The 144,179-nt window shown below is 43.3% G+C and overlaps 4 protein-coding genes and 7 long non-coding RNA genes across 12 annotated transcripts in view; 2 read left to right on the top strand and 9 right to left on the bottom strand.

The window, feature by feature from the left end:
* Nucleotides 1-17,293, top strand: part of LOC120026773 (microtubule-actin cross-linking factor 1-like) — a 144,532-nt gene extending 127,239 nt beyond the window's left edge. Inside the window, exons 86-98 of the mRNA XM_038971490.1 lie at nt 62-334; nt 483-671; nt 774-885; nt 1,156-1,316; nt 1,487-1,661; nt 1,839-1,993; nt 2,171-2,245; nt 3,645-3,662; nt 4,524-4,641; nt 7,171-7,386; nt 9,544-9,546; nt 14,526-14,633; nt 14,843-17,293. Coding sequence (XP_038827418.1) covers nt 62-334; nt 483-671; nt 774-885; nt 1,156-1,316; nt 1,487-1,661; nt 1,839-1,993; nt 2,171-2,245; nt 3,645-3,662; nt 4,524-4,641; nt 7,171-7,386; nt 9,544-9,546; nt 14,526-14,633; nt 14,843-15,087 — 1,848 coding nt within the window. The 3' untranslated portion in view covers nt 15,088-17,293. The remainder of the gene's footprint in view (nt 1-61; nt 335-482; nt 672-773; nt 886-1,155; nt 1,317-1,486; nt 1,662-1,838; nt 1,994-2,170; nt 2,246-3,644; nt 3,663-4,523; nt 4,642-7,170; nt 7,387-9,543; nt 9,547-14,525; nt 14,634-14,842) is intronic.
* A 5,130-nt stretch (nt 17,294-22,423) lies between these two features.
* LOC120026772 (bone morphogenetic protein 8B-like) lies at nt 22,424-32,712 on the top strand. The gene is made up of 7 exons (XM_038971489.1): nt 22,424-22,994; nt 26,202-26,394; nt 26,799-26,947; nt 27,202-27,396; nt 27,580-27,659; nt 27,849-27,959; nt 32,563-32,712. Exons 1-7 carry the CDS (start codon nt 22,424-22,426, stop codon nt 32,710-32,712), a joined length of 1,449 nt encoding a protein of 482 aa, XP_038827417.1.
* LOC120027316 lies at nt 29,292-29,693 on the bottom strand. The gene is made up of 3 exons (XR_005473283.1): nt 29,625-29,693; nt 29,435-29,515; nt 29,292-29,346 (listed from the first exon to the last, which is right to left on the bottom strand). It is a non-coding gene; the product is annotated as an uncharacterized LOC120027316 (long non-coding RNA).
* Nucleotides 30,018-30,469, bottom strand: LOC120027315. The gene is made up of 3 exons (XR_005473282.1): nt 30,382-30,469; nt 30,204-30,253; nt 30,018-30,083 (listed from the first exon to the last, which is right to left on the bottom strand). It is a non-coding gene; the product is annotated as an uncharacterized LOC120027315 (long non-coding RNA).
* On the bottom strand, nt 30,691-31,285 carry LOC120027317. Its single transcript, XR_005473284.1, has 3 exons — nt 31,098-31,285; nt 30,827-30,973; nt 30,691-30,737 (listed from the first exon to the last, which is right to left on the bottom strand). It is a non-coding gene; the product is annotated as an uncharacterized LOC120027317 (long non-coding RNA).
* A 5,691-nt stretch (nt 32,713-38,403) lies between the features above and the next one.
* LOC120027338 lies at nt 38,404-38,801 on the bottom strand. Its single transcript, XR_005473286.1, has 3 exons — nt 38,765-38,801; nt 38,590-38,639; nt 38,404-38,469 (listed from the first exon to the last, which is right to left on the bottom strand). It is a non-coding gene; the product is annotated as an uncharacterized LOC120027338 (long non-coding RNA).
* A 7,818-nt stretch (nt 38,802-46,619) lies between these two features.
* LOC120027351 lies at nt 46,620-47,017 on the bottom strand. The gene is made up of 3 exons (XR_005473290.1): nt 46,981-47,017; nt 46,806-46,855; nt 46,620-46,685 (listed from the first exon to the last, which is right to left on the bottom strand). It is a non-coding gene; the product is annotated as an uncharacterized LOC120027351 (long non-coding RNA).
* A 7,820-nt stretch (nt 47,018-54,837) lies between these two features.
* On the bottom strand, nt 54,838-55,235 carry LOC120026856. The gene is made up of 3 exons (XR_005473241.1): nt 55,199-55,235; nt 55,024-55,073; nt 54,838-54,903 (listed from the first exon to the last, which is right to left on the bottom strand). It is a non-coding gene; the product is annotated as an uncharacterized LOC120026856 (long non-coding RNA).
* Nucleotides 55,236-63,116: 7,881 nt separating this feature from the next.
* Nucleotides 63,117-63,514, bottom strand: LOC120027345. The gene is made up of 3 exons (XR_005473288.1): nt 63,478-63,514; nt 63,303-63,352; nt 63,117-63,182 (listed from the first exon to the last, which is right to left on the bottom strand). It is a non-coding gene; the product is annotated as an uncharacterized LOC120027345 (long non-coding RNA).
* Nucleotides 63,515-84,823: 21,309 nt separating this feature from the next.
* LOC120027180 (zinc finger MYM-type protein 4-like) lies at nt 84,824-113,775 on the bottom strand. Its single transcript, XM_038972052.1, has 28 exons — nt 113,392-113,775; nt 111,030-113,067; nt 110,629-110,775; nt 110,353-110,414; nt 109,953-110,102; nt 109,734-109,785; nt 106,668-106,938; nt 106,210-106,399; nt 105,766-105,969; nt 105,370-105,520; nt 105,146-105,261; nt 104,743-104,919; nt 104,414-104,564; nt 104,127-104,299; nt 99,741-99,891; nt 96,105-96,236; nt 95,773-95,810; nt 94,862-94,997; nt 93,521-93,633; nt 93,090-93,288; nt 91,580-91,789; nt 90,285-90,409; nt 89,882-90,059; nt 89,546-89,697; nt 89,334-89,448; nt 88,830-89,087; nt 86,280-86,412; nt 84,824-86,100 (listed from the first exon to the last, which is right to left on the bottom strand). The coding sequence occupies exons 1-28, from the start codon at nt 113,422-113,424 to the stop codon at nt 85,866-85,868; spliced, it is 6,090 nt and encodes a 2,029-aa protein (XP_038827980.1). The 5' UTR covers nt 113,425-113,775; the 3' UTR covers nt 84,824-85,865.
* Nucleotides 113,776-123,442: 9,667 nt separating this feature from the next.
* LOC120026915 (splicing factor, proline- and glutamine-rich-like) lies at nt 123,443-143,555 on the bottom strand. Of its 2 annotated transcripts, XR_005473249.1 has the most exons (12): nt 142,494-143,555; nt 141,665-141,853; nt 141,241-141,542; nt 141,035-141,130; nt 139,611-139,807; nt 139,437-139,521; nt 139,240-139,354; nt 139,086-139,128; nt 138,770-138,864; nt 124,521-124,572; nt 123,679-123,755; nt 123,443-123,555 (listed from the first exon to the last, which is right to left on the bottom strand). XR_005473249.1 is itself a non-coding variant. In XM_038971659.1 (10 exons), the coding sequence occupies exons 1-10, from the start codon at nt 143,412-143,414 to the stop codon at nt 134,142-134,144; spliced, it is 2,157 nt and encodes a 718-aa protein (XP_038827587.1). In that variant the 5' UTR covers nt 143,415-143,555; the 3' UTR covers nt 133,752-134,141. The 2 variants fall into 2 exon arrangements, 1 of the variants encoding a protein (XP_038827587.1); XM_038971659.1 differs by lacking the exons at nt 123,443-123,555; nt 123,679-123,755; nt 124,521-124,572 and adding an exon at nt 133,752-134,255.
* Nucleotides 143,556-144,179: the final 624 nt, after the last annotated feature.

Genomic DNA, 144,179 nt, shown 5'->3' with positions numbered 1-144,179 from the left:
ACTGAAAACCTTTTTCTCGTTCCTTCTAATGATCCCTTCCTCTGTCATCCCTCTCTCTCAGGCGGAGGAGTTCCGCACGGCGGTGCAGCTGCTGCTGGAGTGGCTGTCCGAGGCAGAGCAGACGCTGCGGTTCCGCGGCGTGCTGCCCGAGGAGGCGGAGACTCTGCAGACGCTGCTCCACACCCACCGGAACTTCATGGCCACGGTGGAGGAGAAGAGGACCGACGTGAACCGGGCAGCGGGCCAGGGCGAGGCCATTCTCACCACGTGCCACGCCGACTGCATCACCACCATCAAACACTGGATTACCATTGTCCGCTCCCGCTTTGAAGAGGTAGGTGGGCTGGAGAAGGAGAGTGGGATGAATAGAGAGATATGAGAGGGGGGTAAATATTTTAAAGTCCTGCTGGGCCAGAGAGTCATGGAAGTTGTTTATAATATTTAGTATTTCACCCATTAATTGGTGCATTTGGCTTCTGCAGGTCCTCACATGGGCCAAACAGCACGAGCAGCGTCTGGAGACTGCTCTGACAGAGCTGCTCAACAACGCCACGCTATTGGAGGAGCTGTTGTCATGGCTGCAGTGGGCGGAGACCACCCTAGTCCAACGTGACGGAGAGACCCTTCCACAGGACATCCCTCAGCTCAAAACACTCATCACAGAACACCAGGTGGGAGGAGCATACTTTTCTCGAACCCTCATTGGCTAAGTCGCTATTATAATTATCACTCTTTCTGATTGGCTGTGTCTCACTTCAATCTATTGTTCCCAGGTGTTTATGGAGGAGATGACCCGGAAGCAGCCTGACGTGGACAAAGTGACCAAGACTTACAAGAGGAAACCAACAGAGCCCCCTAGCAGCCTAGCTGAGAGGAGAGGAGCTCGTGTGTTACCTTATTTTACCTCCCAGAGATGCATGGATATTATATTATACTAAATACATATGAATACACATTTACCTAGAAATGCATAAGTGAAGATATACAGTGGGTGCCTAACCCCCAAACATTCACAATCCATCCTGACTGACTTCACTGAAGGAGAAAGACAATAAAAGTCACCAAAATATGGTCAAACGTTCCATCAAGTGTCCTCAACATTTAAACCCATGTAATGCACAGTAATCATGACACCTCTCGCTCCTCGCCCTACAGGTAAAAACCAGCAGCAACAACAGCATCAACAACAGGCGGCGATGCAAGTCGCCGGGGGAAACCCCCGCTTGACCCAGCTATGCTCAAGGTGGCAGCAGGTGTGGCTGCTTGCCCTCGACCGCCAGCGGAAGCTCAACGACGCCCTCGACAGGCTTGAAGAGGTACTGTATTGTATCGTCCCTTGATCTCCCCTATTAGAGCTGTAGAGGGCTTGGAGACCGCGAGTTTCAGACCTGTTTTTTCTCCTGTATGGTGTCTTGTCAAAACAGACACATGATTTCCTCTTAAGTATATTGCTCTTCCTCATTTGTCTCACATTTATGTTCATTGTCTTTGTCCCCAGCTGAAAGAGTTTGCCAGCTTTGACTTTGACGTGTGGAGGAAGAAGTACATGCGCTGGATGAACCACAAGAAGTCGCGCGTCATGGACTTCTTCAGACGCATCGACAAGGACCAGGACGGAAAGATCACTCGCCAGGAGTTCATCGACGGCATCCTGGCCTCAAGTATGTTCTTCAGAGCTAGCTACGCATCGTTAGCGCTGTTCTTTGCCCATAGCCTGCTCCAACTTAAACTGTAGTCAAGTACGACATCTTGGTCATAAGTCCGACATCTTGGTCATAAGTCCGACATCTTGGTCATAAGTCCGATATCTTTTCCTGACTGTTGGTTGTGCTGTGCAGAGTTCCCCACCAGCAGGTTGGAGATGACGGCGGTGGCAGACATCTTTGACCAGGACGGAGATGGTTACATCGACTACTACGAGTTTGTGGCGGCGCTGCACCCCAACAAGGACGCCTACCGGCCCACCACCGACGCTGACAAGATAGAAGACGAGGTGAGGAACACACACACACACACACACACACACGTATATACCCAGATATTAAAAATGACACACGTATTTTGAACAACAAAGCTGGGCCTTTGACTTGTCCAGTCCCAATAGCAACTCCTAAATTGGAGGTTAATGGAGCCTTGTAACTTTCTCTTTCTCCTTTCTCACTCTGTGCAGGTGACCAGACAGGTGGCACAGTGTAAATGTGCCAAGAGGTTCCAGGTGGAGCAGATAGGAGAGAACAAGTACAGAGTAAGTCGTCCTCAGCCTGTGACTGTATACATTTACCAACAGTTAATAAACACATTATTATATATTGTCTGCGTACTATGACTTAGTATTAGGTATGAGATATTGTATTTTTAAATGCAGATGGGCCAGAGCAATTACAAGGTGAGTTACACCTGAGGGTACAGTGCTGTGGACGTATTATTATTAAAAAAATAGCTTAGACAGCTTCTACTTAGCGAAATATCGTTTTCAGATGCTACTTGACGGAGTGAATCTTGGTAACGTTGTCGCATTTGCATTCATGGTGGGTCTAGGGCTGCGTCTGATAATGGCACCCTATTCCCTATATTGTGCACTACTTTTGACCGTGGTGCGCTACTTTTGACCAGGGCCCTGGACAAAAGTATTGCACTATATAGGGAATAGGTTGCCATTTTGGACACACGATAGTTTTTGTTCTGATGCTGGCTGTGTGTCACTACTTCTTTGAGCACCAATAACTGCTGTGGTTGAAATAACAAATGACATCACTCCATTCCTCACGTATTTAAACGCTAGCCAATAACAGTAGCACTCATCTGTATCTTTGGAAATACCGGCTTTGTAAGCAAGCTTCTCTAAGCTTTGTCATATACTTGTATAACAAGGTGGTCACATTATTGATAATTACTAAGAAACCGGCGGGCCAAAAAAGAGCGTCCCACGGAGCGCATCTGGCCCGCGGGCCGTATGTTTTGCACCCCAATGCTCATTAACATATCATATCTCTCTGTACACATCTCTAATCACAGCACTATGGGATTAATATGCTGTGTGTGCTTCCCACCAACAAACTAATATAACCATAATAAATATCACAGCTCCAGGATTAGAAACTACTACCATTGCTGTTTTGTGTGAACTACATCATCATTGTCCGTGGGTTAATGATATCCAGTGTCTGGCCAAAGACACCGAACTATAAACTAACTGCACTGAGCTTGAGTCACGTTGTCACATGACATCACACCTCTCTGTCTGTCTTGACTGGTCTGTGTATGTTTGTCTGTCTGGCTTCACTCTTCATTGACTTATCCATCTTGGTTTGTCTTCGAGTGGCAGTTTAGTGGCACTTTAACCACACTAACAGATAGGAAATAGGATCATCTATAGTATCCACAGCATTCAAATTGCATTTATGGTTGGTTTTAATGGCTCGGAGACAAGTAACTACAAAATTAATTGTAAAAAGTCTTAGTGAAGGATATACAGTATGTGTACATAGAACATAGGGTAAGCTACAGTTTATTTCTCTATCCAAATGAGGTCTTATCCAATGACAGGTTGAGTTTTAAATATTTGTCTCTACATGTTGTTTCACTCTTTCTCTTCTTCTTCCTCTTTGTTTATTCCTCCTCCACGTCTGCTGGATTTATTGTAGTTCTTCCTTGGAAACCAGGTAAAGTTGACTCGCGTGTTCGGTCCTTTGAAATCTGCTTCCTGGATCTCCACCAATGCAGTGGCCTCAATTCGACGCCACAAAAAATTGCTGCCATGGTGACAACGCATTTCATGTTTGACCGATCAAATGTAGCACGACACTGTTGGTGCGAATCATGGAAGTGGGTTTCATTGGGCATTGAGGTGTTTCTCTTAGTGTGATTTTGCAGATTTGGAAGACTAGTTTTGAGAATGACATCGATTTGGCAAACTGGAATGGGTTATAATAATAAGGGCTATAATGTCCGATCCTATTGGCTTTGGACTGGGGAAATTGGTGAAATCATGCTGTACTGAGAGTAATTATAAATTAATCTTGGTCCCATATCTGTTTTGTGCTGTCTTGCCAACTCTATGGTCATTGACACAATGACCATAAATTACCAAAGAGTTGACTAGATAGCACAAACAGAGCCAGGCTAATCAAAGATAATTCTGACTTGGTATTGCTTCATAGAGCTTTTTCTTGCCGGGTGATGGAGCAATTTACCATAGTAACTCTCTGAAGTGTAAATGTCATTCTGCATGAAACCAAGTTGAGTATTAGGTTGAATTAAATATTTCAGAGATTACTATTTGAATACATTTTTTTTGTTTTTGATTGTTGGGTAAGCTGGGCTTTTGACAAATAGGTGATTTTAGTGGTAGTATCAGTGCATGGGTGTTGGAGTATAATTTGCATGGAGTGGCGTATACTTTTGCTCAGATTATTATGGGCTGCTGTGTATAATGGCTTTGGATTCTTAATCGTTATACTTTGTTACTGAATTCCTCTCTTTCTCCCACTTTTCATTTTCTTTCCTCTCTGTTGCCGTGTTAGTTTGGTGACTCGCAGCAGTTGCGGTTGGTGCGTATCCTGCGCAGTACGGTCATGGTGCGGGTCGGAGGGGGCTGGATGGCCCTGGACGAGTTCCTGGTCAAGAACGATCCCTGCAGAGGTGAGTTTATTTATGCACAGACACACGCACGTACAAACAAATACTGAGTACATACAAAAACAGAATGTATGTACACACACAAATACAGAGTACAAAATGCAAGCCACTGGATACACTGCGAGAGGGACAAAAGGTAAATATATGGTACAGCGGTCAACTGTTTAAACGAGACATAGTCGGACATATACAGTACATATAACCTTTCAGGTTTACAGTTTTCAGAGCTCTGTCTTTTCCAAAGCTGTCTACGGTCTGTCTGGTGTGCTCCTCAGAGCAATCTCTCGCCCTTTCTCTCCATCACCATCCCTTCTTTCCTCTTCATCCCTCTCTGGGATAGTTCTTTGAGCAGACGTGCTTGAATCGTCTCCATCTCTCTCTGTTATGGTTCCTCTTTTTTTTTCTCTGTTGGTGTCCCTTCTTTTTCCATCTCTTCACTCATCTCTCTCCCGTTCTCGTTCTTTTTCTCCACCTATGTTTTTTGTACGTGCATTCCTTTCTCTTTCTCCTGCGACACGGTCCTTCTTTCAAAGTAGTGTTGCACGGTGCATGATCTTCAGTTCTCTCCCTTCTTCCCTCTCTCCCCTTCTCTCTCCTTCCAGTGCAACATCCTGGACTTAAGATCCTTCGCTCCGACTCCAGTAGCGCCATTTCATCTCGTATAGGTTGGGTTTCTCTCTCGCTCTCTTTCCCCCTTTTCTCCCTCCGCCTCTTCTCCGTTCTCTCACTCCCTCTTGGTTGTTTTCTTGTTTTGTTTTTGGGGGCTTTTTTTGCTGTGCTTTGCTGACTGTGACACTGAACTAACGTTCCTACCCTTTCTGGCTACATGCTAATGCTAGCACAAGGAGATCCCCATCACAGGTTATAGGTCCAAGTCATTGACCTGTGTCTTTGTTTTGTTTTTAAAGTTGTTTTAGCCACTTGTCACTTTGGTCCCTGATGTGTCCACCTGTATTTTTACTCTCTTTACCACTGTCTTCTGTGTTCACCTCTGTGTTGAAGTGAGAGAGGGAAGCGTGTTGGTGTGTGTGTGTACCCAAGAGCGAATGCTAATTAGAAGGAATGTGTGTGTCTATGTATTTCCATCTCACCGTGAGCACGCCACTATTTCACGTTGTCTCTTGTGTCTCTCAGTGACGGTCACTCCTGGCTATTTCTGCTGCAGAGGTACCTACACTCCCTCTCTCTCCCATTGCTCCACTGTCCATCCCTCCATTTCTCTCACTCTGTCCGTCCAACCATCCATCTAGCCATCCAGCTCAATCTCTCATTCTAGCCCTTGTGTTTGTGTCTGTTTAGGCATATGTATGTGTACACATGTCTTGTCTGTGTGCCAGTCCGCGTCATGCTTCCCACTCAAAAACAGGGTTTGGCCAGCCCTGGTCTTGGTGGCGATGGTTGCCATGTGGATCCAAAATGGCCGCATAGTTTGACGGGCCAGTCCCATAAAAAAACAGAGACTGTCTAAGACCTGGGTGTAGCCAGCCTGGGTTTCTAATAGCGCTTGAAGCGGCTCTTTAAATGTGATGGCGGGCGGGGACTGAATTAGAGGGTGCACCTGGCTCGCTGGGGGACCGTAATTACAGGGCGCGCACCCATTTATTATTGACTGGTCTTGCTGCTGTTGCTAGTGGATGACTGAGGGGGCGTGTCCCGTCTTGGGTATAGCTACTGACCGCGGCTCCAGTGCCCTGCTGCTAATGCTAACTGCAGCTCTCTCATCCCTCTTTCTCTCTCTTTCTCCCTCTCTCTCTCACACACTGTGGCTGGCTTTTCTGGGCTTGAGTGTTGTGTGCTGGGGCTGCTGCACCATCTTGTCTAAGAATGCTTCTATGGGAGGGGAGTCCCCATTGGTACTGTATCGGGGCTCCCCCAAGAGCACAACCAGGCATGCCTCACATATTTCGCACCGAACGCACGGTTTATGAATTAAGGGGAAAGACTAAAAGAGTGAACAGAGCGACTCCCTCAGTGAGAGAAGAGAGGCTGTGCTTTGGATGACAGACGCACCTCTGTGTTCTAGCTGTATAACCATATAAACCAGTATGAAAATGTCTGCCCTCACTTACAGTAAGTCGCTCTGCTAAATGACTCAAATGTAAATATTGTTCTAATAGTTTGGCTATAGCAATACAAGTGTACTGTTAAAGTCCAATCTTGCTGAGCATCTTTCTATCAGTTTGCATAGACTGACCTAAGACCTCTGTGTGAGGATGCTTTGCCGCCTTCCTCTGCACCGCCACAAACACTACAGACTACACACTCACTCCCTCCTCCACTTAAAAGTAGCCCATCCGGAAGTGCACTTCACTGCCTCTGATTTCCAACCCTCCCCTCGCCCCACTCTACCTAGCACTGACTTGACCACACAGACTCTGAGAGCAGTGACTCGCCGGGGAAGCACGGACTCTCTGCCTCTCTGCCTCCTAGATACGTACTGCAGCCATAGTTGAGTAGAATTGACAATTTTTTTTGTCTTTCTCTCCTCTCTCTCGCTCTCTTTCTTTCTCTCCCCTTCTTCCCTCACTCCAGCCCGAGGCCGTACCAACCTGGAGCTGCGTGAGAAGTTCATCCTTCCGGAGGGTGCTTCCCACGGCCTGGCGGCGTTCCGCTCCCGAGGCCGGCGCTCCAAACCCGGCTCCCGCACGGCCTCGCCCACCCGCTCCTCCTCCTCGGCCTCGCACAGCGCTCATAGCTGCGCATCCTTGCCCTCTGCTCCCGCCACCCCCACCGCCTCCTCTAGGGTAAGTGCCCTCAACCCCATTCTCCCTCATAGAAATACAATTACTTGAACGGGAAAAACCTCCTCAGGCCATGACAACTTGACAGAACCGGTGTACTCATGGGTAGACCCAATATGGTATTGTGTTCTATGGGAGCTACAGTGCATTCGGAATGTATTCAGACCCCTTCACCTTTTCCACATTTTGTTACATCACAGCCTTATTCTAAAATTAATTAAATAGTTTTTTCCCCTCATCAATCTACACACAATACTCCATAATGACAAAGCAAAAACAGGTTTTTATAAATTTTTGCAAATGTAATATCACATTTACAATATCACAACTATTCAGACCCTTTACTCAGTACTTTGTTGAAGCACCTTTGGCAGTGATTACAGCCTTGAGTCTTCTCGGGTATGACGCTACAAGCTTGGTACATCTGTATTTTGGGAGTTTCTCCCATTCTTCTGTGCAGATCCTCTCAAGTTCTGTCAGGTTGGACGGAGAGCGTCGCTTCACAGCTATTTTCACGTCTCTCCAGAGATGTTCGATTGGGTTCAAGTCCAGACTCTGGCTGGGCTACTCAAGGACATTCAAAGACTTGTCCCGAAGCCACTCCTGTGTTGTCTTGGCTGTGTGCTTAGGGGTGAAACTTCGCCCCAGTCTGAGGTCCTGAGCGCTCTGGAGCAGGTTTTCATCAAGGATCTTCTCTGTACTTTGCTCCGTTCATCTTTCCCTCGATCCTGACTAGTCTCCCAGTCCCTGCTGCTGAAAAACAACCCCACAGCATGATGCTGCCACCACCATGCTTCCCTCCAAGCGGTCTGTCATATGCCTTTTACTGAGGAGTGCCTTCCGTCTGGCCACTCTACCATAAAGGCCTGATGGGTGGAGTACTGCAGAGATGGTTGTCCTTCTGGAAGGTTCTCCCATCTCAACAGTGGAGCTATGTCAGAGGAACCATCTTGTTCTTGGTCACCTCCCTGACCAAGGCCCTTCTCCCTCAATTGGTCAGTTTGGCCAGGCGGCCATCTCTAGGAAGAATCTTGGTAGTTCCAAACTTCTTCAATTTAAGAATGATGGAGACCACTGTGCTCTTGGGGACCTTCAATGGGGCATACATCTTTTGGTACCCTTCCCCAGATCTGTGCCGACACAATCCTGTCTCTGAGCTCTACGGACAATTCCTTTGTCCTCATGGCTTGGTTATTGCTCTAACATGCACTGTCAACTGTGGGACCTTACATAGACAGGTGTGTGCCTTTCCAAATCATGTCCAATCAATTGAATTTACCACAGGTGAACTCCAATCAAGTTGTAGAAACATCTCAAGGATGATCAATGGAAGCAGGATGCACCTGAGCTCAATTACGAGTCTCAAAGCACAGGGTCTGAATAATTATGTAAATAAGTTATTTCTGTTTTCACCTTGTCATTATCGGGTATTGTGTGTAGATTGATAAGGGAAATGTTTTATTTAATCAATTTTAGAATAAGGCTGTAACCAAGCAAAATGTGGGGAAGGGGTCTGAATAATTTCCGAATGCACTGTAGGCGATCGAACTATATCGCCCCTAAATTTCCCTGCTTCTCTTCATGTCATATGACTCTTAGCATGTTAGTTACAGTGGGACTCTTGTCACAACGGTCGTTTGTGTCTTTAATATAGGCTGAGCAATTCCACAAGCTACTTTGATCGCCCTGGGAAAGGAAAGTGAACATGGTGTCTCTAAGTGTTCCCAATGGAAACCGAGACTAAAATGGAACCTGCAAGCGCACACAACACACATGCACAACACACACACTACAATGCATGTTCACAAACTACAGTCAGTCATTGTCACATACAGTATCAGTCACGTGTCAGAGTCTTTGTTGTCACCAGGTCTTGTTGGGTGATCTCGGTGGCCCATCTCTCACCCACTTTCTCACAATGGTTGTTGTCACATTGATTCTTCATTGTAATTAATGTGTCATCTCTGTGTGTCTAATACAGTCATAGGGGGATGAGTTTTGATAATCTAAGTTCAGATGAAACACACCTCTCCGGCCTTTCTCTTATATGCCACTGAATCCTAAGTGTGATACCTCTAGTCATATGTTCAATCAGTCAGGTTACTGTAGTCTAGGTCACACACACACACACACACACACACACACACACAGTGGGAAGAGAAAGTATGTGAGCCCTTTAGAACTACCTGGATTTCTGCATAAATTGGTCATAAAATTTGATCTGATCTTCATCCAAGTCACAATAATAGACAAACACAGGCTGCTTAATCTAATAACACTCCAACAATTATACGTTTTCATGTCTTTATTGAACAGACCGTGTAAACATTCACAGTGCAGGGTGGAAGAAGTATGTGAATCCTTGGATTTAATAACTGGTTGACCCTCCTTTGGCAACAATAACCTCCACCAAACGTTTTCTGTAGTTGCGGATCAGACCTGCACAACGGTCAGGAGGAATTTTGGACCATTCCTCTTTACAAAACTGTTTCAGTTCCACAATATTGTTGGGATGTCTGGTGTGAACCGTTCTCTTGAGGTCCTGCCACAGCATCTCAATCGGGTTGAGGTCAGGACTCTGACTGGGCCAATCCAGAAGGTGTATTTTCTTCTGTTCAAGCCATTCTGTTGTTGATATACTTCTGTCTTTTGGGTTGTTGTCCTGTTGCATCACCCAACTTCTGTTGAGCTTCAATTGGTGGACAGATTGCCTTACATTCTCCTGCAAAATGTCTTGATGATAAACTTGGGAATTAATTTTTCCGTCTGATAGCAAGCTGTCCCGGCCCTGAGGCAGCAAAGCAGCCCCAAACCATGATCCTCCCTCCACCATAGTTTACAGTTGGGTTTTGATGTTGGTGTGCTGTGCCTTTTTTTTCTCCACACATAGTGTTGTGTGTTCCTTCCAAACAACTCAACTGTAGTTTCATCTGTCCTCAGAATATTTTGCCAGTAGCGCTGTGGAACATCCAGATGCTCTTTTGCGAACTTCAGACATGCAGCAATGTTTTTTTGGACAGCAGTGGCTTCTTCCGTGGTGTCCTCCCATGAACACCATTCTTGTTTTGTGTTTTACGTATCGTAGCCTCGTCAACAGAGATGTTAGCATCTTCCAGATATTTCTGTAAGTCTTTAGCTGACAGTCTAGGATTCTTCTTAACCTCACTGAGCATTCTGCGCTGTGCTCTTGCAGTCATCTTTGCAGGACGGCCACTCCTAGGGAGAGTAGCAACAGTGCTGAAATTTCTCAATTTCTAGACAATTTGTCTTACCGTGGACTGACTTTTAGAGATACTATTGTAACCCTTTCCAGCTTTATGCAAGTCAACAATTCTTAATCTTAGGTCTTCTGAGATCTCTTTTGGTTGAGGCATGGTTCACATCAGGCAATGCTTCTTGTGAATAGCAAACTCAAATTTTTTGATTTTTTTTTATAGGGCAAGCAGCTCTAACCAACATCTCCAATCTCATTTCATTGATTCGACTCCAGGTTAGCTGACTCCGGACTCCGATTAGCTTTTGGAGAAGTCATTAGCCTTGGGGTTCACATACTTTTTCCAACCTACACTGTGAATGTTTAAATGATGTATTCAAAATAGACAAGAGAAATACAATAGTTTGTGTGTTATTAGTTTAAGCACACTGTGTCTTGTTGTGACTTAGATGAAGATCAGATCAAATTGTATGTCAAATTTATGCGGAAATCCACTTTTTCTTCCCACTGTACATGCATACATACTGTACCAGTCAAAAGTTTGGATGCACCTACTCATTCAAGAGTTTTTCTTTATTTTTACTATTTTCTACATTGTAGAATAATAGTGAAGACATCAAAACTATGAAATAACACGTAGGGAATCATGTAATAACCAAAAAAGTGTCAAAATATATTTTAGATTCTTTAGAGTAGCCACCCTTTGCCTCGATGACAGCTTTGCACACTCTTGGCATTCTCTCAACCAGCTTCACCTGGAATGCTTTTCCAACAGTCTTGAAGGAGTTCCCACATATGCTGAGCACTTGTTGGCTGCTTTTCCTTCACTCTGCGGTCCAACTCATCCCAAACCATCTCAATTGGGTTGAGATCGGGTGATTGTGGAGGCCAGGTCATCTGATGCAGCACTCCATCACTCTTCTTCTTGGTCAAATATAGCCTTTTACACAGCCTGGAGGTGTGTTTTTGGTCGTTGTGCTGTTGAAAAACAAATGATTAGTCCCACTAAGTGCAAACCAGATGGGATGGCTTCAGAATGCTGTGGTAGCCATGCTGGTTAAGTGTGCCTTGAATTCTAAATAAATCACTGACAGTGTCACCAGCAAAGCACCATCACACCACCTCCTCCATGCTTCATGGTGGGAACGACACATGCGGAGATCATCTGTTTACCTACTCTGCGTCTCACAAAGACAGCGGTTGTAACCAAAAATCTCAAATTTGGACTTATCAGACCAAAGGACAGATGTCCACCCGTCTAATGTCCATTGCTCGTGTTTCTTGGCCCAAGCAAGTCTTATTGGTGTCCTTTAGTAGTGGTTTCTTTGCAGCAATTCAACCATGAAGGCGTGATTCACACAGTCTTCTTTGAACAGTTGATGTTGAGATATTTGTGTTACTTGAACTCTGTAACGCATTTATTTGAGCTGCAATTTCTGAGGCTGGTAACTAATGTACTTATCCTCTGCAGCAGAGGTAACTCTGGGTCTTCCTTTCCTGTGGCGGTCCTCATGAGAGCCAGTTTCATCATAGCGCTTGATGGTTTTTGCGACTGCACTTGAAGAAACGTTCAAAGTTCTTGACGTTTTCCGTATTGACTGACCATGTCTTAACATAATGATGGACTGTCATTTCTCTTTACTTATTTGAGCTGTTCTTGCTATTATATGGACTTGGTCTTTTACCAAATAGGGCTGTCTTCTGTATACAACCCCTACCTTGTCACAACACAACTGATTGGCTCAAACGCATTAAGAAGGAAAGAAATTCCACAAATTAACTTTTAACAAGGCATACCTGTTAATTGAAATGCATTCCAGGTGACTACCTCATGAAGCTGGTTGAGAGAATGCCAAGATTGTGCAAAGCTGTCATCGAGGCAAAGGGTGGCTACTCTAAAGAATCTCAAATGTAAAAAAATATTTTGATTTGTTTAACACTTCTTTGGTTTACTTCATGATTCCCTACGTGTTATTTCATAGTTTTGACGTCTTACCTATTATTCTACAATGTAGAAAATAGTAAAAATAAAGAAAAACCCTTGAGTGAGTAGGTGTGTCCAAACTTTTAACTTCTACTGTGTATATAAGCATATATATTCAACTCTAATTAGTGTAGCAGTCCAGCCAAGATGCAGCCAGTCTTGGAGGACAAAGCATGAAGCTATATTACCAGAATACCCATAATCATCTGTTTTGTGGTCACTGATCATTGGTTGTGTAGTCTCTGTTAGTCGTGTGATTTTTGTATCGTGTATGTGTGTCTGTGTTGAAATGGGAATTCCCCTGTTTCTGCATGTCAACAGCGATCACCTACGTCCTTAACTGTGAGATTTTTATTTGTTCTTTGTTTTTGTATTTTTCTTTTGTCTCCTAAATCCCTCCATCCACCCCCTGCTAACCTCGCTTGAAAAATGTACTCCCTCCACTGTTTTTTGTTGTGCGTTTTTAAATCCATCCGCTGTCGCACCAAAAACACACTGCCCTACACTACCTGCCTCCCCTCCTTCCCCTTTCTCCCTTTCCCTATTTTCCTTTGCTCTACTTTCCTGCTTCTCCTCCTTTTTTTTGTATTCCCCTTGGCTGCCTTCTTCCCTCCCTCCTTCCCTTTGCTGATGCCAGTCCTCAAACTCGCGTGGCTATGCCAAGCCCTGGCTGGCACACAGTAAAACTCCAACACCAACCAAGTGCCAGTCCTGCCCAGACCACGACCACACCACCCCTGGGCATGAGGTAACACACTGACTCCTCCCGCCACCCCTCCCAAGCCCCAGTGAACTAATAACGCACTAACGCACACACACAACCACTCACTCACGGGTGGCCATACACACTGCGTAGTGCACACTGTGCAATGGGACCATGAGGATATAGGTGACATTGAAATTCAGCCTTTAGACTGAATATATTTGCATCATATCTTGTTTTCATGTTTTTGCTCAATATCCAGTCTAAATTATCATTCGGTGCATTGTCACAATATTTTAGCCCCCTGCAGGAAGTGGCTGGTGGTAGGTCAATAGGAATAGATTCAAAGGAATGTTCTCTTAAAGGAGAAGTAGCGAGAAATTAATCGTTATTAGCTAACTCTATATACGTTGTGTTGAACTGGTGGTTCTAGGGATTTAGTTTGGGAGACTGATGATCATTTTGCAAATGGTGTCTCTGTTGTATTATGCTAGTATGGGATGGTGCTTGACACCAGTACCAGCTCCTTTAGTCAAAGGTAGATGCAGCAAAATGACATCATCATACACAACAGGGCAACATCCTGCTTACGAACATCAACAACATTCGAATTCACTATTGACTTCCAAATGTCGACATGCCTCAAGACTCAAATTGGGACGAGCCAATAGTGTGGCAGCTTTGGCAGATTTCTACTCTGTTTGGTTGATGTGTGTAATGAGGAAGACGTCCTGTTGTGTATGATGATGTCATGTTGTAGAGTCTACCTTTTTAAAGGCCCAGTGCAGTCAAAAATGTGATTTCCTGTGTTTTATATATATTTCCACACTGTGGTTGGAAAACTGTTAAATTGTGAAAATTATGATGATGCCCTTTTAGTGTAAGAGTTGTTTGAAAAGACTGCCTGTTTTGGCCTTCCATGGCGACAGCTCCATGCGGTAAATGAGTTAGACCAATAAGAGTTCCAAACCTCTATGCCAATAACAGCTCATTTTTCAGTTATCCCTCCCCATTCCCAGACAGTCCTAGCAAAATACTAGCTGAGAAAGTACTCTTTGCCAAGAGGCTCTTTTTGTTTCTTTTTGACCATTTTCATTGAAAACAATCACAGTAAGGTACTTAATTGTTACCCAGAAATATTTATATATTGAGATAAAAACAGCTGCATTGGACCTTTTTTAATGTATTCAGTGCCACAGTTTGCCACTGCCTGACATTCCCTGTGTCTGATATATATATAGGGAGCAGCGTCGGGGTCCAAGCTGAAGAGGCCCACCTTCCACTCCAGCCGAGGGTCTCTGACTGGAGAGAATGGAGGAGCTACACCCATTTCTACTAAACCTGGACGTACCGGTAAGAACAAAGTCCAGATTTTTCATACCAGTTTTGATTCCTATTTTCAGTCCTCTATTTTTGTTCTCTTGGAACATATGATTCCCATAATTAAAATGAGACTAAATATATATTATTTTTGCTCTATTCTTCTCTTTCTATCCCTCATTACCTACACTTAACCTCCTCCTTCCTCCCTGTTTCCTCCCTCTCTCTTCTTCTCTTCTCAGACCCCAAGCGTACCCCATCGGGTGCCAGTGGTCCGGTCAGCAGGGCGGGCAGCCGAGCGGGCAGCAGGGCAAGTAGCCGGCGGGGCAGTGACGCTTCGGATGCCTCTGAGCTCCTGGAGACTCGCTCGGCCTGCTCGGACGCCTCGGACACCCCCCGGCGCCCAGGAGCGGCCAAGCCCTCCAAGATCCCTACCATCTCCAAGAAGGCCCCAAGCCCCAAGACACCCGCTTCTGGGAAGAAATAGTGAAGGAGATGTCAAAAAGACGTCATAAAAATGTCATACAGCCAACCATAGAGTCGTCAACATAACAGTGTCATACATCTAACTATCGGGCTGGTTTGACTCCAAGGGCTTCCCCAGCCCCCCAAAACACCAGCCATGTTGAAATAGGGAAGATGTCCAGACTATAGAATTAGATCAAGTAGAACGCACCATCTCCTTTTCAAAGAGACGCTCTATAGTGAACAGACTACTGGCGGCCATATTGGGTGTCACATTTGATCCAAACGTCCATCCATAGGGCTTGCATGGGATTCATGCACCAAGACTACTGTATGAAGGGCAGGGAGAGAGAGGGATAGATAGGGGAAGATATCTCTCTTTTCCTCCCTCGTTCACACACTCGGGAAAAAAAACTCACTGGGGGTGTCGGGTTCGTGCACTTAGACGGAACAGAACTTTCCCCTTTTAAAACCCAGATCCCAGTTTGCCTTCCAGTCTCCTGTGTGCTCTGTCTCGTAACGGGATTGTGCTAGACTGTTGTAGAGAAAGCCACAGCAATTTGAACCGACAACCAACCAACATAATGCTGCCTTACAGTGTTACACATTTCTGTCCTTTTACCTAACCCGAGTTCCAGAGAACGTTAGGTAGAGCCTTGTAACTACTTTGTGTATGTACACACTGACACGCACAGAACTGAAGTACACACACACACATTGAGGGGAGAGATTAAATGACTCAGAACTTCCTGGAGAATGGCATTCAAAAGAACTGGATTGTGGGTATTGTGGACATTTTTTTTCTCTCACCATGAGTTCAACTGAAAATATGCAATGATTGCTGTCTTGTTTTTTTTTCCTCCCCTGGACTGGGAAGTGAAGCGGAATGACACTTCAGCATGTCTGTGGGTCGGGAACATCTAGACTAGCGTGAATCTACTGTTCAGTGTCTGGGCGGCGCCACTCTGACCACTTCCTGCACTGAGCTAACTGCCTAAACCTCAAGCCCAGGAGACCGTGGAAGTGGCGGGAAACACACTGCAATGTCTTCACAAACCACTGCAACATTGGAAGTGTGTTTAAAGGTGTGAGTGTGTGTTTGATGGAATGGAGGGTTTCTCATGTTGTCCTATAATACTGTATGAAACCTGTGTGTCTGAGAAGAAAAGCACTATTTCTTGGTGGGACCCCACTAACAGCAAAAACATGACAGTGTGAAACAATGTAGTGGATTGTAAGGACACACAATTTAAGCGACTATAATTCTACGATTAGAGATTGAAGACCAGCACACACTGACGGTGTATCGCTGTAATTCCACATTGCCCCTCCCCCTACGTTGCCGCTGGAAACCCCATAGCCGCAAACACACATCTTTGTATACGTGTGTCGTCTTCACCGTGTTACAGGAATCAAAGGTCATCGACTTGCGTCACCGTATGCAAAGATTTCATTTGTGAATGTCTTTCATTCTGGTTCATTTATAATCCTGTTGTATTTGTTTTTAGTTTTGCTTTTGTAGTTTAAGAAAACATTTTTTTATTTTTTTCAGTTCCGTATCATCACCTTGGAGAATGATTAGTATTAATATAATGAAATCATGATCTTCTGTACCAAGGAAAATGTCTGCTCCTCTCTTCAACGTTGTATGTTATTACTTCTTAACTTTACTCAACTAGGAAGCTGACTTGATTTCCATGGCAGCCTTTTTTGCTAATGACTACAACTCCCTGAACATGACCAAAGGGGGTTGCCTTTATTGTGTTGACAAAAGAACTACAAATATGGATGACAGGGAACCGAACCCCCAGTGTCCCTCCTTACAGGCGTTTGAATTGTCATGTCTTTGATGGCTGCAAATGTGCTCCCCTATTTCTTAATGTGAGAGCTAAAGTATATGAAAACTTAATGAACGCAAATGTCATCTTGAGGTGATTTTATTTATTTATTGTCTCTTTGGGGGCGGGGATCCGGGGACGCCGACGAGGAACCCACCTTTTGATGCGGTGTTATTCTCTGTGATGAAGAGAAAATATGTCGGTGTGAGGGGGGGGTTAGAAGTCAATTGTGTAAAATAAAAAAGCTAAGATTATAAACCATTTTTGTTCTCTTTTTGTATTAAAAATATGCTTGCAGTAAAAAAAAATGTCATTTGTCATTGTATTGATTTTTTTTATTTCATTCGGGGGCAAAAGTGTGTTTACGTACAGTGCCTTCAGAAAGTATTCACACCCCTTGACTTTTTTCTAAATTTTGATTTTGTGTCACTGGCCTACACACAATACCCATAATGTCAAAGTGGAATTATGTTTTTAGAAATGTTTACAAATGAAAAGCTGAAGTGTCTTCAGTCAATAAGTATTCAACCCCTTTCTTACAAGCCTAAGCAAGTTCAGGAGTAAAAATGTGCCTAAACAAGTCACATAATAAGTTGCATGGACTCATTCTGTGTGCAATAATAGTGTTGAACATGATTTTTGAATGACTCGTCTCTGTACCCCACACATACAATTATCTTTAATGTCCCTCAGTCGAGCAGTGAATTTCAAACATTCAACCACAAACACCAGGGATGTTTTCCAATGCCAGCAAAGAAGGGCACTGATTTGTAGGGTAAAAATAAGAAAAGCATACTTTGAATATCCCTTTGAGCATGGTGAAGTAATTAATTACACGTTGGATAGTGTATCAATAAACCCAGTCACTACAAAGATACAGGTGTCCTTCCTAACTCAGTTGCCGGAGAGAAAGGAAACCGCTCAGGGATTTCACCAATGGTGAATTTAAAACATAGTTTAATAGCTGTGATAGGAGAAAACTGAGGATGGATCAACAACATTGTAGTTACTCCACAATACTAACCTAAATGACAGAGTGAAAAGAAGGAAGCCTGTACAGAATATTTCAAAACATGCATCCTGTTTAACTTTACACTAAGTGTACAAAACATTTAAGAACACTGTCCTAATATTGAGTTGCACCCCCCCAACACAGGGATGTTGACTCCAATGCCTCCCACACTTGTGTCATGTTGGCTGGATGTCCTTTGGGTGGTGGACTATTCTTGATACACGTGGGAAACTGTTGAGTGTGAAAACCCAGCAGTGTTGCAGTTCTTGACACAAACCGCTGTGCCTGGCGCCTACTACCATACCCCATTCAAAGGCACTTAAATATTTTGTCTTGTCCATTCACCTTCTGAATAGCACACACTCAATTGTCTCCAGGCTTAAAAGTCCTTATTTAACCTGTCTCCTCCCCTTCATCTACACCAGGGCTCTCCAACCCTATTCCTGGAGTGCTACCCTCCTGTAGGTTTTCGCTCCAACCCCAGTTGAAACTTCCATGAATTAGTTTATCAACCAGGTAATTATTAGAATCAGGTGTGCAAGATTAGGGTTGGAGCAAAAACCTACCGGACGGTAGCTCTAAAGGAAGGGGGTTGGAGAACCATGCTCTACACTGATTGGAGTGGATTTAACAATTTACATTAAAAAAGCCTTGTTCACATTGGCAGTTTGAAGTGACTGAAATCCAATTTTTGTTGCGTATCCGATTGGAATCTGTTCTTTTTCCTGCAGTTTGAACAGCCAAAAATCAAATGGAATCGGATATTTCAAGCCACATTTAAAACCATCTTCGTAGGTGGTTTGAAGTCAGAAACAAATCAGATTCCTGGCAATGCGACTTGATTGGTCATCTGATTTATTTGTCCTGACTGTTAATTGTTTACAAACAAATGAGGGAATGTGCTAGAAAGCTAAACAGCTACCTGGCTAGCTAGTTGACTGCGTTGGCTAGCTAGTTGACTGCGATGGCTAGCTAGTTGACTGCGGTAGCTAGCTAGTTGACTGCGGTGGCTAGCTAGTTGACTGTGGTGGCTAGCTAGTTGACTGCAGTGGCTTGCCAAAAAGGACTTGTTTTGAAAGTTATATCATCTTATCCTTTGAGGCTTTAAAGGTGTTCTTACACTATGATTTAGAACATTCAAAGCAACTGGGAAATGTCCATGACCGGACCTTAGCTTGTTACATAACTTCTGAATGATAGGAACCACGAGCACCAACAGCAATCAGCCTACACCACTGCACACACACACCCGTCGTTACTTTGACAACTAGCATAGCCATGTCAGCAAATTACTGCTGTCTGAACACACACGCACCCGATTTGGTCACTTGTAACTTTCTGTTTGGACAGTCAGTATTCCAAAACGAATTTGAAAAACCAAACTGATTGGAGCATTAAGGTCTGCAATGTGAACAAGGCTGGTCACCTGGTCAGTCTTATATCATGGAAAGAGCAGGTGTCCTTCATGTTTTGTACACTCAGTGTATGTCCTGAATACAAAGCGTTATGTTTGGGATAAATCCAACACATCACTGAGTACCACTCTTCATATTTTCAAGCATGATGGTGGCTGCATCATGTTATGGATATGCTTGTCATCGGCAAGGACTAGGATGTTTTTTAGGATAAAAAGAAACGGAATAGAGGAAAACCTGGTTCAGTCTGCTTTCCAACAGACACTGGGAGACAAATTCAACTTTCAGCGGGACAATAACCTCAAACACAAGGCCAAATATACACTGCAGTTGCTTACCAAGACGTCATTGAATGTTCCTGAGTGGTCTAGTTGCGGCTTTGACTTAAATTGGTTGGAACATCTATGGCAAGACTTGAAAATGGCGGTCTAGCAAGGATCAACAACCAACTTGACAGAGCTTAAAGAATTTTTAAAAGACTATTGTGCAAATATTGTACAATCCAGGTGTGAAAAGCTCTTAGACTTACCCAGAAAGACTCACAGCTGTAATCGCTCTGCAAAGGTGATTACAACATGTATTGACTCGGGGTTGAATCCTTATGTAATCAAGATATGTTTGTGTTTCCACTTTGACATCAGACTATTTTGTTTAGACCTTGTTTAGATCCATTTTAATCCCACTTTGTAACACAAATTGTGGAAAAAGTCTAGGGGTGTGAATACTTTCTGAAGGCACTGTGTACATGTTTCCATGCGCGTGCTTGCGGCCGTGTCTCCATGCCTACGTGTGTGTCTGGAAGAGAGTATAGACCACAAGGTCTCTCTGCACACCGGAAATGGCTTGGTAATTAGGTTAGGGTACAATTATCCTCTCCAGAGATAAGGACACACCCTGTAGTAGGATCTTCAAGAGAGGGAGGGTGGTCTCTGTGGTCATGGATGGGTGTGTTTCTCTACTGCTTATTCTATATTGTGAGAGACGTAGCTCAGGTCTATCTCGTTCTCTGCTTCCGCAGTAGCTAAGTGTAAGACTTGAGTTGCTTGGTGTCTGTGTGCGTGCTTGAGTGGGAGAATCACCTTGGTTTTGTTATGGTGGGCAGCGGTATTTCTGTGTTTACATGGCCCTTTCCAAACCCTTCCCACATCCTCATCTATCCTCCCGTCTGTCCTCACTACCTATCCTCACTCCGACGACAAACTGACGGACTCCCTCTTATCATTCTCTCATCCTTGCCATCCCTTCATCCCTCTCTCCGGCCCTAAAATCCCTCAACACCGGAGAAAGAAAAACAAAAATACCACAGAAAATACTCATTCATGGCACTTCTGACTCCCTGGCTTAAGAAAAAATGTTGGTCGGTTTGGTTTGGTCAGTTAGTATTCGTGCCGTTCAAAGTGGCCGCAAGTCCCAGGGTGCTTTGAAGTCCAACATACACAAGCTGGCATGGAGCTGACCCTCACTACTATATTTGAATTTGTTGTCATTTCTTCCCTCAAATGCCTTGCTAGCACACCACACACAGTATTGCAGTCAAACTGGAATGTGGTAAAGACAACTCGCAATCTGTTTAACAGGAAATGAAAACGTATAAAATACCTTAAACAACATTTCATGGGGTACATGTTTTGACAGTACACCTTAAGCTACAGCAGTCTACCTTTTTATGTTTTTAGTATTCGGTTTAAAGATACGGTACAATTGCTAATCAATGTGTTCTTCTGGCAGGTTTTGGCAGGTCATTCACTCCTTGTGGTTCCCCAGGATTCCAAACCACAGCTAAAACACTCCGCTGCCATGTCAGAGGTTCGCCCGATGCTTGAATGTTAGTGTTGGGATAGCGTGTCCAGTAAACCAAGTTTAGAGATATATATTTTTTCTTCTTAAATCTCATCAAATATATTCAGTGTGTGTATTTTTCATCACACTGAAGGGATTCCATGATATTTTCCCATGAAAGTAAGTGATCATGAGAAGATAAAGGGGAGGGAGATTTTAGAAAACCAAAAAGGGAGGAAGAGAGTTGGGAGAGGATGTGGGGGGAGAGAGAAGGGAGGAGGCTGTATGGGACACTCCCTCTTGGTGATGGACAACTCAAGCACTATTGAAGCGCCCTTACATGAGGTAAACTCTCAAAGGGCACATTACAGTACGCTGACAGGCATACTGGCATTGTTCTCCACTTGAAACAGGTGGTTTAGGGGATTTTTGGGGGGGAATACGAAAGGATAATACAAAAGCAAGGAATAGAAGACAAATTGCTCAACGTGCCAAGGATTTTAAGTAGGAGCTACACAAAGTTTGAGGAAGACATCTGGAAACATCTGGAGTTTGACACAAGTGGGCTAAACAAACAAACAAAGAATGTTTGATGGATAAAAAGTACCCCGGAATTGTGGATTAAAGAATGAAAGATTGAGAGGTGGACTGCAGATCATTTTTCCACTGAGGATCTGGTTCCTTGCGTGGGATCAGGTTGTTGTTTGCCAGCCGACTTTGAAGCACGGCAGGTGTGGTGTTTTTTTCCTCATCCTTCTGAAGACAGATTAGACTGAAAACAGGTCTGATTATTTGGTTCTCTTCTCAAATTCCAATGACTACCAATCCTGCCCTTTAACTTAACCACTTTCAACCTCCTTCAAATGTACATTTCTAAGACCAACGTCGTTTGTTTTTCATCAGAACATTAAAAAAGTTGTAATTATACCCTTGCTTTCATTTTTGTTTTCTGTGTGGTCGAAGAGAAAAGACGAGCAGTGGTTGGGACATTAAAGTAGTAGAAAGGGCAGAGGAAGGGAGAAGAGGGGAGATAAACAGAAGGAATTAAAGAAAGTAAACATCTCTGTGTCTACCGTTGATCTAAACAGCTCCCGTCACAAATCAGAGGTGCATTTTGTTAGTGACGGATACTTGTAAGACAGTTTGGCATACACAGACAGACGGGACATGCACATTTTCTGAGACCCTGGTGTGCGTTGCAGAGTACTATCTGCTCTTTTGGGGATTGAAGGTCAAGAGAACATAGACCAACCGAAGACTTGTAAGTTAGAAATAAAGAAAATATATAAGCGCCCGGGTAGAGCTTCTTCCACTATGTCAGCGGACACCTTGAAAGATCTCTCTCAAACCACAGAGCGCTTGGACAGACCAGACGCCTCCAGAACGTACATCTACACCCACGCCTGCCCATGCACAGGAAAAAGACGCATCCGTGACAACAACAACAGCACCTACAGACACCCTCTCCAACTCCCGCTCTTCCCTGTGGCTCTCATCCTCGTCCCCTTGCTGCTCTGTCTCTGGGGCCACCAGGCCCAAGGAGTCGTCCACTCCAGCTTCCGCCGCCTCAGCAGCCGAGAGAAGAAAGAGATGCAGAGGGAGATCCTGTCCATCCTGGGTCTACCGGGTCGGCCCAGACCCCATCCTCCCCTCCGACCGCCCTCCTCAGCCCCCCTCTTCATGCTGGACCTGTACCATGCTGTGTCGGCCGAGGGGGATGAGGGAAATGGAATAGGGAATGAGGTAGGGGGACTGGGGTTCGGCAGTCTGGACGGGTTGACGGGCCACGTCAGCCATGCCGCACTGCCCACTCTCAGCACACACACGCCGCCGCTGGGGACGGTGGTCAGCGAGGCCGATACGGTCATGAGCTTCGTTAATCTGGGTGAGCTACTGACCGTTGATACACCTGTAATTTTACATTTCTGTGTTTTAATTGGTTATTACTTTGTCTCGTTATCCAATTAGTTGGGAGTTTTTTTTTGTTCAGCCAATGGTCTCCCAGTAGTTATTTCAAAATAGAGGCCCCAGGGCCTGATCTGGCCCAAAACTTCTCCTGTGATCTTTTACATGTCTTGCAAAGAGCCAATGTAACTGAAAAAGGTCATCTAGCTCGAATTTTCAATGAGAAACTACGCCCACCTGGCAACCTTATGCAGTGTTGAACCAGTTCACCTCTCAGGGACAGACTTGTTATCACATGAGATACTTTTCCTGTGCTGCACCAGCCCAGACAGTAGACCAACTGATGCTTATCTGAAATGGCATAAAAATTAAACATCCTTTTCCCAATTGTTTCCTTCTGCTATCTCTCCTGGAATGAGATCAGAAACCTTGTTACCGTGGGGAAACGTGATTTCATGTTATTTCTCTTCACTACTTTTATAGACATTTTCCGTATTGCTTGAACACTTAATATGCTAGTTTCTCTTCGTATTTCTACAGTATTTGGACGTACATATTAATGTTTATTACTGCACCATATATGACTGTTTTTGTTATATATTTGTGTAATTACAGTGGCTTGTGAAAGTATTCACCCCTTTGGCATTTTTCCTATTTTGTTGCCTTACAACCTAGAATTAAAATTGATTTTTGGGGGGTTTGTATCATTTGATTTACACAACATGCCTACCACTTTGAAGATGCAAAAATATTTTTTCTTGTGAAACAAACAAGAAATAAGACAAAATAAATGAAAAACTTAAGCGTGTAGAACTATTCACTCCCCCAAAGTCAATACTTTGTAGAGCCACCTTTTGCAGCAATTACAGCTGCAAGTCTCTTGGGGTTTGTCTCTATAAGCTTGGCACATCTAGCCACTGGGCTTTTTGCCCATTCTTCAAGGGAAAACTGCTCCAGCTCCGTCAAATTGGATGGGTTCCACTGGTATAGTAATCGTTAAGTCAAACCACAGATTCTCAATTGGATTGAGGTCTGGGCTTTGACTAGGCCATTCCAAGACATTTAAATGTTTCCCCTTTAACCACTCGAGTGTTGCTTTAGCAGTAGGCTTAGGGTCATTGTCCTGCTGGAAGGTGAACCTCTGTCCCAGTCTCAAATCTCTTGAAGACTGAAACAGGTTTCGCTCAAGAATTTCCCTGTATTTAGCGCCATCCATCATTCCTTCAATTCTGACCAGTTTCCCAGTCCCTGCCAATGATAAACATCCCCACAGCATGATGCTGCCACTGCCATACTTCATTGTGGGGATGGTGTTCTCGGGGTGATGAGAAGTGCTGGGTTTGCACCAGACATAGCGTTTTCCTTGATGACCAAAAAGCTCAATTTTAGTCTCATCTGACCAGAGTTTCTTTAAGCAATGGCTTTTTCTGGCCACTCTTCCGTATAGCCCAGCTTTGTGGAGTGTACGGCTTAAAGTGGTACTATGGACAGATGCTCCAATCTCTGCTGTGGAGCTTTGCAACTCCTTCAGGGTTATCTTTGCCTCTCTGATTAATGCCCTCCTTGCCTGGTCCGTGAGTTTTGGTGGGCGGCCCACTCTTGGCAGGTTTGTTGTGGTGCCATATTTTTTAAATTTTTAATAATGGATTTAATATTGCTCCGTGGGATGTTCAAAGTTTCAATTTTTTTTATAACCCAACCCTGATCTGTACTTCTCCACAACTTTGTCCCTGACCTGTTTGGAGAGATCCTGCCGCTTGCTTGGTGGTGTTGCAGAATCTGGGGCCTTTCAGAACAAGCGTATATATACTGAGATCATGTGACAGACCATGTGACACTTAGATTGTACACAGGTGGACTTTATTATGTGACTTCTGAAGGTAATTGGTTGCACCAGATCTTATTTAGGAGCTTCATAGCGAAGAGGGTGAATACATAAGCACGCACCACTTTTCCCTTTAAAAAATATATATATATATAATTATTTTTTGAAACAAGTAATTTTTTTCATTTCACTTCACCAATTTGGACTATTTTGTGTATGTCCATTACCTGAAATCCAAATAAAAATCTATTTCAATTACAGGTTGTAATGCAACAAAATAGGAAAATGCCAAGGGAGATGAATACTTTTGCAAGGCACTGTACATGCCTTTCAGTTAATGTTTCATTTGATCTTATTTTGACAATGTCTGGTGTGATGCCTTGAACCACCATTTTAAAGCCATTTAACTAATCTAGAGAGTTTCTCAATTATAGCCCCTGTCAATTGGAATCACCCATCACACACACACCCTATCAATCCGAACCAGTCAAGGCCATGCAACCCGCTCAAGACCGTGCGTAGGGGACACAGCTGTAAGGAATTACAGGCCCCACTGACACACACACAGAAACGGAGAAACGGCCTCAGAATACTGCAGAAGGCCGCTCTAAAAATACAGCCCAACCTGTAGTTAGTGGTGTGTGTGTTGAGCAGCTGCTGTTGAAGGCCCTTAGTGTCTCTAATTACTGTATACTACAGAGACCGACCAGGGTTGTTACTCTGCTTTGCAGGGCTCCCTGTGGAGGACGTGTGTGTGTGTGTGTGAGAGAGAGATAGAGAGTGCGTGTGAGAGCATAGCGTGTCTTCAAGTATGTGTGTGTTCATGTACGTAGTCTCGCTTGAGACACTGCGGCTGTGGTGAGTGACCAGCGTTTGCGTGTCCATCCTTTTATTTCTCAGTCTTTCCCTATTGCCTCTTTCTCTCCCCTCTCTATATTATCGCTATCCAGTCCTCCTTCACTTGGCCTCGCCTGCTCACCTCGCGCCACACGTCTGCTCCGCTCCTCTCGTTCCCCCTATTTCCAATGACTCAGTCGCTCGCCTTCCAATCCTCCCATCTCCCTCCACACCTTCCCACTTCTGGTGCTCTTCTCTTTCCCTCGGTCTTCTCATTCACACACTTACATATTAGATGTATTGCTCTTTCGCCTCCCCCCTGCCCTTGTCCTCTTCTGTCCTTCTTGTGTCATGTGGGAATGTCTGCATCATACAATGAGAATATCTCTGTGTTTGTATTAGTCTTTTGAGGGCTTGTTGACTGGAGTGGAAGTAGTGTAGAAGTGAATATGAGGTGTTGTGCTGTTTACATGTGAAAATGTCAGTGGCCTTACATCGACCTTCCTCTCTCCTCCTCTCCCTCAGTGGAGCAGGAGCGGGACCTGCTGCAGCCACGGCCGTACTGGAAGGAGTTCCGTTTTGACCTGACGCCCCTCCCCCAGGGGGAGACAGTCACGGCTGCAGAGTTCCGCATTTACAAGACCCTGACCATGGGCCAGAGGGCCAACCGCACCCTGCACATCTCTGTCTACGAGATCCAACGGGAGAACAAACACAGGTTCCTGCCACTAGATCAACATAATATGTCTATTTAACGCTCTCTCCCTGACATGTTTATAGGATCGGGTTTGGTTTTTGCATGAAAAAAAGGATCAAGGATATCAAATAATCCCTTTTATATTCCCCTCGCTCTCGTTGAATACTCTTGTGTTCTCTCTATACACCATGGTTTGTTGCTGCGGCAAAATGCAATGTTTAAAAAGAATTGCAATTCAACTTGACCTCAAACAGCTCCTGGCAATAGAACTCATTTGGCCACGTTGTGGCTTGCGAGGACGTCTTGTACAAGAGCTGAAGCTCAGTGGCTGTCTCTCTGTTTGTTTGTCTCTACTGCATGGCCATACAACATGCTTTGTGTATCTCTCCAGAGGTTATCTCATGCCACTCCTCTACTTTCCTCAGAGAGCCAGAGCTGGTGCTGCTGGACATTCAGTCAGTGCCCGCGGGGCAGGAGGGCTGGCTGGCTTTTGACGTGACCTCTGCCAGCAACCGTTGGCTCCTGCACCCCCGCAGCAACCTGGGCATTCGTCTCTATGTGGAGACAGAGGAGGGTGAGCCTCATAGAGTTAATACTATGGTCAGGGTCAGGAAATGCTCTGCAGATGGGAAGGTTATTTCCCACAAAATTGATTTCTTGATTATTATGCCTTTGAATAAAGAGGCAAGTTAACTCAGAATACGACAGCAGTACCTGTGAAGTAACATAGTATGTGTTATTGTTTAGTAAATACATAGAAATGGAGATATGCTGTTTTGGTTTACCTCATGGTTATATCTCACACACACATTGTTTTCTCTCCATCAGACCGGTCCTTGTCAGCTGGGTGGGTAGGCTTGGTGGGTCGAAGGGGCCCCCGCTCCAAACAGCCCTTCATGGTGACCTTCTTCAGAGCCAGCCAGGTCCCCTGTCGCCCCCCACGCGCCCTGAAACCCAACCCCCGCAAGAGGAAGCCCAAATATGACCTGCCCCTGCCCAGTATACATGGTGAGGTCCTACAAGGTCAGGGGACAACACTGGTTTTAGGTCTTGTTGTGAAGCTTGTTTAAAGGCATAGTTAATCCAAATTACTAAATTAATTAAGTTGTGTTTACATTTAATTGTGTCTTTATTGTAAATCCAATGCATCCAAAGTGTGCTTTACAGTCTGTCCTGTCTCAAAACATATTGTTTGGTCCCTTTCAGATCACAGCCACGTCAACAGTGGGCGTCAGGCTTGTAAGAGACATGAATTATATGTGAGCTTTAGTGACCTAGGCTGGAAGGTAAGCTTCTGTCTCCCTGAACTACTCATTCTACTGAATAGATAATATCATGAGCTAACATTCTATCACACAATTAGTGTTTTTAGGGAAGCAAGGCATTTGTGTAGTACGTGCATTGTAGTGTATGTATTTCTGATAGAAATATAGTCTGTTCTAGTCATTCTATTTCTATGGTATTCTCTCCATTAGGACTGGGTCCTGGCTCCTACGGGTTACTCTGCCTTCTACTGTGATGGAGAATGCCTATACCCTCTGGGGTCCTGCATGAACGCCACCAACCACGCTATGATCCAACTAGTGGTCAGTATGCACTACTACACCCTCTCTCACATGAACGATAACATTGGTTTCAGTGGGAAAGACGGTAATTGGCTCAGACATTAATGGGAAACATGGCAAATTGAAAGTAAAATACCCATGTTAACTGTCTTAAAGTAGAGTACAGATAGTGAGAAGTTACATTCAAGACTGAAATGGTCGACTTTATACTATATGCCTGCTCTTTAAATGACAGACTGACCAGGTAAAACTATGATCCTTTATTGATGTCACTTATTAAACCCACTTCAACTAGTGTAGATGAAGGGGAGGAGACAGGTTAAAGAATGATGTTTCAGCATTGAGAAAATTGAGACGTGGATTGTGTATGTGTGCCATTCAGAGGGTGAATGGGCAAGACAAAAGATTTAAGTGACTTTGAACAGGGTATTTAAGTGCCTTTGAACAGGGTATGGTAGTAGGTGTATCAAGAATGGTCCACCACCCAAAGGACATTGAACAAATTTGACACAACTGTGGGAAGTATTGGAGTCAACATGGGCCAGCATCCCTGTGGAACACTTTCAACAGCTTGTAGAGTCAGTACAGTATCACACATCACAATACAATGCCATAAAGTGTGGGCCTGTAGTACCTTTAAATCAACTAAACTGTGTTGTTTATTTCCATATGCAAAGAATAAAGCATAATTGTTCATGTAATATTAGCCTCATAACTCCAGGAAGAGGAAATAGTGATGAAACAATCAAGTAAATGAAAAGACAGAGACAAAAACTTTTGAACTACTAGTTATTTTATTTAAAATGTAAAATTCCGTGCAAAGTAATGTAGTGCATTAGTGTCTAGATCGCTGTTAGGTGGCAAAGCGTCACAAGAATCCTGTGGGGAGAGAAAACAAGAGAATACATTAATTTAATGGGTGTTAACTAATCACGGTTCAACGAAGCACTTCAAGTCCTCAAATCCTGAGAGAGAGAGAGAGAGTGTGGCGTTTCAGATCTCTGCAGTAAGACTACATGCTGGCCATGAGGTTCTCCAGGTGGTACTCCAGGAGTCTGGAGAGCTCAGTGACCAGAGACACTGGGTTAAAGTACCAGGCCAGCTGCTGCCCAAACATGTCATCTAGCAGAGCCATCAGCCCGCCCTGAAGAGAACACCACACAACACATAGATAATGGCTCTGAGTTACTAGCTTACCAAGAGGAAAGAGACAATGAGAGTTACTCCCTGTAAAACATCATTGAAACCCTGTTAATCAGGAAAAAGTAAACTAGGAATAAGGAAGTAAACTCTTGACTCTTACATTGAGCAGCAGCAGGTATCTCTCAGCCTTTGGCTCAATGCTGGCAGCAGCAGGCAGGAAGGAGTACAGGAGAGCATACAGACGCTCCATGAACCCACCAGGGTGCTAAAGGAAACAGAGGAGGAGAAGAGAAATTGAAGTGAAATTGCCAAGAGAGAGACATCGAAACATGTACCAGTGAGATGCTACTTACCACCATCAGGGACTTCTGAGCTGTCATCATCCCAAACATCACCAGTTCAAAGAGGACATCTATCAGGTTAACATGATGGATCTAGGACAAGAAAACAGGAATGATTTCAAATAGATCAGATACTGTGATGTATAAAAGACATGCATGTGGAAGAACTCAAAGTGAGACATGAAAGAGTTAATGAACTCACCTTTGCCTCAGCCAGCTCCCTCTCAATGTCAATCTTCTTGGAGGGGTCACTCAGGTAGTCCACAAAGTCCTTATAGGCACGGATGAATTCGGCCTCGTCCTATCACCAATCAAAGAGCATTGATGTTAGTGAACAGAACACATTTCCCACTGAGGACGCTCTCTTTCCCTTGAATGAATAATGAGTTAGTGAGCTACCATGTGGTGGGCCTGAACCAGTGCGCCCATTATGACCTTTCCCGCCACAAACAGATGGTTCCTGCTCAGGGTGGAACCAAGCAGTGTCTAGAGAAGAGGGAAGAGTTAGGGTGAGACACCCATCTTCCTCTAAGAAACAGACAGAACAAGAAGATACAGAGAGTAAAAAAAAAAAAAAGTGGGTCCACTCACAGTGAAGGCCTGACGCAGGGAGACGAGCCTCAGGGCGATGTCCTCCACTCTCTTGGTGGTAAGGTAGAGGCTGTGGGAGGGAGGGAATGGAGCATGTCAACCATTAGAGTCAATGGGGATAACAGCATGGTGACCACTATCCTTCAGCATCTGACAAGCCCAGACTACACAGACATTTAGAGGAACTCACTTTAGCAGAGGAACCTCCCTCTCCTCAGGCAGCAGGTCCTCCTCCCAGCCCTACTACAACAACAGAACAAACATTCAACATCAGTGACCAATGCAATGACATGACAAACAATGGGTCAATGGAAGGATCTTAATGCTACTAGTCAATAGAATGTGTAGCTGTGTGTCTAACATCTGACCTCATAGCAGTTGTGGCCCTCAGGCTCTGGCTCAGTGAACTGCTGATTGGTGGGCGTAGAGACGGAGGCAGCCTCCGACCACGCCGAGGAGGAGAGCAGCCCGTCCAGCCCCATGTGGAGAGTGGCGTACACCACCGAGACATCAGTCTGCTGCTCCAAAAACACACACAACACACCTGTTTACCACACACACACCTTATTAGAAAACAGAGCATATCTAATGGAAAAATGCACAGTAATTGGTATTCTATATACATAGGAAAACCTTTATGTACCTGGTAGCAGCCAAGCGTCACGTCCACAGACGTTTCGTGGCGGAGGTGAGATGCATACTGGGTCACCCTGCCAGCCACATACTGACAGAGAGAGACGACATGTTAAGGCCAAATGGAATAAGTGAAGAAAAGCCTAATCTAATACTATTTCAGTAGTATTTACATCTTACCTGGATCCAAGTGACGGACTGCACCTTGGTGGCACAGTAGGGGATGCCCTCTGGACTAAGCCTGGCTGTCTCCTTGGAGATGGCCCACACCAGTTGAGTCTCCAGGCCTCGAACCCTACTCACATGGTGCATCCTCACCACCACCTGCTGTGGAGAGAAACAACAAGTAACATCAACAAAACAACATCAGCCATCGCTGTAACACATTTCCATCAAGATCACATGACTCTGACAATGTAGATTAGGACTAGGTAGTTACAAAGACACATACCTGGGATCCCCCACGCATGTAGGTGATAATGGGGCTGATGAACTGGAAAGTTCTCCAAGCTTTAGCCACCGGACCGGCATTGTTCTGCACAAGAGGGGGGTGACATTACAATACATTCAGGTTAGAAACAGAAAACATTGTAACGGTGATGTGACTCTGTGTGGTTCTCTTACCCTGATCACAACAGGCCCACAGTACAGGGGGCTGAACCTAATCGGTATCAGCTGCCAATTACCAGTGGCCTCCTAAAGCAGACAACAAAGATTTTAAGAATGAATATGTGGGATACTTTTCAAACATAAAACCAAAAACTTTCTGAAAAGCGTACCTCAAGGATAGTCGGCACATCCTCAAGGATGATGGCAACATCCTGGACATGAAGGATAACTGGCAGCGGTGGCACATCCAACTGGACCTCATCCAGTACAGTTGATTCTAAAATGAGGAAAAGGAATACAAACAAACAATTATTAGGACGTAAAACGTAGCACGCTAGCTAGTACTACTAGCAAAAGTGCATCGCTTAGCAACAATTACTAAAGTTAACGTTAGCTTGCAAGTCAAGATTACAGAAATACACAACATTTCACAAATTACATTGTCAATGTTGAATGTGGTAAAATAAGAAGTTTAAAACTCCACATACCCTCTTCCAAGTCGCTGTCGCTGTCCACCTCCCGACGATCGCGAACCCTGCAAAACGGAAAAACAACACAAAAACAACCCACAAATGAATTTGAACAACCTGTCGACGCAGTAGGCTGCGGACGTCCTCGCACTCTCTCCGTCAATCTTGAAAAGCACCCAGGCATTTTCCAGTCGATGTTTCAATCTCAGGTCTCACAAATCAGTCAAGTTTGTTGTTGTTGAACAGCAAATTGAAGTTGTTCTTGTTTTCGAACAGAAAACGTTCAATAGAACGCCGATATGTTCTAACGGTTAGATGTCTCATGGCAACACATATATTTGAAAATTGTTGTTTACAAAAATTGACAGCTGTGTTGCCATAGAAACGAGTTTGGAACTCTATGGTTACCATTAGAATCCTATACAATTCCTGGTCATCATTCTAATTCTATTGACCCTATTTTGTCACCAGAGGCTTTCCTATGTTGTGTGTGTATAATATAAAATAAAAAGACCAAATGTTGTTTTTTTAAGTCACTGGCTAGGTCAATGGCCTATTGAAATGTTTTAGCTTGTTTCATGGAAGTTGTTGTTGAACTTCTGAAAGTCTAGGCTATGCCTCAGTGGGCTATAAAGTCTTGTGGAGCACAGACAACCCGGGGTTAAAACATATTGACCACATTCAGACAAGGGGGGTAAAGCCACAGCCCACTGAGGTAGGAGAGCACTGAAGCATCTGAATAATAATAATCCATATCTCTTTTATAAACAGGATATTATCATTGATTATATCAAAGTGTATGTACGAATAAGTCAGTCTGACCTTTTTTCATGGTAGGTTCACCTTTTGAAGCCGGATGAGGTTCCAAAAGCGTGCTGCGCACCCACCAAGCTCAGTCCCATCTCTGTACTCTTCTACGACGACAACAACAATGTGATCCTAAAGAAGCATCGCAACATGGTGGTCAAGACCTGTGGATGCCTGTGACATCTGTGGTGGCCCATCTATTCTACATCATTTTAATAAACTTCACTACCATTGTTCCAAAAGATACAAACAGGGTAATATACCTTGCAACCAGCAGTTGACAGCAATAATCTGGCAATATGCATTTACACTGAACAAAAATATAAATGCAACATGCAACAATTTCAACGATTTTACTGAGTTATAGTTCATATAAGGAAATCAGTCAATTAAAATATGTTCTTTAGGCCCTAATCTATGGATTTCACATGACTTTAAAATGAAGATAGAAGCGTGGATCAGAAAACCAGTCAGTATCTGGTGTGGCCACCATTTGCCTCATGCAGCGGGACACATTTAATTTAATAAGTTTTTGTTATTTAACTAGGCAAGTCAGTTAAGAACAAATCCTTATTTACAATGTCGCCCTACCCCGGCCAAACCCGACGACGCTGGGCCAATTGTGCGCCGCCCGATGGGACTCCCAATCGTGACCGGATATCATGCAGCCTGGATTCCAACCAGGGACTGCAGTGACGCCTCTTGCACTGAGATGCAGTAACTTAGACCGCTGCGCCATTCGGGAGCCCACATCTCCTTAGCATAGTTGATCAGGCTGTTGATTGAGGCCTGTGGAATGTTGTCCCACTCGTCTTCAATGTATTTTTAAAGTTGCGGGAAGTGGAACATGCTGTCGTGCACGTCGATCCAGAGCATCCCAAACATGCTTGTGGGTATGCAGGACATGGAAGAATTGGGACATTTTCAGCTCCCAGGAATTGTGTACAGATCCTTGCGAAATGGGACCGCGCATTAACATGCTGAAATATGAGGTGATGGCAGAGGATTACTGGCACAGCAATGGGCCTCAGGATCTCATAGCGGTATCTCTGTGCATTCAAATTGCCATCGATAAAATGCAATTGTGTTCGTTGTCCGTAGCTTATGCTGAACCATACCATAACCCCACTGCCACCATGGGGCACTCTGTTCACAACATTGATATCAGCAAACCGCTCGCCCATGCGACGCGGGATTCATCCTTGAAGAGCACACTTCTTCAGCGTGCCAGTAGCCATCGAAGGTGAGCATCTGCCCACTGAAGTCAGTTATGATGCCGAACTGCAGTAAGATCAAGACCCTGGTGAGTATGACAAGCACGCAGATGGCCTTCCCTGTGACGGTTTCTGACAGTTTGTGCAGAAATTCTTCAGTTGTGCAATCCCACAGTTGCATCAGCTATCCGGGTGTCTGATCTCAGACGATCCAGCAGGTGAAGAAGCCGGATGTGGAGGTCCTGGGCTGGCGTGGTTACACGTGGTCTGCGGTTGTGAGGCCGGTTGGATATAAAGCCAAATTCTCTAAAACGACATGGTAGAGAAAGGAATATTAAATTCTCTTGCAACAGCTCTGGTGGCCATTCCTGCAGTCAGTAGGTGGATGGATTATCTTGGCAAAGGAGAAATGCTCACTAACAGGGATGTAAACAAATTGGTGCACAACATTTGAAAGAAATATGCTTTTTGTACATATGGAACATTTCTGGGATCTTTTATTTCAGCTCATGAAACATGGGACCAACACCTAATATGTGGCGTTTATATATTTGTTCAGTATAATATATTGATTTTGAGTGTGAGAATGGTATATGAATAACACCCATTGCCTCTTTCATAAAGAAGGATAACCATACTTCACTCTTAAACTATTCAAATCTACAGTAATTCAGATAATTACATCACCCTTTGTCATATATTATATGTATCCAATCAAAGCTGTAAAGTACTGTGACATAAGTACAATGCTAAATTTCTACCCTTTTGATGGCTATGTTGTCTTGTTGAACCATGAATTTCTCATTGTCTCTTTTAGATGTACTACACATGGTTAAATTAAAACACTAACTATATGGACTATAAGTTTGTGCATTTCTTTAGTTCTACCTGTAACCAGTACACCTTAGTAGCAATTGAAAATGTCAAATTTTTATTATCAAAACATTTTTGCCGTTTTTCTATGTACAGAGGATCCAATACACAGGAATGTGTCATTGTTAATATATTTATGGAGGACTGTGTACTGCTATATTTGTAATAAAATAAACTAGAATATTTATTGCAGAAGTGAGAGTAAATGCCAGTGAACACAGACCTCCAGAAACTGATTGACACTCCTATCCTAGACAGTGTCACCACTCTTCAGCTACATAGCATTGCAGTATGTTGGAAATGCATTTGAAAATACTTATAAGTATGCATTAGTCTGGTATCTGTATAGACGGAATGCATATTCTCTCACACACACAAAACGTATTCACTGCTTTCCTTCTGAATGGATCAAATAGGCAGAGGAATGCTTTTATATATATTTAGACATTTCTTGGAAATGGTCAAATGCAAAATACAATTGTTACAACGTGTCCAGGAGTCTCAGTATTTTGTCTCTTGACACCATTTAGTTCCAGTTGCAGCGCTCTAATCGTGGTCATCCTGTGTCTGTGAATCACAACATTAAAGGCGATGAGTGACAACATATCCACAATATTGAGTAATACAATATACAACTTTAGCATAGGGAAAGAGTTTGCTTCTAACATGTATAGTGGGAGTCTGAATGATGAGAGCATCTTAACCCAGCTGTAGGTCCATTGTGTGTGTTGGTCTTTTAAGCCTCAACATCATCCAGCTCTGGGGGCATTGGGGATGCTTGCGCTCAAAGTGCTGCATAAATGACTAAGGAATGGAGGATATCAACAATTGTTGGCTGAGACTGACTGGTGACAAACGATAACAAAGCAATAAGATGCATCAAACTACTCCACATAACAGGCCAGTACAATGGTCTAGACACGAAGAGAAATCTAAAAGGTAGGGATGTCAAACGTTCAGGCTGCTGTACAGACTATGGAGGCTCTAGTCTAGAGCACCCGGTTAAATTGGGTTTGAGAGCATACGCTCTAAATCACAGGTGTCAAACTCATTCCACGGGGGGCCGAGTGTCTGCGGGTTTTCGCTCCTCCCTTGTACTTGATTGATGAATTAACATCACTAATTAGTTAGGAACTCCCCACACCTGGTTGTCTAGGGCTTTATTGAAAGGAAAAACCAAAAACCTGCAGACACTAGGCCCTCCGTGGAATGAGTTTGACACCCCTGCTCTAAATGGTAAAATGAGTGAGAAAGAGATGTCATTGTTGCAATAGTTTGTGTGTGGGCAACATACTACCATCTTAAATGTATATGTTAAATTATTTTGCCATAGTAAATTATATATTACACTAATTTCCCACAAGCCTGCATTTTCACCCCATAAAATCTTGTGGAATTACACATCCATTTCACCTCAGATTGTTGATGCTAGTATAAAAGTGTATAGTTTAAGATGACATATGATTGATTGCTTAAAACAGATCAATATCTTTGGTTTTGTACCGATGATTTTGTCACAAGCGCTGGGTTATACAGGACTTAGAAATGCCACATAAGTTAATGAAATGGCACAGAAAATTAAACGCTGTCTCTCTATAAAAGTCGATGGCCACACACCAATACAGTCAAACTGTCACTTAAATAGCAGCCAACCGTTGTCACTGTTGATATCCTACGTGATTCGTTTGAAGTTAAATAACAAAAAAGTGGTCTGTTTCCTACCGAAATCAACACCTGACATTCCAAGATAAAAATGTAATTCCTCTACAAGTTCATCTAACCAACCGTGTATAGGTTATTCCAAGTGTGAATAGTGTTACTTCAAACAGCGCTACACCACAAACATTTAACCCCCATTCTATTGATTTCAGCATGAAGTCGGCTGACGTAAAAGGTCTTTATAAATACATTTGATTGATTGACGTTTTTAACAAAAAAGTATTGCATTACACTTACCGCGTGGAAACCCACTTAAAACATAATGCAACAATTCAAAACGTAGGCCTAGCTAGCTGTCTCTTACAAATTGTCCTCTAAACAGTGATGTAAACATTATTATACCCTCTGGGTTCCTGCATGAACGCCACCAACCACGCTATGATCCAACTAGTGGTCAGTATGCACTACTACACCCTCTCTCACATGAACGATAACATTGGTTTCAGTGGGAAAGACGGTAATTGGCTCAGACATTAATGGAAAATATGGAAAATTTAAAGTAAAAGTCTACAATGGCAGACTCTTAACCACCCAAAGGACATTGAACAAATTTGACACAACTGTGGGAAGCATTGGAGTCAACATGGGCCAGCATCCCTGTAGAACACTTTCGAAAGCTTGTAGAGTCAGTACAGTACCACACATCACAATACAATGCCATAAAGTAAATGAAAAGACAGAGACAAATGCTTTTGAACTACTAGTTATTTTATTTAAAAATGTAAAATTCAGTGCAAAGTAATGTAGTGCATTAGTGTCTAGATCCCTGTTAGGTGGCAAAGTGTCACAAGAATCCTGTGGGGAGAGAAAACAAGAGAATACATTAATTTAATGGGTGTTAACTAATCACAGTTCAACGAACCACTTCAAATCCTGAGAGAGAGAGAGAGAGAGAGAGAGAGAGGGAGAGAGAAAGATGGACAGAGAGAGAGAGAGAAAGATGGACAGAGAGAGAGAGAGAGAGAGAGAGAGTGGCGTTTCAGATCTCTGCAGTAAGACTACATGCTGGCCATGAGGTTCTCCAGGTGGTACTCCAGGAGTCTGGAGAGCTCAGTGACCAGAGACACTGGGTTAGAGTACCAGGCCAGCTGCTGCCCAAACATGTCATCTAGCAGAGCCATCAGCCCACCCTGAAGAGAACACCACACAACACATAGATAATGGCTCTGAGTTACTAGCTTATCAAGAGGAAAGAGACAATGAGAGTTACTCCCTGTAAAACGTCATTGAAACCCTGTTAATCAAGAAAAAGTCAACTAGGAATAAGGAAGTAAACTCTTGACTCTTACATTGAGCAGCAGCAGGTATCTCTCAGCCTTTGGCTCAATGCTGGCAGCAGCAGGCAGGAAGGAGTACAGGAGAGCGTACAGACGCTCCATGAACCCACCAGGGTGCTAAAAGAAACAGAGGAGGAGAAGAGAAATTGAAGTGAAATTGCCAAGAGAGAGACATCGAAACATCTACCAGTGAGATGCTACTTACCACCATCAGGGACTTCTGAGCTGTCATCATCCCAAACATCACCAGTTCAAAGAGGACATCTATCAGGTTAACATGATGGATCTAGGACAAGAAAACAGGAATGATTTCAAATAGATCAGATACTGTGATGTATAAAAGACATGCATGTGGAAGAACTCAAAGTGAGACATGAAAGAGTTAATGAACTCACCTTTGCCTCAGCCAGCTCCCTCTCAATGTCAATCTTCTTGGAGGGGTCACTCAGGTAGTCCACAAAGTCGTTATAGGCACGGATGAATTCGGCCTCGTCCTATCACCAAGCAAAGAGCATTGATGTTAGTGAACAGAACACATTTCCCACTGAGGACGCTCTCTTTCCCTTGAATGAATAATGAGTTAGTGAGCTACCATGTGGTGGGCCTGAACCAGTGCGCCCATTATGACCTTTCCCGCCACAAACAGATGGTTCCTGCTCAGGGTGGAACCAAGCAGTGTCTAGAGAAGAGGGAAGAGTTAGGGTGAGACACCCAACTTCCTCTAAGAGACAGACAGAACAAGAAGATACAGAGAGTAAAAAAAAAAAAAAGTGGGTCCACTCACAGTGAAGGCCTGACGCAGGGAGACGAGCCTCAGGGCGATGTCCTCCACTCTCTTGGTGGTAAGGTAGAGGCTGTGGGAGGGAGGGAATGGAGCATGTCAACCATTAGAGTCAATGGGGATAACAGCATGGTGACCACTATCCTTCAGCATCTGACAAGCCCAGACTACACAGACATTTAGAGGAACTCACTTTAGCAGAGGAACCTCCCTCTCCTCAGGCAGCAGGTCCTCCTCCCAGCCCTACAACAACAGAACAAACATTCAACATCAGTGACCAATGCAATGACATGACAAACAATGGGTCAATGGAAGGATCTTAATGCTACTAGTCAATAGAATGTGTAGCTGTGTGTCTAACATCTGACCTCATAGCAGTTGTGGCCCTCAGGCTCTGGCTCAGTGTACTGCTGATTGGTGGGCGTAGAGATGGAGGCAGCCTCCGACCACGCCGAGGAGGAGAGCAGCCCGTCCAGCCCCATGTGGAGAGTGGCGTACACAACCGAGACATCAGTCTGCTGCTCCAAAAACACACACAACACACCTGTTTACCACACACACACGTTATTAGAAAACAGAGCATATCTAATGGAAAAATGCACAGTAATTGGTATTCTATATACATAGGAAAACCTTTATTTACCTGGTAGCAGCCAAGCGTCACGTACACAGACGTTTCGTGACGGAGGTGAGATGCATACTGGGTCACCCTGCCAGCCACATACTGACAGAGAGAGACGACATGTTAAGGCCAAATGGAATAAGTGAAGAAAAGCCTAATCTAATACTATTTCAGTAGTATTTACATCTTACCTGGATCCAAGTGACGGACTGCACCTTGGTGGCACAGTAGGGGATGCCCTCTGGACTAAGCCTGGCTGTCTCCTTGGAGATGGCCCACACCAGTTGAGTCTCCAGGCCTCGAACCCTACTCATATGGTGCATCCTCACCACCACCTGCTGTGGAGAGAAACAACAAGTAACATCAACAAAACAACATCAGCCATCGATGTAACATATTTCCATCAAGATCACATGACTCTGACAATGTAGATTAGGACTAGGTAGTTACAAAGACACATACCTGGGATCCCCCACGCATGTAGGTGATAATGGGGCTGATGAACTGGAAAGTTCTCCAAGCTTTAGCCACCGGACCGGCATTGTTCTGCACAAGAGGGGGGTGACATTACAATACATTCAGGTTAGAAACAGCAAACATCGTAACGGTGATGTGACTCTGTGTGGTTCTCTTACCCTGATCACAACAGGCCCACAGTACAGAGGGCTGAACCTAATCGGTATCAGCTGCCAATTACCAGTGGCCTCCTAAAGCAGACAACAAAGATTTTAAGAATGAATATGTGGGATACTTTTCAAACATAAAACCAAAAACTTTCTGAAAAGTGTACCTCAAGGATAGTCGGCACATCCTCAAGGATGATGGCAGCATCCTGGACATGAAGGATAACTGGCAGCAGTGGCACATCCAACTGGACCTCATCCAGTACAGTTGATTCTAAAATGAGGAAAAGGAATACAAACAAACAATTATTAGGACGTAAAACGTAGCACGCTAGCTAGTACTACTAGCAAAAGTGCATCGCTTAGCAACAATTACTAAAGTTAAGGTTAGCTTGCAAGTCAGGATTACAGAAATACACAACATTTCACAAATTACATTGTCAATGTTGAATGTGGTAAAATAAGAAGTTTAAAACTCCACATACCCTCTTCCAAGTCGCTGTCGCTGTCCACCTCCCGACGATCGCGAACCCTGCAAAACGGAAAAACACAACAAAAACAACCCACAAATGAATTTGAACAACCTGTCGACGCAGAAGGCTGCCGACGTCCTCGCACTCTCTCCGTCAATCTTGAAAAGCACCCAGGCATTTTCCAGTCGATGTTTCAATCCCAGATCTCACAAATCAGTCAAGTTTGTTGTTGTTGAACAGCAAATTGAAGTTGTTCTTGTTTTCGAACAGAAAACGTTCAATAGAACGCCGATATGTTCTAACGGTTAGATGTCTCATGACAACACATATATTTGAAAATTGTTGTTTACAAAATTGACAGCTGTGTTGCCATAGAAATGAGTTTGGAACTCTATGGTTACCATTAGAATCCTATACAATTCCTGGTCATCATTCTAATTCTATTGACCCTATTTTGTCACCAGAGGCTTTCCTATGTTGTGTGTATAATATAAAATAAAAAGACCAAATGTTGTTTTTTTAAGTCACTGGCTAGGTCAATGGCCCATTGAAATGTTTTAGCTTGTTTCATGGAAGTTGTTGTTGAACTTCTGAAAGTCTAGGCTTTGCCTCAGTGGGCTATAAAGTCTTGTGAAGCACAGACAACCCGGGTTAAAACATATTGACCACATTCAGACAAGGGGGGTAAAGCCACAGCCCACTGAGGTAGGAGAGCACTGAAGCATCTGCATAATAATAATCCATATCTCTTTTATAAACAGGATATTATCATTGATTATATCAAAGTGTATGTACGAATAAGTCAGTCTGACCTTTTTTCATGGCAGGTTCATCTTTTGAAGCCAGATGAGGTTCCCAAAGTGTGCTGCGCACCCACCAAGCTCAGTCCCATCTGTGGTGCCCCATCTATTCTACATCATTGTAATAAACTTCACTACCATTGTTCCAAAAGATACAAATAGGGTAATATACCTTGCAACCAGCAGTTGACAGCAATAATCTGGCAATATGCATTTACACTGAACAAAAATATAAATGCAACATGCAACAATTTCAACGATTTTACTGAGTTATAGTTCATATAAGGAAATCAGTCAATTAAAATATGTTCTTTAGGCCCTAATCTATGGATTTCACATGACTTTAAAATGAAGATAGAAGCGTGGATCAGAAAACCAGTCAGTATCTGGTGTGGCCACCATTTGCCTCATGCAGCGGGACACATTTAATTTAATAAGTTTTTGTTATTTAACTAGGCAAGTCAGTTAAGAACAAATCCTTATTTACAATGTCGCCCTACCCCGGCCAAACCCGACGACGCTGGGCCAATTGTGCGCCGCCCGATGGGACTCCCAATCGTGACCGGAAATCATGCAGCCTGGATTCCAACCAGGGACTGCAGTGACGCCTCTTGCACTGAGATGCAGTAACTTAGACCGCTGCGCCATTCGGGAGCCCACATCTCCTTAGCATAGTTGATCAGGCTGTTGATTGAGGCCTGTGGAATGTTGTCCCACTCGTCTTCAATGTATTTTTAAAGTTGCGGGAAGTGGAACATGCTGTCGTGCACGTCGATCCAGAGCATCCCAAACATGCTTGTGGGTATGCAGGACATGGAAGAATTGGGACATTTTCAGCTCCCAGGAATTGTGTACAGATCCTTGCGAAATGGGACCGCGCATTAACATGCTGAAATATGAGGTGATGGCAGAGGATTACTGGCACAGCAATGGGCCTCAGGATCTCATAGCGGTATCTCTGTGCATTCAAATTGCCATCGATAAAATGCAATTGTGTTCGTTGTCCGTAGCTTATGCTGAACCATACCATAACCCCACTGCCACCATGGGGCACTCTGTTCACAACATTGATATCAGCAAACCGCTCGCCCATGCGACGCGGGATTCATCCTTGAAGAGCACACTTCTTCAGCGTGCCAGTAGCCATCGAAGGTGAGCATCTGCCCACTGAAGTCAGTTATGATGCCGAACTGCAGTAAGATCAAGACCCTGGTGAGTATGACAAGCACGCAGATGGCCTTCCCTGTGACGGTTTCTGACAGTTTGTGCAGAAATTCTTCAGTTGTGCAATCCCACAGTTGCATCAGCTATCCGGGTGTCTGATCTCAGACGATCCAGCAGGTGAAGAAGCCGGATGTGGAGGTCCTGGGCTGGCGTGGTTACACGTGGTCTGCGGTTGTGAGGCCGGTTGGATATAAAGCCAAATTCTCTAAAACGACATGGTAGAGAAAGGAATATTAAATTCTCTTGCAACAGCTCTGGTGGCCATTCCTGCAGTCAGTAGGTGGATGGATTATCTTGGCAAAGGAGAAATGCTCACTAACAGGGATGTAAACAAATTGGTGCACAACATTTGAAAGAAATATGCTTTTTGTACATATGGAACATTTCTGGGATCTTTTATTTCAGCTCATGAAACATGGGACCAACACCTAATATGTGGCGTTTATATATTTGTTCAGTATAATATATTGATTTTGAGTATGAGAATGGTATATGAATAACACCCATTGCATCTTTCATAAAGAAGGATAACCATACTTCACTCTTAAACTATTCAAATCTACAGTAATTCAGATAATTACATCACCCTTTGTCATATATTATATGTATCCAATCAAAGCTGTAAAGTACTGTGACATAAGTACAATGCTAAATTTCTACCCTTTTGATGGCTATGTTGTCTTGTTGAACCATGAATTTCTCATTGTCTCTTTTAGATGTACTACACATGGTTAAATTAAAACACTAACTATATGGACTATAAGTTTGTGCATTTCTTTAGTTCTACCTGTAACCAGTACACCTTAGTAGCAATTGAAAATGTCAAATTTTTATTATCAAAACATTTTTGCCGTTTTTCTATGTACAGAGGATCCAATACACAGGAATGTGTCATTGTTAATATATTTATGGAGGACTGTGTACTGCTATATTTGTAATAAAATAAACTAGAATATTTATTGCAGAAGTGAGAGTAAATGCCAGTGAACACAGACCTCCAGAAACTGATTGACACTCCTATCCTAGACAGTGTCACCACTCTTCAGCTACATAGCATTGCAGTATGTTGGAAATGCATTTGAAAATACTTATAAGTATGCATTAGTCTGGTATCTGTATAGACGGAATGCATATTCTCTCACACACACAAAACGTATTCACTGCTTTCCTTCTGAATGGATCAAATAGGCAGAGGAATGCTTTTATATATATTTAGACATTTCTTGGAAATGGTCAAATGCAAAATACAATTGTTCCAACGTGTCCAGGAGTCTCAGTATTTTGTCTCTTGACACCATTTAGTTCCAGTTGCAGCGCTCTAATCGTGGTCATCCTGTGTCTGTGAATCACAACATTAAAGGCGATGAGTGACAACATATCCACAATATTGAGTAATACAATATACAACTTTAGCATAGGGAAAGAGTTTGCTTCTAACATGTATAGTGGGAGTCTGAATGATGAGAGCATCTTAACCCAGCTGTAGGTCCATTGTGTGTGTTGGTCTTTTAAGCCTCAACATCATCCAGCTCTGGGGGCATTGGGGATGCTTGCGCTCAAAGTGCTGCATAAATGACTAAGGAATGGAGGATATCAACAATTGTTGGCTGAGACTGACTGGTGACAAACGATAACAAAGCAATAAGATGCATCAAACTACTCCACATAACAGGCCAGTACAATGGTCTAGACACGAAGAGAAATCTAAAAGGTAGGGATGTCAAACGTTCAGGCTGCTGTACAGACTATGGAGGCTCTAGTCTAGAGCACCCGGTTAAATTGGGTTTGAGAGCATACGCTCTAAATGGTAAAATGAGTGAGAAAGAGATGTCATTGTTGCAATAGTTTGTGTGTGGGCAACATACTACCATCTTAAATGTATATGTTAAATTATTTTGCCATAGTAAATTATATATTACACTAATTTCCCACAAGCCTGCATTTTCACCCCATAAAATCTTGTGGAATTACACATCCATTTCACCTCAGATTGTTGATGCTAGTATAAAAGTGTATAGTTTAAGATGACATATGATTGATTGCTTAAAACAGATCAATATCTTTGGTTTTGTACCGATGATTTTGTCACAAGCGCTGGGTTATACAGGACTTAGAAATGCCACATAAGTTAATGAAATGGCACAGAAAATTAAACGCTGTCTCTCTATAAAAGTCGATGGCCACACACCAATACAGTCAAACTGTCACTTAAATAGCAGCCAACCGTTGTCACTGTTGATATCCTACGTGATTCGTTTGAAGTTAAATAACAAAAAAGTGGTCTGTTTCCTACAGAAATCAACACCTGACATTCCAAGATAAAAATGTAATTCCTCTACAAGTTCATCTAACCAACCGTGTATAGGTTATTCCAAGTGTGAATAGTGTTACTTCAAACAGCGCTACACCACAAACATTTAACCCCCATTCTATTGATTTCAGCATGAAGTCGGCTGATGTAAAAGGTCTTTATAAATACATTTGATTGATTGACGTTTTTAACAAAAAAGTATTGCATTACACTTACCGCGTGGAAACCCACTTAAAACATAATGCAACAATTCAAAACGTAGGCCTAGCTAGCTGTCTCTTACAAATTGTCCTCTAAACAGTGATGTAAACATTATTATACCCTCTGGGTTCCTGCATGAACGCCACCAACCACGCTATGATCCAACTAGTGGTCAGTATGCACTACTACACCCTCTCTCACATGAACGATAACATTGGTTTCAGTGGGAAAGACGGTAATTGGCTCAGACGTTAATGGAAAATATGGAACATTTAAAGTAAAAGTCTACAATGGCAGACTCTTAACCACCCAAAGGACATTGAACAAATTTGACACAACTGTGGGAAGCATTGGAGTCAACATGGGCCAGCATCCCTTTAGAACACTTTCGAAAGCTTGTAGAGTCAGTACAGTACCACACATCACAATACAATGCCATAAAGTGTGGGCCTGTAGTACCTGTAAATCAACTAAACTTTGTTTATTTCCATATGCAAAGAATAAAGCATAATTGTTCATGTAATATTAGCCTCATAACTCCAGGAAGAGGAAATCGTGATGAAATAATCAAGTAAATGAAAAGACAGAGACAAATGCTTTTGAACTACTAGTTATTTTATTTAAAAATGTAAAATTCAGTGCAAAGTAATGTAGTGCATTAGTGTCTAGATCCTTGTTAGGTGGCAAAGTGTCACAAGAATCCTGTGGGGAGAGAAAACAAGAGAATACATTAATTTAATGGGTGTTAACTAATCACAGTTCAACGAACCACTTCAAATCCTGAGAGAGAGAGAGAGAGAGAGAGAGAGAGAGAGGGAGAGAGAAAGATGGACAGAGAGAGAGAGAGAAAGATGGACAGAGAGAGAGAGAGAGAGAGTGGCGTTTCAGATCTCTGCAGTAAGACTACATGCTGGCCATGAGGTTCTCCAGGTGGTACTCCAGGAGTCTGGAGAGCTCAGTGACCAGAGACACTGGGTTAAAGTACCAGGCCAGCTGCTGCCCAAACATGTCATCTAGCAGAGCCATCAGCCCACCCTGAAGAGAACACCACACAACACATAGATAATGGCTCTGAGTTACTAGCTTATCAAGAGGAAAGAGACAATGAGAGTTACTCCCTGTAAAACGTCATTGAAACCCTGTTAATCAAGAAAAAGTCAACTAGGAATAAGGAAGTAAACTCTTGACTCTTACATTGAGCAGCAGCAGGTATCTCTCAGCCTTTGGCTCAATGCTGGCAGCAGCAGGCAGGAAGGAGTACAGGAGAGCGTACAGACGCTCCATGAACCCACCAGGGTGCTAAAAGAAACAGAGGAGGAGAAGAGAAATTGAAGTGAAATTGCCAAGAGAGAGACATCGAAACATCTACCAGTGAGATGCTACTTACCACCATCAGGGACTTCTGAGCTGTCATCATCCCAAACATCACCAGTTCAAAGAGGACATCTATCAGGTTAACATGATGGATCTAGGACAAGAAAACAGGAATGATTTCAAATAGATCAGATACTGTGATGTATAAAAGACATGCATGTGGAAGAACTCAAAGTGAGACATGAAAGAGTTAATGAACTCACCTTTGCCTCAGCCAGCTCCCTCTCAATGTCAATCTTCTTGGAGGGGTCACTCAGGTAGTCCACAAAGTCGTTATAGGCACGGATGAATTCGGCCTCGTCCTATCACCAAGCAAAGAGCATTGATGTTAGTGAACAGAACACATTTCCCACTGAGGACGCTCTCTTTCCCTTGAATGAATAATGAGTTAGTGAGCTACCATGTGGTGGGCCTGAACCAGTGCGCCCATTATGACCTTTCCCGCCACAAACAGATGGTTCCTGCTCAGGGTGGAACCAAGCAGTGTCTAGAGAAGAGGGAAGAGTTAGGGTGAGACACCCAACTTCCTCTAAGAGACAGACAGAACAAGAAGATACAGAGAGTAAAAAAAAAAAAAGTGGGTCCACTCACAGTGAAGGCCTGACGCAGGGAGACGAGCCTCAGGGCGATGTCCTCCACTCTCTTGGTGGTAAGGTAGAGGCTGTGGGAGGGAGGGAATGGAGCATGTCAACCATTAGAGTCAATGGGGATAACAGCATGGTGACCACTATCCTTCAGCATCTGACAAGCCCAGACTACACAGACATTTAGAGGAACTCACTTTAGCAGAGGAACCTCCCTCTCCTCAGGCAGCAGGTCCTCCTCCCAGCCCTACAACAACAGAACAAACATTCAACATCAGTGACCAATGCAATGACATGACAAACAATGGGTCAATGGAAGGATCTTAATGCTACTAGTCAATAGAATGTGTAGCTGTGTGTCTAACATCTGACCTCATAGCAGTTGTGGCCCTCAGGCTCTGGCTCAGTGTACTGCTGATTGGTGGGCGTAGAGATGGAGGCAGCCTCCGACCACGCCGAGGAGGAGAGCAGCCCGTCCAGCCCCATGTGGAGAGTGGCGTACACAACCGAGACATCAGTCTGCTGCTCCAAAAACACACACAACACACCTGTTTACCACACACACACGTTATTAGAAAACAGAGCATATCTAATGGAAAAATGCACAGTAATTGGTATTCTATATACATAGGAAAACCTTTATTTACCTGGTAGCAGCCAAGCGTCACGTACACAGACGTTTCGTGACGGAGGTGAGATGCATACTGGGTCACCCTGCCAGCCACATACTGACAGAGAGAGACGACATGTTAAGGCCAAATGGAATAAGTGAAGAAAAGCCTAATCTAATACTATTTCAGTAGTATTTACATCTTACCTGGATCCAAGTGACGGACTGCACCTTGGTGGCACAGTAGGGGATGCCCTCTGGACTAAGCCTGGCTGTCTCCTTGGAGATGGCCCACACCAGTTGAGTCTCCAGGCCTCGAACCCTACTCATATGGTGCATCCTCACCACCACCTGCTGTGGAGAGAAACAACAAGTAACATCAACAAAACAACATCAGCCATCGATGTAACATATTTCCATCAAGATCACATGACTCTGACAATGTAGATTAGGACTAGGTAGTTACAAAGACACATACCTGGGATCCCCCACGCATGTAGGTGATAATGGGGCTGATGAACTGGAAAGTTCTCCAAGCTTTAGCCACCGGACCGGCATTGTTCTGCACAAGAGGGGGGTGACATTACAATACATTCAGGTTAGAAACAGCAAACATCGTAACGGTGATGTGACTCTGTGTGGTTCTCTTACCCTGATCACAACAGGCCCACAGTACAGAGGGCTGAACCTAATCGGTATCAGCTGCCAATTACCAGTGGCCTCCTAAAGCAGACAACAAAGATTTTAAGAATGAATATGTGGGATACTTTTCAAACATAAAACCAAAAACTTTCTGAAAAGTGTACCTCAAGGATAGTCGGCACATCCTCAAGGATGATGGCAGCATCCTGGACATGAAGGATAACTGGCAGCAGTGGCACATCCAACTGGACCTCATCCAGTACAGTTGATTCTAAAATGAGGAAAAGGAATACAAACAAACAATTATTAGGACGTAAAACGTAGCACGCTAGCTAGTACTACTAGCAAAAGTGCATCGCTTAGCAACAATTACTAAAGTTAAGGTTAGCTTGCAAGTCAGGATTACAGAAATACACAACATTTCACAAATTACATTGTCAATGTTGAATGTGGTAAAATAAGAAGTTTAAAACTCCACATACCCTCTTCCAAGTCGCTGTCGCTGTCCACCTCCCGACGATCGCGAACCCTGCAAAACGGAAAAACACAACAAAAACAACCCACAAATGAATTTGAACAACCTGTCGACGCAGAAGGCTGCCGACGTCCTCGCACTCTCTCCGTCAATCTTGAAAAGCACCCAGGCATTTTCCAGTCGATGTTTCAATCCCAGATCTCACAAATCAGTCAAGTTTGTTGTTGTTGAACAGCAAATTGAAGTTGTTCTTGTTTTCGAACAGAAAACGTTCAATAGAACGCCGATATGTTCTAACGGTTAGATGTCTCATGACAACACATATATTTGAAAATTGTTGTTTACAAAATTGACAGCTGTGTTGCCATAGAAATGAGTTTGGAACTCTATGGTTACCATTAGAATCCTATACAATTCCTGGTCATCATTCTAATTCTATTGACCCTATTTTGTCACCAGAGGCTTTCCTATGTTGTGTGTATAATATAAAATAAAAAGACCAAATGTTGTTTTTTTAAGTCACTGGCTAGGTCAATGGCCCATTGAAATGTTTTAGCTTGTTTCATGGAAGTTGTTGTTGAACTTCTGAAAGTCTAGGCTTTGCCTCAGTGGGCTATAAAGTCTTGTGAAGCACAGACAACCCGGGTTAAAACATATTGACCACATTCAGACAAGGGGGGTAAAGCCACAGCCCACTGAGGTAGGAGAGCACTGAAGCATCTGCATAATAATAATCCATATCTCTTTTATAAACAGGATATTATCATTGATTATATCAAAGTGTATGTACGAATAAGTCAGTCTGACCTTTTTTCATGGCAGGTTCATCTTTTGAAGCCAGATGAGGTTCCCAAAGTGTGCTGCGCACCCACCAAGCTCAGTCCCATCTGTGGTGCCCCATCTATTCTACATCATTGTAATAAACTTCACTACCATTGTTCCAAAAGATACAAATAGGGTAATATACCTTGCAACCAGCAGTTGACAGCAATAATCTGGCAATATGCATTTACACTGAACAAAAATATAAATGCAACATGCAACAATTTCAACGATTTTACTGAGTTATAGTTCATATAAGGAAATCAGTCAATTAAAATATGTTCTTTAGGCCCTAATCTATGGATTTCACATGACTTTAAAATGAAGATAGAAGCGTGGATCAGAAAACCAGTCAGTATCTGGTGTGGCCACCATTTGCCTCATGCAGCGGGACACATTTAATTTAATAAGTTTTTGTTATTTAACTAGGCAAGTCAGTTAAGAACAAATCCTTATTTACAATGTCGCCCTACCCCGGCCAAACCCGACGACGCTGGGCCAATTGTGCGCCGCCCGATGGGACTCCCAATCGTGACCGGAAATCATGCAGCCTGGATTCCAACCAGGGACTGCAGTGACGCCTCTTGCACTGAGATGCAGTAACTTAGACCGCTGCGCCATTCGGGAGCCCACATCTCCTTAGCATAGTTGATCAGGCTGTTGATTGAGGCCTGTGGAATGTTGTCCCACTCGTCTTCAATGTATTTTTAAAGTTGCGGGAAGTGGAACATGCTGTCGTGCACGTCGATCCAGAGCATCCCAAACATGCTTGTGGGTATGCAGGACATGGAAGAATTGGGACATTTTCAGCTCCCAGGAATTGTGTACAGATCCTTGCGAAATGGGACCGCGCATTAACATGCTGAAATATGAGGTGATGGCAGAGGATTACTGGCACAGCAATGGGCCTCAGGATCTCATAGCGGTATCTCTGTGCATTCAAATTGCCATCGATAAAATGCAATTGTGTTCGTTGTCCGTAGCTTATGCTGAACCATACCATAACCCCACTGCCACCATGGGGCACTCTGTTCACAACATTGATATCAGCAAACCGCTCGCCCATGCGACGCGGGATTCATCCTTGAAGAGCACACTTCTTCAGCGTGCCAGTAGCCATCGAAGGTGAGCATCTGCCCACTGAAGTCAGTTATGATGCCGAACTGCAGTAAGATCAAGACCCTGGTGAGTATGACAAGCACGCAGATGGCCTTCCCTGTGACGGTTTCTGACAGTTTGTGCAGAAATTCTTCAGTTGTGCAATCCCACAGTTGCATCAGCTATCCGGGTGTCTGATCTCAGACGATCCAGCAGGTGAAGAAGCCGGATGTGGAGGTCCTGGGCTGGCGTGGTTACACGTGGTCTGCGGTTGTGAGGCCGGTTGGATATAAAGCCAAATTCTCTAAAACGACATGGTAGAGAAAGGAATATTAAATTCTCTTGCAACAGCTCTGGTGGCCATTCCTGCAGTCAGTAGGTGGATGGATTATCTTGGCAAAGGAGAAATGCTCACTAACAGGGATGTAAACAAATTGGTGCACAACATTTGAAAGAAATATGCTTTTTGTACATATGGAACATTTCTGGGATCTTTTATTTCAGCTCATGAAACATGGGACCAACACCTAATATGTGGCGTTTATATATTTGTTCAGTATAATATATTGATTTTGAGTATGAGAATGGTATATGAATAACACCCATTGCCTCTTTCATAAAGAAGGATAACCATACTTCACTCTTAAACTATTCAAATCTACAGTAATTCAGATAATTACATCACCCTTTGTCATATATTATATGTATCCAATCAAAGCTGTAAAGTACTGTGACATAAGTACAATGCTAAATTTCTACCCTTTTGATGGCTATGTTGTCTTGTTGAACCATGAATTTCTCATTGTCTCTTTTAGATGTACTACACATGGTTAAATTAAAACACTAACTATATGGACTATAAGTTTGTGCATTTCTTTAGTTCTACCTGTAACCAGTACACCTTAGTAGCAATTGAAAATGTCAAATTTTTATTATCAAAACATTTTTGCCGTTTTTCTATGTACAGAGGATCCAATACACAGGAATGTGTCATTGTTAATATATTTATGGAGGACTGTGTACTGCTATATTTGTAATAAAATAAACTAGAATATTTATTGCAGAAGTGAGAGTAAATGCCAGTGAACACAGACCTCCAGAAACTGATTGACACTCCTATCCTAGACAGTGTCACCACTCTTCAGCTACATAGCATTGCAGTATGTTGGAAATGCATTTGAAAATACTTATAAGTATGCATTAGTCTGGTATCTGTATAGACGGAATGCATATTCTCTCACACACACAACACGTATTCACTGCTTTCCTTCTGAATGGATCAAATAGGCAGAGGAATGCTTTTATATATATTTAGACATTTCTTGGAAATGGTCAAATGCAAAATACAATTGTTACAACGTGTCCAGGAGTCTCAGTATTTTGTCTCTTGACACCATTTAGTTCCAGTTGCAGCGCTCTAATCGTGGTCATCCTGTGTCTGTGAATCACAACATTAAAGGCGATGAGTGACAACATATCCACAATATTGAGTAATACAATATACAACTTTAGCATAGGGAAAGAGTTTGCTTCTAACATGTATAGTGGGAGTCTGAATGATGAGAGCATCTTAACCCAGCTGTAGGTCCATTGTGTGTGTTGGTCTTTTAAGCCTCAACATCATCCAGCTCTGGGGGCATTGGGGATGCTTGCGCTCAAAGTGCTGCATAAATGACTAAGGAATGGAGGATATCAACAATTGTTGGCTGAGACTGACTGGTGACAAACGATAACAAAGCAATAAGATGCATCAAACTACTCCACATAACAGGCCAGTACAATGGTCTAGACACGAAGAGAAATCTAAAAGGTAGGGATGTCAAACGTTCAGGCTGCTGTACAGACTATGGAGGCTCTAGTCTAGAGCACCCGGTTAAATTGGGTTTGAGAGCATACGCTCTAAATGGTAAAATGAGTGAGAAAGAGATGTCATTGTTGCAATAGTTTGTGTGTGGGCAACATACTACCATCTTAAATGTATATGTTAAATTATTTTGCCATAGTAAATTATATATTACACTAATTTCCCACAAGCCTGCATTTTCACCCCATAAAATCTTGTGGAATTACACATCCATTTCACCTCAGATTGTTGATGCTAGTATAAAAGTGTATAGTTTAAGATGACATATGATTGATTGCTTAAAACAGATCAATATCTTTGGTTTTGTACCGATGATTTTGTCACAAGCGCTGGGTTATACAGGACTTAGAAATGCCACATAAGTTAATGAAATGGCACAGAAAATTAAACGCTGTCTCTCTATAAAAGTCGATGGCCACACACCAATACAGTCAAACTGTCACTTAAATAGCAGCCAACCGTTGTCACTGTTGATATCCTACGTGATTCGTTTGAAGTTAAATAACAAAAAAGTGGTCTGTTTCCTACAGAAATCAACACCTGACATTCCAAGATAAAAATGTAATTCCTCTACAAGTTCATCTAACCAACCGTGTATAGGTTATTCCAAGTGTGAATAGTGTTACTTCAAACAGCGCTACACCACAAACATTTAACCCCCATTCTATTGATTTCAGCATGAAGTCGGCTGATGTAAAAGGTCTTTATAAATACATTTGATTGATTGACGTTTTTAACAAAAAAGTATTGCATTACACTTACCGCGTGGAAACCCACTTAAAACATAATGCAACAATTCAAAACGTAGGCCTAGCTAGCTGTCTCTTACAAATTGTCCTCTAAACAGTGATGTAAACATTATTATACCCTCTGGGTTCCTGCATGAACGCCACCAACCACGCTATGATCCAACTAGTGGTCAGTATGCACTACTACACCCTCTCTCACATGAACGATAACATTGGTTTCAGTGGGAAAGACGGTAATTGGCTCAGACGTTAATGGAAAATATGGAACATTTAAAGTAAAAGTCTACAATGGCAGACTCTTAACCACCCAAAGGACATTGAACAAATTTGACACAACTGTGGGAAGCATTGGAGTCAACATGGGCCAGCATCCCTTTAGAACACTTTCGAAAGCTTGTAGAGTCAGTACAGTACCACACATCACAATACAATGCCATAAAGTGTGGGCCTGTAGTACCTGTAAATCAACTAAACTTTGTTTATTTCCATATGCAAAGAATAAAGCATAATTGTTCATGTAATATTAGCCTCATAACTCCAGGAAGAGGAAATCGTGATGAAATAATCAAGTAAATGAAAAGACAGAGACAAATGCTTTTGAACTACTAGTTATTTTATTTAAAAATGTAAAATTCAGTGCAAAGTAATGTAGTGCATTAGTGTCTAGATCCTTGTTAGGTGGCAAAGTGTCACAAGAATCCTGTGGGGAGAGAAAACAAGAGAATACATTAATTTAATGGGTGTTAACTAATCACAGTTCAACGAACCACTTCAAATCCTGAGAGAGAGAGAGAGAGAGAGAGAGAGAGAGAGAGGGAGAGAGAAAGATGGACAGAGAGAGAGAGAGAAAGATGGACAGAGAGAGAGAGAGAGAGAGTGGCGTTTCAGATCTCTGCAGTAAGACTACATGCTGGCCATGAGGTTCTCCAGGTGGTACTCCAGGAGTCTGGAGAGCTCAGTGACCAGAGACACTGGGTTAAAGTACCAGGCCAGCTGCTGCCCAAACATGTCATCTAGCAGAGCCATCAGCCCACCCTGAAGAGAACACCACACAACACATAGATAATGGCTCTGAGTTACTAGCTTATCAAGAGGAAAGAGACAATGAGAGTTACTCCCTGTAAAACGTCATTGAAACCCTGTTAATCAAGAAAAAGTCAACTAGGAATAAGGAAGTAAACTCTTGACTCTTACATTGAGCAGCAGCAGGTATCTCTCAGCCTTTGGCTCAATGCTGGCAGCAGCAGGCAGGAAGGAGTACAGGAGAGCGTACAGACGCTCCATGAACCCACCAGGGTGCTAAAAGAAACAGAGGAGGAGAAGAGAAATTGAAGTGAAATTGCCAAGAGAGAGACATCGAAACATCTACCAGTGAGATGCTACTTACCACCATCAGGGACTTCTGAGCTGTCATCATCCCAAACATCACCAGTTCAAAGAGGACATCTATCAGGTTAACATGATGGATCTAGGACAAGAAAACAGGAATGATTTCAAATAGATCAGATACTGTGATGTATAAAAGACATGCATGTGGAAGAACTCAAAGTGAGACATGAAAGAGTTAATGAACTCACCTTTGCCTCAGCCAGCTCCCTCTCAATGTCAATCTTCTTGGAGGGGTCACTCAGGTAGTCCACAAAGTCGTTATAGGCACGGATGAATTCGGCCTCGTCCTATCACCAAGCAAAGAGCATTGATGTTAGTGAACAGAACACATTTCCCACTGAGGACGCTCTCTTTCCCTTGAATGAATAATGAGTTAGTGAGCTACCATGTGGTGGGCCTGAACCAGTGCGCCCATTATGACCTTTCCCGCCACAAACAGATGGTTCCTGCTCAGGGTGGAACCAAGCAGTGTCTAGAGAAGAGGGAAGAGTTAGGGTGAGACACCCAACTTCCTCTAAGAGACAGACAGAACAAGAAGATACAGAGAGTAAAAAAAAAAAAAGTGGGTCCACTCACAGTGAAGGCCTGACGCAGGGAGACGAGCCTCAGGGCGATGTCCTCCACTCTCTTGGTGGTAAGGTAGAGGCTGTGGGAGGGAGGGAATGGAGCATGTCAACCATTAGAGTCAATGGGGATAACAGCATGGTGACCACTATCCTTCAGCATCTGACAAGCCCAGACTACACAGACATTTAGAGGAACTCACTTTAGCAGAGGAACCTCCCTCTCCTCAGGCAGCAGGTCCTCCTCCCAGCCCTACAACAACAGAACAAACATTCAACATCAGTGACCAATGCAATGACATGACAAACAATGGGTCAATGGAAGGATCTTAATGCTACTAGTCAATAGAATGTGTAGCTGTGTGTCTAACATCTGACCTCATAGCAGTTGTGGCCCTCAGGCTCTGGCTCAGTGTACTGCTGATTGGTGGGCGTAGAGATGGAGGCAGCCTCCGACCACGCCGAGGAGGAGAGCAGCCCGTCCAGCCCCATGTGGAGAGTGGCGTACACAACCGAGACATCAGTCTGCTGCTCCAAAAACACACACAACACACATGTTTACCACACACACACGTTATTAGAAAACAGAGCATATCTAATGGAAAAATGCACAGTAATTGGTATTCTATATACATAGGAAAACCTTTATTTACCTGGTAGCAGCCAAGCGTCACGTACACAGACGTTTCGTGACGGAGGTGAGATGCATACTGGGTCACCCTGCCAGCCACATACTGACAGAGAGAGACGACATGTTAAGGCCAAATGGAATAAGTGAAGAAAAGCCTAATCTAATACTATTTCAGTAGTATTTACATCTTACCTGGATCCAAGTGACGGACTGCACCTTGGTGGCACAGTAGGGGATGCCCTCTGGACTAAGCCTGGCTGTCTCCTTGGAGATGGCCCACACCAGTTGAGTCTCCAGGCCTCGAACCCTACTCATATGGTGCATCCTCACCACCACCTGCTGTGGAGAGAAACAACAAGTAACATCAACAAAACAACATCAGCCATCGATGTAACATATTTCCATCAAGATCACATGACTCTGACAATGTAGATTAGGACTAGGTAGTTACAAAGACACATACCTGGGATCCCCCACGCATGTAGGTGATAATGGGGCTGATGAACTGGAAAGTTCTCCAAGCTTTAGCCACCGGACCGGCATTGTTCTGCACAAGAGGGGGGTGACATTACAATACATTCAGGTTAGAAACAGCAAACATCGTAACGGTGATGTGACTCTGTGTGGTTCTCTTACCCTGATCACAACAGGCCCACAGTACAGAGGGCTGAACCTAATCGGTATCAGCTGCCAATTACCAGTGGCCTCCTAAAGCAGACAACAAAGATTTTAAGAATGAATATGTGGGATACTTTTCAAACATAAAACCAAAAACTTTCTGAAAAGTGTACCTCAAGGATAGTCGGCACATCCTCAAGGATGATGGCAGCATCCTGGACATGAAGGATAACTGGCAGCAGTGGCACATCCAACTGGACCTCATCCAGTACAGTTGATTCTAAAATGAGGAAAAGGAATACAAACAAACAATTATTAGGACGTAAAACGTAGCACGCTAGCTAGTACTACTAGCAAAAGTGCATCGCTTAGCAACAATTACTAAAGTTAAGGTTAGCTTGCAAGTCAGGATTACAGAAATACACAACATTTCACAAATTACATTGTCAATGTTGAATGTGGTAAAATAAGAAGTTTAAAACTCCACATACCCTCTTCCAAGTCGCTGTCGCTGTCCACCTCCCGACGATCGCGAACCCTGCAAAACGGAAAAACACAACAAAAACAACCCACAAATGAATTTGAACAACCTGTCGACGCAGAAGGCTGCCGACGTCCTCGCACTCTCTCCGTCAATCTTGAAAAGCACCCAGGCATTTTCCAGTCGATGTTTCAATCCCAGATCTCACAAATCAGTCAAGTTTGTTGTTGTTGAACAGCAAATTGAAGTTGTTCTTGTTTTCGAACAGAAAACGTTCAATAGAACGCCGATATGTTCTAACGGTTAGATGTCTCATGACAACACATATATTTGAAAATTGTTGTTTACAAAATTGACAGCTGTGTTGCCATAGAAATGAGTTTGGAACTCTATGGTTACCATTAGAATCCTATACAATTCCTGGTCATCATTCTAATTCTATTGACCCTATTTTGTCACCAGAGGCTTTCCTATGTTGTGTGTATAATATAAAATAAAAAGACCAAATGTTGTTTTTTTAAGTCACTGGCTAGGTCAATGGCCCATTGAAATGTTTTAGCTTGTTTCATGGAAGTTGTTGTTGAACTTCTGAAAGTCTAGGCTTTGCCTCAGTGGGCTATAAAGTCTTGTGAAGCACAGACAACCCGGGTTAAAACATATTGACCACATTCAGACAAGGGGGGTAAAGCCACAGCCCACTGAGGTAGGAGAGCACTGAAGCATCTGCATAATAATAATCCATATCTCTTTTATAAACAGGATATTATCATTGATTATATCAAAGTGTATGTACGAATAAGTCAGTCTGACCTTTTTTCATGGCAGGTTCATCTTTTGAAGCCGGATGAGGTTCCCAAAGCGTGCTGCGCACCCACCAAGCTCAGTCCCATCTCTGTACTCTTCTACGACGACAACAACAATGTGATCCTAAAGAAGCATCGCAACATGGTGGTCAAGACCTGTGGATGCCTGTGACATCTGTGGTGCCCCATCTATTCTACATCATTGTAATAAACTTCACTACCATTGTTCCAAAATATACAAATAGGGTAATATACCTTGCAACCAGCAGTTGATAGCAATAATCTGGCAATATGCGGAGAAATAGTATGTATTTACACTGAACAAAAATATAAATGCAACGTGCAACAATTTCAACGATTTTACTGAGTTATAGTTCATATAAGGAAATCAGTCAATTAAAATATGTTCTTTAGGCCCTAATCTATGGATTTCACATGACTTTAAAATGAAGATAGGAGCGTGGATCAGAAAACCAGTCAGTATCTGGTGTGGCCACCATTTGCTTCATGCAGCGGGACACATTTAATTTAATACGTTTTTGTTATTTAACTAGGCAAGTCAGTTAAGAACAAATCCTTATTTACAATGTCGGCCTACCCCGGCCAAACCCGACGACGCTGGGCCAATTGTGCGCCGCCCGATGGGACTCCCAATCGTGACCGGATATCATGCAGCCTGGATTCCAACCAGGGACTGCAGTGACGCCTCTTGCACTGAGATGCAGTAACTTAGACCGCTGCGCCATTCGGGAGCCCACATCTCCTTAGCATAGTTGATCAGGCTATTGATTGAGGCCTGTGGAATGTTGTCCCACTCGTCTTCAATGTATTTTTAAAGTTGCGGGAAGTGGAACATGCTGTCGTGCACGTCGATCCAGAGCATCCCAAACATGCTTGTGAGTATGCAGGACATGGAAGAATTGGGACATTTTCAGCTCCCAGGAATTGTGTACAGATCCTTGCGAAATGGGACCGCGCATTAACATGCTGAAATATGAGGTGATGGCAGAGGATTACTGGCACAGCAATGGGCCTCAGGATCTCATAGCGGTATCTCTGTGCATTCAAATTGCCATCGATAAAATGCAATTGTGTTCGTTGTCCGTAGCTTATGCCTGCCTATACCACTGCCACCATGGGGCACTCTGTTCACAACATTGACATCAGCAAACCATCCTTGAAGAGCACGCTTCTTCAGCGTGCCAGTGACCATCGAAGGTGAGCATTTGCCCACTGCCCACTTATGATGCCAAACTGCAGTAAGATCAAGACCCTGGTGAGTATGACAAGCACGCAGATGGCCTTCCCTGTGACGGTTTCTTACAGTTTGTGCAGAAATTCTTCAGTTGTGCAATCCCACAGTTGCATCAGCTATCCGGGTGTTTGATCTCAGACGATCCCGCAGGTGAAGAAGCCGGATGTGGGGGTCCTGGGCTGGCGTGGTTACACGTGGTCTGCGGTTTTGAGGCCGGTTGGATATACAGCCAAATTCTCTAAAACGACATGGTAGAGAAAGGAATATTAAATTATCTTGCAACAGCTCTGGTGGCCATTCCTGCAGTCAGCAGGTGGATGGATTATCTTGGCAAAGGAGAAATGCTCACTAACAGGGATGTAAACAAATTGGTGCACAACATTTGAAAGAAATATGCTTTTTGTACATATGGAACATTTCTGGGATCTTTTATTTCAGCTCATGAAACATGGGACCAACACTTAATATGTGGCGTTTATATATTTGTTCAGTATAATATATTGATTTTGAGTGTGAGAATGGTATATGAATAACACCCATTGCCTCTTTCATAAAGAAGGATAACCATACTTCACTCTTAAACTAAACTATTCAAATCTACAGTAATTCAGATAATTACATCACCCTTTGTCATATATTATATGTATCCAATCAAAGCTGTAAAGTACTGTGACATAAGTACAATGCTAAATTTCTACCCTTTTGATGGCTATGTTGTCTTGTTGAACCATGAATTTCTCATTGTCTCTTTTAGATGTACTACACATGGTTAAATTAAAAAACTAAATATATGGACTATAAGTTTGTGCATTTCTTTAGTTCTACCTATAACCAGTACACCTTAGTAGCAATGGAAAATGTCAAATTTTTATTATCAAAACATTTTTGCCGTTTTTCTATGTACAGAGGATCCAATACACAGGAATGTGTCATTGTTAATATATTTATGGAGGACTGTGTACTGCTATATTTGTAATAAAATAAACTAGAATATTTATTGCAGAAGTGAGAGTAAATGCCAGTGAACACAGACCTCCAGAAACTGATTGACACTCCTATCCTAGACAGTGTCACCACTCTTCAGCTACATAGCATTGCAGTATGTTGGAAATGCATTTGAAAATACTTATAAGTATGCATTAGTCTGGTATCTGTATAGACGGAATGCATATTCTCTCACACACACAAAACGTATTCACTGCTTTCCTTCTGAATGGATCAAATAGGCAGAGGAATGCTTTTATATATATTTAGACATTTCTTGGAAATGGTCAAATGCAAAATACAATTGTTACAACGTGTCCAGGAGTCTCAGTATTTTGTCTCTTGACACCATTTAGTTCCAGTTGCAGCGCTCAAATCGTGGTCATCCTGTGTCTGTGAATCACAACATTAAAGGCGATGAGTGACAACATATCCACAATATTGAGTAATACAATATACAACTTTAGCATAGGGAAAGAGTTTGCTTCTAACATGTATACTGGGAGTCTGAATGATGAGAGCATCTTAACCCAGCTGTGGGTCCATTGTGTGTGTTGGTCTTTTAAGCCTCAACATCATCCAGCTCTGGGGGCATTGGGGATGCTTGCTCTCAAAGTGCTGCATGAATGACTAAGGAATGGAGGACATCAACAATTGTTGGCTGAGACTGACTGGTGACAAACGATAACAAAGCAATAAGATGCATCAAACTACTCCACATAACAGGCCAGTACAATGGTCTAGACACGAAGAGAAATCTAAAAAGTAGGGATGTCAAACGTTCAGGCTGCTGTACAGACTATGGAGGCTCTAGTCTAGAGCACCCAGTTAAATTGGGTTTGAGAGCATACGCTCTAAATGGTAAAATGAGTGAGAAAGAGATGTCATTGTTGCAATAGTTTGTGAGTGGGCAACACACTGTATACTATCATCTTAAATGTATATGTGAAATTATTTTGCCATAGTAAATTATATATTACACTAATTTCCCACAAGCCTGCATTTTCACCCCATAAAATCTTGTGGAATTACACATCCATTTCACCTCAGATTGTTGATGCTAGTATAAAAGTGTATAGTTTAAGATGACATATGATTGATTGCTTAAAACAGATCAATATCTTTGGTTTTGTACCGATGATTTTGTCACAAGCGCTGGGTTATACAGGACTTAGAAATGCCACATAAGTTAATGAAATGGCACAGAAAATTAAACGCTGTCTCTCTATAAAAGTCGATGGCCACACACCAATACAGTCAAACTGTCACTTAAATAGCAGCCAACCGTTGTCACTGTTGATATCCTACGTGATTCGTTTGAAGTTAAATAACAAAAAAGTGGTCTGTTTCCTACCGAAATCAACACCTGACATTCCAAGATAAAAATGTAATTCCGCTACAAGTTATTCTAACCAACCGTGTTATTCCAAGTGTGAATAGTGTTACTTCAAACAGCGCTACACCACAAACATTTAACCGCCATTCTATTGATTTCAGCGTGAAGTCGGCTGATGTAAAAGGAGATCTTTATAAATACATTTGATTGATTGACGTTTTTAACAAAAAAGTATTGCATTACACTTACCGCGTGGCGACCCACTTAAAACATAATGCAACAATTCAAAACGTAGGCCTAGCTAGCTGTCTCTTACAAATTGTCCTCTAAACAGTGATGTAAACATTATTATACCCTCTGGGTTCCTGCATGAACGCCACCAACCACGCTATGATCCAACTAGTGGTCAGTATGCACTACTACACCCTCTCTCACATGAACGATAACATTGGTTTCAGTGGGAAAGACGGTAATTGGCTCAGACGTTAATGGAAAATATGGAACATTTAAAGTAAAAGTCTACAATGGCAGACTCTTAACCACCCAAAGGACATTGAACAAATTTGACACAACTGTGGGAAGCATTGGAGTCAACATGGGCCAGCATCCCTGGAGAACACTTTCGAAAGCTTGTAGAGTCAGTACAGTATCACACATTACAATGCCATAAAGTGTGGGCCTGTAGTACCTGTAAATCAACTAAACTTTGTTTATTTCCATATGCAAAGAATAAAGCATAATTGTTCATGTAATATTAGCCTCATAACTCCAGGAAGAGGAAATCGTGATGAAATAATCAAGTAAATGAAAAGACAGAGACAAATGCTTTTGAACTACTAGTTATTTTATTTAAAAATGTAAAATTCAGTGCAAAGTAATGTAGTGCATTAGTGTCTAGATCCCTGTTAGGTGGCAAAGTGTCACAAGAATCCTGTGGGGAGAGAAAACAAGAGAATACATTAATTTAATGGGTGTTAACTAATCACAGTTCAACGAACCACTTCAAATCCTGAGAGAGAGAGAGAGAGGGAGAGAGAAAGATGGACAGAGAGAGAGAGAGAAAGATGGACAGAGAGAGAGAGAGAGAGAGAGAGAGTGGCGTTTCAGATCTCTGCAGTAAGACTACATGCTGGCCATGAGGTTCTCCAGGTGGTACTCCAGGAGTCTGGAGAGCTCAGTGACCAGAGACACTGGGTTAAAGTACCAGGCCAGCTGCTGCCCAAACATGTCATCTAGCAGAGCCATCAGCCCACCCTGAAGAGAACACCACACAACACATAGATAATGGCTCTGAGTTACTAGCTTATCAAGAGGAAAGAGACAATGAGAGTTACTCCCTGTAAAACGTCATTGAAACCCTGTTAATCAAGAAAAAGTCAACTAGGAATAAGGAAGTAAACTCTTGACTCTTACATTGAGCAGCAGCAGGTATCTCTCAGCCTTTGGCTCAATGCTGGCAGCAGCAGGCAGGAAGGAGTACAGGAGAGCGTACAGACGCTCCATGAACCCACCAGGGTGCTAAAAGAAACAGAGGAGGAGAAGAGACATTGAAGTGAAATTGCCAAGAGAGAGACATCGAAACATCTACCAGTGAGATGCTACTTACCACCATCAGGGACTTCTGAGCTGTCATCATCCCAAACATCACCAGTTCAAAGAGGACATCTATCAGGTTAACATGATGGATCTAGGACAAGAAAACAGGAATGATTTCAAATAGATCAGATACTGTGATGTATAAAAGACATGCATGTGGAAGAACTCAAAGTGAGACATGAAAGAGTTAATGAACTCACCTTTGCCTCAGCCAGCTCCCTCTCAATGTCAATCTTCTTGGAGGGGTCACTCAGGTAGTCCACAAAGTCGTTATAGGCACGGATGAATTCGGCCTCGTCCTATCACCAAGCAAAGAGCATTGATGTTAGTGAACAGAACACATTTCCCACTGAGGACGCTCTCTTTCCCTTGAATGAATAATGAGTTAGTGAGCTACCATGTGGTGGGCCTGAACCAGTGCGCCCATTATGACCTTTCCCGCCACAAACAGATGGTTCCTGCTCAGGGTGGAACCAAGCAGTGTCTAGAGAAGAGGGAAGAGTTAGGGTGAGACACCCAACTTCCTCTAAGAGACAGACAGAACAAGAAGATACAGAGAGTAAAAAAAAAAAAAGTGGGTCCACTCACAGTGAAGGCCTGACGCAGGGAGACGAGCCTCAGGGCGATGTCCTCCACTCTCTTGGTGGTAAGGTAGAGGCTGTGGGAGGGAGGGAATGGAGCATGTCAACCATTAGAGTCAATGGGGATAACAGCATGGTGACCACTATCCTTCAGCATCTGACAAGCCCAGACTACACAGACATTTAGAGGAACTCACTTTAGCAGAGGAACCTCCCTCTCCTCAGGCAGCAGGTCCTCCTCCCAGCCCTACAACAACAGAACAAACATTCAACATCAGTGACCAATGCAATGACATGACAAACAATGGGTCAATGGAAGGATCTTAATGCTACTAGTCAATAGAATGTGTAGCTGTGTGTCTAACATCTGACCTCATAGCAGTTGTGGCCCTCAGGCTCTGGCTCAGTGTACTGCTGATTGGTGGGCGTAGAGATGGAGGCAGCCTCCGACCACGCCGAGGAGGAGAGCAGCCCGTCCAGCCCCATGTGGAGAGTGGCGTACACAACCGAGACATCAGTCTGCTGCTCCAAAAACACACACAACACACCTGTTTACCACACACACACGTTATTAGAAAACAGAGCATATCTAATGGAAAAATGCACAGTAATTGGTATTCTATATACATAGGAAAACCTTTATTTACCTGGTAGCAGCCAAGCGTCACGTACACAGACGTTTCGTGACGGAGGTGAGATGCATACTGGGTCACCCTGCCAGCCACATACTGACAGAGAGAGACGACATGTTAAGGCCAAATGGAATAAGTGAAGAAAAGCCTAATCTAATACTATTTCAGTAGTATTTACATCTTACCTGGATCCAAGTGACGGACTGCACCTTGGTGGCACAGTAGGGGATGCCCTCTGGACTAAGCCTGGCTGTCTCCTTGGAGATGGCCCACACCAGTTGAGTCTCCAGGCCTCGAACCCTACTCATATGGTGCATCCTCACCACCACCTGCTGTGGAGAGAAACAACAAGTAACATCAACAAAACAACATCAGCCATCGATGTAACATATTTCCATCAAGATCACATGACTCTGACAATGTAGATTAGGACTAGGTAGTTACAAAGACACATACCTGGGATCCCCCACGCATGTAGGTGATAATGGGGCTGATGAACTGGAAAGTTCTCCAAGCTTTAGCCACCGGACCGGCATTGTTCTGCACAAGAGGGGGGTGACATTACAATACATTCAGGTTAGAAACAGCAAACATCGTAACGGTGATGTGACTCTGTGTGGTTCTCTTACCCTGATCACAACAGGCCCACAGTACAGAGGGCTGAACCTAATCGGTATCAGCTGCCAATTACCAGTGGCCTCCTAAAGCAGACAACAAAGATTTTAAGAATGAATATGTGGGATACTTTTCAAACATAAAACCAAAAACTTTCTGAAAAGTGTACCTCAAGGATAGTCGGCACATCCTCAAGGATGATGGCAGCATCCTGGACATGAAGGATAACTGGCAGCGGTGGCACATCCAACTGGACCTCATCCAGTACAGTTGATTCTAAAATGAGGAAAAGGAATACAAACAAACAATTATTAGGACGTAAAACGTAGCACGCTAGCTAGTACTACTAGCAAAAGTGCATCGCTTAGCAACAATTACTAAAGTTAAGGTTAGCTTGCAAGTCAGGATTACAGAAATACACAACATTTCACAAATTACATTGTCAATGTTGAATGTGGTAAAATAAGAAGTTTAAAACTCCACATACCCTCTTCCAAGTCGCTGTCGCTGTCCACCTCCCGACGATCGCGAACCCTGCAAAACGGAAAAACACAACAAAAACAACCCACAAATGAATTTGAACAACCTGTCGACGCAGAAGGCTGCCGACGTCCTCGCACTCTCTCCGTCAATCTTGAAAAGCACCCAGGCATTTTCCAGTCGATGTTTCAATCCCAGATCTCACAAATCAGTCAAGTTTGTTGTTGTTGAACAGCAAATTGAAGTTGTTCTTGTTTTCGAACAGAAAACGTTCAATAGAACGCCGATATGTTCTAACGGTTAGATGTCTCATGACAACACATATATTTGAAAATTGTTGTTTACAAAATTGACAGCTGTGTTGCCATAGAAATGAGTTTGGAACTCTATGGTTACCATTAGAATCCTATACAATTCCTGGTCATCATTCTAATTCTATTGACCCTATTTTGTCACCAGAGGCTTTCCTATGTTGTGTGTATAATATAAAATAAAAAGACCAAATGTTGTTTTTTTAAGTCACTGGCTAGGTCAATGGCCCATTGAAATGTTTTAGCTTGTTTCATGGAAGTTGTTGTTGAACTTCTGAAAGTCTAGGCTTTGCCTCAGTGGGCTATAAAGTCTTGTGAAGCACAGACAACCCGGGTTAAAACATATTGACCACATTCAGACAAGGGGGGTAAAGCCACAGCCCACTGAGGTAGGAGAGCACTGAAGCATCTGCATAATAATAATCCATATCTCTTTTATAAACAGGATATTATCATTGATTATATCAAAGTGTATGTACGAATAAGTCAGTCTGACCTTTTTTCATGGCAGGTTCATCTTTTGAAGCCAGATGAGGTTCCCAAAGTGTGCTGCGCACCCACCAAGCTCAGTCCCATCTCTGTACTCTTCTACGACGACAACAACAATGTGATCCTAAAGAAGCATCGCAACATGGTGGTCAAGACCTGTGGATGCCTGTGACATCTGTGGTGCCCCATCTATTCTACATCATTGTAATAAACTTCACTACCATTGTTCCAAAATATACAAATAGGGTAATATACCTTGCAACCAGCAGTTGATAGCAATAATCTGGCAATATGCGGAGAAATAGTATGTATTTACACTGAACAAAAATATAAATGCAACGTGCAACAATTTCAACGATTTTACTGAGTTATAGTTCATATAAGGAAATCAGTCAATTAAAATATGTTCTTTAGGCCCTAATCTATGGATTTCACATGACTTTAAAATGAAGATAGGAGCGTGGATCAGAAAACCAGTCAGTATCTGGTGTGGCCACCATTTGCTTCATGCAGCGGGACACATTTAATTTAATACGTTTTTGTTATTTAACTAGGCAAGTCAGTTAAGAACAAATCCTTATTTACAATGTCGCCCTACCCCGGCCAAACCCGACGACGCTGGGCCAATTGTGCGCCGCCCGATGGGACTCCCAATCGTGACCGGATATCATGCAGCCTGGATTCCAACCAGGGACTGCAGTGACGCCTCTTGCACTGAGATGCAGTAACTTAGACCGCTGCGCCATTCGGGAGCCCACATCTCCTTAGCATAGTTGATCAGGCTATTGATTGAGGCCTGTGGAATGTTGTCCCACTCGTCTTCAATGTATTTTTAAAGTTGCGGGAAGTGGAACATGCTGTCGTGCACGTCGATCCAGAGCATCCCAAACATGCTTGTGAGTATGCAGGACATGGAAGAATTGGGACATTTTCAGCTCCCAGGAATTGTGTACAGATCCTTGCGAAATGGGACCGCGCATTAACATGCTGAAATATGAGGTGATGGCAGAGGATTACTGGCACAGCAATGGGCCTCAGGATCTCATAGCGGTATCTCTGTGCATTCAAATTGCCATCGATAAAATGCAATTGTGTTCGTTGTCCGTAGCTTATGCCTGCCTATACCACTGCCACCATGGGGCACTCTGTTCACAACATTGACATCAGCAAACCATCCTTGAAGAGCACGCTTCTTCAGCGTGCCAGTGACCATCGAAGGTGAGCATTTGCCCACTGCCCACTTATGATGCCAAACTGCAGTAAGATCAAGACCCTGGTGAGTATGACAAGCACGCAGATGGCCTTCCCTGTGACGGTTTCTTACAGTTTGTGCAGAAATTCTTCAGTTGTGCAATCCCACAGTTGCATCAGCTATCCGGGTGTTTGATCTCAGACGATCCCGCAGGTGAAGAAGCCGGATGTGGGGGTCCTGGGCTGGCGTGGTTACACGTGGTCTGCGGTTTTGAGGCCGGTTGGATATACAGCCAAATTCTCTAAAACGACATGGTAGAGAAAGGAATATTAAATTATCTTGCAACAGCTCTGGTGGCCATTCCTGCAGTCAGCAGGTGGATGGATTATCTTGGCAAAGGAGAAATGCTCACTAACAGGGATGTAAACAAATTGGTGCACAACATTTGAAAGAAATATGCTTTTTGTACATATGGAACATTTCTGGGATCTTTTATTTCAGCTCATGAAACATGGGACCAACACTTAATATGTGGCGTTTATATATTTGTTCAGTATAATATATTGATTTTGAGTGTGAGAATGGTATATGAATAACACCCATTGCCTCTTTCATAAAGAAGGATAACCATACTTCACTCTTAAACTAAACTATTCAAATCTACAGTAATTCAGATAATTACATCACCCTTTGTCATATATTATATGTATCCAATCAAAGCTGTAAAGTACTGTGACATAAGTACAATGCTAAATTTCTACCCTTTTGATGGCTATGTTGTCTTGTTGAACCATGAATTTCTCATTGTCTCTTTTAGATGTACTACACATGGTTAAATTAAAAAACTAAATATATGGACTATAAGTTTGTGCATTTCTTTAGTTCTACCTATAACCAGTACACCTTAGTAGCAATGGAAAATGTCAAATTTTTATTATCAATACATTTTTGTACAGAGGATCCAATACACAGGAATGTGTCATTGTTAATATATTTATGGAGGACTGTGTACTGCTATATTTGTAATAAAATAAACTAGAATATTTATTGCAGAAGTGAGAGTAAATGCCAGTGAACACAGACCTCCAGAAACTGATTGACACTCCTATCCTAGACAGTGTCACCACTCTTCAGCTACATAGCATTGCAGTATGTTGGAAATGCATTTGAAAATACTTATAAGTATGCATTAGTCTGGTATCTGTATAGACGGAATGCATATTCTCTCACACACACAAAACGTATTCACTGCTTTCCTTCTGAATGGATCAAATAGGCAGAGGAATGCTTTTATATATATTTAGACATTTCTTGGAAATGGTCAAATGCAAAATACAATTGTTACAACGTGTCCAGGAGTCTCAGTATTTTGTCTCTTGACACCATTTAGTTCCAGTTGCAGCGCTCAAATCGTGGTCATCCTGTGTCTGTGAATCACAACATGAAAGGCGATGAGTGACAACATATCCACAATATTGAGTAATACAATATACAACTTTAGCATAGGGAAAGAGTTTGCTTCTAACATGTATACTGGGAGTCTGAATGATGAGAGCATCTTAACCCAGCTGTAGGTCCATTGTGTGTGTTGGTCTTTTAAGCCTCAACATCATCCAGCTCTGGGGGCATTGGGGATGCTTGCTCTCAAAGTGCTGCATGAATGACTAAGGAATGGAGGACATCAACAATTGTTGGCTGAGACTGACTGGTGACAAACGATAACAAAGCAATAAGATGCATCAAACTACTCCACATAACAGGCCAGTACAATGGTCTAGACACGAAGAGAAATCTAAAAGGTAGGGATGTCAAACGTTCAGGCTGCTGTACAGACTATGGAGGCTCTAGTCTAGAGCACCCAGTTAAATTGGGTTTGAGAGCATACGCTCTAAATGGTAAAATGAGTGAGAAAGAGATGTCATTGTTGCAATAGTTTGTGAGTGGGCAACACACTGTATACTATCATCTTAAATGTATATGTTAAATTATTTTGCCATAGTAAATTATATATTACACTAATTTCCCACAAGCCTGCATTTTCACCCCATAAAATCTTGTGGAATTACACATCCATTTCACCTCAGATTGTTGATGCTAGTATAAAAGTGTATAGTTTAAGATGACATATGATTGATTGCTTAAAACAGATCAATATCTTTGGTTTTGTACCGATGATTTTGTCACAAGCGCTGGGTTATACAGGACTTAGAAATGCCACATAAGTTAATGAAATGGCACAGAAAATTAAACGCTGTCTCTCTATAAAAGTCGATGGCCACACACCAATACAGTCAAACTGTCACTTAAATAGCAGCCAACCGTTGTCACTGTTGATATCCTACGTGATTCGTTTGAAGTTAAATAACAAAAAAGTGGTCTGTTTCCTACCGAAATCAACACCTGACATTCCAAGATAAAAATGTAATTCCTCTACAAGTTCATCTAACCAACCGTGTATAGGTTATTCCAAGTGTGAATAGTGTTACTTCAAACAGCGCTACACCACAAACATTTAACCCCCATTCTATTGATTTCAGCATGAAGTCGGCTGACGTAAAAGGTCTTTATAAATACATTTGATTGATTGACGTTTTTAACAAAAAAGTATTGCATTACACTTACCGCGTGGAAACCCACTTAAAACATAATGCAACAATTCAAAACGTAGGCCTAGCTAGCTGTCTCTTACAAATTGTCCTCTAAACAGTGATGTAAACATTATTATACCCTCTGGGTTCCTGCATGAACGCCACCAACCACGCTATGGTCCAACTAGTGGTCAGTATGCACTACTACACCCTCTCTCACATGAACGATAACATTGGTTTCAGTGGGAAAGACGGTAATTGGCTCAGACATTAATGGAAAATATGGAAAATTTAAAGTAAAAGTCTACAATGGCAGACTCTTAACCACCCAAAGGACATTGAACAAATTTGACACAACTGTGGGAAGCATTGGAGTCAACATGGGCCAGCATCCCTGTAGAACACTTTCGACAGCTTGTAGAGTCAGTACAGTACCACACATCACAATACAATGCCATAAAGTGTGGGCCTGTAGTACCTGTAAATCAACTAAACTTTGTTTATTTCCATATGCAAAGAATAAAGCATAATTGTTCATGTAATATTAGCCTCATAACTCCAGGAAGAGGAAATATGGAAAATCAAGTAAATGAAAAGACAGAGACAAATGCTTTTGAACTACTAGTTATTTTATTTAAAAATGTAAAATTCAGTGCAAAGTAATGTAGTGCATTAGTGTCTAGATCCCTGTTAGGTGGCAAAGTGTCACAAGAGTCCTGTGGGGAGAGAAAACAAGAGAATACATTAATTTAATGGGTGTTAACTAATCACGGTTCAACGAAGCACTTCAAATCCTGAGAGAGAGAGAGAGAGAGAGAGGGAGAGAGAAAGATGGACAGAGAGAGAGAAAGATGGACAGAGAGAGAGAGAGAGAGAGAGAGAGAGAGAGAGAGAGAGAGTGGCGTTTCAGATCTCTGCAGTAAGACTACATGCTGGCCATGAGGTTCTCCAGGTGGTACTCCAGGAGTCTGGAGAGCTCAGTGACCAGAGACACTGGGTTAAAGTACCAGGCCAGCTGCTGCCCAAACATGTCATCTAGCAGAGCCATCAGCCCACCCTGAAGAGAACACCACACACCACATAGATAATGGCTCTGAGTTACTAGCTTATCAAGAGGAAAGAGACAATGAGAGTTACTCCCTGTAAAACGTCATTGAAACCCTGTTAATCAAGAAAAAGTCAACTAGGAATAAGGAAGTAAACTCTTGACTCTTACATTGAGCAGCAGCAGGTATCGCTCAGCCTTTGGCTCAATGCTGGCAGCAGCAGGCAGGAAGGAGTACAGGAGAGCGTACAGACGCTCCATGAACCCACCAGGGTGCTAAAAGAAACAGAGGAGGAGAAGAGAAATTTAAGTGAAATTGCCAAGAGAGAGACATCGAAACATCTACCAGTGAGATGCTACTTACCACCATCAGGGACTTCTGAGCTGTCATCATCCCAAACATCACCAGTTCAAAGAGGACATCTATCAGGTTAACATGATGGATCTAGGACAAGAAAACAGGAATGATTTCAAATAGATCAGATACTGTGATGTATAAAAGACATGCATGTGGAAGAACTCAAAGTGAGACATGAAAGAGTTAATGAACTCACCTTTGCCTCAGCCAGCTCCCTCTCAATGTCAATCTTCTTGGAGGGGTCACTCAGGTAGTCCACAAAGTCGTTATAGGCACGGATGAATTCGGCCTCGTCCTATCACAAAGCAAAGAGCATTGATGTTAGTGAACAGAACACATTTCCCACTGAGGACGCTCTCTTTCCCTTGAATGAATAATGAGTTAGTGAGCTACCATGTGGTGGGCCTGAACCAGTGCGCCCATTATGACCTTTCCCGCCACAAACAGATGGTTCCTGCTCAGGGTGGAACCAAGCAGTGTCTAGAGAAGAGGGAAGAGTTAGGGTGAGACACCCATCTTCCTCTAAGAGACAGACAGAACAAGAAGATACAGAGAGAAAAAAATAAAAAAGTGGGTCCACTCACAGTGAAGGCCTGGCGCAGGGAGACGAGCCTCAGGGCGATGTCCTCCACTCTCTTGGTGGTAAGGTAGAGGCTGTGGGAGGGAGGGAATGGAGCATGTCAACCATTAGAGTCAATGGGGATAACAGCATGGTGACCACTATCCTTCAGCATCTGACAAGCCCAGACTACACAGACATTTAGAGGAACTCACTTTAGCAGAAGAACCTCCCTCTCCTCAGGCAGCAGGTCCTCCTCCCAGCCCTACTACAACAACAGAACAAACATTCAACATCAGTGACCAATGCAATGACATGACAAACAATGGGTCAATGGAAGGATCTTAATGCTACTAGTCAATAGAATGTGTAGCTGTGTGTCTAACATCTGACCTCATAGCAGTTGTGGCCCTCAGGCTCTGGCTCAGTGTACTGCTGATTGGTGGGCGTAGAGATGGAGGCAGCCTCCGACCACGCCGAGGAGGAGAGCAGCCCGTCCAGCCCCATGTGGAGAGTGGCGTACACAACCGAGACATCAGTCTGCTGCTCCAAAAACACACACAACACACCTGTTTACCACACACACACATTATTAGAAAACAGAGCATATCTAATGGAAAAATGCCCAGTAATTGGTATTCTATATACATAGGAAAACCTTTATTTACCTGGTAGCAGCCAAGCGTCACGTCCACAGACGTTTCGTGACGGAGGTGAGATGCATACTGGGTCACCCTGCCAGCCACATACTGACAGAGAGAGACGACATGTTAAGGCCAAATGGAATAAGTGAAGAAAAGCCTAATCTAATACTATTTCAGTAGTATTTACATCTTACCTGGATCCAAGTGACAGACTGCACCTTGGTGGCACAGTAGGGGATGCCCTCTGGACTAAGTCTCCTTGGAGATGGCCCACACCAGTTGAGTCTCCAGGCCTCGAACCCTACTCACATGGTGCATCCTCACCACCACCTGCTGTGGAGAGAAACAACAAGTAACATCAACAAAACAACATCAGCCATCGCTGTAACACATTTCCATCAAGATCACATGACTCTGACAATGTAGATTAGGACTAGGTAGTTACAAAGACACATACCTGGGATCCCCCACGCATGTAGGTGTTAATGGGGCTGATGAACTGGAAAGTTCTCCAAGCTTTAGCCACCGGACCGGCATTGTTCTGCACAAGAGGGGGGGGGACATTACAATACATTCAGGTTAGAAACAGCAAACATTGTAACGGTGATGTGACTCTGTGTGGTTCTCTTACCCTGATCACAACAGGCCCACAGTACAGAGGGCTGAACCTAATCGGTATCAGCTGCCAATTACCAGTGGCCTCCTAAAGCAGACAACAAAGATTTTAAGAATGAATATGTGGGATACTTTTCAAACATAAAACCAAAAACTTTCTGAAAAGTGTACCTCAAGGATAGTCGGCACATCCTCAAGGATGATGGCAGCATCCTGGACATGAAGGATAACTGGCAGCGGTGGCACATCCAACTGGACCTCATCCAGTACAGTTGATTCTAAAATGAGGAAAAGGAATACAAACAAACAATTATTAGGACGTAAAACGTAGCACGCTAGCTAGTACTACTAGCAAAAGTGCATCGCTTAGCAACAATTACTAAAGTTAAGGTTAGCTTGCAAGTCAGGATTACAGAAATACACAACATTTCAAAAATTACATTGTCAATGTTGAATGTGGTAAAATAAGAAGTTTAAAACTCCACATACCCTCTTCCAAGTCGCTGTCGCTGTCCACCTCCCGACGATCGCGAACCCTTCAAAACGGAAAAAGACAACAAAAACAACCCACAAATGAATTTGAACAACCTGTCGACGCAGTAGGCTGCGGACGTCCTCGCACTCTCTCCGTCAATCTTGAAAAGCACCCAGGCATTTTCCAGTCGATGTTTCAATCTCAGGTCTCAAAAATCAGTCAAGTTTGTTGTTGTTGAACAGCAAATTGAAGTTGTTCTTGTTTTCGAACAGAAAACGTTCAATAGAACGCCGATATGTTCTAACGGTTAGATGTCTCATGGCAACACATATATTTGAAAATTGTTGTTTACAAAATTGACAGCTGTGTTGCCATAGAAATGAGTTTGGAACTCTATGGTTACCATTAGAATCCTATACAATTCCTGGTCATCATTCTAATTCTATTGACCCTATTTTGTCACCAGAGGCTTTCCTATGTTGTGTGTGTATAATATAAAATAAAAAGACCAAATGTTGTTTTTTTAAGTCACTGGCTAGGTCAATGGCCCATTGAAATGTTTTAGTTTGTTTCATGGAAGTTGTTGAACCTCTGAAAGTCTAGGCTATGCCTCAGTGGGCTATAAAGTATTGTGGAGCACAGACAACCGGGGTTAAAACATATTGACCACATTCAGACAAGGGGGGTAAAGCCACAGCCCACTGAGGTAGGAGAGCACTGAAGCATCTGCATAATAATAATCCATATCTCTTTTATAAACAGGATATTATCATTGATTATATCAAAGTGTATGTACGAATAAGTCAGTCTGACCTTTTTTCATGGTAGGTTCACCTTTTGAAGCCGGATGAGGTTCCAAAAGCGTGCTGCGCACCCACCAAGCTCAGTCCCATCTCTGTACTCTTCTACGACGACAACAACAATGTGATCCTAAAGAAGCATCGCAACATGGTGGTCAAGACCTGTGGATGCCTGTGACATCTGTGGTGCCCCATCTATTCTACATCATTGTAATAAACTTCACTATTCAGACCCCTTGACTTTTTCCACATTTTGTTACGTTACATTCTAAATGTATGTATACAGTGGGGAGAACAAGTATTTAATACACTGCCAATTTTGCAGGTTTTCCTACTTACAAAGCATGTAGAGGTCTGTAATTTTTATCATAGGTACACTTCAACTGTGAGGGACGGAATCTAAAACAAAAATCCAGAAAATCACATTGTATGATTTTTAAGTAATTCATTTGCATTTTATTGCATGACACAAGTATTTGATCACCTACCAACCAGTAAGAATTCCGGCTCTCACAGACCTGTTAGTTTTTCTTTAAGAAGCCCTCCTGTTCTCCACTCATTACCTGTATTAACTGCACCTGTTGGAACTCGTTACCTGTATAAAAGACACCTGTCCACACACTCAGTCAAACAGACTCCAACCTCTCCACAATGGCCAAGACCAGAGAGCTGTGTAAGGACATCAGGGTTAACTTGTAGACCTGCACAATGCTGGGATGGGCTACAGGACAATAGGCAAGCAGCTTGGTGAGAAGGCAACAACTGTTGGCGCAATTATTAGAAAATGGAAGAAGTTCAAGATGACGGTCAATCACCCTCGGTCTGGGGCTCCATGCAAGATCTCACCTCGTGTGGCATCAATGATCATGAGGAAGGTGAGGGATCAGCCCAGAACTACACGGCAGGACCTGGTCAATGACCTGAAGAGAGCTGGGACCACAGTCTCAAAGAAAACCATTAGTAACACACTACGCCGTCATGGATTAAAATACTGCAGCGCACGCAAGGTCCCCCTGCTCAAGACAGCGCATGTCCAGGCCCGTCTGAAGTTTGCCAATGACCATCTGGATGATCCAGAGGAGGAATGGGAGAAGGTCATGTGGTCTGATGAGACAAAAATAGAGCTTTTTGGTCTAAACTCTACTCGCCGTGTTTGGAGGAAGAAGAAGGATGAGTACAACCCCAAGAACACCATCCCAACCGTGAAGCATGGAGGTGGAAACATCATTCTTTGGGGATGCTTTTCTGCAAAGGGGACAGGACGACTGCACCGTATTGAGGGGAGGATGGATGGGGCCATGTATCGCGAGATCTTGGCCAACAACCTCCTTCACTCAGTAAGAGCATTGAAGATGGGTCGTGGCTGGGTCTTCCAGCATGACAACGACCCGAAACACACAGCCAGGGCAACTAAAGAGTGTCTCCGTAAGAAGCATCTCAAGGTCCTGGAGTGGCCTAGCCAGTCTCCAGACCTGAACCCAATAGAGAATCTTTGGAAGGAGCTGAAAGTCCGTATTGCCCAGCGACAGCCCTGAAACCTGAAGGATCTGGAGAAGGTCTGTATGGAGGAGTGGGCCAAAATCCTTGCTGCAGTGTGTGCAAACCTGGTCAAGAACTACAGGAAACGTATGATCTCTGTAACTGCAAACAAAGGTTTCTGTACCAAATATTAAGTTCTGCTTTTCTGATGTATCAAATACTTATGTCATGCAATAAAATGCAAATGAATTACTTAAAAATCATACAATGTGATTTTCTGGATTTTTGTTTTAGATTCCGTCTCTCACAGTTGAAGTGTACCTATGATAAAAATTACAGACCTCTACATGCTTTGTAAGTAGGAAAACCCGCAAAATCGGCAGTGTATCAAATACTTGTTCTCCCCACCGTAGTTGACCGGGGCAGCTATAGCAGGACAGAAATTTGACTAACTGACTTGTGGGCAAGGTGGTGCCATGTTGAAAGTCACTGAGCTCTTCAGTAAGGCCATTCTACAGCCAATGTCTGTCTATGGAGATTACATGGCTCCGTGCTCAATTTTATACACCTGTCAGCAACGGGTGTGGCTGAAATACCCGAATCCACTAATTTGACGGGGTGTCCACATACTTTTGTATATATAGTGTATACTATCATCTTAAATTGACATGTTAAATAATTTTTCCATAGTAAATTATTATATAAGATGACGTGATTGATTGCTTAAAACAGATCAATATCTTTGGTTTTGTACTGATGATGTTGTGGGCTTTACTATTACATTTGAGTAAATTATGGATTTCATGATGCAACATGTTTAATCATGATTCAACAAGAAGAGAGAAGTGGTAGTCATGTGACTAGGTTGTTTATTCATTCTTAGTTAAAAAAACGTCTAAATCAAGAATTGATTGAGCAGAGAATTCCACCCACTTGCCCCACAACCACAGGTGAGTAGATTCTACTATGCAGAAATGTCCCAAATGGTGGCACACTATTCAGTAATACCTAAAAGTATTACCTAAAAGCTTTAAATGTTAAATAGGCATGTGTTTTACATTTATAGAATTTACTAAATTGGAATTAATATAACAAATGTACATTTCCAGAATACAAAATGGAATAAGAAATACACAGAAATCAATGGTTTTATAGGTGAAATGTTAGGTTTAAGCTTTAGTCACTGAAATTATATATGGATAGTAAATCAACATGTTTATATTCATAATGGCAATTGTGAAAATGTTGTCTCAGTTCAATATATGAATCTATGCTGTCAGTAACATGAAAGATTAATGCCTTTTACCTGTTCATATAGTATGGTATATTATTACATAAATACTGTTTCTGGAATGGGACTGTAGACATATGATTGATGTGGGACACTGAATGGCATTAGGGTTATTTCTGTTCCCTTCCTCCACAGGGAATACCAGTCTGTGCCAAAGGCTGGGAGCAACATGGGGAGGGGGGGTGCTATTACTTCTCCACTGCTTAACTGACCTGGAATCAGTCGGGATATGTGTATTTCCATGGGGGGACTCCTGGTCATCATAGACAGCCAACAGGAGCCAGTATTACTATTCAATGACATTATGATAAAGTACACCTAAATCACCTTCCACTAAAGCCTTAGATATGTGTTAACCCAGAGCAGTACTCTAATATTCATCTTCAGTTATAGTTTCTGGTTAAGACCTTTTGTAGATGAGAAAGTTCTTAAAAAGATCCTTAACAATGACATCAAGTTCTGGATCGGGCTAACGGATGCACAACAAGAGAAAACGTGGTTGTTGGGGGACAACCCACCTCTAGATGAAAAGGTCAGATATTTTGTATTCAAATAGTAATGCATTTGCTTCTAAGCACAACTCACTGTACGTAAAGCATGATAATTCAGTTAAATATTGCTGCCATGTACACTACCGTTCAAAAGTTTGGGGTCACTTAGAAATGTCCCTGTTTTCCTTGAAAACATACATGAAATGAGTTGCAAAATGAATAGGAAATATAGTCAAGATGTTGACAAGGTTATAAATAATTATGTTTAATTGAAATAATGTCCTTCAAACTTTGCTTTTGTCAAAGAATCTTCCATTTGCAGCAATTACAGCCTTGCAGACCTTTGGCATAGTTGTCAATATGTTGAGGTAATCTGAAGAGATTTCACCCCATGCTTCCTGAAGCACCTCCCATTGGATTGTTGGATTGGCTTGATGGGCACTTCTTATGTACCATACGGTCAAGCTGCTCCCACAACAGCTCAATAGGGTTGAGATCCGGTGACTGTGCTGGCCACTCCATTATAGACAGAATACCAGCTGACTGCTTCTTCCCTAAATAGTTATTGCATAGTTTTGGAGCTGTGCTTTGGGTCATTGTCCTGTTGTAGGAGGAAATTGGCTCCAGTTAAGTGCCGTCCACAGGGTATGGCACGGCGTTGCAAAATGGAGTGATAGCCTTCCTTATTCAAGATCCCTTTTACCCTGTACAAATCTCCCACTTTACCACCACCAAAGCACCCCCAGACAATCACATTGTCGCCATCATGCTTGACAGATGGCGTCAAGCACTCCTCCAGCATCTTTTCATTTTTTCTGCGTCTCACGAATGTCCTTTGTGATCCGAACACCTCAAACTTAGATTTGTCTGTCCATAACACTTGTTTCCAATCTTTCTCTGTCCAACAAGAAAGTTATTTGTTTCTGGCCATTCTGAGCCTGTAATCGAACCTACAAATGCTGATGCTCCAGATACTCAACTAGTCTAAAGAAGGACAGTTTTATTGCTTCGTTAAGCAGGACAACAGTTTTCAGCTGTGCTAACATAATTGCAAAAGGGTTTTCTAATGATCAATTAGCCTTTTAAAATTATAAACTTGGATTAGCTAACACAATGTGGAGTGATGGTTGCTGTTAATGGGCCTCTGTACACCTATGTAGATATTCCATTAAAAATCAACCGTTTCCAGCTACAATAGTCATTTACAACATTAATGTCTACACTGCATTTCTGATCAATTTGATGTTATTTTAAATGGACAAAAAAAATACTTTTCTTTCAAAAACAAGGACATTTCTAAGTGACAGCAAACTTTTGAACGGTAGTGTATATTGTGATGTGTTTTCCATGACTGACACGACACACAAATACTGGGGAAATCGTGAGGGTTTGTTACCCCAAATTTGTATTTATTTATGTGTTACCATCTTTCTACCCTAGCTTCTGGTATGGCAATGAGCCTGATAACTGGCCAGGAGAAAATGTAGAAAATCTCAATGCTGAAGACTGCTAGAATGGGGTAGTAAAGACCAAGTTTCGTTTTGTTGTCAACTGTGATACGCCTCAGAGAATAATATGAGACAATCTTAAGTGCACGAAACAGTATCTTGAATTTTGCTCTGAATACAAGTATTTAAAAATATTTTTAGCTAGCGTTGATGAGTAGAAACTGTATTGGTGAGTGGAGTACAGGAGATTCCTGCTCATTTTCTACATACATCACAACTTTCATAGATATTTGAAATATTATGGTGTAACACAAACCAAATCTATAACTCAGCCTGGCAAAAAAAACATGTCGGATATCTTCCGTTCACGCAATGTCTCTTTATAGCACACCATGTTGATTGTGTTTTGTACACTTGAATTTCTGCTTTTCAGTGTTTCTAGACCTAAGGTTTGAAAACAAGAATGTTGTGTGCATACAATATCTAAACATCTGGAATCCATTTTATTAATAAAGTTTGTTCAGCTTTTATTTTAGAGATGACTGAATATCTATACAGTACACTTCTGGTGATGTATCAAGAATATTGAAAAGGTAGGAAATTCTTATGTTGAGAGTTGACTCACAGCTTCAAAGTTACAATGTATTAAAGTTTGATTAGTGTCACCTTACCCACTACAAGTGTAATACATGCAGCTTTGCAGTAGACTGAGTGGTCACACTATTCATTGTTAGATTGGTAAGATGGAGCCTCATTCACAGTTACTCCTAACATCTTCAAGAACCACTCTTTTCTACACCTATGGTGCCTTCAGAAGCTATTCTTACCCCTTGACTTGTTCCACATTTTGTACTACAGCCTGAATTCAAAATTGATTAAACAATTTTTTCCCCACCCAATACCCCATAATGACAAAGTGAAAACATGTTTTTAGAAATCTTAGCATATTTATAGAAAATTCAATACAGAAATATCTAATTTACATAAGTATTCACAATTCTGAGTCTATACATACAATCACCTATGGCAGCGATTACAGCTGTGAGTCTTTCTGGGTAAGTCTAAGATCCTTGCACACCTGGATTGCACAATATTTGCACATTCTTTTAACTCTGTCAAGTTGATCATTGCTAGACAACGGATGATCTCCGCATGTTTGGTTCCCACCGTGAAGCATGGAGGTGTGATGGTGCTTTGCTGGTGACACCGTCAGTGATTTATTTAGAACTCACTTAACCAGCATGGCTACAACAGCATTCTGCAGCGATACGCCATCCCATCTGGTTTGCACTTAGTGGGACTATCATTTGCTTGACAATGACCCCAAACACCTCCAGACTGTGTAAGGGCTATTTGATCAAGGAGAGTGATGGAGCGCTGCATCAGATGACCTGGTCTCCACAATCACCCAACCTCAACCCAATTGAGATGAGTTGGACCAGAGAGTGATGGAAAAGCAGCCAACAAGTGCTCAGCATATATGGGAACTCCTTCAAGACTGTTGGAAAAGCATTCCAGGTGACTACCTCATGAAGCGTGATTCAAATTATCAATGAACCTACCAGGTACCACCCCAAAGCCGTAAACACAGGCACCCTCATAGATATCATCTTAACCAACTTGCCCTCTAAATACAGGAGGGTGGCTGCTTTGAAGTATCTAAAATATATATTTTTTAACACTTTTTTGGTTACTACATGATTCCATGTGTTATTTCATAGTTTTGAGGTCTTCGCTATTATTCTACAATGTAGAAAACAATAAAAATAAAGAAAAACCCTTGAATGAGTAACTGTGTCCAAACTTTTGACTGGAACTAAGTATTCACACCCCTGAGTCAATACTTTGTAGAATAATATTTTGAAGGTGATTACAGCTGCGAGTCTTTTGGGGTAAGTTGCTAAGAGCATTGCACACCTGGATTGTACAATATTTGCCTTTTTGTTTTGATTGCTGATCATTGCTAGACAGCCATTTTCAAGTCTTGCCATAGATAAATTGGCTTAAAGTCAAAATCGTAACTAGGCCATTCAGGCACATTCAATGTCATCTTGGTCAGCAACTCCAGCGTAGATTTGGCTTTGTGTTTGACAAGCAGTCCTTGCTGATAACAAGAATTCTCATGACATGAAAGCCATCACCGTGCTTGAAAATATGAAGTGTTTTTCATGGTTCGGGCTAGGCCCCTTAGTTCCAGTGAAGGGAAATCAACGCTACAGCATACAATGACATTCTAGACGATTCTGTGCTTCCAACTTTGTAGCAACAGTTTGGGGTAGGCCTTCTCCTGTTTCAGCATGACAATACCTCCATGCACAAAGCAAGGTCCATGCAGAAATGGTTTGTCGGTGTGGAAGAGCTTGACTGGCCTGTACAGAACCCTGACCTCAACCCCATTGAACACCTTTGGGATGAATTGGATAATCGCCCAACATCAGTGCCTGACCTCACTAATGCTCTTGTGGCTGAATGTAAGCAAGTCCCCGCAGCAATGTTCCAACATCTAGTGGAACGCCTTCCCAGAAGAGTGGATGGAGGCTGTTATAGCAGCAAAGGGGGGGGACCAACTCCATATTAATGCCCATGATTTTGAAATGAGCAGGTGTCCACATACTTTTGGTAATGTGTACCGTTCCCCATCTTCATAACTTTGTCAATATGACTTGACCATGATCTGACTATCCAATGTTACTCCTAGCAGTTCAACATCTTCAATGGTCACACCCTTTATGAAGTTGAGGTTTAGGTCTAAGAGAATGCTTTGAACCAAATACAATGACTTAAGTGTTTAGATGTATTTAAAAACAGCTTTGTTAATGACCCATTCTGACACGGACTAACTCCTTGCTAAGAGTCTCAGTGAGTTTACTGGCTGTAGGTGCTGATTTGTAGAGTGTGCAGTCATCAGCATACATTGTCACTTCAGCTTCTTGCAAGACAATTAGCAAATTATTTGTAGAAATAGAGAAGAGTAATGGTCCAAGGCAACTGCCCTGTGGGACACTACTGCACATATCTGACGTTAGGGAAGCTTCCATTGAAGAACACAGAGTTCTATTGGATAAATAATTTTCCAACCATGTGATGGCAGGTGATGTAAAGCCATAAGAAGTGAGTTTTTTCAATTACAAATTATGATCAATAACATCAAGGTGGCACTGAAATCTAACAATACAGCTCCAACTATCATCTTATTATGCATTTATTTTTAGCCAACCATCTCAGTCAGTGTAGTACAAGTTGAGGTTCCTTCCCTAAATGCACGCTGAAAGTCAGTAGTTGGCTTGTTCTTTGAAAAATTGCATTGTATTTGTTCAAACACAATTTTCTCCATCAGTTTACTAAGAACAGGCAGCAAACAGATTGGTCGGCTGTTTGTGCCAGGAAAGGGTGTGTGATGCACACACAATGTGTGGTCACGTGTTCATGTATTGTTTCTTTGTATTGGGGAAGAACGCTTTTACTGAAATGTCAGTCCTCCAAGGGTTAGCCATTGCGATGCATTTATACTACTGTTGGCCAGTAGGGGGCAGTGAAACGTTCGCGTCGCACTGGTCACTATATGCGATCCTGCACCTGTGTGTTCTCATAATTGAGAGAACCTTTGAAAGAGAAGCCACGTTCTCCTGTTTCATCATTTATCCTGTGTTACAGGAACTATTATATGCTACACCAGCCCCAAACCTGGGACCTGTAACAGGTGCTTTACCATTTTTAGGTAGTTGAATTACTTCAGCTCCTTTAGGCTTTGGGTAAAGACATCCAAATAGGGGTGGTTAATACAGTCTGCTACCATTCTCAATAGTGTTCCATCTAGGTTGTCTATACCTGGTGGGTTATCATTATTGATAACAATAGTTTTCCCACCTCTTCCACACAAACTTGACCAAAATCAAAACAGCAATACTTCTTTCATTATTAGATCTTCAATGCACAAATAAATGGTTCACTGTTCAATGTTTTAAATTCCCTTATGTTTGTCCACTTTACCAGTGAAATAGTTATTGAAATGATTGGCTATATCAAAAGGTTTGTTATAAATGACCCATCAACTTCAATGAACAATGGAGATTAATTGAGTTTTCTGCCCATAATATAATTTAAGGTGCTCCAAAGTCTTTTTTCATTGTTTGTCATTTATCTTATTTTGGTTACATAACTTAAGTTATGATTGGGTGACTAAATTTCTCCATTTAGTCACCCAATCAGCCTGACTTGTTCGCCACCTTATTTTTGCACCATAAAATGTTGTTTTAATTCACCATCGATCAGAGGGGCACTAACAGGTGCATGCTTGTCGACAACTGGCAAGAATCATTTTACAAATACGCCAAGCGCTGCATCTGGATTCTCCTCCTCATACACATCAGACCAAACACATTTTTTACATCTTTAACAACATTTATGATCTCATCACTTTAGGCCCTACATTTGGTACTTTGACTTTACTTGTTATTGCCACAATGTTATGGTCACTACAGCCAATGAGAACTGACATTGCTTTGGAGAAAAGCTCTGCATCATTAGGCAAGGTTATGTTCAATACAAGTGAATGTCACAGATACAACACTTTGCATAAACTAATTGGTTGAGCGATAACCTGGGTCATGTTACAGGCATTCGTCACAATAAGAAGCTTCCTCTTGAGAGGACAACTAGATAACCAGTCAATGTTCAGGTCACCAAGAAAATACATTTCTGTTAGTATCAGAGGCCTTATCTAAAAATCACACATTCTCCAGATAGTGAGTTTGCACGTTGTGGCCAATAGCAGCACATATAAGAGGCTTCAGATGAGGCAGGGGAACCTGCAACCACAGCACTTCATTGGTCATGAGATCCTTTCTGAGCTTTACAGGAATATGACTCTGAATATATACAGCAACACCTTCCCCTGGGACATTCCTGTCTTTTCTATAGATGTTATATCCTTGTTTTCCTACTGCTGTCATTTAGGTTAGTATTGTGGAGTAACTGATGTTGATCCATTCTCAGTTCTCTTAACAAACATTCAACTTTGTAACAGTTTTTAAAAATCACCATTGGCCTCGTGGTGAAATCCCTGAGCAGTTTCCTTCCTCTTCGGCTACTGTTAGGACTGACGCCTGTATCTTTGTCGTGACCGGGTGATACAAAGCCAAGCCATGTTCAAAGGGATATTCAGCATCTGCTTTTTACATATATTTTTTTACACTACCAATCAGTGCCCTTCTTTGCGAGGCATTGAAAAACCTCCCTGGTCTTTGTGGTTGAATATGTGCTTGAAATTCACTACTCAATTGAAAGACCTTACAGATAATTGGGTGTGGGGTACAGAGAGGAAGTAATTATTCCAAAATCATGTTAAACACTATTATTGAACACGGGATGAGTCCATGCAACTTAATGCGATTTGTTAAGCACATTTTTAGGCCTGCCATAACAAAGGGGTTGAATACTTGACTAAAGACATTTCAGCTTGACATGTTGTATTGTTCTACAAACAAAATGCCACTTTGACATTATGGGGTATTGCGTGTAGATCAGTGGCACAATCTACATTTAATCCATTTGAAATTAAGACTGTAACACAACAAAATGTGGAAAAAGTAAAGGGGTGTGAATAGCTTCTGAAGGCAGTGTATTATGGGGGAAAGTATTGTTTATCTAGTAATACACTGACCTGGACAGAGTCGGGATGACTGTTGTCTCCATGGGGGGGGGGGGGGACACCTGATCATTATAGACAGCCCAGAGGAGCAGGTAGCTTTGACACTTAACTGACAATGTAATGAATTGCATCTAGAGCAATTCCATTCCTATTAAATTCCTAAGTTGTAAGCAAAATTATACATTTTCTTTAATAATTTAAGGGTATTTTACTGTGTTTAACTAATAGTATAGAATTATGCCACCCACAACACCTCTAGGTCCAAATAAAAAGAATATTAGTTTAAATCTATTTCAAGTATCACATTTGCTAGCATTGATGAATGAATAGTAAAGGGGTTTGTGAGCTGATGACTGAAGTTCTACTGTAATACTGTTTTGCTATGTTGTAATTCTAATTGCTTTCTAAAACTGACTGACAAAATGTATCAGAGATCTTCACTTTGAGCATGCTTCTTAGATTGAGTTCAGGCCTAAATAATAATGAATGTAAAAAAAAAAAAAAAAAAACATATATCTGTAATTCTCTGCATTAATAAAGCTTCCAAAGTTAAACATTTGTTTATCAGCATTTATTTAAAAATATTTGATTAAAAAGTTTGTCAGAAAAAAATCAATGCAATTTTGAACTAGTATGAGGAGCACTTGCAAGGTAAATGCTTGTCTTTCCAAATGAACAAACGATTCTACGTCCTCTTTCCTGACATCACAAGTGTTCTACATAAGGAACCACAGAATTACATTTTTTTCCTTCAACATTATACATGCATGTAGGAGCACTGACGTGACATCAAGCATTTTGACAAGTTGAAATGACTCGATATAACTCATAGTCAATTCAAGGAATGTCTGCCAGCCATCAATTTTAGTAGGCAATGGACAACACCACTGATAGCAAGTTATATCACTCGTTGTTCGTACAATATCTCATTCCCAAAACAACGAGGCTAATCCCTTCAAAACACAAAATTCTCAAACAACTTTGCTGACATGGCTGAATGACATTGCAATCACTGGCATTCTTTTCAATCCATTGTAACTTCTGCAGTGACCCAAAGAAAGAAAGAAAGACAGGGAATATTGAATTCAGCAGTAGAAAGGACCTGGTCAGATACGGGATCCCAAATTCTTAAAAGCTTTTGACCATTTTCCCAATCGGAGTCCATGTTGAATAGGGCTGGAGAGCATCGTCTCTCTCCTATGGTGACGTTAAAGAACTTGAAAATAGCTTGTTAACCGGACTTGTTTTTCTCTACGACCACAATAATGCTGACAAAGGCAGTATGGCAGTTCTTAAAGTGATTCCTCCTACTTTCTCCCTCCATTTGCCTTGTAGTGACCGGACAGAATGAACAGCGTCTCCATTGAGCAGTTGAGCATCTGTTTATAATTTGCATGTACACACATCTCCTACACAATGTGTGTACATGACACCGTCTCAGTCTAGAACTGTGTGAACCCACTCCTCTTCACACACGGCTGAAGGTGGATCCTAGAAGTCCTTACGAATCAACACGTAGTGTTTGTATTTAAACAAAAGCTTATAACTGTACGTGTGTGTGTGTGTGTGTGTGTGTGTGTGTGTATCAGTCCTCATGGTCAATCCGAGTTGTCGTCGTGTTGGTCGGGGACCCACTCAGGGTCCTTGGACTGGGGCTTGTTCCTCTGGGGGTCTCCCAGATGGATCTCCCTGACGGTGAGGATGCGCGTCAGCATGGTGTCCAGAGTGTGGTCGTCCAGGCCCTGGGAGGAGAACCACATGGGGCTGTTGGGGACGCACGAGCGCTCCGGGAGCAGGAAGAACACGTTGGTACGCTGCTTTACCGAGTCCGAGCTGGAGGAGAGAAGAGGAGGAGGAGAGCTCTGTGTTAGAGAGGGCTCGTTTTCAGTGATATGAGGAAAGAGCTCAGAAAAGCTGAGTTTTGAAAAGCAATGTCAAGAAGAAGAATTTCAGGTTACACTACTAAATGTTAGATTGGCCTGCAGCATGGGGAGATGGTGTGTGTCACTCACCACTTGGAAAGGTAGAACTCGTACAATCGGACAGGACAGCGGAGGGGATTCTCACTGTTCTCCATCATCTCCAGCACCTCCTCTTTCTCCTCGTCATCCCTCTTCCTCTTCGCTGCCACACCATCTACATCTGCTACACACACACACAGGTCCACAATTACATACGAATCAAATATGATCTGTGTCATACTTTTTTTTTTACAAATGCATGAGTAAAAACAGCAAACCACACACAAATCCCCTAAAGAGTTAGCCAAGGCAGCAGTGGCAGGGGAAGAACTCCCTAATTAGGAAGAAACCTTGAAGGCAACACAGAGATACAGTGTTTAATAGTCATGTACAGGGTTGCAGGTGTGATTGCAGGGAACAGTGAAAATCTTAGGCGCCAACATAGGACCAAGTGAAAAAATGAAAATATATATATTTTTTAAACTATAGAAATAGCACTATATACATAAACTGTAGCAGTAATGAATATATAAATGTCCATTGGGGTGGAGGCAGAGTAAAGACTTTAGGGGATGGGGAGGGAATTACCATAGGGGGGGCACCATGACCATTGAGGGGGCATGGGGACCAAGTGAAATAATAATACAAAAAAAAACACAAAAAAAACTGTGCATTCGGAAAGTATTCAGACCCCTTGACCATTTCCACATTGTTACGTTACAGCCGTATTCTAAAATGTATTATATAGTTTCCCCCCTCATCGATCTACACACAATAACCCATAAAAAAGGAAATATCACATTTACATAGTTATGCAGACTACTCAGTATTTTTCTGAAGCACTTTTGGCAGCAATTACAGCCTCGAGTCTTCTTGTGTATGACGCTACAAGCTCGGCACACCTGTATTTGTGGAGTTTCTCCCATTCTTCTATGCAGATCCTCTCAAGCTCTGTCAGGTTGGATGGGGAGCGTCGCTGCACAGCTATTTTCAGGTGTCTCCAGAGAAGTTCGATCGGGTTCAAGTCCGGGCTCTGGCTTCAGACTTGTCCCGAAGTCACTCCTGCGTTGTCTTGGCTATGTGTTTGGGGTTGTTATCCTGTTGGAAGGTGAACATTCGCCCCAGTCTGAGGTCCTGAGCAGGTTTTCATCAAGGAACTCGATCCTGACTAGTCTCTAAGTCCCTGCCGCTGAAAAACATGGATGGTGCCAGGTTTCCTCCATATGTGACGCTTGGCATTCAAAAGAGTTGAATCTTGGTTTCACAAGAGAATCTTGTTTCTCATGGTCTTAAGAGTCATTTAGGTGCCTTTTGGCAAACCGTCTCATGGTGACACCGTTGAGAATGGGGACGTGTCCAGCCTGGTTCCTAGTGAAGTCCACAATCAGCTCCTTTGTTTCGCTGACGTTGAGAGAGAGATTGTTTACCTGGCACCACACCGTCAGTGCCTACCTCCTCCCTGTAGGCTGTCTCGTCGTTGTTGGTAATCAGGCCTACTACTGTTGTGTCATCAGCGAACTTGATGATCGAGTTGGAACTGTGCGAGGCCACGCAGTCGTGGGTATACCAGGAATACAGGAGGAGACTAAGGACACACCCTTGTGAGCCCCCTGTATTGAGAATCAGTGTGGAGGAGGTAATGTTTCCTACCTTCAGCACCTGGGGTTAGCCTGTCAAGAAGTCCAGGACCCAGTTGCATAGGGAGGAGTTCAGATCCAGGGCCGTGAGCTTTGTAATGAGCTTATAGGGCACTGTGTTATTGTTACTGTAGTCGATGAAGAGCATCCTCACATATGCATTCCTTTTGTCCAGGTGGGTAAGGGCAGTGTGCAGTGCAATGTCGTCGCCCGTGGATCTGTCAGGACGGTAGGCAAATTGGAGACAGTCGAGTGTGTTGGGGAGGGAGGAGGTTATATGGTCTTTGACTAGCCTCTCAAAGCATTTCATGATGACGGAAGTGAGTGCTACTGGCCGGTAGTCATTCAGTTCAGTTATGTTCCCTTTCTTGGGCACAGGGAGGATAGTGGACATCAGAAGCTTGCAAGTTCCTGTACATTTCCTCCGTCGCACCATAGGGTGTTAGCCATAAAGCAGAGCCCACCACCTTTGCGCTTGCCAGAGAGGCTGCTTCCTATACGCTCAAAAAACTGTAAAACCCACTGGTTGCATATAATCCATTTGGTTGTCGGAGGAAAGCCAAGTCTCAAAAGTATGTTGCAGAATCTGATGTCCCTCTGGAAGGAGATCCTCGCTCTGAGTTTGCCAAGTTTGTTCATTAATGATTGAACATTGATGAGTAGTATACTGGGTAATGGAGGACTGGTCGCCCAGCGTCTTAATCTCACCACGTCACGTCTGCCTCTCCGTCAGCGTCTTTGCTTCCTACTCTCCGGTAGGACTCCCAAGCAGCTTGACGCCTCGCCGAAGAAGCTAGTCCATTATTTTCCAGTCTCATGAAAAAATAAGTAAAAACCTGCAATGTTTTACCGGAGCCGAAACATATGCAAAACACAGTATCAGAAAGCACAAAAGACACATGAACAAGACAAGAGCGAAGGGTAGAGAGGTGAGTGAAGGAGACCACAAAAAGACTAAAAGCACCTGCTGTCTCGGTAGCCACGTCCTTCTTGGGGATGGGCGGGTAGAAGCGCAGGAAGTTGGACTTGGTGTTGTCGTGGATGGACTTGGTACAGCGCATGACGTGGGCGAAGGAGAGCTGGCGGTGCTGGGCCACCGTCTTGAACTGGAAGAACTTGGTGCAGAAGAAGAGCAGCGTGTTGAGCAGCACGATGGGAGAGTAGGCCCCCAGCTGTTTACAGTCCCACAGGTACTCCTCCTCCACCCGCGAGTGCAGGTAGCCTGGGGAGGGAGGGGAGAGATTCAAACATTAAAGACCGTTCAATAAGCATACTAATAACACAACCCCAACGCCATCAACCTACCTACTATACCTGAACGGAAAGGAAGAGAGGGGGAGAGAGAGCGGGAGTTAAGATGGAGGAGCGAGATATGGAATAGGAGGTCAAAGCAAAGGCCTTAATACCATTTTTTTTTGTTATAAACTTTATTTCCCCCACTGGGCGTACGAGGGTGTGTATGTCTTACCACTGGCCGTTATGGTAGGTTTGAAGCCTTTCAGCAGCTTGGTGATCTCCAGGGTGAACTTGCCATAGAAGAGATCAGTGAATATGTTCTCCATGCGCCCATTCTGAAATAAGTACTGCAGAAAGAGGGGCCATTATACATGACATTTAACAGAACGATATCACCCGGAGTGAGTTTTTGTGTGTATATCTGGGTTAACGTGTGTGTTCTACCTGCTGGATGCCGAGGCAGAGATAGAACAGACTGTCCTGGCTGTAGGACTCTCCGTTGGGTCGTTGGACTTCACAGATAAACCGACAGAGACCGTAGCTCAGCTCTGCTGTAGTGCACTTTAAAACATCCTCCTTTATCTCCATTGGTCGCGCTGTAACGGGGAAACAGAACGTCAAGGTTAACTTATTCAGTCTACTAAGTTAAATGATTCCCATAGGCAATCAAGAGGTAGGTTGAATTCTATAAGGAGGCGGTAAATGAGGAAGAAGCAAAGCAACAAAATGTGTGATATCAGGATTTTCATAATAGTCAAGTGTATCAGTGAGCAGACCCACAGCCAAATCGAGGCTTCTCCAGGTCAGGCTGGGTCTTGCTCCACTGGACCCATCTCTTCCAGGCGTCCACCCCGTACATGTGCTGCAGTTTAGGGGGCTCGCCGGGCACCACGTCACTATGCGCCTCACCCAGTGACGCCACCACTGACGCAGTCTCTGCTGCTTTCGACTTACGCCTCTGTGGGGTCAACAGGGTTGTCACACACACACACACACACCAAATTAGGTAACACTTAACTTGCAGCCCAGTGTCAAGTAAAGTGTTATCCAGAATTACAAAGAACAAGAAAAATTAAAAGAAATAAAAAAAGGCGCACTGCTGGGAGTCGAAATCTGGAAATAAAAATCGCACAAGGCGCTCTTTGAAAGGGGTCTCATTTAGACTTATTTTTGGGGCTCGTACCTTTTTCTTCTGTGGCAAGCCATCCCGAGCTTTCCTTCTGGCTCTTCGTCGTGGAGGAGAAGGTGGAGGACTGGGACTTCTATCCCTCTCCTGATCCCTCCAATGGGCCATCAGCTCCAGGGTTTCTGACAAAACGATAGAGATATTTGACTACAGACTACAATGAGAATGAGGCCAGAAGAATTGCAGTGTGTAGTATCAAAGAAGGGTTTGACTTACTGAGGCTTGTTACATGGTTAAAATATAACAGGGCAGTTGAAAGATGGAGATATATAGAGCTAGAAGCCATTCACTATATAGTCAATATGTTTTGACCATATAATTACCCTCATCAAAGATTGACAGTCTTCAACCAAGGTATAAGTAGTTTCAAGTTCCTTGGTGTTCACATGACCAACAAACTATCATGGTCCAAACACACCAAGACAGTCGTGAAGAGGGCACGACAAAACATTTGATTTGGCATGGGTCCCCAGATCCTCAAAAAGTCCTACTGTTGCACCATTAAGAGCATTCTGACCGGTGGCATCCCCGCCTGGTATGGCAACTGCTCGGCATCTGACCGCAAGGCGCTACAGAGGGTAGTGCGTACGGCCTAGTACATCACTGGGGCCAAGCTTCCTGCTATCCAGGACCTATATAATAGGCGGTGTCAAAGGAAAGCCCATACAATTGTCAGACTCCAGTCACAGAATGTTTTCTCTGCTACCGCACAGCAAGCGGTACCGGAGCGCCAAGTCTAGGACAAAAGGCTCCTTAACAGCTTCTACCCCCAAGCCATAAGACTGCTGAACAATTAATAATCAAATGGCCACCAGACTATTTACATTGACACCCCCCTCCACTTGTTTTGTACACTGCTGCTAATTATCTATGCAGTCACTTAACCCCAACATGTACAAATTAACTCGACTAACCTATACCCCCGCACACTGACTTGGTACCGGTACCCCCTGTATATAGCCTCCACATTGACTCTGTACCGGTACCCCCTGTATATAGCCTCGTTATTGTTATTTTATTGTGTTACTTTAGTTTATTAGGTAAATATTTTCTTAACTCTTCTTGACCTGGACTGTTGGTTAAGGGCTTGTAAGTAAGCATTTCACGGTAAGGTCTACTACACCTGTTGTATTCGGTGCATGTGACAAATAAAGTTTTGATTTGAAGTACTATACAAGTTACATGGGGAAACTTCAGAAACAAAAAGCCTCAGACTGAGTCCATGTAAACAATGCTCAAAATCAGGAATCCCTGAGAACTCTGAGAAGGTGGAAAAGTCCAGCATCACTCACGGACAGGGAAGTCAGCCTCTATGTCCATGATGGGGGGTGAGGGTGTGGTGGGGGTGTTGATGTCCAGGATGGGTCGGAGCGTCTCGTGGGCGTAGGGTCGACTGTGGCGCGAGGAGACGCCGGGGGTGGGAGGTGGCTCGTCATGCCAAGAGGTGAGGAAGTTACTCAATTCTTCTGTGTCCAGGTCTCCACTGTAGGTGCTTCCCTGGTCTGGTCCCCGAAGAGAAAACACAAAAGTATTCAAGTTATGAGACAGCTCTCAACATGTTCATCGGTAACCCCTGTTATTTACTTGACAGTTAAGTAGGAACTTCTTGTTAAAATGGTAATCTCAATTACACAGTTTCTTTAACATTCATTGATATCACCATGTACCAGGCAGTTACTAGTGTTGAATTATTTGAGGTATGTAACAGAAACTATTGTTACTACATCGTTTTTGTTAATACTATGTACAGTGCCTTCAGAAAGTATTCACACCCCTTGACTTTTTCCACATTGTTGTTACAAAGTGTGATTCAAATGGATTTAATTGTTGTTTTTAAAAATGATCTACACAAATACTCTAATGTCAAAGTGGAAGACAAATTAACATTAGAAAAAATAAACATGAAAAAATTCAACACTATATCTTGATTAGATACTGTAAGTATTCAACCCCTTGAGTCAATGCATGTTAGAAACACCATTGACAGAGATTACAGCTGAGTCTTTCTGGGTAATTCAATGCCCATTGTTACTTTCAAAAATGTTCAAGCTCAGTCAAACTGGTTGTACTGAGAACTACAATGTTGTTGATCAATCCTCAGGTTTCTCCTATCAAAGACATTAAACTCTGTTATAAAGTCACCATTGGCCTGATGGCGAAATCCCTGAGTGGTTTCCTTCCTCTCCGGCAACTGAGTTAGGAAGGACGCCTGTATCTTTGTAGTGACTGGGTGTATTGATACACCATCCAAAGTGTAATTAATAACTTCACCATGCTCAAAGGGATATCAATGGTTTTTTTTGTACCAATAGGTGCCTACCAATAGGTGCCATTCTTTGCTAGGCATTGGAAAACCTCCCTGGTCTTTGTGTTTGAAACTTACCTACAATAAGGGTTAAAAAAGAGGAATCTATAGTAGAGAGGCTAGGCAAACTTCTCATATCTGAAAAGGGGCAAAATAAGCTCAATGAACCAATACATTACCTGAAAAATAACGCGGAATTCAAATTACCAATAGCTTTTTAGACTCTCATTCAACTGTGAATTGCTTTTTAAAGAGAGACTTGGTGGAAGCGCCAAGAAAGCCCAGTTATAACACGCATTCACCGCTGTAGCTTGGCCTATGAAGCCATAGAGAGGGTCTCACAAGTTCCAACTGGCTCATGTTCATTAGGCCACGCAACAGAAAATGTTGTGCAAGTCCATGAAATCTCTCCATGTCGCAGTCTGTTTTCTTCCATTTGGTGCATAATGAACATGACCCAGGTCTCATCCCAATCCCTGACTCCCGCCCCTGGTTACCATCTTGTACTGCTGGGGCTGGCCTTTCAGGTGGTCGCTGCGGGGACTTCTCCATCCCCTCCTCCGCTACCATCTCGGCCATGAGGATGAGGTCTGCCTCGAACGGGTCAGAGGGGATCTTCTCCTTGATGTCCTGGATGGTCTGCACGATGCGCTCAGCGTTGTCCAGAGTCACCGGCAGGAACATGGGCACGGGCAGCTGGAAATGGGGCGGATAAAGAGTTAGATGTGGAGGCTATGAGGGCTGCAATTCTTTGTTTGTGTAGCACTTCTGTTCTGCAAGAGCATGTATCAGCCAACCTACAACTGCTATTCAATGTTAGTTGGTTTAAAATTAGTCCAGAGCACACAGCTCTTGTTTGAGAGAATTCGAGGAGAAATCTGTGTGCCAGACTCAGGTGAAGTCTAGGTAGTGTTTGGTGTTAACATACCGGTATGGGGAGTCCAACAGGCTGGGGGGTGTACTGGGTGTACAGGTTCATGGGGACTGGAACATACACCGGTACTGGGATAGGCACGATGATCACCTTGGGGAAATTATCATCTGTGGACCAACAATGTCAAGGTAAATAGAAATACAAAATGTAGATGTGTGCGCCTTTGAATATGTACACTACATTACCAAAACGTATGTGGACACCTACTAGTCGAACATCTCATTCCTAAATCATGGGCATTAACATGGAGTTGGTCCCCCTTTAGCTGCTATAACACAGCCTCCACTCCTCTGGGAAGGCTTTCCACTAGATGTAACATTGCTGCGGGGACTTGCATTAGTGGAAGTCGGGTACTGTTGGGCGATTAGTCCTGGCTCACATTAGTTCCTTCACTGGAACTAAAGGGCCTAGCCAGAAACCATGAAAAACAGCCCCAGACCATTATTCCTCTTCCACCATACCTTACAGTTGGGGCAATATGCATTCAGGCAGGTAGCTCTCTCCTGGCATCTCCCAAACCCAGATTCGTTCCCGGACTGCCAGATGGTGAAGCGTGATTCATCACTCCAGAGAACGCGTTTCCACTGCTCCAGAGTCCATTGGCGGTGAGCTTTACACTACTCCAGCCAACGCTCGGCATTGCACATGGTCATCTGCTCGTCCAAGGAAACATTTCATGAAGCTCCTGTCGAACAGTTCTTGTGCTGACGTCGCATCCAGAGGCGGTTTGGAACTCGGTAGTCAGTGTTGCAAGCGAGGACAGACCATTTTTAGGCGCTTCAGCACTCCTGTTCTGTGAGCTTGTGGCCTACCACTTTGCGGCCGAGCCGTTGAAGCTCTTAGATGTTTCAACTTCACAACAGCACTTACAGTTGACCGGGGCAGCTCTAGCAGGGCAGAAATTTGATGAACAGACTTGTTGGAAAGGTGCCACGTTGAAAGTCACTGAGCTCTTCAGTAAGGCCATTCTACTGCTAATGTTTCCTTATGGAGATTGCATCGATGTTATACACCCGTCAGAAACGGGTTTGGCTGAAATTGCTAATTTGAAGGGGTGTCCACATACAAAAGTATGTATTCAATGGCCTATCACAGCCATTTATTTTTTGTTTATGCATTTTACTTGAATTATGTGTTCCACCCCCTAATTCACCATGTTTTCATTTTAAAGGGGGAGGGGCCTTAAAAGCATCATTTTTCGTTTTTTTACCTCTCCTGCACATGTTATTTTTGATACCTTTTAAACCTTCATATTGTTTTGTATTTTCTTGAGTGCAAAGAAATACAAATAGTGCATGTGGTATATATGCTGTGTGTGTGTGTGTGGTGTTGTACCTGTCTGGCACCCTGAGGTGGTGAGGTTGGGTTTACACATGATGCCCTTGTTCTGGACCATTGGTTTACAGAGTAGTGCCTTGTTCTTCTGAACCTTGGGTGGAGGGGCCCGAGGGGCCTGTGTCTGTGTGCTGGCCTGCCACACAATGAAGAGACTGTTAGTAACCATGGGACAAACCTAATTCCACTTGAATTTCACTTAGTTTCCAATTGACATAAATGCAGGACTTTGGCTGAGTTTACAGTCAGCCAAATTCTGATATTTTGCCCAATTATTTGAAAAATATCTGATTGGTCGAAAGCCCAATTAGTGAAAAAATATACAAATTAGGCTGCCAGTGTAAACGCAGCCTAAGTTCCAATTCGACTTAAGTGCAAGTTCCAATTCGCCCCCATGTGCATAACACAAACATACACTGGGTATACCAAACATTAGGAACACCTTCCTAATATTGAGTTGCACCCCCCCACTTTTGCCCTCTGAACAGCCTCAATTCGCCGGGGCATGGACTCAAGGTGTCGAAAGCCTTCCACAGGGATACTGGCCCATGTTGAGTCCAATGCTTCCCAAGATTGTGTCAAGTTTGCTGGATGTCCTTTGGGTGACGGGCAGGTAGCCTAGTGGTTAGAGCATTGGACTAGTAACCGAAAAGTTGCAAGACCGAATCCCCGAGCTGACATGGTAAAAAAAAAATCTGTCGTTCTGCCCCTGAACAAGGCAGTTAACCCACTGTTCCTAGGCTGTCATTGAAAATAAGAATTTGTTCTTAACTGACTTGCCAAGTTAAATAAAGGTTAAATAAATAAAAATTATAATAAAAATTCTTGATACACACAGGAAACTGTTGAGTGTGAAAACCCCCACAGTTTTGCAATTCTTGACCCAAAAAGGACACCTATGCACTACTTACATTTCCAACATACTTCACATGTCTTCTTGGAACAGTCCCTGTAATGACGCAACAGAAAAGGAGTTAGTATTAAACACCACAGTCAGTCAGTCAGGCCTGCTAATGAGATCATTTTCCAACCTAATTTCATTTGTAATTAACCTGCACCTTAATGGGTGTCAAAAGGCTACGCTATTAGCAACAACTCAACCCCATTCAAAGACATTTACTGATGAATGAACACACTGGTTAAACACTCTCCAGTTACACGTAATAGTGTACAACACCTTGTGTGTATACCCGTGTGTATACAGTAAATTGTATTTAACTGGTAACCGAGTGTGTGTGTATACCTTGCAGGGCAGTGGTGTAGTTGGGCTGGCCAATGGGGGAGCTGGCTAGTGAGACTACGTTGGCGATGACTGGATCAGACATGCTCGTAGCAGTGGTAGTATTGGAGGGGGATTGAGCGATTGAGATGGCCACTGGAAGGATGAGCGGAAGAGAAAGAATGAGAGCGTGAGATAATGTTGCAGTGACTATACAGTGCTTATGGAACGTGTGATTAAAATGGATTGGCCTTTTTTTTGTGTCAACGATCTATACAAAAATACTAATTTCAAATGGGAAGAAAAATATATATTTTTCAATAATGAAAAATAAAAGTAACACTAATATACCTTGATAGAAAAGTATTCACCTTGGGTAAGTCTCAAAAGAGCCTTGCACACTTTTATTGTGCAATATTTTACCATTATTCTTCAAGCTCTAACAAGGTGTTGGGGATCATGGCTATACGGCAATTGTCAAGTCTTCCCATACATTTTCAAGCAGATGTAAGTCAAAACTTTAACTTGGCCACTCAGGAACATTCACTGTCTTCTTCTTAAGCAACTCCAGTATATATTTGGCTTTGTGTTGTAGGTTGTTGACCTGCTGAAAGGTTAATTCCTCTCCCAGTGTCTGGTCTAAAGCAGATTATCCTCTAGGATTTTGCCTGTGCTTAGCTCCACCCCGTTTCTTTTCATCCTGTCAAGCATACCCATAACATGATGCAGCCACCACCATCCTTGAAAATAAGGAGGCAGTTACTCAGTGATGTGTTGGATTTGCCCCAAACGATGCTTTGCATTTAGGCCAAAAAGTTAATTCCTTTGTAGTCTTATTTTTTATTCTACAGTATTACTTCAGTGCCTTGTTGCATACATACAGTGCATTCGGAAAGTATTCAGACCCCTTGACTTTTTCCACATTATTCTAAAATTGATTTTAAAAAATCCTCAGCAATCTACACACAATAACCCATAATGACAAAGCAAAATCAGATTTTTTGAACATTTAAAAATAACAGAAATACCTTGTTTACATAAGTATTCAGACCCTTTGCTATGAGACTCGAAATTGAGCCGAGGTGTATCCTGTTCCATTGATCATCCTTGAGATGTTTCTACAACTTGACTGGAGTTCACCTGTGGTCAATTAAAATTGACTGGACATGATTTAGAAAAGGCATACACCTGTCTATGTAAGGGCCCACAGTTGACAGCGCATGTCAGAGTAAAAACCAAGCCATGAGGTTGAAGAAATTGTCCGTAGAGGTCAGAGACAGGATTGTGTCGAGGCACAGATCTGGGGAAGGGTACCAAAAAAAATGTCCCCAAGAACACAGTGGTCTCCATCATTCTTAAATGGAAGAAGTCTGGAACCACCAAGACTCTTCCTAGAGCTGGCTGCCCGGCCAAACTGACCGATCGGGGTAGAAGGGCCTTGGTCAGGGAGGTGACCAGGAACCCGATGGTCACTGACAAAGCTCCAGAGTTCCACTGTGGAGATGGGAGAACTTTCCAGAAGGACAACCATCTCTGCAGCACTCCACCAATGAGGCCTTTATGGTAGAGTGGCCAGATGGAAGCCATTCCTCAGTAAAAGGCACATGACAGCCCACTTGGAGTTTGCCAAAAGGCACCTAAAGGACTCAGACCATGAGAAACAAGATTGTCTGGTCTGATGAAACCAAGATTTATCTCTTTGGCCTGAATGCCAAGCGTCACGTCTGGAGGAAACCTGTCACCATCCCTAAGGTGAAGCATGGTTGTGGCAGCAACATGCAGTGGGGATGTTTTCAGCGGCAGGGACTGGGAGACTAGTCAGGATCGAGGGAAAGATGAACGGAGCAAAAAGTAGAGATCCTTGATGAAAACCTGCTCCAGAGCGCTCAATACCTCAGACGGGGGCGAAGGTTCACCTTCCAACAGGACAACGACTCTAAGCACACAGCCAAGACAACGCAGGAGTGGCTTACGGACAAGTCTATGAATGTCCTTGAGCCCGGACTTGAACATCTCTGGAGAGACCAGAAAATAGCTGTGCAGCGACACTCCCCATCCAACCTGACAGAACTTGAGGATCTGCAGAGGAGAATGGGAGAAACTCCCCAAATACAGGTGTGCAAAGCTTGTAGTGTCATACTCAAGAAGACTCGAGGCTGTAATCACTGCCAAAGGTGATTCAACATAATACTGAGTAAAGGGTCTGAATACTTACGTAAATGTGATATTTCATTTTTCTTCATTACTTTGGTAACATTTCTAAAAACCTGTTTTATCCATGCTTTGTCATTATGGGGTATTGTGTAGATTGATGAAATTATTATTTTTCCCTGATCAATTTTAGAATAAGGCTGTAACGAAACAAAAAATGTGGAAAAGGTCAAGGGGTCTGAATACTTTCCGAATGCACTGTATGTATGTTTTGGGATATTTTAATTATTCTTTTCACTGTAATTTAGGTCATTATTGTGGAGCCACTACAATGTTGTTGATTCCTCCTCAGTTCACTCCCATTGAACTCTGTAGCTGTTTTAAAATCACCAATGGCCTCATGGCGACATCTCTAAGGAGTTTTATTTCCTGTCCAGCAGCTCAGAAGGACAGCTGCATCTTTGATGTGTCTAGGTGGTTTAATACATCATCAAACAGCATAATTATTAACTTGACCATGCTTAAAGATATATTCAATGTCTGATTTGTTATTGTTACCCATATACCAATCACTGCCCTACTTTGAGGCTTTCAAAAAGCTCCCTGGTCTTTGTAGCTGTGCTTGAAATTCAATACTTCACTGAGGGACCTTACATATGTATGTATGGGGGACAGAGAAAGTGGTAGTCACATTCAAAAATCATGTCAACCCCTATTATTTCACACAGAGTGAATCCATATAGCTTATGTGATTTGTTTGGCCAAATTTGACTTTACTTCTAATTTTATACTTGCAATAACAAAGGGGGTGAATACTTATGCAATGACAATTTTAGTTATTACATTTTTATTAATTTGTAAAATAATCTCAAATTTTAAGATCCACTTTGACATTATGGAGTATTTTGTGTAGATCAATGACAAAAAAGTACAATTAGTACTATTTCAATCGCACTTTGTAAAGCAATAAAATGTGAAAAAGATTCAAGGAAGTGTAGACTTTCTATAGGCAAGGAATATACCAAACATTCAGAACACCTTCCTAATATTGTCCTCAGAACAACCTCAATTCATCAGGGCATGGATTCTTCAAGTTATCGAAAGTGTTCCACAGGGATTCTGGCCCATGTTGACTCCAATGCTTCCCACAGTTGTGTCAAGTTGGCTGGATGTCCTTTGGGTGGTGGACCATTCTTGATACACACGGGAAACTGTTGTGTGAAAAACCCAGCAGTGTTGCAGTTCTTAACACCTACCATACCCCGTTCAAAGGCACTTAAATCTTTTGTCTTGCTCATTCACCCTCTGAATCGCACACATTCACAAGGTCTCAATTGTTGCAATGCTTAAAACATCCTTCTTCAACCCATCTCCTCCCTTTCATCTACACTGGGGGACTCCCGAGACTTTGTGTACCTCTCTTTTCAAATCACGAGCTGTGACAGGCAACACAAGGACATGTAATACCCTATGATGAAACATTACAATGTGCTATAATGTAAGTCCTACCCTTTTGGCCCTGGGGCTTGCCCTGGTTCTGGGTCTGCAGGCTGCAGAAGTCGAGCAGACACTGGAGGTTGCAGAAGTGCTTCACCTCGCCCAGCATCGGCAGGGTCTCAATCAGCTTCCCCTGGCGCTCGCACGCGTCACACTTGGCCACCTGAGGCAAAAATCAAGATGTAGAAATAGCAGTTAGAGAGCACCTCAGAGTAAGAATGTCTTACGAGTTAGTTCAATCATTTAAGATAGCCAGGTGGGACATCCACATATCACAGTAAGTAAATGTTTCCTCAATAAAGTAGCTATCAGCAAAGTCAGAGCTAGTCATTGGAGGAGGGGGGGGGGGGTGATTTGGGATTATTTAAGATAATCTGAAGAAGTAGGGTTTCAGATGTTTTCTGAAGATGGGTAAGGGACTCTGCTGTCATAACTTCACGGGGAAGCTGGTTTCACCATTGGGGTGCCAGGACAGAGGAGTGCTTAGACTGGGCTGAGTGGGAGCTGCCCTCCTGTAGGGTGGGGGAGGGCCAAGATACCAGAGGTGGCAGAGCGCAGTGCTCGGGTTGGGGTGAAGGGTTTGAGCATAGCCTGAAGGTAAGGAGGGGCAGTTCCTCTTGCTGCTCTGTAAACAAGAACTATGGTCTTGTAATGGATGCAAGCTTCAAACAGTATGGTGTGCAGAGGAGCAAGGTGTCATGGAAGAACATGGGAAGGTTGAACACCAGGTGGGCAGCAGCGTTCTGGATAAGTTGCAGGGGTTTGATGGCACAAGCGGGGAGCCCAGCCAACAGCGAGTTACAGTAGTCCAGACGGGAGATGGACTAGGACCTGCGCTACTTCCTGTGCGAGGTAGGGTCGTACTCTACGGATGTTGTAGAGCATGAACGAGTCACTGCTTTGATGTTTGCAGATAAAGACGAGGTGTTTTTCCTCAATATGCATACTGCTGTGATCAACACTCGTGCTCTGAGTGAATTCTCTTGAGTACGTTCGTGAGGACGAGTGTGGAGAATGCATAAAACAATACATTTGAGAAGCACTCGCACTCCCCCTACTGTATTACCTCACTCTTCACCTCCCCATTCAATGAACCTTCTTCCAAGATATACACAAAACAAACATGTTACTTAATTTTCAGCTAGATATGTGAATCATAATAATCAAGCTAGCCAGCTAATTAAACAGGCAAAAATGACCTAAAACGAATGTTATCCAAGGTAGATGTACCTTTTATGGGTAGCTACCAATTCTTCATGGCTGGCTAGCTAGCTAGCTAGTTAGCCCTATTGACTTACCAATTCACTGAACCATCTCTCAGCCAGGACAACAATGGCAGTAGAAACTAAACAAGAAACACAAAGCAACTGTTTTACGTCATAATTATCTGCTAGCTATATGTGAATCGTAATAATGCACACCAGTAGTGAGAGTACGTGGTGCAGACACAGATCCTCTCCATGTCACCTGGTAGGAGCAGTCTGCCAGGTAGGATGCAATCCAAGAGTGTGCAGAGCCTGAGACGCCCAGCCCTGAGAGGGTGCAGAGGATCTGATAGAGCCTGAGACGCCCAGCCCTGAGAGGGTGAAGAGGATCTGATAGAGCCTGAGACACCCAGCCCTGAGAGGGTGGAGAGGAGGATCTGATGGAGCCTGAGATGCCCAGCCCTGAGAGGGTGAAGAGGATCTGATAGAGCCTGAGACGCCCACCCCTGAGAGGGTGGAGAGGAGGATCTGATGGAGCCTGAGAAGCCCAGCCCTGAGAGGGTGAAGAGGATCTGATAGAGCCTGAGACGCCCAGCCCTGAGAGGGTGGAGAGGAGGATCTGATAGAGCCTGAGACACCCAGCCCTGAGAGGGTGGAGAGGAGGATCTGATAGAGCCTGAGACACCCAGCCCTGAGAGGGTGGAGAGGAGGATCTGATGGAGCCTGAGACGCCCAGCCCTGAGAGGGTGAAGAGGATCTGATAGAGCCTGAGACGCCCAGCCCTGAGAGGGTGGAGAGGAGGATCTGATAGAGCCTGAGACACCCAGCCCTGAGAGGGTGGAGAGGATCTGATAGAGCCTGAGACACCCAGCCCTGAGAGGGTGGAGAGGATCTGATAGAGCCTGAGACACCCAGCCCTGAGAGGGTGGAGAGGAGGATCTGATGGAGCCTGAGACACCCAGCCCTGAGAGGGTGGAGAGGAGGATCTGATGGAGCCTGAGACGCCCAGCCCTGAGAGGGTGGAGAGGAGGATCTGATGGAGCCTGAGACACTCAGCTCTGAGAGGGTGGAAAGGAGGATCTGATGGAGCCTGAGACACCCAGCCCTGAGAGGGTGGAGAGGAGGATCTGATGGAGCCTGAGACGCCCAGCCCTGAGAGGGTGGAGAGGAGGATCTGATAGAGCCTGAGACACCCAGCCCTGAGAGGGTGGAGAGGATCTGATAGAGCCTGAGACACCCAGCCCTGAGAGGGTGGAGAGGATCTGATAGAGCCTGAGACACCCAGCCCTGAGAGGGTGGAGAGGAGGATCTGATGGAGCCTGAGACACCCAGCCCTGAGAGGGTGGAGAGGAGGATCTGATGGAGCCTGAGACACCCAGCTCTGAGAGGGTGGAGAGGAGGATCTGATGGAGCCTGAGACACTCAGCTCTGAGAAGGTGGAAAGGAGGATCTGATGGAGCCTGAGACACCCAGCCCTGAGAGGGTGGAGAGGAGGATCTGATGGAGCCTGAGACGCCCAGCCCTGAGAGGGTGGAGAGGAGGATCTGATTGTTCATGGTGTTGAAGGTATTGGATAGATCTAGGAGGATGAGAACAGAGGAGAGAGAGTCAGCTTTGGCAGTGCAGAGAGCCTCCGTGACACAGGGAAGAGCAATCTCGGTTGAGTGACCAGTCTTGAAGCCTGACTGGTTAGGGTCAAGAAGGTCATTCTGAGAGAGATAATGAGATAGTTGGTCAGAGAGAGCATGCTCAAGTGTTTTGGAAAGAAGAGGAGGGATACCGGTCTGCAGTTCTTGACGTCAGAGTCGACGAGCGTTTGCTTTTTGAGGAGGGGAGCGAATCGGGCCATTCTGATGTCTGATGGGACGCAGTCAATGATCAGGAATGAGTTCATAAGGGAAGTGAGCAATGGGAGGTCTCCAGAGATGGTCTGGAGAAGGGTATGTGGTCGAGCAGGCAGGCTGTCGGGCAGCCGGACCTCAATAGTTGCAGGATTTATAGGCTGAGTGAATGAAGAGCAGATGTCTTCAGCTTTCGTTTCAAAGATGTTGACAAAGTCGTCCGCAGAGAGGGACAAGGGAGAAGGTGGAGAATTAAGGAGGGAGGAGAAGGTGGAGAAAAGTTCCCTAAGGGTTAGAGACAGAAAGTGGCTTTAGCAGTTGATACAGAGGAAGAGAAGGTAAAGAGGGAGTGAAAGGATGATAGGCCGTCCACAAGTGTAGTTTTCCTCCATTTTCGCTCAGCTGCCCACAGCCCTGCTCTGTAAGATCGCAATGAGTCACTCAGCCACAGAGGCCCGTGCCGGCCGGGAGGAAAGGTGAGGGAGAAGAGAGGAAAATCTCCCCTCAGGAGACATTAGCAGCCCTGTGCCACCACCGCAACGAACAGATGCTCTCGGGCTGTGAGGGGAAATGTAGTCAGATGAAGAGAGAGCAGCTGGAGTAGCAGTGTTCTCTGGGGTGATCCATGTCTCCATCAGGGCCAAAAAGTCAAAGGACTTAAGGGTAGCATAGGCTGAGATGAACTCTGCATTGGTGTAAACACTGCCAGAGAGCAGGAATTCCACATAGGTTGTGCGCGCACTGTAAACTAAATTAGAAGGGTTGCAGCCAAGGGGTGGGGAGCGTCTGTAAAGCGAGAGGAGCAAATGGGTACAGAAAACACACACACACACAGATGCCAAAGAGCAAAATGAGATCTGAAAATAACTAGGTAAGATATTTAAGTGAGAGAGTGGTGTGGAGCCTTCCTCTCTTTCCATCCTCGAATAACTCGACAGAACAAAGAACCGTCTTTGTTTCGGCGGCAGTCTTAGTTTTGCGACGAGACCGCTGCTGACATGGATGCCGTTTACAGCTGCCGCTGAGAAAACAGGGGAGACTGAAGCACTAACATGAATTGCCCTGCCAACAGCTATTCCAACTGCCATATTGGATACACCATTTGGAAAGTTCAATTAATTCACTCATGTGGTTTCTTATCCCCAACTTCTTCCTTCCACCTGCACTAATATGAGAGAACAAGTCTTCAAGTTTTCGGACAAGTCTACAAAAGCTTGTATTCGAGTCATTTGAGATCCATTTAAACTGAAAGAAAAAAGAGATACACACCAACAGAAGACGGCTTCTAAGTATTGAGCCTCATTGAACCCCAGGTGTTTTGTTCAGTTCTTTAGTGTGGTTCCTTCCTTTACCTGACAGAAGAGCAGGGTGTAGTGGGACTTGCACTCATCCGAGCAGAACTCCTCCATCTTGCCTCCGTACTGGCCTGTGACGGCCTCCTGCGCGGTAGAGGCGCAGTAGGCACAGGTTCTGCAGTGTTTCCCCCAGCGCTTGGTCAGGTCGTGCTTGTAGAGCAGCTTACAGCCTGGATATGGAGGAGAGAAGAGGGCGAGAGACAGGGAAATGTGTCTTTATACACCAAGGTGCGAACTCCTGGAAGTAGCAGGCCTATTAAAACATGTACGATCTCCATCCGCACCTTCACTGCAGAAGGTGTAGTCCCTATTGTTGATTCTCTTGACCTCCTTGGCCGGCTTCTCAATCTTGCAGTACTCGCAGCGCGCCATCTCGTAGTTGATCTTTCTGTACTCCTCGGAACAATTTACTGAACAGAGGAATACCACCTTATCCTGTAGGGTTGCAGACATACATTCAATCAACTCTAGAGCAGCATAAACAGAGGCTGTCAACAGAGGGGAGGTGTGTTTGTGAGAGGGCGAGAGAGTTCAACAAAATGGAGGAAGATGGAAACGCAAAGAGAAGAGAAATGAGGGGGGTAGAGAGAGAATTTAAATACAGTATAGGTACCTTGAACTGAATGAGCTCGGGCTTGGAGGAGAAGAGGCGGTGGCACTGGAAGCAGGGCAGTCTGGTCCCTTGGGATCCCCTGTCCATGGTCTGGCCCGGGGCCGCGGGGGGAGCTGTGGTCCCTGTGCTCGGGGTCACGTTCATCTGGCTCTGGGAGTTGCTCTTATTGAACTGATCCTACAGGCCACAGAAATATTATAACATTGTAGTGTCAGTGCAGGACAGCAAACAGAACTTTGTACAACGTACATGTTTTAATAAACAAAGCGTAAAATATCAAAAGCAAGCATTATTAGAGCCTCGATTAATATCATTGAAGGTCATTAAGTTGCCGCCCTTTAAATAGTTCTACTCGAATTAACGTTTCAACTGAGCTACTTCATTAACCCAGAGGAGGCGTTACCTGAAAGGTGACGACACAGTTCATGGTGCAGAAGTTCCGGATGGAGCCGTCCGACATGGCCAGGTGGAAGGAGGGCACCGTCTTCTGACCACAGGTGTTGCACTCTACCTGAGCACCTAGGTTGACACGAAAGGAGGAGAGGGAGTGTTATGAATGTATATGCATATGAGCGAGTGAGCGAGAGGAAGGTGTATATGTTGCTGAGGTGGTTAGCCTAGCTATACCTGAGGAGCTGACGGTCTGTACTTTGTGGGCTGTAACACAGCCAGTAGAGCAGAACATCTCCAGCTTGCCGTCAGAGTCGGCGCTGTCGACCATCTCCACCGGTGCGCGGAAGTTGCGGCACATAGTACATGCCACAGTCTTCTTAGCTTTCTGAAAAACCAGACCGACCACAAAGGAAGAGCGAGTGAGTGCTTTTGCTTGATTTAACTTACAGGTAGATGGTTTTTATGTACTGGAGGCGATCCACCTCCGAAGAGCTTTGAGAGGAATTGAGAAAACAAGGGTGGCGGAAGCAAGGATTTGACAAATCGTAACATTTTTAGAAACAGCCCTAGTTTACAGTCCACCAGCTTCTTCTGACTGCGTGACCTGCATCTCAGGGATCAGATTCTTACCTGTTTGAAGGTGGTGACACAGCCGGCGCTGCAGAAGGTCTTGTTGACCCCCTGCACGACCAGCACGGTGACCTTGCCGTAGCAGTAGTTGTTGCAGCTCTGGCAGCTGTTCATGGACAGCTTGTTGGTGGAGCGGAAGCGTGTGAAGCACACCTCGCTGCACAGCCTGTGCATGCTGCCCTGGAAGATCACCTCGTGTTTACTCTGTGGGAGAGAACAAGGAGCTGATGTTGAGACGAGACAACGGAGGGGCAGGAATAAATATTTAAGGCAAAAGGAGTCCAGTTTTATACTTTAACCCACTAAAACCTACTATAGAAAAAGTCTGTCAATCAAAAATGGTTCACTTCCCTGTCAACTCTGACATTACCACTTTTATATTGCCAATTTTGTTACTCCTAGCAACGACCACACTGACACGCTCAGAGACGTTAAGTCCCTTACAATGCAGGCCTTTTTGCACATGCTGCACTTGACGGCCCCGGTTATGGTGGAGAGGGAGGAGGAGAGGGTGGAGACGGCAGAGTTCCTCTTGAAGTTGAAGGAGGAGAGGCAGGTCTGGCTGCAGAAGTCCTTCACCGTGCCCATGGTGTCCACAGGAGCTGTGATCACGTCCTTGGGGTTCGCAATCTCCCTGAGGGGGGGTGATAAGTTCTTAATTGATCTATGAACGTATTTTCGCTTACATTCAGTTAGCTCACAGTGCTTAACATTAAAATGCATGTGGAAAAATGTAGCACAGTGGAAGTCAAATGTGAATCATAGTGTAAGGCTAATAAGTACAAAAGGTAAATCAAATTATTTTTATTGGTCGTCACCTTGGGAGTTTGGTCCATTCCTTTATCTTCCATAAATAATTATCTACATAGCTACTCCATTGGCATGACAACAGCAGGACTCACTTGAGGCAGTAGTGGCAGGGTTTCTTGGCCGGGCAGGTGGCAGTCGTCTTGACGACGGACGGGGGGCTGTAGGTGGTGAGGCAGGACGTGGAGCAGAAGAGGTCCGAGGAGCCCTTCCTCTGGTAGGCCGTTTGGCCCTTCAGCAACACCTTGTTACAGGCCGAGCAGGCCACCCGCATAGCCATGGGCATCAGCGGCGGGATGGAGGAGGCGGCCGGGGTCAAGGGAGGCATCACAGTCTTGGAGAGGGCGGTCACTGGCGTGGATGCGGCTGTGAATAATAGAGAGAGAGGGATGGAGGTTGAGGGAAGAGAGAAATATATCATCTGTAAGGTGGTAAGCAGTCACTTTTTGCTCCTACAGAGCCTGTGGTAGACTATAAAGATCCACTCCACAGCCCAGGGATGATTCTGCCATGAAAATATATATATTTTTGGGTTGTTAAAAAAAACGTTATGGCCTCCCGAGTGGCGCAGCGGTCTAAAGCACATTGCAGTGCTAGAGGCGTCACTACAGATCCGAGTTCGATCCCGGGCGGCCGCAACCGGGAGACCCATGAGGCAGCGCACAAATTGCCCAAAGTCATCTGTGTTAGGGGAGGGTTTGGCCAGCCGGGAAGTCCTTGTCCCATCTCGATCTAGCGACTCCTTGGCAGGGTCGTGTTTCGGAGGACGCATGGCTCTCGACCTTCGACTCTCCCGAGTCCGTACGGGAGTTGCAGCGATGGGACAAAACTAACTACCAATATAATATTACAAAATTGGGGAGAAAAAGCACACTTTTTTAAAATTAAAACGCTTTCCGTGTAAACTTTAACACCTAAAACCAAATATAAAGTAGGTAGAAAAGATAATGTACCTACAGCGCCTTCGGAAAGCATTCAGACCCCTTGACCTTTCCCACATTTTGTTACGTTACAGCCTTATTTTAAAATGGATTTTAAAAATACTAAAAATCCTCAGCAACTTACACACAATACCCCATAATGACAAAGTGAAAACAGGTGCTTCGAAATTTTTGTAAATTTATTCAAAATACTAAACAGAAAATACCTAATTTACATAAGTATTCAGACCCCCATCCTGTTTCCATTGATAATCCTGGAGATGTTTCTTCAACTTGATTGGAGTCGACCTGTGGTAAATTCAACTGATTGGACATGATTTGGAAAGGCACACCTATTTATATATGGTCCCACAGTTGACAGTGCATGTCAGAGCAAAAAGGCACCGATCTGAGGAAGGGTACCAAAAAACATCTGCCGCATTGAAGGTCCCCAAGAACACAGTGGCCTCCATCATTCTTAAATGGAAGAAGTTTGGAACTTCCAAGACTCTTGCTAGAGCTGGCCGCCCGGCCAAACTGAGCAATCGGGGGAGAAGGGCCTTGGTCAGGGAGGTGACCAAGAACCCGATGGTCACTCTGACAGAGCTCCAGAGCTCCTCTGTGGAGATAGGCAAACCTTCCAGACGGACAATCATCTCTGCAGCACTCCACCAATCAGGCCTTTATGGTAGAGTGGCCAGACGGAAACCACTCAGTAAAAGGCACATGCAGCCTGCTTGGAGTTTGCCAAAAGGCACCTAAAGGACTCTGACCACGAGAAACAAGATTCTCTGATCTGATGAAACCAAGATTGAACTCGTTGGCCTGTACACTAAGCTTCACGTCTGGAGGAAAACTGGCACTATCCCTACGGTGAAGCATGGTGGTGGCAGCATCATACTATGGGGATGTTTTTCCAGCGGCAGGGACTTGGAGACTAGTCAGAATCGAGGCAAAGATGAACGGAGCAAAGTACAGAGAGATCCTTGATGAAAACCTGCTCCAGAGCGCTCAAGACCTCAGATGGGGACGAAGGTTCACCTTCCAACAGGACAACGACCCTAAGCACACAGCCAAGACAACACAGGAGTGGCTTTGGGACAAGTCTCTGAATGTCCCTGAGTGGCCCAGCCAGAGCCCAGATTAGAACCCGATCGAACATCTCTGGAGACCTGAAAATAGCTTTGCAGCAATGCTCCCCATCCCTCCTGACAGAGTTTGAGAGGATCTACAGAGAAGAATGGGAGAAACTCCCCAAACACAGGTGTGCCAAGCTTGAAGCGTCATACCCAAGAAGACCCGAGGCTGTAATTGCTGCCAAAGGTGCTTCAAAGTATTGAGTAAAGGGTCTGAAAACTTAGGTATGTGATTTCTTTAAAAAAAAAAAAAAAATTGCAAAAGTCTAAAAACCATTTTTTTTGGCATTATGGGGTATTGTGTGTAGATTGTTGATGGGAAAAAAACAATATAATACATTTTAGAATAAGGCTGTAACGTAACAAAATGTGGAAAAAGGCAAGGGGTCTGAATACTTCCGAAGGCACTGTATATTTTTTTTAATAACACAATCTTTGAGAACTATCAAATCACCAAAAAAAAGCTAGACATTCAGTGAGAATTGAAAATTCCCAAAACAATTAATTTAGCAGTATTCATTTTGTTAGTATGTTTGAGCAAAAGAACCCAGCACAAGCCATGGCAAAATGCATAGAATTACAGGAAATTAGCTTTAAAACCGCAAAAGTTTCTCTTAGCTCCATGGCAGAATATGTATAATCAAAGGAAACTTGCATTAAAACTGCACAAATGTATCTCAGCTCTATCTAGAACATTTTAAAATTGCAGGAAAATGGCTTAAGAATTTAACACCATCTCTAACCCCGCCAAAATAAGGGCCGTTAAAGTTCTCTGTAAAATTCGACGGCATGCCCCCTGCCACCCCCTAAGGCCCTATTTGATCCAGAAAAAAACCTGCAGCCAGGTTTAGACATTAAGGCAGTTTTTCTTAATCCTGGGGACACATTTTTCTTTTTGCCCGAGCACTACACCGATTCCACTAATCAGGTTTGCTGATGATTTGATTAGTGGAATTAGGTGTGTAGTGCTAGGGCAACAACCACAAAAATATGCATTCATTTGGGTCCCCAGGACCATGATTGTGAAACACTGCCTCAGGGCTTTGACTGTTGAGCGACCACTAACGTGTCCTGATGTGTACAAATATCAAAGTGCCCTGCTCACCGATTGGGGTAGGGGCGCCGCCCACAGAGAAGACGTTACTGATTTTCAACTCCTGTAAATAACAAAAAGGTGATATACATTTAACACGCACACAGAACTTGGGATAAAACACACACACAGCTTGAACTATATGCATTGATGTCAATAGACAAACCTTCAAGTAACAGACAACAGAAATGTCCAGTTAAAACTAGGCCAGCGAGTTTAGAGATGTCGTACCTCCGCGTCTGGTTCATCCTTGACGCCCTCTGTGAGGACTACTGGAGCCAGGGCCTGATCATACTCCTCATCTACTGGCTCATCCTTCACATTCACCATGGAGAGGGTGTCAACGCTGGTGGACACAGGCTCTGCTGTCGGCTGGGCAGACTGCAGAGAGCATTCAACAGCAGCATGCAACATTCAGCAAGAATTGTAGATGGAATCATGCAAGTTAATGTGAATGGTTACAGGCCATCTATTACACAGGTATTCTGACAAAGCCTTTCGCAACACACCTCGAAATCTTTAACACACATAAGCAGTGGCCACATATCTGCCAAACTTAAGCTTGTGTAGTCACTCGGGCGGAAATGAATTCACTCTATTCTATCGGTTGTGACGGAGAGAGGATACTCACATCCACAACTTTGACTGGCTGTCCTGTCACTCCATTCTCCAGCCCTGCAGGACTGTCAGAGCCTGCAGAAAAACAAGCAACCGGTCATTCAGCTTGAGAATGTATTATTATTATTCATTTTTTTAACAGTAAAACCATTACTGAGAAACAGAAGTGAACTCATTAGCAGCTGAATATTGTGAGGGACCACACTAACATTCAAGTATTCGGGTCATGTCTGAACACCATGCAGCCAAAGACGGTATATTCCAAAGACGGACTCTTGTGGCCTCTCACCTTTACTGTTCTGTGGGAGAATAGCTTCGCTAGAGGTGGGACTGGGGTGAAATGGTTTGACATCTTCAGAATTGTCCTCCTCCATAGGTGGAGACGAGCCGCTAGCCTCCTCAAAGCTGGTCTGCTCAGCAGGTTGCTCTGTGTCCTCTGTCGTGGAGACAATGTTTGAGAGATGGGATAGTGTGAGTAAGGTGACATGATTGATGTCTGAGGACTTTCGACACTTGGGCATTCCAGCAGCAATTGAGTGTCAAGCAAGATAGCAAAGGGTTTAGGGTTGCATCCCACCCGTAAAAACAAACAACCTGAAGAAATGAATTAAGCAAACTACGGAAACAATTGATAATCCTGATCCTAAACTTGAAAAGCCAACAAAAAGCTGCAGACAGGAGTCTTATTACCTGTATCCACAATAGAAGGCATGGAATCAGTGTTGTCCACTTGCCCGGTCTTCTCTATTTGCTTCTCTGTCAGTCCATCTGTCCCGGTGTCCATCTTCTCCACTTCATCCCCATGATCCAGGGAGTTACTGCTAAAAGCGTCCATGTCGCTTCCCTCTTCCACAGCAGTTATCACGGGCATCCCCTCCAAGTTGTGTTCCTCCTGCATCTGTTCATCCTCCACTTTGATAGCATTGACCTCCATCTCATCATCAGCATCCACTACTCCCATGTCCAGAGGTATGTCTGTGCTGTCTGTTTCACCATTAGTCTGTGAAGCATTTGTATTGCCTGTTTCTTCCACAGTCTGGGGTGCAGCGTCTGCACTGGCCGTTTCTCTTTCCGTCTGTGAACCATCTGCACTGGCTGTTTCTGAAGCATCCACGCTGGCCGCTTCTCTTTCCTTCTGTGAAGCGTCCACGCTGGCCGCTTCTCTTTCCGTCTGTGAAGCGTCCACGCTGGCCGCTTCTCTTTCCGTCTGTGAAGCGTCCACGCTGGCCGCTTCTCTTTCCGTCTGTGAAGCGTCCACGCTGGCCGCTTCTCTTTCCGTCTGTGAAGCGTCCACGCTGGCCGCTTCTCTTTCCGTCTGTGAAGCGTCCACGCTGGCCGCTTCTCTTTCCGTCTGTGAAGCGTCCACGCTGGCCGCTTCTCTTTCCGTCTGTGAAGCGTCCAAGCTGGCCGCTTCTCTTTCCGTCTGTGAAGCGTCCAAGCTGGCCGCTTCTCTTTCCGTCGGTGAAGCGTCCACGCTGGCCGCTTCTCTTTCCGTCGGTGAAGCGTCCACGCTGGCCTCTCCTCTTTCCGTCGGTGAAGCGTCCACGCTGGCCTCTCCTCTTTCCGTCGGTGAAGCGTCCACGCTGGCCTCTCCTCTTTCCGTCGTTGAAGCATCCACGCTGGCCGCTTCTCTTTCCTTCTGTGAAGCGTCCACGCTGGCCGCTTCTCTTTCCGTCTGTGAAGCGTCCACGCTGGCCGCTTCTCTTTCCGTCGGTGAAGCGTCCACGCTGGCCGCTTCTCTTTCCGTCGGTGAAGCGTCCACGCTGGCCGCTTCTCTTTCCGTCGGTGAAGCATCCACGCTGGCCGCTTCTCTTTCCGTCTGTGAAGCATCCACGCTGGCCGCTTCTCTTTCCGTCTGTGAAGCATCCACGCTGGCCGCTTCTCTTTCCGTCTGTGAAGCATCCACGCTGGCCGCTTCTCTTTCCGTCTGTGAAGCATCCACGCTGGCCGCTTCTCTTTCCGTCTGTGAAGCATCCACGCTGGCCGCTTCTCTTTCCGTCTGTGAAGCATCCACGCTGGCCGCTTCTCTTTCCGTCTGTGAAGCATCCACGCTGGCCGCTTCTCTTTCCGTCGGTGAAGCATCCACGCTGGCCGCTTCTCTTTCCGTCTGTGAAGCATCCACGCTGGCCGCTTCTCTTTCCGTCTGTGAAGCATCCACGCTGGCCGCTTCTCTTTCCGTCTGTGAAGCATCCACGCTGGCCGCTTCTCTTTCCGTCGGTGAAGCATCCACACTGGCCGTTTCTCCTTCCGTCTGTGAAGCATCCACATTGGTCGTTTCTCCTTCCATCTGTGAAGCATCCACACTGTCTGTTTCTCCTTCCGTCTGTGAAGCATCTACACTGGCTGTTTCTCTTTCCATCTGTGAATCATCGACACTGGCTGTTTCTCTTTCCATCTGTGAACCATCTACACTGGCTGTTTCTCTTTCTCTCTGTGAATCCTCTTCACTGGCCATTTCTCCCACAGTCAGCAAGGCATCTGTTATCATTTCTTCCACTGTCTTTGAATTCTCTGCATAGGATTCCTTCACAGTTTCTGAATTACCAGCATCCCCTGCCCCATCTATAGTTGAGGTACTTGCACTGACTGCATTGGTAGCATCATCCCCACTGTTTCCATCTGCCGAGGCTGTTGGTGCATTGCTGCGTGATGCTCCTGGGTCCACAGAATCCACTGATGCTCCAGCCTGAGATGGCTGCTCCATCTCCTTGTTTGGCTCACCTGTATGCTGAGTTAAGACAATATTCTATTAATAATGGTCCTATAAGTAGGGTCCTGAGTTTTTCATTACCACGTGACCTGACCAGGACAAAGTCAAGAACACAGTTAACAGACAGATCAAGTGTCATGGCTACTAAGGCTAATCTCGAACTCATGTTTACAATCAAATACCAACGCAGTGAGAACCAAATAGAACCAAGTTTGAGAGTGCAGTGTTTAAGTTTGTTGATTTTCTTGCGCGGGAAATGAAGGGGAGGGTCGATATAATTAACTACCTCGCTTGCAGAAGACATAACTAACTAGCTAGCATGAATTCAAAAACGTCAATTACCTCTGACTGGTCCGCTTTCTGGGATGCAGCCATGACTTGCTTCCAACGGCAAAAGACGACTAGCTCTTATTGTCACTCACTCACAATATAGGTCCACCAAAATATAATAAAAACGGAACAGAGGCTTGCTAGCCAACATGCATTAACTACTTCTGCCGCCTCCTTGTTGTGGGGAAAGCTAGCTAGGTAACGTTAGCCAGCTAGTGGCAACGATATGTAGCCAGCTAAAACGAGTCTTAATTTGAATTACCGAATAAGGTTCTTAAGCTTTGCCGTGCATATGACGTTAACTTCGGATATATCAATGCCGGTGAGTTATAACTTTACAGAAGTCAAGTCCTTTGCATTTTCACTCTGCACAGCTCCTCGAAGAAACTAGCGAAACATACATCTGCGTAAACATGGAAGACCTGGCTATGTCATTTCCTGATGCACATCCACATTGCTACACCTCAGTTCCGCCAACAAGAATAATGAAAGCAAATTTATGCTTGATCTGGCAATGCGATTCCGGAGGGTGTGGCATAATTGCGAAGCCTCAGGAGGCTTCAAAATCAAGCTCCACACCACATCTCTGTGCGCCTCCTAAATGTTGTAACAATGTAAAGGGCTCTGTACATGCCTGTAAAGCTCCGCAATGGCATGATGGTAGGTGGGGACGGGAGGTCATATAAACACAAACTTACTTCCTTGACAACAGCTTCGCTATGTGAAGCTCAAGAAGTATGAAATACCTGACTTCTGCAGAGGCCATATCACAGTAAATGCTGTATTTATCGGATTAACAATTTGTAACCTTTAAAAGACTGTACATGGTCAATCCAATGTCTGAACGTGACTTTTATTCTGAAAGATTCCAAAATCCGTGACCCAGAAGTACTTAGTTATTATTGCCTGCTTCACAGATGTGCTAAGCGGTCAAGAATAAATACCTACTTCTGGGTCACGGATTTTTGAAATTCTTCAGAATAAAAGTCCAATCCTGTATACTTTGTTAATTTTTGGCACAATTATCGATATTCTATACTAATTATCATACAAAGAATAATTAAAAGTATTTCTATAAGATATTGTCTTTTTTTTAAAGCCTAAATGGTCAACAATGTTTTTTTGTGTGTGTACTCCTATCATTTAACAACATTATCTGTACATTGTGTCGCAGTAAAAGGGGTACTCATGAGCACTTGTAGTTTCCAAATCCACAGAGTTAACACCCAGATGAGCGTCACTGCTCATTTGGCGGCCCTTATAGAGTGGCACATAAACTTAAAATCCAGTAGTTTTTTCATATTGGCCATACAGCGGCTGAATCTAGTTGTGATCCCTGCTAAATGGGAACATGTTGCTCGAGATGAATGTGACAGAAGAATATAATCAAACTAGATTAATTGTTGTAGTGCGCCCTTGTGTACAGCCTATGAAACGAGTAGGTCATAGGAGAATAACTTTAATCTAGTCTAATTATTAGCTTTGGTCGAACCAGGCTGCAAACCGTTCTGCAGCCTTGTGAAGCAGATGTGCATCAAGTTTGGAAAATGCGGGCTAGATATCCGGCAAAAAGTGAGTTAACCTTGTATCCTCATTTACCTGTTTATGTTTATTTATGTCTCTATACACACACACACACCCCATTATCTGCTCACTCACACATAACATGCATACATTTATATTGACTTTACACACCCACTCACATACAAGCTGCTGCTACTCTGTTTATCTTATATCCTGATGCCTAGTCACTTACCCCTATACATATCTACCTCCAGTATCCCTGCACATTATAAATATGGTATTGGAACTGACCCTGTTTATAGTATGCTTACTTACTTATTGTGTTCTTCATATTTCTTCTTATTTCTTGTTATTTTTTTTTCTAGTATTACATTGTTATTGATTATTGCATTGTTGGGTTTTGAGTTTGCAAGAAAGGCATTTCATTGTACTTGTGCATGTGACATTAAAACTTGAAACTTGAAAAACAACATATGGCAAAACGCACGTGCACCTGGTGGACATATGGCGTGACTGCGGCATCCCCAACTAGCGTTGCGTACTGCTCCATTGACAATGAATGACTTCCACCAGAACGTAAAGAGTTTGATACATCTGGTGAACATAAGGCTTAAAGCCAATTATGCTTAATCTGAAAATGTGGTCGGAGGCGCCATATGGATGGTGTGACGCAATTGCAGAGCCTCCGGAGGCATGTAGAGACCAACTTGAGCTCTGTACTACCCTGCACTGCGTCTCACAAAGACACGGAGGTTGGAACCAAAAATCTCAAATTTGGACTCATTCAACTAAAGGACAGATTTCCATCGGTCTAATGTCCATTGCTCGTGTTTCATGGCCCAACCAAGTCTCTTCTTTTTATTGGTGTCCTTTAGTAGTGGTTTCTTAGCAGCAATTCAACCATGAAGGCCTGATTTACGCAGTCTCCTCTGAACAGTTAATGTTGAGATGTGTCTGAACTCTGTCAAGCATTTATTTGGGCTGCAATTTCTGAGGCTGGTAACTCTAATGAACTTATCCCTCTGCAGCAGAGGTAACTCTGGGTCTTCCTTTCCTGTGGCGGTCCTCATGAGAGCCAGTTTCATCATAGTGCTTGATGGTTTTTGCAACTGCACTTGAAGAAACTTTCAAAGTTCTTGAAATGTTCCGTATTGACGGACGTTCATGTCTTAAAGTAGTGATGGACTGTCGTTTCTCTTTGCTTATTTAAGCTGTTCTTGCCATAATATGGATTTGGTATTTTACCAAATAGGGCTATCTTCTGTATACCACCCCTGCCTTGTCACAACACAAATGATTGGCTCAAACGCATTAAGAAGTTAAAGAAATTCCACAAATAAACTTTTAACAAGGCACACCTGTTAATTGAAATGCATTCTAGGTGACGGTTGGTTGAGAGAATTGGTTGAGAGAATTCCAAGAGTGTGCAAAGCTGTCATCAAGGTAAAGGGTGGCTACTTTGAAGAATCTCAAATATAAAATATATTTTGGTTTGTTTAACACTTTTTTGGTTACTACACAATTCCATATGTGTTATTTCATAGTTTTGATGTCTTCACTATTATTGTACAATGTAGAAAATAGTAAAAAATAAAGAAAAACCCTGGAATGAGTAGGTGTGTCCAAACTTTTGACTAGTACTGTATGTAATCGTCTTTGTATCTCAATCATTGTAATGTGGTTAACCTTAAAAATCTAAATTGAAAATGATTCAAATCTAAAAGATCAAATTCAATGAGAGAGCACCCTTAGATCATGGGAAATGGCATCACAATGATCGTTGCACTGAAATCATTCCCACGGTAAATGGCTAGGCCTCATATGCTATGAACCAACACACACCATTGCAGAGACTTTGTTATTACCGTCCGCAATTGATATGGTGAAAACAATGTGTTGGGAGGCAAAGGCACAGAAACTCACATCAATACCTTTGTCAGATAATATTGTTAAATGAAGAATATATGCAATTGCTAGCAATCAAGAGGAAACTCTGACTGAACGATTCAAAAACTCCCCAGCTAATGCTCTCCAAATGGACGTTAGCAGTGAGGGCCGAGATGCCCATGCATTGACTTTTGTTTGCTATACATGTCGTGGGATGCTATTCACAAGGACATATTGTTATATCTCGCGATTCCCGAGCATGAAACGGCACAGGGAATGTTCACTGTGCTGCGTGGCTATATTGACGGAAAAACAAATTCTGTTGTATCGAATGGTGGGCTTTTTCACAGATGGGGATCGATCTATGGCGGGACGGCAGGCAGGCCCCTAAACTATGGTTATGAATGTGTTTCCCTCTGCCTTATGGACGCATTGTATGATACACCAAGAGCAACTGCTGGAAAAACAGCTGAGCACAGAACTCAGAGATATACTGCAGCAGGTAACTTCAATTGTAAACTACATCAAACCACATCCACTGCGCACACGCCTGTTCGCAAAACTACATGGAGATATGGGATCAGAGCATGACACTGTTCTATTTCACACCAAGGCTTGGTGGTTATTAAGGGGGAGTGTTGGAAAGATGTTTCGCATTGAGCGTGGGACTGTTGCCAATCACAATTGATGTCAACAACAAAAAACACACACTTGGTTGACTTTCTGTGTAATGAAAATAAAATGTGTCTCTTTGCCTATGTAACAGACATATGGGAAACTGAATGAGCTGAACGCAAGCATGCAGAGGAAATACAAAAACATTCTACAGATGAGATACCGAATCAGTGGATTCAGACTGAAGAATTCTTATTGGGGGAGAGAGTCTTCAAAAGTGAACCGTGCCCCCTTCACTCAGCTGTCCATGTTTCTAACATAAAACAGCATCATTAGGCATAAGTTTCACCACATGAGTGATGACTGCTCACCTCCCACGCTTGGAAGAGTACTTTGGGGTCGACTTCCTAATCCGTTTCGACTGTGATCCAGGTTCAGTCAACATGCAGGTAAGTTAAATAAACAGCTGATTGAGCTGTCATGTGACCGAATGCTGCAGACAACGCATTCACGGGTCACTACCGAGGAGTTTTGGTTCCTGACTCAAAGGGAATACCGCGCCGTCTCCCTTTTAGCATTAAAACTCATGGTACCCTTCGCCAACTCATATCTGTGTAAAGCTGGATTCAGTGCTCTCGTCTGCATTAAAACCAAATATCGATCCAGGTTGGATGTGACAGCAGAGATTAGTACTGTCGAACCACGCCTCTTGACTTTGAGAAACTCCAACGCGACATCCATCAAACACACCCATCTCAATAGTGGTGGTGAGATAAGAGACTAATTTGTAATTGACAGTCTAGCCCCATGTTATAAGAACGGGATGGTGAGTTGAGAAGACAATCAGAAATACTGTTAGAATGTTTTTCAATTGACTACCATAGCCCCAAATAAAAAAGTCAACATTGGCCAGTGGAGACTGGTGGGAAGAGCTATAGGAGGACAGGCTCACTGTAATGGCTGGAATGGAATTAAAGGAACGGAGTCAAACGTGGTTTCCATATGTTTGATGTGTTTGCTACCATTACATTTACTCCATTCCAGCCATTACAGTGAGCACGTCCTCCTATAGCTCCTCCCACCAGCCTCCCCTGACATTGGTTGTTAATTACATCAACAAAAAACACATTGTTGCCGTCGCGAGAAATTTCAGATATCGAAATGGGGTCGTGGGCCAAAAAAGTTTGGGAGCCCCTGGTTTAGTTCTACAGTCTCAGCAGCCTGGATTGTTGCATTCTGGGCATTTTGAATGGATACTTGTGACACATTTTTGACACAGACACACCTGTCCACCTTATCCTCTCTAAGCCCCTTGGAACTTTTTTCACATTTTGCTGCCTTACATTTTTTTTGGGGGGGGGGGGGGTTTAAAGGGATGAAATAAAAAAATGACCCTACAGATCTCTACAACCTACTCCACATTTTTGAAGTGAAAGTAATTATGTCTCCACACCCCTGAGTTAATACTTGGTCGAAGCACCTTTGGCAGCCATTACAGCTGTGAATCATTTTCATTAAGATTCTACCAATTCTGCACAACTCTTAGGGCAACATATAGCCATTGTTTTTGTCAATAATGAGGCGCATTACATTTGGCTGGGAATCATTGATGGACAGCAATATTCAAACCGTGTCTCTGATTTTCAAACAAAGTACCCATAAGGGCCACTAGATGTCATAATATTAGATAGAAATACAAATACTAGATAGAACAGAAGGGTGTCCTGTATTCATGACAGCCCTAGTGGCCTGATACTTCCCCAACAGGTTACCTTAACCTTTATCTAGTTGTTTTCTACATTTCTGCTGGTTCTACATACTTGTGTATATACAGTGTATTTGAACACCCACTCAAGTTAGTAGATTTAGCTATTTCAGCCACACCCTTTGCTGACAGGTGTATAAAATCAAGCACATCGCCATGCAATCTCCATTGACAAACATTGGCAGTAGAATGGCCTTACTGAAAAGCTCAGTGACTTTCAAGATGACACCGTCATAGGATGCCACCTTTCCAACAAGTCAGTTTGTCTAATTTCTGCCCTACTAGAGCTGCCCCAGTCAACTGTAAGTGCTGTTATTGTGAAGTGGAAATGTTTAGGAGCAACTAAAGTTTGGTGGAGGAGGAATAATGGTCTGGGGCTGTTTTTCATGGTTCGGGATAGGCCCCTTTGTTCCAGTAAAGGGAAATATTAATGTTACAGCATACAATGACATTCTAGATGATTCTGTGCTTCCAACTTTGTGGCAACAGTTTGGGGAAAATCCTTTCCTGTTTCAGCATGACAATGCTCCCGTGCACAAAGCGAGGTCCATATAGAAATGGTTTGTTGAGATCGGTGTGAAAGAACTTGACTGGCCTGCACAAAGCCCTGACCTCAACCCCATCGAACACCTTTGGGAAGAATTAGAACCCCGACTGCGAGCCAGGCCTAATCACCCAAAAGCAGTGCCCGACCTCACTAAAGCGCTGAATGGAAACAAATCCCTGCAGCAATGTTCCAACAACTAGTGGAAAGCCATCCCAGAAGAGTGGAGTCTGTTATAGTAACAAAGGGGAGACAAACTCTATATTAATACCCGTGATTTTGTAATGAGAAGTTCAACGAGCAGGTGTCCATATAGTGTATGTATATACTGTTGTAACAGTGTTTTACTTTTCTACAACTTTTTAGAACCTTTAACGTTCTTATAAAATTGTTTAATTGAAGGAACTTGTATTTACAGGTACTGCACATTAAAAAGCTCATCAGTGGTTGGATTTATTTATTATTCTGTGACAAATTGCCAGTCCATACTCTATTCTATTCTGAGCCTACACATACACCTTGCCAAAAAAATAACTAGTGATCTAATTTCGAGCCTTTCCAACTTACAGTATTTTCAGGGTAAGAAGATTTGTAACACACTTTGAAAATGTAGAACTATCCAAGGCTCTTTTCAGTCTAAATGCCTGGGATCAACTGAAAGACCACCATACAAAGTGGCTTGCATAACCGAGCAGTCCTCAATCAAGACCTGTTGTTCCTAAATATGAAACTCCGTCCACTTCCTTAGTGGGTCGTGGAAAGTCACTTTATTTTTTCCAGGGGCCTAATCAGGGTGTATGTGAATCTCCCCCTGCTGGAGTTTCAGGGAAGTGATCTTACTATCCAGCTCGTCCATAAACCCTTCATCCACAGATTCACTGTCCCCCTCCTCCCCCTTTCCAAATCCTTCCGTGGGCAAGAATATGTGAAGCTGTGTGCGTGCTGGCATTGGAGCGGCGGGAGGCGAAGGTTGGCTGGGGAGGCTCAGGCAGGGCGTTCCTCTCACTGTTAGACCCTCCCCTTGTGACGACTGGCGGTACTGTATCACCAGAGGACGGAGCTCGCCTTGCTCCGTGGCCAGGGTCAGGCTTTGTGATCTGGGCTTCACCAGCTTTGGGTTGGGTCTGATGGGGTAGGAGAAGTGGGTGTACACTGGTCTGCTGCTCTGGCTTAGGTTATTTCCTACTACTGTGTCACAGGACATGCAGAGGGGCAGAGGTCGTTTCCGCAGAGGGTGACAGCGGTTGCGGGAAAACCCCTCGAACAAGGCTCGTTCTCCCGGGGTGAAGAGGGAGGGCTTGCTGATGCTGTGGGGAGAGCAGTCAGACAGGTGAAGGTGGGACAGAGGCAAAGAGAAACACTGATCAGCAACTACGGGGAAATAACATACATAAAACATACTGTAAAACTAGACATGACGGCGTAAAAGGTGAAATGTTGACACACTTTAAACATCCTTTAATCATTTGTGTATCAGGGGCCTGAACAGAAACAAACCAATTACATTCAAACAAGCATTTAAGTCCTACTCGGCCAAAGGAAGCAGTTGACCAGTGATACATTCATATTGTACATTTGTTGTCTTCATTGAGGAAATACAGTATCGAGTCTTGTTGAGATAGACAGTGTGAATTAAGTTGGTTAGTTATTCAAAACCTGCAATCTAGAGATGATTACATTAACTGACTGCAGCAGAACATGTGGAGTCAGGGGATGTGTGCTGCTGGGGAGTGTTTCCATTCGTAAGGTATTTAAGAGCCTCACTCAGGTTTCACATCCTATCCCCCAAGACACAAACACAGCATCGTTCCTGCACCACATTGTAGTTAGTGTCCCGAACAGAAACATATCCTCTTACACCTGAGATTTATGGAGGAAGGCTTCTGTTGTCAAAGCAAAGTGTATACAGTACCTAACTTGATACTTAATTGCTGGGAACTACACAATTTGCTTTGCTTCTTTCCAACAGAAGTTAAGTTGAGGCAATTAAATACAATTTCCAGACAAATCAGGAAATAATCACCATATCTAATCAATTCACTGTATGATAATGTATTATGCATCAATATCACAATATTTTTCAGATAACAATGTGTCTTTTGAACATTGCACCAATGAGAATACAGCACAAAACTCACGTATAAAGAGTTCCTCCATTATATCTGGTTCGCAATTAAGTCCTCCAATAACAAGAAGAATGCATTCAGCAGCCAAGGCTATAGTGGTTGCATGGGACCCAGGCTGGTCCTAGAAGTACGGGTATCAACTTACCTGAGCAGAGTCATGGTGGTCTGCCTTTGCGGGGCTTTAACGGCAGCTAGGGAAGGCAGTCGGACAGTGTCACTTTGCCGTGTCCCATTGGGCTGAGCCAGAGGGGGCACAGAGTTGGACTGGAGGTAGGTTCGGACTCGAGCTCTGCTCCTCTGCATGGCTCTCTGGTTCCATAGCCCACCGGCATCCAGACTCAGGCCAGGACGGGCTCCGGTGGTGCTCATGTCTCCAGCGGACTGCACAGGCCCGTCTCAGTGTGTGCACTGGCACCCCTGGGGGTGCATGCAGCCAGGTGAGGCTGATCAATGATTCATGCCCATTAAAGATGCATCGATGAGGCAGGCCAGGTGGATGCCAGCTACTTTATTCCCTCTACCCTTCTTCCAGGGGTCAACTTACACAGGTAGGTGCAAGTGGCTATGATTCACCTATTTATTTTACCAACTTCAGAAGTAGACAAATATTGCAGGGCAGTGGAAGTTTTACTTTTGATGTTTGGAGTTGAGACATTTGGAAGCATTCAAATCAGAGCAAGGACTACTTAAGTCTGCTTCATGTTGAATATGAACAAGTCAAAACCACTGCTTTCAGGTTCTTTAAAATATATATCCCAAGTTAACATTAGTATTTCCAGCTTAAGTCTTCGGTTGCCCTGTATGAACGCAACAATTACATCAGGGCAGTAATACAATGTGAGATATGGATTTTAAAAAATCAAGTCATGAAATGTCTACTCTAAGTGACTAGAGCAAGGGCATTAGGGCAGTGTTTCTGCCCAAATAACTATTGCCTTAAGAGACTAGTGCCAGGATGCAACGCAAGTCACACCAAACAAAACCAACCCACATTCCCCATTCCTTCTGGTCCAGCCTGGTGTACCTTCAGCTGGACCATCTCCAGCATTGACAGCCAACCCACAGGATACAAGAGTGATCCAGCACAGGGAAACACTGCACCTTCCCCTTAATTATAACTGGACAATCAGAGGCTTCCCAGACACAGGTGAGAATAAGCATTTCGTGTGTTTGCGAGTTTAAATGCTTTGATATACTGGTAGACAGGGATCACAAGGCCTCAGTCAGAACAAGCTAAATAGGTCACCCAAAATCTACTCATGGCAGATCTATAAACATGTTATACTTGGGGAGGTATGTAAAACATGCACATGAGTTCAATCAGTTCTATTTAATTGTCGAATAAGCAAAGTAAATAGGCAGTACTTTATTTTACACTTTAAATGGCATTGTAATTATGGTCATTTGACAAGCTTCACTAGGCACAATTTAGTACCAATTGTGTTAACTTACTATTTTGCCTGGTAAATTCCAGTGGAAACAGTAGTGTAAAATAAAGTGCTACCAGTTCTATTAAAATGGCCAAAACATCCCTGTGGATAGTAGTCGTCTCTAGAGATGCACTATAACAATTACAGATGTATTAAAAACAAAACACAAGTCTCAAAGTTGAACCTTTTATTACAATAGCTTGTAGAAAGAAAAAATAAATAATGTCCCGTTGAACTTCTAGCTTCTCTGCTGGTTGGAGCCTGGTGCGGCGTCAGAATTCTTCCCTTATGGGAGAGAGAAAAGAAAAATGGAATGAGTCGCTACAAAATGTCATCCATTGGAAATGTGAATCAAGGAATAACAACCACACTATCTAGACTAACATGTTTAAGAACAGTTCAACCAACCTGCAGAACCATTTCTTTGCTTTAGGAGACCAGAAAGGTCCCTGCTCAGGTTTGTACAGATAGTCTCTTCAGTTAACCTGCCAAAAAAGGTACATAAGTCAACAACTTCCACTAAGAACAAAGCAACATTGTCAAAAACAAAGATTCCCATGTGTTTAATATAAAGTACTTAACCCCGTAAGGTTGATGTCCATGCCCCCCGGAAATCTAATTACCATAACAAAAATCCTAATGAAAATGTGTCAGTTTAAGCTAGAGATTGGATGGGTCTCAATCCACCGCATCCACTTATGTCACACTTGCGCATCTGCAGTGAAAGGTGCCAAAGCTAGAGCGGTGTCAGACAGACATCCTGAAAATCTGTAGCGTCCAAACGGTTTGGCCCTATAAACTATTTGACCCGGCTGTGGAAAAGGTGAGACTCAGGAACAAGTTTGTTATTGCGCTAGGACGCCCACAGGGCTCAACTGGTTACCCCGGTACCAGTTGAAAAAAATGATTATAAGTACATATGGAGACTGTTCTGTATCTGAGAGATACTAAACAGACTTCAGAACAAACTTCTCTTAGATGTGTCTGGGCTAATAACAGTAAGGCTAAAAATACTTTAATTTCATACATAGTCTTAAAATTAAAATAGCTAAACGATCCTTATGACCTTAAATTCCATATAGCTTAGTAGAACCATCCCCCCGGCTTAGCAAGGGCTTAGACTTACGGGTTAAGAGACAAATGCTTCAAAGAGGTAGACAATGCCTCTGCAACATTACATCAATTCAGACTAGTATTTGCCCTTTGGTGCAATGACAGTCATCCACCTAGCCACTCGGGAGGTAGCTTACCATATGTTAGACCAGGAGCAGCTCATCAGCCTCCTACAATCACCCGAGGCCCCTGCAGTAAGAGAGAAACAATGAGTTCGAAGCTAGGAACTTGGGAAAGTGATCCTAAGACATTCCTATACAAATAGCTGTGGAATTGAGTGCTAAACTACATGGATGTAGAGGATGTTTATGGGAATTCAAAATTACAAAAACTATAGTACAGGCATGCACTAGATTTAATTGACTGACACTGTAAAATGTGAAAATAAAGAACTTGTGCCAAAAAGACATACATAAAAAATAAAGCGCAAACCCAATAATACGGGTGCATTTTGACAAGTAGTAAGTATATAGCCTAGGTCACTTTATAGCTAATGTTTTTTTGTAACTTCTGTGGTAACAGGCAAATGCGTAAGAGCCATGACACCAATCATGCAAATACGTGAGAACTGGAAACGGTTACAAAGCAAGGTAAGCTTGACTTGGTTTACACTGGAAAAGTATTGTTATAGCAAATCCCCAAAACGTCAGGAGTTGCACCTATGAAGACGCTTTCACCTTATACATCATGATGGGTATTTGCGACGTCGGTCTTGCAGAGCGAGTTTGGAAAGGGCATAGCCCTTCCAGTAGCAGCCCTAAGGCCCTGGAGGGTAGTTCTGGCATCACACTCTGAAGGGGATACGGAGAAGCAGACTGACCACACAAAGAGACCTCCGAGGGTAAATGGATCACAGTGCAGACAACACACTCGACAGCCCTAGGGCTGATTTCACTGCTCATGGTAGTTCTCTACACAAGACGCTTAGTCCAAGATCACCAACACTAAGTTTGCTGCGTGAGACACCGTTTACATACAAGCTGCTACACCAAGGTTGGCACAGTCCTTGTGAACTGTACAGAAGAACCCTTTACAATCGATTGGCTGGCTGGTCACTGGCTTGAGAATGTCACTGATAAGGACAATTGACGATACTTTGAGGCATGAAATGCACAACGGGGGAAAAAAACAGGGAAGAAAAACCGGCGGCCATTTCTTGACAGTGCCACAGATCGTTTCAAAACACAGGAGAGAGAAAATGCCTTTATGGCAGCTGCCACACTAAAGTAAAGGTCTCTTTATGCATATCTAGGTCGTAAATGACGCAGATAGACCCAAACCCAGTCTACCTGTCCACCCCACCCAAGAACAGCCCGGTGGATTAACATGTTCTAGTTGAGTTTAGCAATACACCAAAGTTACATTCTACATAAGTTAGGCTGTTCCCTAAAATCAGTAAGGTGATTATTATTACCATTACTACCTCACAGTAAATAAATTAAAGCTGGGTCGAACAAAAGTCACATTAAACTAAAACCTTCCTAATTTACCTAGGGGAACAAATGAAAGTGTAAGACCCCATGAGTAAAGAGCAGTACAACCATGAAAATTGGATGTTGCCGATCATGTATGTCCCCCAAAAGAACAGGCTACTGCTACTTGACAAGACAGCATTTCTGCCTATGACGAAGACCCCAAATATTAATACAATTCACTGCTCTAATATTTCTACATTGAGAATACTGTGGACATGTCCGAATACCCATACTTGCGTCCTAAATAGGCTAAGTACGCAAAAAAATTATTCAATAGTATGCAACATACTGATAAGTATACTTTTTTTTTTTTAAACTGATGTCATACTCATTTCAGCTGACCAATTAGATATGGGGATGCACTACCGAAATCAAATAGTGGGAAAGAATACAATCTCACATGACTCGTTCTCAGTGTGAGAAAATAGAATGTTATAACATGTTAATTTTTGTAAATAGTATGGCTTAAATGCCAGAATGTTACACAAATTCTGGCTCTTTATTTAGTAGAATTCGATGCACACTTTCCCATACTGCATTGGAACAGGTGGACTGCGAGGTATAGGTTCTCTTCAAGTAGTCAAACAAAACTAACCCACTTAATTCGGAAGACGTCAAATAGCGAAGCATCTGCGGTGGTGTTCAAAAAATGTAGGCTAAGTAGTTTGTCCACCTTAAAATGACCAAGTATTGCACCGTAGGCTAAATCTTTGAAACCAAAAGTTGATCTGTTCTCATGGAAAAGTGTATTCTGTTCTTACTAAATACTAAACCATCTTTTGATTACTGAATGTGTGGGCACCGGGGACTCGGGATGTGTCTGGGTTGACGTCATGTATAATTATTATATATATATATTTTTTTAAATCAGGCCTTCTGATTTGAACATATTATTTAAACATTTATGATCAAGCTGTTGCAGTCATCATCATCATCTCGTTCCCAATGAACAGTGCTTTAGTGTATTATGTTGCTGACCAGCGGTGTCAGAAGGTGGCCCAAAAATTGCCAAAGACTGCTGCCACACAAGACAGACTTCACTCTGCTACCGTCCGGCAAACCGTACCGAAGCATCGGCTCTCGGACCAACAGGCTCAGACAGCTTCATTAGACCACTAAATAGTCAATGGTACCCAAACTATCTGCACTGACCCTATGCAGTTACTAGACACATACACGAGAGTTTCCCAAAACACCAAGGGGTGCATGTTTTGGTTTTTGCCCCAGCATTACACAGCTGATTGAAATAATCAACTAATCCTCAAGCTTTGATCATTTAATAAAACCATTTTTTTTTTTTTTTTTATAAAATCAGCTGTGTAGTGTTGAGGACAGAGTTGTGGAAACGCCAATATTTTTATTTAGTTGCTCAGTAGCATAAAGTTACACACCTACTCATTCCAGGGGTTTTCCTTGGACTATTGTCTACATTGTAAAATAATAGTGAAGACCTCAAAACTATTAAATAACACAAATGGAATCGTGTAGTAACCAAAGGTGTTAAATCAAAATATGAGATTCTTCAAAGTATCCACCCTTTGCCTTGAGAGCTTTGCACACTTGGCATTTTCTCAACCAGTTTCATGAGGTAGTCGACTGGAATGCATTTCAATTCACAGGTGTGCCTTGTTAAAAGTTCATTTGTGGAATTTCTTTGACTTCTTAATGCGTTTGAGCCAATCATTTGTGTTGTGACAAGGCAGGGGTGGTATACAGAAGATAGCCCTATTTGGTAAAAGACCAACTCCATATTACGGCAAGAACAGCTCAAATAAGCAAAGAGAAACGACAGTCCATCATTACTTTAAGACATGAAGGTCAGTCAGTACGGAACATTAAAAACATTGAAAGTTTAAGTGCCGTTGCAAAAACCATCAAGCGCTATAATGAAAATGGCTCTCATGAGGACTGCCACAGGAAAGACCCAGAGTTACCTCTGCTGCAGAGGACAAGTTCATTAGAGTAACCAGCCTCAGAAATTGCAGCCCATATAAAGTGTCCATTTGGAGATCTGATAGTATTTCTAAATTGGCTTAACGCACCACCAATGAGCTGTGGAGCTACTCAAAGTAAACATTTCCTTCAACTCAAACAGCAAGGAAACAAAGTCAGTTTTTACATCCATTGAGAATGACTATAGTTCCTCAATGTATTTAAAAAATATTAACAGAAAAAGCATGTGCTGACCTGGTGTCCACATAAGAATTAAAATCAGATAAGCATATTTTATCAGTGCTCGACTTGGACTGAAATAGGTTCCGGTACTGTTTATATTTAGGTGCAGGAGCTCCACAATATCTTTTAAGCTAATATTCAATAAGAGGAACAGGAGCTGAAGCAGTAGAACATTTGAGGTGCCGGTACTCAGCTCCTGCCCAAGTCAAGCACTGCTTCTCATCTCTTGCGCAAATAGCCTTCAGCTGTGTCTGTCCTTAGCTCACTGGCACAGGAAACTGACTGGCACAGGAAACTGAGGGCCCAGAATATTTTGCACAATGTTGCAACGTTCGCTAGTGCAAATCTCTGGGCCTGACCCAAGTTAAGTTGATACAATGTTTCAAGTTCATTGCAGACAGGCCCATGCATAGCCAATGTGCTTTATAGGATTTAAAATATATACTCTACCTGCAAGTTGCAATGTTTTTGTTGGCTTTCAGTTTGTATCATTTACATAGAATGTTGAGTAGACCATGACAATGATTTGGAAATATGAAGAGATGATTATTAATGAAATGAAACTGTTACAGGAAAATATGCATATGAAAACCATAACTGGCACACAGATCGGTAGAAATATATAGGTATTCCACATAAGGGAGAAAAAAAAAGGTGGCTAACTCCGTGTAGCCCATTACTGGCAACTTCAGGAGAGTAATGGCAGAATCTGCAAAAGCCAGCAGGAGAATTGTTAAGGTCTTTTTCTTCTGGTTGTCTATATACACGGAAGAATAAAAAAAATTAAAATTAAAAAAGTGTCATAAGAACAGAGGACTCAGTCAACCAATATTTTTTTAAGTCGGGACAGCCCTAATTAAGATAAATATATTGAATTGGAAATTATCCATTACCAGGCTGGTTAATTCAATGCCTGTCTGTTGAATTAGGAAAAATCCACCCACACTTGGCCCCGCCCACCTACTCAGGAGCCGCATGCATCATACTTTTTACTAAACGGTATGCAACGATGAGTAAAGTATGTAGTACGCTAGTATGGGTATTCAGACAGTCTGAAATATGATAATACATTGACTCGTTAGAGGTCCTTCTGAGTCTTGCCTTAATATTGAAATGGATAGGGAAAATATCGCTAGCCAGTGTTGCATTGCAGACTCCCAAACAAGCCAGTCCATGTAGAGCACACATCAAGTAAAAAAAAAATTAGAAAAAAAAGAATGTCAAAAGGAAGATTCTCATTTCCCCAGACAAACCACCACCCCCCAGAACAAATGTCAAGCTCTGAATATTGTTTACGTCAACACTATTGCAAATAACTAGTCCGACTTGAGTCAAGAGTCCTGTGCTCGAGTACTACGATACACCTTACTTGCAACATTTTGGCCTAGGTCTAAATGTAGGCTACCGTATCAAGGTTTGCAATATAGGCAAAGTAAATGCTGTTGTCCAGTGTTTCCCTAGTATTACAAAGGAAAAGCTTCACAAATCACTTCTATTACTTGATCAAATAGCATGTCATGAATAAGATAAACAATAAAGCGCCGCCCACCGACAACGATTTCTTGTGACTACCAATTGGTTACGAGTCCCTTCTACAGTGCCAAGGAAGCCATGAATTCAATGCCAAAATCCTAATGCCAGCTAAATCCAACACCGCTCCCCCCGGCAATACGTTTGTGAGAACTTTGCACTTTGTTTCAAAAGGTCATTACAGCTTGAAAGAGAAGTATCTGCAAAAGGAGTTGTGTTGACTGCACTGACCTAAAGTAGAGTTGAGGGTATACACCATCATTCACTATTCATTGTTGAGCCAGTGACACAGCCATCCATATACAGCTCGTTTCATACAGAGACCAGCTTTGGTCAAAAAATGAAAGGGAAAATATCAGATACTGCACAGGCTAAAAAACACAAACACTGCCACAAGTTCACATACAGGAGGAAGGAACAAGTACTGCACTGTGATTCCATTTTTCAGAAGTGTGATGCCAGAACCCCTGTATCGTCACATTACGTGACAGAGGAAGGTAGAGCAGTTAAGTTTGGCATTTAAACAAATCATAAAACAGGAACACTTACCTTCTCAGTGGCTCTGTAAGCATACCTCTCGCTGCACACAAGTCCAGGCTCTACTGTCCACTGACTTCTGCAGAACTACTGATCCTCAACGTAACCAACTGCCGGAGCCTCTACTGTGGAATGGGGCAGGCTGGCTGTTGGACTTTATTGCACAGCTACTGCACCCCCATGCACTCAAGACACTTGAAAAAGACAAGCCTCTCTCTCCTTATAGGTACGCAGGTCTCCTGAGTCTGCTGAAGGGTGACGGGGAATAAGGGGAAGGTCTACCAAAGACTTCCATCGGTTATACAAGGTCTTTGATACAAAACTATCAGAGTGGAGTACTTCCATAATCCATACAAAGCCAGGACAACACTATTCTAAAAATAAATATACTGAACAAAAATATAAAACGCAACATGTAAAGTGTTGGTCCCATGAGCTAAAATAAAAGATCCACACGCACCAAAGGCACATCTCAAATTTTGTGCACCAATTTGGTTACATCCCTGTTAGTGAGCATTCCTCCATTGCCAAAACAATCCATCCACCAGGTGTACCATATGAAGTAGCTGATTACACAGGTGCACCTTGTACTGGGGACAATAAAGGGCCAATAAAATACGCAGTTGTCACACCGGCCTCACAACCGCATGTAACCACGCCAGCCCAGGACCTCCACATCTGGCTTCTTCACCTGCGGGATCAGAGACCAGCCACCCGGACAGCTTATGAAACTGACAAGTATGTCTGTAATAAAGCCCTTTTGTAGGGAAAAACTAACTATGCTTGGCCTGGCTCCTAAATGGGTGGGCCTATGCCTTCCCATGGCTTTGCCCCTGCCCAGTCATGTGAAATACATAGATTAGGGCCTAATTACTTTATTTCTGTTGTTCAAATTTCTTAAGTGAACTGTAATTCAGTAAAATCTTTGAAATTGTTGCATGTTGAGTTTATATTCTTGTTCAGTATATATATATATATATATAAAAAACACTAAATGGGTGGTCTACATCCCCACTACAGGTGCATATAAACAAAGCTAGCAATATATATTTTAACCATTAGTTTGTGTCCTGATCTGTGATTCCATCTGCAAACGTAAGAGTATGATACTATGGCTGCGTTTAGGCAGGCAGCCTAATTCTGATTATTTTCTCACTAATTATTTTGACGAATCAGACCAGCTCTGAAAAGATCTGATGTCAAAATACCAATTAGTGGGACAAATAACAGAATTGGTCTGCCTGTAAACGCAGCCCAAGAAGCTAAAATAAAGCAACCCCTGGTAATTCTTTGTTAACATCAGATCTCCACAGATCAAGTCAAAATTCCATTTAAAATGAGGTCAGATCTTTCTCAGTATATTGCACTACTGGGACTATATCCAACTGAGTTGCCTGTAGGCCTACATTAGTACGTAAGTTGACCAACTTGGTGAGTAGTCCAGCAAGAGCTGACAAGAGTTCACCTAGAAACATACACCCTAACAAACAGTGCCAGATTCAATCATTGGTCTTGTTATTCAGCCATTCAGGCAAACTGGATCCCATAGTCTCCCAAATCACCTAGATCCACTGGCAATAACACCCAGTAAGAATATGAGATGGGGTGTCTGTTCCAATCAGTTGTTAAATCAAAACTATTTCACCAACTGGTACCGTTACAATACTGAACCTTAACTGCCAACTCTTCACTAAGGCAAGACTGTCTTCATCAGGTTGGTCTGTTTAAGACAAGTCATAGGCGTAAACTGTATTAAGTGCTACTCAGTTAGGCCTAGGATCTATTGGTTTAGAAAGGTCTCCTTGCACACTGCAACCTTTAATAAGGTGGCGAAACCTGTCAAAGAAGAAATGTACAGAAAACATAGAAACATTGAATGGTTTACATTACTTTTGTCAAGGTACTTGATATTTGAGTAGACAACGGGTTAGATAAACTGAATGTTTAGTCATTTGATTAACATGCTCCACAACCATGACCGATCTTTTTGCTGTAATTGTTGAGGTAGAAATTTTGCCGAAATTGTAAGAGCCTATTGAGTTCAACTACATAGTGACTGTTGGTATTTCCATAACGATGTAAAAAAAAAAATATATATATATATCTTTTTGAAAAGGGTGAGAATTTCCTAACTAGGAGGAGCAAGTTCTTCAATAAAGAAATGTTCCTACACAGAAAATGTTACATTCTTTGTAGTCTTCTTGGCAATTTTTTAAATGTATTTTAAATGCTGACATATCTACCCTTCGGTGTGTGTCGCCTTAAGTCTCAGTTGGAAAATAGATTGAGGTGTAATCAAAGACGTAAAAAAAAAAAAAATTGTTGCAAAGGGCTGGCACTTTCATAACGCATCTTCGTAAATGCGTGAAAGATAATTAGTTAAAAACTGTCAATCTGCCCTAATCCTAGGGAAAGTTTGAGCCCATTATTTAATTCCCCAGAGTCAGGTGAACTTCTGGCTACCATTGGTCTATGCATCCAGATTGAAGAGGTAGTTTAGCAAGCCAATGCTAAATAGCTTAACGCAAAGATGGGAAATTCAGGTACAGGTAACATCAAGACTTCCAGTCTTTGCGCTAAGCTAGCACAAACGCTAGCATTGGCTCCCGAAACTACCCCTTTAACGCTTCCATGATGGTTTGACTTAGTTGTCTAATCTGAATGTGAAAATTCAAAATGACAGTGGTACTCGCTGGAATGAATCAGTTCACACCACTCTTGGTTTATCATCAGCGCTTAGGCTAGGAGAGCTACTAAAGAAATCCAGGGAAAGAGCCATAAATAAAAAAGAGGCTGAAAAGTTCTACGTTAGCATTGAGGGCAAAAGCACACGCTACCGGTCCCCCTCACAGTTTCTCGTAATAACATGACCAGTTGAATTATGACTTGCACACGTCAGACAGTGGCTGGAACTAGAATTATTTAGGGTAAGATTCATAGATCCTTTTCATACATTCTCTTGTATGATACATTCATTGGAATGTAACAGATTACATATTGCAATATCAAGAGACTTATGAATGAAGTGCTGCTTTTAAACATTAGCGCGGGTCAAGGTGGACCTTTGACCTTGGTTCAATATGAGGCCAACTTTGGAACAGTCCAACAAAACTCCTTTTTATCAACGCCAAAGAAACAGTTGTCAAAGACCATATCACTTCAATTAGGGCTAGACAAAGTCATTCGTTTAAAGCAATTGTTAATGAAAGTTGAAAAACTGAACCGAAACTTTCATTTTAACTGAGACTTTCCAAGGGCATTACTAATTCCAGATTATTTTTTTTATATTGTTTTTCTTCTAGAAACATTAGTCGCGTTTGACACCAGGACTGCTTATTTCCGTTGTCAACATTGGGCCCCACAGGTACAATTTCTACTTGGCCTAACTGTGCTGCTCTAAAATGTCAACTTTCTTGGCTTTAGCAATACTGTCTCAGTATGCATATTTGTTCAATTTCATTCACATGGGAACATGGTGATGAATAACATTAAAGTCACCCCCAGGCATTCCAACATACTAAATCCAGGGTATGCTAGACAATATATTAGTCTATAATTGACCCACTTAATAGATGACGGCTAGAGCAAAAGGCTTAAACTCTTGCTGGGCTTATTTAGGATAACTAAGGGCTAAAATAAACTTTAAGAGGGTTTGGAGAGAACCAACTGAAGTCTTTATTGTAAAGTTACATGTTTTTACTTCAAATCTTAAATGGCACAAAACACAGCCATTGAGAAAGGTGAGAAAAGTTGACATTTATCACCATTTACGACACGAGTCACAGAGCATGATACAACTGGAAAGAAAGTTATACATAGGTGAGAAAGCGCTATGATCACTGAGGGTGACCAATGTATTAATTTCACACTACTCCAAATACAAAATCAAAAAAAGAAAAAACCTAACTTGCCATAAAAATGAATGAGTCTTCAGGCTAAAATGCAAGAACACTTTCAACTTAAATACAACAATTATGACTCAATGTGAAGATGTTCAGAGAATCTACACAAAAACGCTGCTATGAATGACACTGAACAGATTTAAAAGCGGGGCTTCTTGGCAGGCCCATCAAACTCCTCACGGACCCTGCCAAACCCTTGGTTGTTAGGACCCAGTCCCCCCCGGCCTCCCTGAGGGAAGTTTCGCTCATTTCGCTATAGGGATTAACAACCATACCAAGGAGCCAGATTGGAGGGGGTGAGGGGAGAGCAGTGCGGTGCACACAGTTCAAGTCCATATTCAGGGGAGGGGGTAGAGAATTGGGTTTGTTTGAGAGCCATGACAAAATAAACAGCAGGAGACATGTCCAAGGGAAACGTTCGTTGAAATAGTTCCAATACGCAGATCCACAGGTGCCACAGGTAACATACAGAGAAGGAAGAAAGGGTAATGTTTTCGTTAGTTAGGTCCTACCATAGTCTGCTGTGCATGCCAAAAGGCTGGGCTACATCATTCACTACTGGCATCATGTGGAGCATTTTGGGGAAGACTGCCAGTTTGCTATGGCCCAACGGTTACATATAATGCCAAAACCTACAGGTAGGCCCGACAATAAAAGCACTTCAGCGCTACAATTCCACCTTCTTAAAATTCTTTGTGTAGAACTATATCAGGCCTATTTAACAATATAGCTGTAAATCTGTTGCTCGCGTTGCCTCTATTGCTTAAAACACACTAGTAGGATATCACTGCACGACTACAGTATTGATGACCTTTCAAATGGCAGTAAAATAGTGGGAAAATTTTGATTTTAATCAATGAGCCCACATGAAGTCTTACCCATTTGTTAATCTTGAAGAGTTCATGGCTTTAGTAAAACACTGAACCGGGGGGGGGGGGGGGTAAATTTCACATTACAAACTACAAGTGTAAGCGAATCTACAGGCTCGCCAATAGGCTACCACTAATTCAAGTAGATGTTCATTAGCCTAATCCTGCCATGTTATTTGCAGGGTCTGCGCTTTACAGAGTGCCATTTCACCAACCAAACCTTCTACAATTTAATAACCATCACATATTTGGAAATATACCAGTAGGTGACGCAAAATAGGTCCATATTGGTTAAGACTCAAAACTGAAGTTTCACAGCGGTTGTGGCAAATCCAGATTATCTACTGCAGTTCCTGGATGAAAAGACAATGTTCCATTTTGCATATACACAAATGTCCACCCTGCTCCCGAAAAAAGTAAATCAATGTTTTATGCATATGGAATGTTTTAGAAGGGTCCTTCACTTCCTCACTGCTCATTGTGCAGCATCAGAAAATGCAAAAGACATGAACAAACGCAACAAAAAACATGTCATTTTAGAAACAGACAAGCTGTCAGTATATTAACGTAGGTCTTTAGATGTTGTACACATGACATTCCGAACTTTATCCACAACGTTATGTTCCATTTCCTTGACTCAAACCATTTCTTTTACCAGCTGTGTTGCGCGGTCTGTGTCCATGTACTATAGGGAAAGGCTCAGCCTGCAAAGCTGCGTGAGGTAAACAGCACGACTCAAAAATGGATCACAACATTGCGGAAAAAGTTAAGGGAAACAAATTGTGTACAACATTAAAGACCTACATAACTATACTAAATGGATGTGTTTGGGTGCTTTTGTTCATGTCTTTGGCGTGCCCTGATACGACACAAGGAGCACCGAGGAAGTGTATCGCGGCTGGGGTAAATTTGTCAAAATAAGCCACATCACATTGGGTGTCTGGACTAGAGGTCGACCGATTATGATTTTTCAACGCCGGCACCGATTATTGGAGGACCAAAAAAAGCCTTTACCGATTAAATCGATCTATTTATTTATATAATGACAATTTAAACAATACTGAATGAACAATGAACACTTATTTTTTTACTTAAGTTATGACTCGTCAACTCTCTCTATACCATTTGTATTTCCTATATTTTTGACTATTGGATGTTTTTATAGGCACTTTAGTATTGCCAGCCTAATCTCAGGAGTTGATAGGCTTGAAGTCAAAAACAGTGCTGTGTTTCAAGCACTGCTAAGAGCTGCTGGCAAACGCAGTAAAGTGTTGTTTGAATGAATGCTTACGAGCTTGCTACCACCGCTCAGTCAGACTGCTCTATCAAATATCAAATCATAGACTATAACACAGAAATACAAACCTTTGGACATTAATATGGTCAAATCCGGAAACTATCATTTAGAAAACAAAACGTTTATTCTTCAGTGAAATACGGAACCGCTCCGTATTTTATCGAACAGGTGGCAACCCCAACTCTAAATATTGCTATTACATTGCACAACCTTCAATGTCATGTACTAATTATGTAGAATTCTGGCAACTTAGTTCAGTTTGCAATGAGCCAGGCGGCACAAACTGTTGCGTTCAGTGCAAGCAGAGTCAGGGTATATGCAAGAGATGTGACAATTTCCCTAGTTAAAATAAATGTAATGTTTGCAGGCAATATCAACTAAATATGCAGGTTTAAAAATAAACACTTCTGTGTATTGATCTTACGGCATTGATGTTTATGGTTAGGTACATTTGTGCAACGATTGTGCTTTTTCGCGAATGCGCTTTTGTTAAATCACCCATTTGGCGAAATTGAAGTAGGCTGTGATTCAATGATAAATTATCAGGCACTGCATTGATTACATGCAACGCAGGACAAGTTAGTTAAACTAGTAATATCAACCATGTGTAGTTAACTAGTGATTATGTGAAGATTGATGGGTTTTTTTTTTTTACAAGATAAGTTTAATGCTAGCTAGCAACTTACCTGGCCCCTTGCAACCACAAGGTCCTATTGACGCTGCACTCACGTAACAGGTGGTCAGCTTGCCACCCAGTTTCCTTGTGGATTACAATGTAATCGGCGTCCAAAAAGGCCACTTACCGATTGTTATGAAAACTTGAAATCGGCCCTAATTGATCGGCCATGCCGATTAATCAGTTGACCTCTAGTCTGGACCCTTCTAGAACATTTCAGTTTTACATCAAAAATAGAGATTTACTTCAGATATAGGAATAATGTCCTTTAAGGTGTCCTAAACATTTGTAGACCTTTTACCCCAGTCATATTCAGAAGACTTGTTTGAATTAAGCCATGTTTCACACTTTAAAATGCCTAAACTCTAAAAATGAATGTTCATCTACAAGTATGTTGATCTAGGCACATGGTGTAAAAATTGTATTAATTGTTGATTCTATTTGGGCACAATTTGCCTAACAAAAGCAGGCTTAGGTAAGGCAGGCGTAGCCATATCAGCCATTTTCTTCAAACTAATAAATGCTTGTGCTTGGTCAATTAATTGTAGTTCTAATGTCAACTTCAATAAATGGCATCCCGATGTGTCATTGCGTCCATGTGTGTAGCGGCAAGACCAGACAGTAACATGTCTACTAGCCATCTTCCCTTCAGAGTAATCTTACCTTCCCTATGCGATCCCTGCACTACAAAAAGGTGGGTTCATTTTGCATTGCTTGCACTGAAGAACAGAAAAACTGACACGTGGAGCTATCAGTAAGACACGTTGTCGAACTGCACAATCCAGTATCGAAAAGCAACATCTGCTCACCTATTGCAAAAGTGGCCGACCTGTTGTGCTGTTTTTCCTGCCAGATTGTTTTGCCACCCTTGCGTCAAAGCGGCCGTGTGCCATTACACGAATTGATAGATCCTTGACAGTATAAAAACTTAACTCATACAAAACACAAGCTGTATCCCTTCTAAAAATGGACTTAACAGCTTTGCGTCAGACCATTTAAGGAAGTTACCAGATATTTAACTTATTAATTGCATTTAGCCTATAACATAAAAAAGGACATTAATACACCTGCCTGCCATAGGCCTAACGCGGATGCCTTCATCACATTCTGGGCCTTAGAGGGTTTCACCCACAGGGTACAAATAGCACACGGTTCCCAGCAGTCAATGCAATGCCTGTCATCCTCAGTTCTTCATATTCTGTTATGCAAGTTGCACTAAGGAGCTTACCCATTAGCTTAATGGTATGTCAAGAGACATTTGCTTCATAAAGCAACCTGTACTAAAACCCTTCATTTGAATTGCTTGGACAAGGTGGTGGCTGGGGAAATGTTACAACAACTAGGTAGTCAATCCATGCCACAAGAGAACATTGCAGGAAGTTCACTTTTCACACTGAGGCCCCTAACAATATTTCCAGGTTACACCAAGACAGCATCTGTACCATTTCATGTGATAGCATGAGTCAATGAGTGTATGGGAAAGTTCTAAATCCACAAATTGCCACAAAAAAAATGCTACCGGGTGACATCTTTCCACTTGCCAAGAAAAAGTGCCTGTCTGGCTCACAAGACAGGGCTTGCAACTGGTCCATTACACGAAGTAGCTTTGAGAAAGCACTGGAACACAATTCACCGGGTTTAGTACAGGTTGATTCTTTTCAGCTGAAATACAGGCTGTAAGAATAGAGGAACTGAGGTAACATGCTGTTGCTGAAAACAGCCGTTGAGCACAAATTTAATCTCAACATGGCAGAGACGCCTCAGAAGATGCAAACAAGCTTCATTTCTTCCACACGCTTCCAAACTTGGCCGACCGGAGCGAAACCATCTACTTCACTCTCCCTGATGACAACTACAGCAAGCAGTGGAAAAACCCACACTCAACTGGGCCCTATTAGTGTTGGAATCCATTTGGAATACATTACCATTTCGTTGGGAATCATGGCTCCCCCAGCGCTGGGTCCACCCATGCCTTGGTGTCCCATGGGGAACTTCTGGTTGGGTGAGCCAAATTGATTTTCTAGTAGGGACAACAGGACTACACGTCATAAATTAAAATGAGAGTCAGGGCAGCCCTTAAGGGGCAATGTTGTCATATGCTTTTATAAAAGCAGTCAAACTCCGTACTCTCGTTTCAAAACACATTTCTGGATCCAGCTGAAATTCAAGATATGGGTTGCAAGAACACAACACACAAATTACAATTAATGAAAACAAATTGTTATAAGATATACTACTCACCAGCCATGCCCATGGCACCACCCTGAGTCATTCTCATATCCCTCTGAAATCAAGACAGTAAGAAGACGCAGCTCAGTTGCAAATGTCAAGATCTGAATGGTTGTATGATACTCTGCTCAGCTTAACTTACATTGTCCATCTCAGCTTAACTTACATTGTCCATGAAGTTTCCACTTCTGTAGGCCTCCTCACGCTTGCGGCGCATTTGCTCCTCAATCTCCCTCTGGCGAAGCATCTCCTCCTCGCGTAGGCGACGCTCCTCCTCCTGCCTGTTATGCACACTGCCAAGTTTCAGTAACACTCCAATTAATAAATTGTGGAACAAAAAGTGACTCAAACAAGTTTCAATACCTGAGCTGCATCTCTTTCCTCTTCTGCATCTCTGCACTGTGCATCTCTTCCATGCGCCGTAGTTCCTCCTCCCGCCTCAGCAGATCTAAACAAGAGTGCAAGAACATACATGTAAGACACTGCTAAATGCTTTTCTATTTTGAAAGGTGGTCGTCTGTCCCAAACTAAACTTGCCTTGGCGGATCATGTTGGCCTGGTGCACATGGAACGCATCGTCCATCTCTCCCTCCAGTTTCTCGCGGGCTTCGCGAATGTTCTTCTCCACCTGCTGCCGCTGCTGCTTCTCCATGTCGTCCAGGGACTTCCAGCGCTTAGAGTACTCAAACTCAAACGTGCCAGGACGGGCAAACCTGGGCGGCTCCTCCCGCTCCCTGCAGCCACAAGTTGTTAGAATAGAAAGTTGTAACCAAGACGTACATAGAGGGGTACTCAACATAGGTAATCATTTTATCAGAAAATCAACTGGAGTGGATTTTAACAGCTGTCTCATCTGCCAACCCAACATCTGGTAAGCACTTTAGCCCAACGAGTCCCACCTTAACGCATGCCCGTTTTGTAACGCATGCCCGACTTATAACCCTTCTTAAACATTGTGTTGTTTGAGCTACAGACTTGTGGGTTGTGGCATTGGATTTGTCTATTTCTGCATCCGTAGATACCAACCATTCGTCTGTGTGATGCGGTGTTGGTGGGAAATGGGCGGATCCCTGCGGGACCCGATTGGTAGTAGTTACAGTCTTGTCTCATCGCTGCAACTCCCGTACGGACTCGGGAGAGGCGAAGGTCGAGAGCCAAGCGTCCTCCGAAACACAACCCAACCACACTGCTTCTTGACACAATGCACATCCAACCCGGAAGCCAGCCGCACCAATGTGTCGGAGGAAACACTGTACACCTGGCGACCTGGTCAGCGTGCACTGTGCCCGGGCGCCACAGGAGTCGCTAGTGCGCGATGAGACAAGGATATCCCTGTCGGCCAAACCCTCCCCAACCTGGACAACGCTGGGCCAATTGCGCGCAGCCCCATGGGCCTCCCGGTCACGGCCGGCTGCGACAGAGCCTGGGCTTGAACCCAGCACTGCGCCACCCGGGAGGCTGGGTCCGTGTTTTTAATACAAACTATTAAAAGCGGAGACTCACGAACACGTCACATTTCGCTCTATGATTTGTACTAATTCATTTGCAGCAGATTTTTGCTTTGGCTGTGCTTATTTTTTTTGACATTTGCCAATAAAACTCAGGAATGCAACGGTTTATGTCAAAAAAAAAATTTGTCTACTTGTAGCCCTTGTTGTCCTGAAAAGAAAAATGGTATAACACTTCATTGTTTGGGTAAATATGGACATGCAGATAAATGAAAAGCAGATTGCTGGAATCTCGGGAATGATAGGGTTAGCAGCGCAATTTGCATGAAAAGATCCACCCGGGCAGCACCTGGCTACAATAGCTATATTTCCAATTCTCAACTCAAAATGAGCATAACATCAAAGGTATACTGTGGGTGTGGTAATAAGAAAACAAAATACGCACACCAATCAAGCACAAAATCCCATATGCTATTGAATTAAAGCCATTTAGTTATATGAAGTGAGGGTTACTTATGATAGTTGTGGTTCTTCTGTGCCAGTTTCTCTGGTAGACCATCCTCATCATCATATTGTTCAAGAGGCTCAACGACAATTGGACGAGGTGACCTAAGACATTAAGAGTATCAATTACAGTGCAAAAGCATGAGCCATTAGGAGAAAGCTTCATGTGCATTCATGCTCTACTTAATGTTGCCAAATAGATGTATATAACTTACGTGGTGAGCAAGAAGACACCATCGTTGCAACGATCCAGGGCCTTTCGTGCAGCAGGCTTAGAGGCAAATTCAACAATGCCCTTGCCAGTGGAGCGCCCGCGATCATCTACAATTACCACAGCTCTCTCTACCACTCCAAACTGGGAGAAGGCCTCCTCCAGTAGCTCATTGGAAACAAAAGGTGACAAGTTCTTCACAGACAGTGCAGCAGAGTGAGTTGCAAAGCGCACCCGAAGCGGTCTGCCTTTCATGGGCACATCATCCAGTTCAGCTTTTGCTATCTCAGCCAATGCACGGGATTCCTGGAATGGTAGAAAGGCTTTTAAACTGTAACTAGAGGGGGCAATAAACACCAAAAATGACTTTATGGTAGAGCCAACTACTAAAATGACAATGTCATGCAACCACAGTGTGGTGCACTTACCAGGCGTATGAAGCCAAAGCCTTTGTTTTTGTTGATGAAAATCTCACTGGGCTCGCCATACTTCGCAAACAGCTTCTTGAATGTGTCATCTGAGATATCATTGGGAAGATTTCCAATGAAAAGGCGGCATCGTTGAGTGTATGTCTTCTCGCCAGGTCTGCGCAGCGATGACAACGTCGCTCTCAACTCCTACAGAGACAACGTTCAGTTTCCAATACCAAAATGTCAATGATAATGTTACTAGAACATTACTTGTAATTAACCTTAACCGTAGTTAAACAAAACCAAAATGTAAAAGTAGTTGGGATAAGATCAGCTATTTGGATTGTATGAAATTATCACGGGGACAAAGGACCCAGTTAGTACTAACTAGCTAGGGTATATGCATGTTACTCAATCGGTTTACACCCCCCACAGTTGAGGAAAAAGGCCCAACTTTTAGTTTGCGTCTTCTCAGTGGCTTCTTCCATGCGCTTGTTAACCGCGTCGTGTGGATGATTATATAGAAATCAGCTTTCAGTAACATTGTCGAAATGTACCCGTGGTTTAAAAAAATATATATCAAAGTATACACATCGTCGTCGCTAGATTCTCACACAAAATGGCCGACGTGTCTCCCATGTAACAGTTAGCCACCTAGCTTAATTAGCTAACGTTCGCTGGATAACTCCGCAGAGTGTTTCGTTTTGAACGGAAAGCTTTACTAGCTCAGTGGGTCCACTTGTATTTAACATAACACATCTGCATTGCTAACATTAGCTAAAATACAGTAGCTAGTTAACATACTAATTACGGAATGTTAGTTAGTGTGACTGGCGTCCTTACTAACCTTGGGGTGCTGGGCTTCCTCGGCCTCCATTGAAGTATTCTGAGGTTCAGGTTTTTTGTTAAAGGGTGCAGATTTATGCCCATTTCCATTGGCGTTGCCTGGTCCTGCTCTTTGCTGGTTCCTATTCATTTGGTTTGGTGGGGGAGATGAAAATGCTGGTTTCTTCATTTGGTTTGGTGGGGGAGATGAAAATGCTGGTTTCTTCATTTGGTTTGGTGGGGGAGATGAGATTGCGGGTTTCGGAGGAACAGGCTTCGGAGGTGGTGACAGCATTTTTGGTTGACCTGACGGCGCTGCTGCTGCGGCCGCCGGAGGTGTAGCTGCGGCTTTCGGAGGTGCTGCAGCGGCGGCTTTCGGGGGTGCTGCTGCAGCGGCGGCTTTCGGCGGTGCTGCTGCAGCGGCGGCTTTCGGCGGTGCTGCTGCAGCGGCGGCTTTCGGAGGTGCTGCTGCGGCGGCTTTCGGAGGTGCTGCTGCTGCAACCGCCGGAGGTGCTGCTGCTGCAACCGCCGGAGGTGCTACTGCAACCGCCGGAGGTGTTGCCGCCGGTGCTGGAGTCGTTACTGTGGGCGCCGGAGGTCCTGCTGCTGCTGCTGCTGCGGCCGCGGCCTGCTGTTGTTGCTGTACGGGGCCCTTCATGGTTAGCGCAGGGCCAGGAGTAGGTGGTGGCCGAATCGGTTGAGCGCCTGGCTGGGAAATAGTAGGTGGCAGAGGCTTCTGAGGGGTTATCGGACGTATCTGGTTGGGTGGTTTTCCAAAGTTACCGGGATGAGGCCCTCTTTGAAAGGGGTGTTGGTTTTGTCTGAAATTATTCAGGTTACCCATTCCACCTCGCATCGGACCACCAGGCCCAGCTCCCCGGCGTTGAAATCCAGCCCCACGGTTATTTCCTCTAACGTTAATGTTAAATCTGTCCCGAGACATATCTGCGTTGTAGGATCACTGGATAAAATACAAAGATGTAATATACCGTTAAGCGTAAACAAAGCGTTGAAGTATGTAGCTAACTTACTGCTTTTGTTCCGAACAGCTCTTCTTCTTTTCTAAAATGGCGATTCAAAAACGTCGTCGTAGTGATTTTGAAAGGAATCCCACTTGCGCCTGCGTATCTCCGCCCGGATGTATTTACATACCGGGCGTCTCCATCTGATGTGATATTTTTGGGGGGGAAAACAAGCCTGTTTCTTTTTATATATTTTCTTTATATATATAGAAAATAATATTTTTGATGGAAATCATAATAAGTTCACGGTCCATGTAACGATTATCAGTCTAATAATCTAATGCACTTGTTCAAATGGAATAATATAATATTCGTTTGAATTTCTCAAGTTCTCAATTGTCTGATCCACTCGTTTAAATTGAAAATGTTTTTCAATTTCACATTTTTTTGCACTGTAAAATGTAGATTTCTATATAGTTTTTCACATGTATCAAATGTACCTTTATTTGTTGGAAAATTAAAGTTGAAATATTGGTGTGGCTATGAAAACTGGGTGATTTCTAGTATGTGGCTCAAGTGGAAGCTACCACTTCAGTGCAGGGGGATTAGCCTATAAATAATGTGGTAAATGAATGTTGTCCTTGGAGGCTAAGTCACACACACACACACACACACACACACACACACACACACACACACACACACACACACACACACACACACACACACACACACACACACACACA

This window comes from Salvelinus namaycush, chromosome 32 (genome assembly GCF_016432855.1).
Source record: "Salvelinus namaycush isolate Seneca chromosome 32, SaNama_1.0, whole genome shotgun sequence".
In the NCBI taxonomy this organism is placed as follows: Eukaryota; Metazoa; Chordata; class Actinopteri; order Salmoniformes; family Salmonidae; genus Salvelinus; species Salvelinus namaycush.
This window is presented reverse-complemented; position numbering and strand designations above follow the sequence as displayed.

What these genes read in the sequence shown, in the direction of transcription:
- LOC120026772 (XM_038971489.1), top strand. Translation starts at nt 22,424, where the DNA reads ATGTCAGCGGACACCTTGAAAGATCTCTCTCAAACCACAGAGCGCTTG. An exon ending in CATGAGCTTCGTTAATCTGG is followed by an intron (nt 22,995 to 26,201) that starts GTGAGCTACTGA and finishes CCTCTCCCTCAG; the next exon opens with TGGAGCAGGAGCGGGACCTG. An exon ending in ACGCTATGATCCAACTAGTG is followed by an intron (nt 27,960 to 32,562) that starts GTCAGTATGCAC and finishes TTTTCATGGTAG; the next exon opens with GTTCACCTTTTGAAGCCGGA.
- LOC120027180 (XM_038972052.1), bottom strand. Translation starts at nt 113,424, where the DNA reads ATGGCTGCATCCCAGAAAGCGGACCAGTCAGAG. An exon ending in CAAGCCCCAGGGCCAAAAGG is followed by an intron (nt 96,237 to 99,740) that starts GTAGGACTTACA and finishes TCATCCTTCCAG; the next exon opens with TGGCCATCTCAATCGCTCAA. An exon ending in CACCTCAGGGTGCCAGACAG is followed by an intron (nt 93,634 to 94,861) that starts GTACAACACCAC and finishes GTTGGTCCACAG; the next exon opens with ATGATAATTTCCCCAAGGTG.
- LOC120026915 (XM_038971659.1), bottom strand. Translation starts at nt 143,414, where the DNA reads ATGTCTCGGGACAGATTTAACATTAACGTTAGAGGAAATAACCGTGGG. An exon ending in GCTTTGGCTTCATACGCCTG is followed by an intron (nt 141,543 to 141,664) that starts GTAAGTGCACCA and finishes CTACCATTCCAG; the next exon opens with GAATCCCGTGCATTGGCTGA. An exon ending in CCATGATTCCCAACGAAATG is followed by an intron (nt 134,256 to 138,769) that starts GTAATGTATTCC and finishes TAATCCCTATAG; the next exon opens with CGAAATGAGCGAAACTTCCC.